Source organism: Macaca fascicularis, chromosome 13 (genome assembly GCF_037993035.2).
Source record: "Macaca fascicularis isolate 582-1 chromosome 13, T2T-MFA8v1.1".
NCBI lineage: Eukaryota > Metazoa > Chordata > Mammalia > Primates > Cercopithecidae > Macaca > Macaca fascicularis.
Window position 1 is genome coordinate 114,078,402 of NC_088387.1, and position 144,179 is coordinate 114,222,580.

General features: G+C 41.9%; 2 long non-coding RNA genes across 2 annotated transcripts; both read left to right on the plus strand.

Moving 5' to 3' along the window:
• The first annotated feature begins 38,001 nt into the window (after nucleotides 1-38,001).
• LOC135966709 (uncharacterized) lies at nucleotides 38,002-43,183 on the plus strand. The gene is made up of 3 exons (XR_010580253.2): nucleotides 38,002-38,127; nucleotides 39,396-39,586; nucleotides 42,898-43,183. It is a non-coding gene; the product is annotated as an uncharacterized lncRNA (long non-coding RNA).
• Nucleotides 43,184-45,332: 2,149 nt separating this feature from the next.
• On the plus strand, nucleotides 45,333-104,194 carry LOC102129836 (uncharacterized). The gene is made up of 3 exons (XR_010580254.1): nucleotides 45,333-45,438; nucleotides 53,880-54,015; nucleotides 102,294-104,194. It is a non-coding gene; the product is annotated as an uncharacterized lncRNA (long non-coding RNA).
• The last annotated feature ends 39,985 nt before the right edge of the window (nucleotides 104,195-144,179 follow it).

The window sequence follows — 144,179 nt, forward strand, 5'->3', positions numbered from 1 at the left end:
CTCACAATCATGGTGGAAGGTGAAAGGCATGTCTCACATGGCAGGAGACCAGAGAAGAGGGCTTGTTCAGGGAAACTCCCCTTTTGAAAACCATCAGATCTCATGAGGCTTATTCGCTATCATGAGAACAGCACAGGAAAGATCTGCCCCTGTGATTCAATTACCTCCCACTGGGTCTCTCTTATAACACATGGGAATTGAAGATGAGATTTGGGTGTGGACACAGCCAAACCATATCATGCATGCACGGATCCCTTCAGCTTCATACTTGCCAGTGTCTCTGCTCCTTCTCAATTCATGTCACCCTAAAGCTTGTTTTATGTTCTGTTCTAGGTTGAAACCGAAAGACATTTAAAAAAGCAGATATATGTATTTTTAGATTTCTTGAGGAAAGGGTTAATGAGTTCCCCATCCCCCGCCAAGGTTTTACAATCATACAGATGAAGCCCAGCTTTTAATATAAAAAGATTGTAGATTGCAGCAAAGCTGAGAACATTCTGCTCTCCCAGAGCTTCTGATAAAATTCTGGGCTCCCAACAGAAGAGGAATTTGTGTAAGGACTGAGAAAGCAATGGTGGTCAAGGTGATTCCTGTCTTCGTGAAGCATCTATGGTTATTATCTTCTCTCTCCCAGTGACACTCTATGATAACTGATGTCTCATTCCATCCAGAAACTGAGGCCCAGAGAGCTTGAGTCACGTGTCCCTGGCCATAAAAACTGTTCAAGCTCCAAGCCCATTCTTTTTCCTTGGAATCGCGCCCTCTCGCCTGTGTGACTAGGATAGTTGCCTTAGCACCTAGTCAAGCGTCTGTCCCATGTGAGTTGCCAATATTTGTTTGCTGAGTGAATAATTTAGTTCACATAAAGTCCTACATGCACATGGATAGGTATACTGACATATTTCAATCTTTTAAGAATTTTTTTGACAGGATTGGCAAATTAAGTCAGCTCAAAACTACGGTAACTTGAGAAGGCTAAATGTTTTCCTTTGTTTCATTTTCCTATAACTGGAAGGATATGAACATGACCATAGGAACACATTTTTTATAGAATTGTTCGTGTTCTTCTTTGCTTTGACATTTGCCAAATACTTTTAAAAATCTAGGGTTATTATGTGTGTGGACCATTCTGTCTTAATCAAGATCTGCTCATCACTGTTGTGATGGAAAAGAAAATCCAACCAAAGAAAAGATTACTAACCAGTTTTGATAAATGTCTTGTGACTGTCAGCAACATTGATTCCAACAGATCTCAGACAATAATTTGAGGGCGTTTTATCTTTGTTGGGTGTTGGAAACTTTTTAAAATTATTTGACCAGGACACTTAAGTGGCACACCCTACTGGATTCAATATATCTCTAATTCGGTAGGAAATAGTCAAGTTTCCAAAACTTTGGAAAGTAAAATCTGTGCTACGAAATGTATATTTCACTTGATCTGTAACTTTTGGAGCTCTTTGGGGCTGAGACAGCACTCACGAAGCACATACTGTCAAGACAGGACCTCACCTTTTTGGGTCACTGCTTTGCTAAGGAGACACTCCCCAACGTCTTGCAGGTGGATTGTGGGGTGAACAGCCAGAGGCTCCCTGGGTTACACATGTTTCTAATACTAAGTTCTATCCCTGACTTAAAACTGGTTCCCACATTTTAAAATCACAGGCAGGTTTAGCAGACATGTTCCTGCAGTAAGGAGAAAAAAACCGTTTTCTCCACTACAGACGTTTTTGTGGCTCACCTGGCTCCATGTTCATTTTTTTTCAGAGAGCAGTGAATTGGTAAAGTGTGATGAGTTTTTCTTGAGCAACCCCACGGCAAGGTCCAAGCCCTCCTGAATCTCCGAAATGAAGCCCAGATGATGCCCAGGAGCATCAGCGTGGTCTTCTTGTCTCCTTGTTCCTCACTCAGCAGTGTATCCAAATGTTGCTGAGTCTCCAATGCATGGGCAGGTGCATGAGTGTCCCTCTCCATGGAGTTATGGTGACTTCCACGCTGCGTGAAGATCCTCCTGACAGCCTCTCAGGTACCCTCATTCCTTCAGCTCTTATCTCACTTTCTTGCTTTGGCTTTTGCTCTTTGCTGCTGCCTGGTTTGAACAGTACATTCCTTTGGCCCAGGTAAGATAGTCCCCAGTTCTGGGCCCTGCGCTTTAGAGAATCCCACTCCAGCTTCTCCCACTGTGCCCCTCCTCACCTGATAAGGCAAACATGTGAGCCTAGGCCCACTGGGAGCCCACTCCATCCCCTCCACTTTCTAGATAACGCTCTGTGTCCCTGTGACTCCAGAATTCCCTAACCAACCAGCCCTAAGTCTCCTCTGAGGTGTGCGTCAGCTCATCCCAAGGAGGATGGCACTGGTGTCACCCCCACGGTAGCGTCTTTCTAAAATTCTACGCGCCAGGCTGCACACCCCTCATCATAGGGCAGGGGGGGCTGCAGGGGTGGTTATCGGGAAGGGGAAGCCGCAGCCTGACTCCCAGGTTGGGGGCTCCACACTCAGGCTCAGGGGAGCCCCTGCACTGTGGGAGCGAGCAGGGGCTGGTGGGGAGAAGGCACAGGTCTGAGGACTGAGAGCCTCAGGTTCTTCTCTGGTCCCACAGTGTTGGAGCTGGGCCCGGGCTGTAGAACTCCCGGAGGCCTCGGCATCCTCACAGGTTACACCTTCAGCCCCTGGTGCTTCCCTCCCAGCAGATGAGAAGCGCCTGGCCCTCTGGTCCTCGTGCCAGTCACACCTGAGGAGGCCCCCCATGGCCCGTCCCCTCCCTACAAGGGCACCAGGAAAGTGGAGCCTCTGGGCAGGGTCTTCCCTCGGGGGTCAATGCCAGGCTGTCTCAGGACTCTCCCATAGTATCAGACTATGCTGGAGTGGGGAGTGTGATATGCGATTCTTATTTTAGACGCTGCTTATCTCTGAGGAGTATCTGCCAAGGGCTGGCGATAAGGTCATTCTCAGCATCTCCCGTCTCCTTCACCACTTCTCCCTTCATCCCACACTCCCATGGATTCCACAGGGATGACATAGCTGAGAAAGCTGGGCCATGCTCCTGAGTGGCCAGGCCCCTATCAGCAGAGAACGGGCAGGACAGGGAAGAAGGACGTAAGGAGGCTTGCTAAGCACTGGGAGCCCTCTGCAGACGTTGCTGTACTCACTGCACAGCACTCGCGGGGCAGGGCTTTCCTACCATTTTACATGTAGGTTAAGTGAAGGCCCAGGTAGCTGTCCAGACTTCTCTAGGGACCTGCTGCTTGGGAGCAGTTGGGATTGAAGGTAGCTCTGTTTTGTTCCATATCCCTGTTCTTCCTATTGCTTCAAACATCTGCACTTGACATTGTCTTTCTAAAATCCTACGTGTCCCAGGAGACAGACACTCACCTTTCCTTCTTTAGACCTTGCTGTGAGCCACACAGACATTGGGTTGGGTGGCCCCCTCATCGGATAAGGCAATTTAAGCGGGAAAACAGTATATTGTGTTTATAGGGTAAGGCACAGTAGTGCAGAGATGGCACACAGCACGGGCATACACTCATGTACACACAAACATGCACTTACACACATGCACACATATACATACACATGCACACATGCACATACACATACATGCACACACACATGCACATACATGCACACACACACACTCACAAACCTACTGCTTGATTAACAGAGTGGTCATTGGCTCTGAGGTCAGAAATGTTGGTATATATCTGTCCTAATCAACCAATCTGCAGAAATCCCAGATTTTCTGACCAAACGTGGCAGTAAGATCAGGTTTCACCAAATTTTTACTGGATTCCACTTATTAAGATCCAGAATGGATCTTTGATGTTTCCACAAAAAGTGAGGGTTAAGATGTTAGCCTTCTCTGTCCATGTTCTGGCATTTTCCAGCCACATAGGAGCCAGTATGCTCCATTGATGTGACTGTGATTTTAGAGAATATTGAACACATGGCCGAGCTACATCACCACGGGTGAATGTATGGCATGCATTTGGGCAGCCCTAATGGAACACAGTTGGAGTCCTCCACTCCCACCAAGGCAGGCTCCACCCATCCCTGTGGCCTGGTTCTAAATTGCATTCCCGAAGCTATAATCATCTTGCGGTTGTCAGGACATATGGCGGCTTCCATTTGGGATTTCTCAAAAGTCACCATTGTGAGGAGCCATCAGGAATGTGGTTCCTCTCTGTAGCCACACTTCTCCCAAGTCCTGGGGTTTGAGCTGCGTGCCCTCAGCCCCCTTTTTGTCCTGCCTTGGCAAAGTCCTCTTTCTTCTCACATAGATCTTTTGAGTTCAACAAAGTGGAAGCTCAAATTCTTCTCTCTCCACTTTTCAATTGCCAATTCCCAAGCCAACTCTTACCTCATTCGAATAACAGAGTCCTTGGAACCTCTACTTACTCCTCAGTCAGGCTTCAGTGCCTCCTTCCTCAAGCAGTGTCTCAATTGCAGGGTGGCACCCTGTGGCCCTAAACTCCTCTCCCAAGTCCAACCCTCTTCCTGGGAGGTGCACACAAGCTGCACAAATTTCAAATAATAAATTATAATTTGTAGGGATCTTATTCACAATCTAAACAACTCTTCCCTTTTTACCCTTGGTGAAACTGGGTTCAGGGGAGATGAGATAATCAGTCCAACGCTACAGGCATTTGGTCACTCAACTAGGAGCAGGACAAAAGTGTCCTGGCACCCCATGCTCTCCTTCTCATGCCTAATTTTTGGGTTCCAGTTGCATTTGGAACACTCATTAATGCTTTTTTATTCTCAAATCTTGCTGGCCTATATGCATATATTCCTGACTTTCTTTGTTCCAAAGATTTTTTGATGCAGCTTGTGAGACTGTAATACAATAAAATAGCAATATGTAGATGGATGTTTTAAATCAATATGTGAGAAAATATAAATAAAATGGTATGATAAAACCAGAGGGAAAGTCAGTTATAGGAATTTTTTCCATAAGGTGTTACTTGCTTAGTGAAGTTGAATTGAAAATTAAAGCATGGGCTCCCTGGCAACCAAAGCAAAAAGGGAAAGCCTACAGTTGAAGATTCACACTGTCCACAAAAGAAATATCAATTACTCAGAAGTCAGCTTTTTCTGGTCACATTTTGTCTTATTTCTGGCTCTTTTTCTTTTGTCTGAGGACATACATGTCATATCTGTCATTCAACAAAAGGTACATTTATGTTCCTTCCATTCATTCCATCCAAGCTGCTGAACCATTCCCTGGCATTCTTCCAAACCTAGGTCACTCTCCACGGAACAATGGCTGGCAGCTCTGCTTTGGTAACACAGCCTCCTGAGCTTTCCTTGCTGTGCTCCCTCCTTGTTTCTGCCCAAGGTTGTGTTCCTTCCTCAGAGACTGGCCAAGGGTGAACTGAGGGATGGCAGCTGCCACGTGACATGTTTGCTGTGGTGCATTTACATTTGCCTTGGTGCCTGAACAGCTGGACACACAGGCACAAAACTCCCATCATTTGTGTTCATGTGCTGTTCCCTGCTCCCTGGAAGCTGCAGAGGAAGACAAGGCAGGGAATTGAGGTCTCCTGTCATATCCACCTCCTGCCACCATCACTGTCTGCAGACAAGGCTGCAGGAAAGCCCTGTCTCCTGTCGGTCACCAGGAGCCAAGAAAAAACACTCCAGGTGCAAGTGGCAGCTCAGGGGACTTGAGGCAGGGTGCATCCTGTCCCTTGCAGAAACCAGCTGTTTCTTTACAGTTTTTATATAGCATCTATTTTTATTATCTCTCTGTCTCTTTGCCTGCTTGTCATCCATCTATCCATTCATCCATCCCTTGCCTGTTTCCATAAATTATTTGAAGCAACGTAGAATTTCAGATAACACACAAAGATAGAGTAAGGCAGTCAGGGCCAAGCCTAATTTCCTGGCACCAGGGGCCCAGTGGGTAGGGTAACAGAGCCTTTGAGTGCCATTACCCTCTAATGATGAGAAGCTACTGTTCTTTCTCTAACGACTTCAACTTTGAACTTCCTTTTCTCTTGGGCATCTTGTAGATTGACAAGTCATCTCTTAGGACTATCCAGGTCCCTATTAACATGCTCAGCCAGCACATACATGCCAGATGATTGTCCAGTAATAGTACAACATTTGTGTAATACTTTACAACAATCACTAATTGATTCTCAGGAGGAGAGGATTCCTACTGTGCTTAGGGATTTTGGTGTTCTGCTTTGTTTTCAGACTTCTGCTGAGGTCACTTGGGAAGAGCTAGAGGACTTCAAAGGTCAAACATCACAGGTCACTGCTCTCCCTTTTTCTCAGACCTTCTTATAGCTTGATCAAGGATGGAGTGGGTGGGAGTAATGTTTGAGAAAGACAGTTGAGGGGGGTGAAGGGAGAGACTACAGTACTGGGGAAAGAACACAGAGCTGGAGGTAGGCTTAGACCTGAACCCTTGCTCAGCAACTGGCTTGCTGTGTGATCGCAGGTAGGCCCCTTTGCCTCTCTGCGCCTCTGTTTCACCAGCTGAGAGGGATGGCATTGAATTAAGTGAATCTCAGACATTTCTTTAAGGTAAGCACTGGGAGTCTGTGCACTGGCTAACAAAGGCTTTTCCTGAAGAAACAGCACATGGTGCCCAGCTTGCAAATCTCAGGACTCTGCCTCATGTCGGGTTCTCAGTTCCTCTCTGCCTCACGCTCCTTTTTAGCCCATTACAAAAGCTGAAAGGACAAAAATGAAGATAATGAAACACAATGCAAAGAGCGAATCAGTCACTAAATCCCTCACTCCATACACAGAAAATTATCACCAGCTGTTGCCCAATTAAATGCAACAATCCAGTAGTGCACAAGCAGTTCACAGGAGATTTCAGTGCATGCTGTGCACCCAGCCGAACCACTTCCACAAAAACCCAGAGGATTTCAACATAAAAACACATTTTTCCATAAACTACATTTGCGTTTTCACTAGAAGCATCCCTACACAAAGACTTGGTGAACAGTGGTGGACTCTGTTAGCAAACTTCACTCTGGATTTTTGTACACATTCTGCCTTTCGCATCATGTAGAAGGGAATCTGAAAGGAGGACTTCTCATCACAAGTGCAGGAAGACTATCTTAAACTCTTAGTAATGCCCTGTAAGATAAGCAGATAAATGCAATGTCATCAGTAGGTGCACTCTTGCATTTAACAACTCATCATCCATTTATTGTGCATCCTCCAGGTGGCAGTCAGTTTGCTAAGTTTCAGAGGATAAAGATCAATAAGCCAGTTTCTGCTATGAGGAAACTCAAAGTCCAGTGTGACAGATGTGAAAATTACAAGACAATGTTACAACGTTGTAAGGGTGGTATTAGGATCTTGGATCAAAACAGCAAGCATTAAGATGCTCAGGGGAGTCAGAGGAAGCTTCTAGAAGGAACTGTGCTAGAGCTGGGACAAAGGCATGGTTAGCTCCTAAATTTAATATAACCAATTTTTTCCCTATAATGTAGGGGTTGTTGAAGAAATGGTTTTCTGTTGGCGTGGATGTGGTGAAAAGGGAACACTTTTACACTGCTGATGGGATTGCAAACTAGTACAAACACTATGAAAAACAGTGTGGAGATTCCTTAAAGAACTAAAAGTAGATCTACTGTTTGATCCAGCAATCCCATTACTGAGTATCTACCCAGAAGAAAATAAGTCATTATACAAAAAAGACACATGCATGTTTACAGCAGCACAAATCACAATTGCAAAAATGTAAAACCATCCCAAATGCTCATCAATCAACGAGTGGATAAAAAAATTGTGATATATATCATATATAAATATATATATGCCTATATGATATATAATATATAAAATGATATATGGTTTGTATGATATATATGATATATATACTCATAAGTGGGGGCTAAGCAATATTTTTATATCATATTTTTATATGTTTATATAATATAGAATGTATAATATATGGAAAGACATTTTTATATATATCCTATAAGATATATATTACATACATATATATTTATATTACATATATCATATATGATATACTACATAGATATCATATATGATATATATCTATATGATATCATATCATATATATGATATATATGCGCGCGTGCGCGCGCGTGTGTGTGTGTGTACACATCATGGAATACTACTCAGCCATACAAAGGAATGAAATAATGCCATTTGCAGCAACCTGGATGGAATTGGAGGCCATTATTCTAAGTGATGTAACTCAAGAAAGGAAAACAAAACATTATATGTTCTCACTCATAAGTGGGAGCTAAGCTGTGATATTTTTCTTTTTAAACATATGTATTTAGAAAAGATCCTACAAATTCTAATATTTATTTTTTAACTTTTCATTTAAAAATATTTTCTAATTTCCATTATGAATTATGATTTGTCCATAGGCTCATGGATTATTTATAAATGGAATTCTTAATTTCTAAACATATATGTATTTTATAATTATCTTTTCTTTGTTCGTTTTGACTTCTACCATAATTGCATTGCCATCAGAGGGCACACTCACTATAAATTCACTCTTTTAAAAATTGGTCATTATTTGTTTATGACCCAGTATATAGTTAATTTTTGTAACTGTCTTTGGTGTGCTTTAAATGTCCCTGTATTCTGTAGTTTGGGAGATAACATTCTATGTACTTATAAGTCAAGTTTATTAATCAAGTTCTTTAAATCTCTATATTCCACTATTCGTTTGTTGTTATTGTTGTTTTGGTCTGCGTGAATCAATCAATAATAAGAGTTGTGCCAAAAGTTTTAATATGATGGTGCATTTTTCTATTTCTCCTTGTAGTGGTAGCAACTTTTGTCTTATGTGTTTTGTGACTATGTTACTGACTGCATACAAATTTAGAATAGCTTTTTATCTTCTGGGTGATTTTAATGTTCCATTGTTGTGATTTTATGATCAAAACTCTTTATGAGTGAGTTTTGCCTCAAAATATACTATATCTAATATACTAGGTTTCTTTTGGTTGGTGTTTGCATGGTGTGTGCTTTTCTTTCTTGTTACTTTTAACAGTTCTATACATTTTGTTTGAGATATGATTTGTATGTATAGATTATATTTGGAATTTTTTTCACTCTGGCATTTTTTATGTTTCTACTGGGTCATTTATTTATATCAAATGAAATTACGGATATATTTATATTATTTTGTGCTTTCTATCTATCTATGTTTCTTTTCCCTTTCTTTCCTGCATTCGTTTAGTGGCTACCCTAAGAATTATAACACTACTACTTAATTAATCTATATTAACAAATGCTTTTCTCCTCCTCTTGAACAATACAGTGCCATATAAACTAACTCCATCCCTTTGCCTCCTGACTCACTGGTTGTCCATCTCTCTTGCCCTTGGGAATGTCAGGTTCAGCATCTCCACAGCTGACTGTGGGCCAGGGTTCCTGGATGCCACTCAGATTTTGCCAATCATTACAATCATTGCAATGATTCCTTTTAATGATCAATCACTGCCACCTGGTTTTTGATTTTGGGGACTCCTATTGTGTTATGGATATCAGGGGACACAGTTCTGTATCAGCATTCCCTACTGTCAGTCTTGACTTGTAGAAAGCAGCCGCACTGAGCTTTCCTGTGAAACTGATGCTCCATTCAACAGGGCGGTCCTTCTTGCTTTGGAAAACAGCCTCCAGGCCCTCCTGTGATGCTTAATTGGCTGGGTATTCCACTCCTCCCTGTTAAAATCAAGTGGTCTTCTATGGCATATTCACGCCAGCAACCCCACTTCTCTGAGACTTTTGATTTCTTTTTTCATGTCTGAGATGTTCTGGGATTCCTGTCTCACTTAGCATAGGCTGGTGCTTTCTCCTGGCTTCCCGGTGCCTCCACGGTGTGTTAGCATCCTCCCCCATGGCCCTAGCCTGTGTGCTCAACCCTTGGTCACCGGAGATTTTGCTCTTGTCCTCCTATGTCTCACCTTCACCTTGATCCCAGGTCTTCAGGCTCCACTCTCCCAGCTCCTGCTGATACATGTCGGTAAAAGGCCCTGCAGCTCTTTTGGGGAACAGTCCTCCTCCTTTTCAGCAGGCCCAACATATTCCCAGCCACATTGTGCGGAGACTTTAGTGTTGACCTGGTAGCTAGGAGAGCTGGTGGGATAGGTCTTAAGCAGGGGTGAGGGGTAAGGAGGAAGTGGTTCTGGCTCTCATTCTCTTGTAAGGCAGTGGTCACCTGATCTTAGCAGGGAGGAGTGGGTTACTTCTGCTCACCCAGAGGTTTGGACAGATGAAGGGGCTTGAAATTTTCAAAAGCATTGATGTCCATGCTCCAGTCCCAAATCTCAGCATCCAACTTCCCAAATAGGGATCTAACCTTGGTGTGGTAGTAACTTTGCTGAAGTTGAGATTCTACTTCCACTGGAGCTCTGCTACACTGACAATGAACTTCTGGACCTAAATATCAAGTGTTCTGCCCCAAAGTATCAATCACATTCAACAACGGTCATTGGAGTCTGATGTCCTCAGAATTATCCTATCCCTTGAATTTCTCAAATGTGTGGGGTCTCGCGCCCTGTGCGTGCCCTGCAGTGTGTCCCTTCCTCGTTCATGACTGTGAAACAGACAGTTGCGGTGCAGCTTGCTGGGGCTCTTCATGCTTCTGTCCCTGGCTCCCAGTGACGGGGTCTTCACTGCCTGTCGGCCAGAAGGCTGCCGACTTCCGGAATTCCATTTTAGAGTCCAGTTCCTCAGACCAGGCCTGGCACCAGCTGCTCTAAGTCGGGTTCCTCAGGCAGCAGATACAGATAGAAATCTGAGTCAGGAAGTTGATGGCAGTGTGCCTCTATGGAGGAGTGAAACGGGGACAATAGAACAAATGAAATGGTTTAACTGAAATGTAGTTCATGCAAAGGCCTCCCAGATCCCACAGGGAGTTCTGGACTCAGTGTTGTTCTATCTGGAGGCCAGGAGGCCAGGCCTTTCCACTGTCTGCACTGGCTGGTCACAGAATGGAGGCTGTCCCTGGGGAAGGGGAAAGGGTCTGTTGCAGAGGCAGCTGTGTTGCATTGCAGGCAACTGGGATAATTCCTGGAGAATAAGTTAGCCCTGAGCTGTCAGTGTTGGTGGAGTTCCTCTGGGGAGGACCATGGAGCGACTGCCTGAAACGTAGTGCTTGTCACTGGCTTTCATAATTTCATAATTCCACACTGTGGACTGAACTGTGTCCCTCCAAATTCATATGATGAAGCCCCAATCCTCAACATAACAGTTTTTAGAGATGGTTCCTGTAATGAGATCATAAAGGTGGGACTTTAACCCCACTAGTGTCCTTATGAGAAGGGGAAGGAACAGGGATGCAGATACACAGAGAGGGCTGTTTGAGGACAGGTTCAGAAGAGTTATTATGGACTAATTTGTTTTTAAACTGGTAACGGCATTTGATGTGCATGGACCAGGAGTTTCCACATTCCAGAGATCCTGCTAGAGAGATGTACACCAAACAGGTTGAGACTTTAAATAAGAAAGAGTCTGTCATTTCTCCCTCATATACTCATTATTCTTGTGAATGATCAGGATGAAAAAAGTGGGCATTGAATTTCCATTGAAGAGAAACCAAGCTCATATCCAAGAATATCATCCAAGTATATTCCTACAGGGAATGTGAAAAAATCAGAGAAGTTTCCCCAAAGAAATTCTGAGTCTTGAGTTCTGAAAAAGGCGGCCAGGGCGGTAGAGGGTGGGCAAGTGTGCCAAGCGGTTCTCCTGTGTCTCAAGGGCAGTGATTTCATGAAACATTGCTTCACGTTTGCTTACTTATAAATCAGCGAGACTGTGGAGGGCAGAAAAGATGACTGACATGACACTGTGGACTGAACTGTGTCCCTCCAAATTCGTATGCTGAAGCCCCAATCCCCAACATGACAGTTTCTAGAGATGGTTCCTGTAATGAGATCATAAAGGCGGGACTTTAACCCCACTAGTGTCCTTCTGAGAAGGGGAAGGAACAGGGATGCAGGTGCACAGAGAAAAGGCCATGCCAGGACACAGCCAGAAGGTGCCATATCCAAGCCAAGGAGAAAAGACTCGGGAATCCAACCTTGTGGGCACCTTGATCTCAGCCGTCCAGCCTCCAGGAAATAACATCTCTTGTTGACATCCCAGTCCATGGCACTTTGTTATGGAGCCCTTGGCTGACTGAGGCGCTTGGCAGCTTGTAAGACATTCCAGGCACACCAGTGCGCCTCAGGACAGTGGTTAGAAAGCTCTCCAATACAGAAATGTGGAAATATAGCTTAGGAGCACATGCATATGCAGGAAAAGTCAAGGAAACAAACAAGAAAAGAGACAGAGAAAACTCTGGAAATGATAAAAATCCAGTTCAAGCCAGTGGTTACCTCTGGGAGCTTATCCCCAGGGAAGGTGGAAGAGAGAGGTTGGGGAAGAATTGGTTGAAAGTGGGCTTCAACTGTGTTTGCAATATTTTGTTTCTTTAGCTGGTTTTAGGTGCATAGTTATTGTTTATATTTTTCTTTATTTCTTTATATCATTTTGTATGCATTTTCTCTTTCATAGAATATTAGAAAAAAGAATAGCAAAATATTTCCAAGAGATGCTGATTAATTTAATAAATATTTGCTCAACCTTCTTTTCATGGTACTGATAGAATAGACAGAAAGAAGTAATCCAACACATGTTTGGCTTTATTTTTCAATGAAACTGTGTTGCCATTGACCAAGCCATCCTTTCTGGTCTGGTTCTGGACCCAACTTATAATTAGATTTTTGCTTTTGCAAGGTGAATGGAGTTATGGTTGCAGGACTTGCATATTTAATGATCATACCTCCAAAGTGTGATGTCTTTAGTTAAAAGATGCACATTTAACGTGAAGGTTTGAGTTCTGCCATGAGGCCAGCCATCACTAAGATTTGCTGCAGGTTCCATTCAGTTGTCCTTGCAGAAGTTTTTATGCCCCATCGTGTTCAAAATAATATGAATTGCTATGGTCTAAATAAAAGAGGCTCAGCGAGATCCCTCACCCCTTCTCCCATATGAGATCATATCAAGAAAGTACCATCTAAGGACACGAAAGCAGGCCCTCACTAGACACTGAATCTCAAAACACCTTGATTTTGGGCTTCCCAGCCTTTAGAAGTGTAGGAAATAAATTTCTGTTATTTAGCCACTCAGTCTATGCTATTTTGTATAGCAGCTCGAATGGTCTAAGACACTAATTATACCTGACATTTGTTATTATTTCACCAGTATCAAAGTACTCCCAAAGACCTTCATATCATAACTTACTAGGCCCTACTATTATGAGACGGAGACTATTCCATCCATCAAAGTTCTCCTGAAGGCAGGACAGGCTGCGTTGGCTGCCTGCTGGCCTGTGAAAAGCCCCAGCCTGGGGAATTGGACATCACTCCCTAGAAGACTTGACTGCAGGAAGACTTAGAGGAAAGGGGTGCAATTAACCAAATGGCAGAGATTGTACAATATAGAATGTGATGCTTCCAAATAGCCCTCACACCTTTAGTAAAATTGTGAGACTGAAATGCCAAAGGGCATTAGATTAAAAGATGCAGCTGAATAGGATGAATGAGCACAGAACTGGGGGCAGAGGCATCGAGGTGGGGGCACTTGCAGAAATCATGGAAACGGCATGAAGCTCTCACTCCAGATTCTAACCAGGTTTCACAAGTGGAGAAAGTCCCATCCAACATCTGATTCCACAAACAACAGAGACAGGAGGTAAGTATCCCATGGAGGGGGTGCAGCAGCAGAAACCAGAGCCCACAGAGGCAAAGGAAGAGATGGTAGCAGCAAGTGGCAATGCCAGAGGTTAAGACTAAGGCTTCTCCCTCCACATCGTTTCTCCTTCATGAACCCAAGCTGCCCCCAAACCCCAGGGACCAAGCATGGCCTATGAGGGTTCTCCTCCAGGGTGCAGGTACCATTCTGTCACCAGCAAGGAAGGCTGATGGGAAGGAGGTGAGAGCCGTAGATCAGGAGGACGTTTCGGTGGGATCACAGGGTATAAGTGGATGGCACTGCAAGGTAGGTTTCCGCTCCCATTTTCTGGGTGTCAGTGACATTTCTTGAGGTTTTACATTATCTCTGACAATCAGTCCTAATGACAGCCTTTGCGGTGGCCTGGCCAGGCCTGACTCAGCTTCAGCCCTGTGCTGAGGCAGCAGGAAGTGATCTCATCAACTCTGTGGGAAGTTCCTACATTATACTGGAGAAAACAGAATCCAAATAAATTAGGTAGAAAAGAAAGCCCTCATCAGCAAGAATGGGAGTTTGAAACATGAGAAATAACTACAGTAGGATGCTGGGGGCATTTTAAGTCCTGACCCACGGAAATGGAGACAATGAGTCTGTGTTGCTTTAAGCCACTAGGTCTACAGTTATTCGTTAGACAGCAATAGAAAACGAATAAACCTCCCTCTTTTTCATTTACCATCTTTCTTTCCTTCTGTCCACAAATACTTATTGAGCATTTATTCATGTATTAGAACATGTGCTAGGAACTGTAGCTATGATGATCAGTAAAGCCGGATAAGGTCTCTGCCCTCACATGGTTTATAATATCACAAAGGAGACAGATGTAAATCAAACAACATGAATACATGAAAAGCTACAACTTAGATGACTGAGGAGACCCCATAGCACCATGACAGTGGACAGTAGTTGCCTTGGTCTAGCCAGAGAGCATAGGAAACATGTTCCTCGTGGCATTAACAATTAAGCAGGAGCTGACAGATGAGCAGTTATTGCCAAGGCCAAATTGAAGGGAAGGACAATGCAGGCAGAGGGAACAGCATGAACAAAATCTCTGTGGAGATAAAATAATACAAGTGCAAGGGACAAAAGGAAGGTCCTCTGACTGCAGCCTGGCCATTGGGACAGGAGATGAGGCTGGGCTGGTGCATACAAAGCCTAAAAGCCATAAGAAGTACGTTTTCTTTTAGGAAGAGCAATGATGTCTTAGTCAGTTTGGGCTGCTATAATAAATTACCATAGATTGGGTGGCTTGAATGACAGATGTTGATTTCTCACAGTTTTGGAGGCTGGGAAGGCTAAGATCAAAGTCTTGACAGATTCAGCGTGTGGTGGATCTGCTTCCTGGTATGAAGATGGCCTTCCTTTCCTCGTATCCTCACATGGTAGAAACAGTAAAGAGAAAGGAAGCAAGCTCTCTCCTGTCTCCCCTTATGAGGGCACACGTCCACCATGAGGGCCCCAACCTCAGAACCCATCGCCTTTCAAAGCCCCCGCCTTCTAATACCATCCCATTGGAGCTTCGTGTTTTGGCATATGCATTTGTGGGGGACACACACACATGCCATCCATAACAAATGGAAAGCCTATTACGGGAGAATATCAAGCAAAAGGAACGCAGAAAGGCAGGAAATGGGCAGAACAGGTGAAAGTAAGTAGTGTAGACCCTAGGAGAACTGCGAGTCTCCATCTGAGCAATGGCACAGGGAAGGAGAGAGGTGGGCCAGGGGGCAGAGAGGAGGCAGGGTGTGTGGTTTGGAAACTGATTAGATGAGTGGAGCAAGAGAGAAGAGTAGCCAGCTTTGGCTCCGCTGTCCTTAGAGAATTCAGAGGAGGAGGAGGAGGGGGAGGAGGAAAAACAGCATGCGGGAGAAGAGAGAGGAGGGCAAGGGGAAGCGGGGGGAGGAGAACAGGAAGGAGTGAGGCTCATTGGAAGGAAGGGGCAGAGCCTGGTTTGTCCCTTCTGGGGTGAAAAGTGGAACTGTCATACATATCTACAGCCAAAGGCACAATCAGGAACATTTACTACATAGCAGAGGCGGCTGAAATGATGACAGTGAATGGAATCTTGGATGATGCAAAAGCAGAGAAAAAAGGCCAAGGACAGAACCATCTGGACAGCCTCCATATCTTTCTCACCTCTTTGGGTGACTCAAGTTTTCTCTTTCATAAATAAAGGAAAAGTGGGTAGCATGCACTTCCTTTCATTAAGTATCCAATTAATAAAAAAATTGAATAATAAATAGTAAAATTTATAATATATGTATAGACTATAAATAATACAATTTAAATAATTTGAATTTTAGAGACTATGATGTGATAATGAGAATTGAGGCTCTATTATAATGACCTTGAGATAAGACAAATACTCAGATACATTATTATAGGTTTAAATTGGGTGCTTTTATGAAGTTTAAGTCAATGATGTGTAGCCAGCTGTGGTCAGAGGACCTATGGCTGTACTGAATCTCTGAGATACTATTGATTTTGTTTGTTTTTAGCTGAGATTCAATGTATTGTTAATTTTCATTCAAGCAACTCTGGCAGATATAGTTTTCTTTTTGATCTGAAAATGAACGGAAAGATTTTATACTTTATGAACTCGTTAAATTATTATACAAGAAAGTTTACATTTAGAAATATGGGGTGTGTTGGCTTACACCTGTAATCTCAGCGTTTTGGGAGGCTGAGATAGGAGGATCACTTAAGGCCAGGAGTTGAAGACCAGCCTGGGCAGCATAGCAAGATCTCATCTCCACATACACATATGCATACACAACAAATAAAAATAAATAAAAAAAAGTTTAAAAAGGCACAGTGACTCACACTTGCAGTCCCAGCTACTGGGGAGGCTGAGGTGGGAGGATTGTTTGAGCCCAGGAGTTGGAGGCTGCAGTGGGCTATGATTGTACCACTGCACTCCTGGGAAACAGAGCAACAAGCAACAATCTGTCAAAAAAAAAAAAAAAAAAAAAAAGAAAGAAAGAAAGAAAGAAAAGAAAAAAGAAAAGAAATAAAGGAAAAGGATGCTATTTTTATCCAGAAGATGGCATGGTCAGGATCACTTGAGCCTCTCGTTCCACCCAGATCCTTTCCCCAGCATATATTAGATTTCCATTTGGATTCAGGCAGATTGAGTTCAAATCCCAGCTCTGTATGGACCATCTCTGTGATTCTGTGGAAATCGTTTATTCTATAATATACTTAACTTCTTGGGCTGCTTGTGAAAATTACAGGGGATAAAGTAAGTGAAGTGTCTGGAAAGTAGTGGTTAATTGGTCGGTAGTAATTGCCTTCCCTGGTTGTCAGGGGTCACCCTTTTTTTTAATCTAAAGGTGATCATCTAGACTCCAGTTCTGGGTCTATTTTTCCCCCAAATAAAATCTTATCCTCTCAAGAAGTAAAGTAAGAAAACAGTGAAAGTGTCTATGTCTGTAATATTACCTAAATATCTCCTGGGATACTGTGAATGGAGTGAGGGAGTTCATAAAAAATTCTAGCATTTCATTCATTTTCAGCTGCTATCTCTGATATATGGAAGGCTGTAATTTCACAAGGAAGTGAAACCTTACCTCCTACCAGGTGTCAATATATTTTAAGCACAGAGATATTATAACCCGGGAATTATTGAAAACCTATGTTCTTTCCCTGCAATTGCTTGAGGCAGATTTTGAAAGCCACATTTTGAAATCAGCCTATGACGTCATCAGAACTAGCTGTAATCGAGGTGAGGCAGTTGATGACTCTCTGGGTAGGGCTGGTGTGGGAGATAGTGATAAACATTTGGCCTGAAGAAAGCTGGAGGACAGATCTATTTTTAGACTTTTATCATGCAGTTTTATCCTGAGTCTCTTTAAAGCTGTGCAACTCTCAACTCTCCAAACAAATGAACATTTCATTGCTCTGTATTCTAAAACAATTTTTTTAAAACTTGCTTTCTGTCTTTTTCTCAGCTCTCCATCTCTCAAAAGGTTAAAAATCAGAAGGTAAATTGCTTGTGTCCTTTCCATGCACCTAATTTCAGCTCATTTTAAGTGTTTAATTTACTTAAATAGCCTTCAATTCATCTTGGAACTATTTCGACTTAGCAAGAAAATATAAGAACATATACGATTTACTGCCCATAATAATGTCTTGGAGAGGTATGTAGTGTGTGTGTGCACACGTGTGTGTGTGTGTGTGTGTGTGAGTGTGTGTTTGCCTCCCCCAAGGAGCAGCAGCAGCGCCTGGTATTCACTCTGTTCCTATTTTTGTCTTTTGTCATCACTGCTGTAACTGAGCCCACTGTCATCTGGTAGGAATATTTACCCGCTGGATCTGACTTGGCCGGGTAGCAGTGAACACACATCTGGAGTCTAGACTTGGCGGCTCTGTGGGCAGGCTCGCAGCCCAGGGCTCCATCAGCCCCAGGGCTCCAACGCTCCGGCGCCCTGCTCTGTTGACATAGCTGGTGGGCTGCCTCATCAGTTTCAGCTGCCTGACCCCCTGGTCCCCCAGCCTCCCCCATCCCTGCCATATCCCGGCTCTGTGCACTTTGGAGAGCCACCAGAGGAGCCCCTCTTCTGCTTCCTTCGGCGAGCCCCTCTACTCAGGATGCTTTGCTGGAGGAGAAGGGAAGGAGGAATCCACGTTAATGTGAAAACTGCAGACAACGATTCTGCTTCAGAGATGAAGGATTGCTTTGAATTGGGAGAAGAGCTCTGATAAACTCACTGAGCATAAGAGAGAAAAGAAATCTGATGGGGTAAAACAGATATATACCTTGGAATATATGGTTTGGGTTTAAATCTTATACCCAGTTGTTACGCCAGATGTATGGCCTGGAAGGTCTTTGAGGCTCAAATTCATTATGTATAAATTCAGGGGAAGAGTGACGACTGCATTAAGTTTTTGGGCAGGATACAAACCTGAATAAAGACAAAAGGTCTACTTCAATGTCTGCCTTAAAGCGACAAATAAAATTCAGTTCCCTTTTTCCTAGTCTATGTTTTATTTACATAAATCAGAGTGATTCTTTGACCCAATGCAAGCAAAACATCCTTGAGATTTGCTGAAAATAGAGGATGCTTGTGGGGAAACCTTCATGTGAGATGAGAAGTTTTTGAAAAAGGTCCCACAGCAATACCTGCTTTTAGATAGGAGGTAACAGAGACAGAGGCGACCACATTCTCGTGGTGGCAACATTTTCCATGTAGGATCTTGTTTTCTCTTATTTATTTTTATAACATGAAACTAGTGTGAGACTTTGATAATGGGTTGGTGACTTCTATAGAATGAGGATGAGCCCCCCATGAGCTGAGGCTCCCCTGAAACATCAAGTTTGATATTTCAGAGATTCTTAATACACATGTGTTGGTCTATGCTTTAACAGCAATGGGTTCTTAATGTATTTCCCTCACAAGGAGGCTAAAACACTGTTAAAGTTATTTGCATGTGTCTGATCAGTTATATCTGCAATAAAATGATACCCAAATCAATTTCTTGCAAAAACAATTACTTGGATGTCTACCCAGCAAACAAAAGTGTTTGAGAAATTACAAGTTTCTTTTGGAAAGTCTATTCTATTCTATTGTCGTTGGTAAACCACGGCCTGCAGCCCACAGACAGAAACTGTGGATCTGCATCCAAGCCTAAAATATGTGCTCTGTGGCTCTTTACAGAAATGTTTGTTGATGCTTGTAATTATATAAATAAATTAAAAAGGGTAGTTTTCTCTTTTAAAATTGGGAATACCTGTTGGTATAGTGTGACCATGATATTTTCTGGTTTACAATCCAACCTACATGCTCATTGACTACAGTATTATGAGTGTGTGGGAGCTGCTGTGACAGAACCCCAGTGGACTGCCTGATGGCTTAAGCAGCAAACATTTATTTCTCACAGTTCTGGAGGCTGGAAAGTCCAAGTTCAAGGCCAATTTGACTCCTGGTGAGGGCCCTCTTCCTGGCTTACAGATGGCTGCCTTCTCATGGTGTCCTCACATAGAGAGAGGAGGGACCTCTGGTCTCTGTTTCCTTTCTTTTTTTCTTTTTTTGAGACAGAGTTTCACTCTTGTTGCTCAGGCTGTAGTGCAATGGAATGATCTCGGCTCACTGCAACCTCCACCTCCCAGGTTCAAGCGATTCTTCTGCCTCAGCCTGCAGAGTAGCTGGAATTACAGGCACTCCCCACTACAACCGGCTAATTTTTGTATCTTCAGTAGAGATGGGGTTTTACCTTGTTGACCAAGCTGGTCTTGAACTCCTGACCTCAGGTGATTCACCTGCCTCAGCCTCCCAAAGTGTTGGGAATACAGGCATGAGCACCGCACACGGCCTGTTTCTTTTCTTACAGATTAATTTCATCAAGGAGCCTCGAACTCATGACCTCCTCTAAATCTCATTTCCTCCCAAGGGCCCTATTTTCAAATCCCATCACATTGGAGGTTAGGGCTTCAACATATACATTGTAGGAGGAAGGGGAATACAAATGTTCAGTCTGTAATAATTACACAGTAAATTATTTACCGTGGTGTAAAAAGCCCTTCCTTTTCTGATCTTAACAAAGCAACTTCATTCCCTGGCACTCACTTCCACCCACCTTATATTCCAGACAAATGATGAGTACTCACAATAGTCTATGGGAACATAAATGGGGGAATAGATAATTTTGTCTGAGGCCACCAGAGACATTTAAGTGAAAAAGAGTATATATGACTTGAGCTTTGAAGAATAGCAGATAAATAGGCCATGGGTGTTCTAGCCAGTCAAAGCAGCATAGCCCAGGCCTGGCTAGAGGCATGAAATGCTATGATGTGCTCCAGGGAACCGAGTCATGCCAAAGAGCAAGAGATTGGGCATGTGAGGCAACGCTGGATTCACAGATCCACTCTATTACTGACCAGACGAGTGTCTTTGGGAAGGTTCTTAGGTTCTTAGTACTTAGTACTTAGGTTCCTAAGTTTCAATATTCTCACCTGTGAAATGGGAACAGTAATGGCATCTGCCTTTTAAGGCTGCTGTCCTTGTCATTACATATGGTATCTCCCCATGATCCTCCTTCATTGAAGCAAACTCAACTCAAAGAAACATAAACCAAAAAATCACCAACCCAAACAGAACCCCATCTCCATGCTTGTTGCCTGCTGGTCAAGGCCAAACTCAAGGAGGTCTCCTTGCACTTTGGAATCCTGATGATAATACTGCGTAGTGCAGTTTGTCTTGGAAGAATTATACCACCTAAAGCGCCTGAAATCACAGTCAGCAAGCTCTCTGCCTGCTATTTCAATACAGATGTATGCTTGTTGCTATAAGGAGACATTTGACCTTTAACAGTGAACAAGAATCAAAGAGTTTTGATTTATGTTCAGTTTGGGTTTGGTTTAACCACCTATCATGTTCCAGTTTGTTGACTACTAGCAAAAATTTCCTAGGTAAACCAGACTAGCATTTCAGTTTTAGCAACATGGAAGTATATGAAAATATAATCACTTAAAGGGCTAACTTAGTCTTTATTATGTTTTAACATCATTGGCTTGTACAGTTAGTTGTATAAATAGATTTTAAAAATCAGGTGCCTTCAATATGAGCCCATCAATCTTTAGGATTCTTTTTTAGATTTATAATATTTTAGCTCTGGGGCCAAATATATTCTTTAACATTTAAAGTGAAAATTTCTAGCACCTAGATATGTACTTATTTTTGTTTTTTCCTGCTTCATGTAAGTGAAAAATTGAGTCCAAATCAAGAATAAAGTACCTAGTAGATTTTCTTTGTGTAGTCACCAGAATTCATCAGTGCATAAGTCAAAGACTGTAGGATGAAGGACTTCACGTGTCATCAGTCAGTCCAGAGACAATAGCTAGCATTGTTCAGTGAGTGTGGGTGTATGTGTGTGTGTATGCATGATTGTGTGTATATGGGTGCGAATGCCTGAGTATGTATGTGTGTACATGCATGAGTGTGTGTGTGCATGCATGAACATGTGTGCATGCAGGAGTGTGTGTATATGTGTTTACATGCCTGAGCATGTGTGTGCATGTGTGAACATGCACAAGCCAGTAGGCTTAAGCATGATATAAGCTGATGTTTGCAGATGAGGAAACAGTTGTGCCTTAAATAATAGGCAGCATTGGCGCCGCTGAAAATTTCTCAAGGGATAGAGATCATGTGGAAATCTTGTCCCTATTGATTAAGCCAAGCTCCAGGGTCCCCGATGACACTCTTGCCTTTGGATGGAGGTCTCGCTGCATTAGCAGCAGGAAGTGATTTTGAGTCATGAGCTGCTCTCCCCAGTAGCTGGGCTCCTTCTGAGCCGATGGGCAGGAGCCAGAAGTCTATGGAGAAGCTGGCTCACACCACGCTCTATCTGTGACAAGCTGGTTTGGCACATGAAGTGGGAACATCTTCATTGTCACCAGCAGGACCAGTGGCAGAAGCAGATTCTGCTTTCCCATGGCATGCCCCTCCCTGCACTGGGTTTTTTTTTTTTCTTTTACTTTCAAGGAGCTGAAAACCAAACCTCTCTTTTCAGGAGCTAGTTTCAGAGAAGGTCAGCACCGGGAGGGTCTTAAAGTGAGTTTATCAGGTCTCATTGTTTTATACATGAAGGATTCAAGTCCCAGAGGAGGGCCTTTCCCAACACCAAGCAGGCCACATTGTCACTGATACAGCCAGAAACAGAAGTGGCATCTCCAGACTTCCATCCATCCAGGGTTCTTTCTCCCACCAAATTCTTCCTTGTCTTTTTACATTTCAATGGTCTGTAGAAAGTATGAAGAGGGAGGGAACTGTTCACGCTATTTTTCTGTAAGAAGAGATCATTTTGTTATTATGCTGAACGCATTTCCTGGCACATGGTTCTCAGTGAATTCTAGCTAAAGACCTCATTGTTGAGATTGGCTGTCTTGTTCTTTTCTGCTGCAGTGCTGTTCTGCCTATATCTAGCTTTGCTGTTGATATTAGACTAAGAAGATGCTGCATGAATTCAGTAAAATAATCCAGTTGAAACAAGCCCTAGAATTATTCCCAAGGCAGGCACTCAGCTTCTGAAGCTTTAGAGAAGGTTCAGCATCCTGCTGAAGTGTTATTTTATTTTAATCCCCAATTCAGGGATCAGGAAACAGAGATAGGTTAGACCATGTGTCCAAAGTCACACAGCTAAAGAGTGGGCTCTGCCCTTTACAAAGGTGGGTGAACTCTCCAGGTTCCAATGTATCATCAGCTACAAAGGACCTGATGACATCTGCTGTTAGTAAGGCCAGTGCCCACTGAAGACCCACTGGTATTGGGGAGGTGCTCTCGTCAGAAGGTATCAGCCCTGACATCTCTTCATTGCCATTGCCATTGCCATTGGCAAACTGCTTCCAACCTGGAGCATTTGACCAATTGTATTTCAGTTAGTAAAATCCTAAAATCTCTATGCTGATTTAGAAAATATTTTAGGGATTTCCAGAGCCTATATTTGTGTAATAATACGTAATAATAATGGAAGTGAATAGGTGACTTTCTCTATAGTTAAAAAATGCTTTTATGCATATCATCTCCCTGATTCTTCACAAATCTTAAGAGAGAGAACAATCTCATTGTACAAAGTAAACACTGAGGCTCAAAGAGGTTGTGAGTAGCCAAGAGTAGAACCCAGGCAATGCTTTCTTTGTTTCTGATTCTTACTGTATTACATTGTCACAGTGAGCTCGGTTTCTAATCATGCACAGGCCATTGCTGGATGAGATCTGGCTAATGGTACCCAGGGAACCATAGCGTTATTTCCCCAAGCCCCCACTGTTTCACACACAGATGCCCTCTGCTACATGCATTGCAATACGGGCTTTGTCCATTCACATCGTCTTTGGTTAAAAGGGGGAAGAAAATGGCAGCTTTTGGAGAATATAGATGAAAGAAAAAATATTAATCATATATATTCAGAATAGTTGGTAGACAAAATCTCGACCCTAACCCCGCCCCTGTCAGTTTATGAGTAGAGCACAAGTTGCTTCCATTTCTAGAGGAGTCTTCTCATCTTCACATTGCAGAAATTGTATTTGACAATCACTCAGGTTAGTCAGCTCTAAAAGACCATCTTTACAGATGCTGCCCCGTCTACAAAGAACTGGGTTCTATTAGAGTCTTTATACAGTAGTCTCAGGTTATGCCTTCATATCTTCTGTCTAGTTTTGGTCTCTCAAAAGCCAAACTATGAGAATCAGCATTTCTAAAAAGTCTGTATTGGCACTTCCTTCCATAAAAGTGAATGAATGTATACAGCGAGACCAGGTGACACGTGGTGGCCTGGGTTTCAGTTCCAGTTCAACCACTCTTTAGCTGTGTGACTTTGGACACATTGTCTAACCTATCTCTGTTTCCTGATCCCTGAATTGGGGATTAAAGTAAAATAACACTTCAGAGAGCTGTTAAAGGAATTTTACAATATTGGTCGATGCCAATGTTTGTAATTATTTGTAACTTGTAATAAGTGCCATGTACATTTTAATTGGAACTTTTCTCCTCTGCGTGGTATATTCTCGTTTTCCTGCCAGATGGTCACTCACTCCTTAGCCCAGAGGATAAGTTATGGTTGGACTAAGGCAGTCTTGGCTGTCTTACTCTTTCCCATCCATTCTCATGGTGTGATGGGATTTGGGCCCATGGGATGTGAGAAGAGCTCTGCTTAGGGACTCTGGAGAAAGATTTTGCTCCCTGATAACAGAGGGAGGGACTGGAGGAGAAGGCGCTATGGCTCCAGCCATTCTTTGTCTCACTCAGAGCTGCTCAGTGAGAATAAGGTATTAAAAGCCACAACAGCTGTGACTTTAAGAGGAGACATTCCTGACAGTACTGGAACAAAGGAACAGGAAGGAGAAACAACTTGGGTGAAGTTTGTTGAGCTTCAGAGCTAACTCTGCTGCCAGCTCTATCCAGTCCTTATTTCCCATGAAATAATTAAATGTATTTGTGCTTAAGTCACAGCTGGTCATTTATTTTGTTAAATACCCCCCAAAGCATTCTTAAGACGGTCTAAACATGCGGTAACCTTGTCCCTTAATCAAATCAGACCATAGCAAGGAGGAAAGACACAATGAATACTAAACGGTCTTAGCATAGTTGCTGCAAACAAACATGAGATTTCATTCTGGGCTTCCTGGCTGCCAGGGGGAAACACACACACACACACAATTTTGCACGGCATGCAAGATCAGAAAGAAGAAAACAACCAACCTGAGTAGCCAAAACTGTTTTGGCAATATGTTTGAAAAGCCATTTCTCACATTCAGCATCATAGAGGTGAAACCGAAAGGCTGAATGTGCACCTTCTTGACAATTTTACATCAAACTGCATTTGTTTTTATAAATGGCTGTTTTTTTTTTTTTTTTTGATAAGGAATTCATCACTTAAAGCACAAACAAAGCAAGGACATCATGCTAAAGTGAAACCCTTACTGTTTTCTTTGTGACTTCTTGCTCTTTTTCTTGGTTCTAAATTTCTACCCCTACTTCATTAACTTTATCTCCACCTGACTCTGTTCCTTTGATGAAATTGCTTTACATGTTTTCAGGACCAGAGAGAAAATTTATTTAGTGGTATGTAAACACCCTAAGTTGAATTACATGGATTCATGTCGGTACATGTAGTTGTCAATGTGTATCATGATCTTCTAAGATATGGACAAAAATAAAGTGAATCCTGCCCTCAACCAGGTCCTCTCCCTGCCCTCAACCAGGTCCTCTCCCTGCCCTCAACCAGGTCCCCTCCCTGCCCTCAACCAGGTCCTCTCCCCTGCCCTCAACCAGGTCCCCTCCCTGCCCTCAACCAGGTCCCCTCGCTGCCCTCAACCAGGTCCCCTCCATGCCCTCAACCAGGTCCCCTCCATGCCCTCAACCAGGTCCTCTCCCTGCCTTCAACCAGGTCCCTTCCTTGCCCTCAACCAGGTCCCCTCCCTGCTGACAGCAGGAGCTGAGGTAGGGGTTTGGCAGCATCCGTGGGGCTGTCCTGGGTGGAGGGAGCCTCAGAAAGCTCCAGGATAAAGGCGGTGGGAGGCGGTGGGTTGCCAGCATGGATAGAGCGTGCATCCTGGGAATCACATTCTGTCCTAAGAGGAGAGTATTGGCAGGAAATGCATATTGATTATTGATGACCAGTTGCTTGGACAGTGATTGCCTGGTACAATTACACTTACGCTTTCTTTTCAAATAATCTCCAGCTTCTAGCTCAGACTAATTAGTGTCTGTTACAGATGCAACAACAATCTCTGCTCCTGCCTGGATAAGATTAGAAATGGCCAAGGAGGTACAGGAGAGATTTCAATGTTTCTGAACTTTAGCTTTTCTAATACTTGCTGGGGGAAAAATGTAACTTTAATCCCAGAACATACGAACATTTGCAGAGAGCTTAGGAGACAGAGACAAGATGTTACTTGTAAAATAGGCCCCAGGACTTGGTGCCAGAAAACAAACTCTGAGGAAAAGGGACCTTTGGGCACTGTGGCCTAGGTGTTAGAGAACCTGGGCAGGCAGGGGCAGGCCCATCGCTGGCAGGGGGACTCTTAGGATTCTGGTGAGTTTGGAAGGGAATAGGAGGCCTCCGCTGGGTTTTGAATTAGGAAATGCTTCAAAATAATCAGCCAGATGAAAGAGCTGATGAAGTGGATGTTTGCAGGCCTGAAGCAGACAGATGGTCAGCCCCCACAGGCTGCGTGTGTTAAGATGTGCACTGGCCAGGACAAGCTTGGGGACTCCTGTGGGAGAGACCTGGTGCCCAGGCAGCCCCAGGGGTCAGTCCACCAGGTAGAGCACAGGGAAGGTGGAAGAAGGCACACTCGTTCTGGAAAAACCTTGCTCGTCCAAAAGAAGTCGACACCTGGCTCAATCGTGTTCTGCACGATTAAAAAGGGGCACATAAATTCTTGCTGTTGTTTATTCAACTGCAGCTAGGACTTAAAGTTTCACGAGAAAACGGGAATGAGGATAAACTCTGGGAGATGGGGTAGAGGTGGTATCTGACAACATCTGACTGAGAGGGAATGTGGAGGGGTCCCAGGGAAGATGTGTGACTGTCCCCCAAAGGTTACCTGTGGAATCTGCTGCTGTGTGTCGGTGCTGCCAGTGAGACAGAAATGTTTTGCTGGCAGAAAACTGACCCTCACTCCCTAGCAGGGTGTCCTTGACTAGAAGCTCCCCTGTCTGAATCCCTTTCTCTCCATCGCTGAGGTCAGGATAACCACAGTCGCCCAGCTGAGCTGTGGGGAGGATTAGCAGTAGTTCCTGTGTAACTCACAGCACGGTGCCTATGCATACAAGGTTCCCAGGAAAGGAGCATCGATGCGCGATGGCTGTGGCTGGAAGCTCTGCGGTTGGCACATGGCCAGGCAGAGAAGTGCTCTGTCCCAGGTGGCATGGCTCTGCCAGGGCGGGACGGGGCTGAGATATCTGTACTGTGGTCTGTCCTGGGTTCGTCTCCATGCTTCGTGCATCAGGTCAGCCTGGGCAGGACCAGCAGATCTTTAAAACTGAGGTCCTGTGGTTCAATAGAAAATAAGTATTTGGTCTTTGTCCCTGGTTCCTGACACAGAGGTCCTAAAACCCTTGGAATTTACTGTCTTGGAGATTCTGGTGAGAGGACTTTTAGAGAAATAAAAGGGGGTCAGATGGCTTCAGGATGAAGGGGGTCAGACTTCAGAAATTGAAGTCAGTCATCAATGGCAATGGAACCTTCATAAAACCCCTAAACAACAGGCTTTGGGGACCTTGCAGATTGAGGAGCACACTGAGGTGCAGGGAAGGTGGCACCCCTGCAGAGAACTGGAAACTCTGTGCCCTCTGCCAGCTTTGTCCTGTGGGGGCTGTTCTGCCCGGCTGTTTCTGGGTGGCATCCTTCACAATCAACTGATAAACATAAGTAAAGCCCTTTTTCTTTTTTTTTTTTTTTTTTTTTGAGACGGAGTCTCGCTCTGCCGCCCAGGCTGGAGTGCAGTGGCCGGATCTCAGCTCACTGCAGGCTCCGCCTCCCGGGTTCACGCAATTCTCCTGCCTCAGCCTCCCCAGTAGCTGGGACTACAGGCACCCGCCACCTCACTCGGCTAGTTTTTTGTATTTTTTAGTAGAGACGGGGTTTCACCGTGTCAGCCAGGACCTTTTTCTGAGTTCTGCAAGTCATTCTAGAAAATGATCAAACCTAAAGAGCAGGTTGTGGGCAACCCTGAATTTGTAGTTGGCCGGCAGAGGGTAGGTGACCTGGACATCCCATTTGTGGCTGGTGTCTGGCGTGAGGGCAGTCTCGTGGAACTCGGAGTCTAACTTTGGGCATTTAGTGTCAGGATGGACTTGAACTGAAGGACACCCCGTTAGCTGGTGAATTGGTTGGCTCTGGAAGGAGAAGCCACACAAGTGCCCACGAGAGAATGAGCCCCTCGTTATCCAGGGCGGAAGACTTAGGAGTGAGATGAAGTCAGGGAAGGCAAGGATTAAACCACTCTCCCGTGCTTAATGCCTTTTTGTAGCACAGTCTTCACTTGGGTGAAACAAGAATGTCCCTTGGGCACTGGTATCAGATCATTTAGAGTTTATAGTAACTCCCTGCCCATAAAGTGTGAAGTTAATGTGAAGCATTTTAGTCTCGAAAAAGTAAATCCCCATTGTTTTAATAAAGAAAATTTAAAAAATCACAGACAACATTTATTGGGCACTTTCTAAGTTTCAGGTACAATTCAGAGAGTTTCACATGGATAAACTCAGGCTGTACTCATAAAAATCACCACGGAGGAGGTACTATCATTGTTTCCATCTTACAGTTGATGGAACAGAAGTTTAAGGAGATGAAGTGACATGGCTCCATCACAAGGACAGGAAGGGGTGGTTAGAATTGGAGCCTGGAAGAAGGACTTCTGTGACTTACCAAAAGTATCCTCACTGAGAAGTGCTGAATGTTGAAACAGTGAAAGAATATGCAAAATGCGGAAAAACTTATATATAGGGGGCGAAAGCAATTCTTTAGCTTTTGGTGTGTTTTAGCTTATTTCTTTAAGATGGGATCTGGGATATTGAAATAGATATATTAGCTATATTTCAATATCATAAATACCTGATGAAAAAAGTATTAATGCAACTAAAGTGACTAACGTGAGCAGCACAGAGATTTCAAAGATCTACAATTTATTAAATGTAATTTTCAGGAACGTGAAAAGAGCCAGAGGCAGGAATCCAGTGATCTGGTTTCAGCACTGACACAAACTGAACCTAAGAAAACCGAACATGCAGCTATTTAGTTACCTGAGCATCCTGCCCCACCACCCCTCACCATATCACTATAGAGACATTTGGGAAATCTGGTGTCAGGACATTAGTTTGCTGAGTTGATATGATTTGAGGGATTTTATACCTTTTATCTTGCCTTTCATGCCTTTATTCACTTGTACATCCAGTCAACTCCTGTTTGTCCAGGGAGTCTCAGTCCAAGTCTGGCCACCTTCATGTATTGCTTCTTGACACCTCTGAGCATGCTGGTTGTGTTCCAGTAACCCTCTTAAGTTCCTCCGTGAATGGAGTGACATATTGCATTGCAATCATTAGTTACAAGCTATGTCTGCTGGGTCTTCCTTGAGGGTTCTATCTTTGCATCTCTACTACCTGGCACACTGCACACATTTTAGCAATTGCTTAGTAAATATTTGTGGAAAGAATGAGTGACTTTTCCTGAATAAATAATTCTCAAAATGTGGAGAGTGTGCAATAAGAAGCATGACAATTAGGAATACAATGACTTGGACACATCTCTTGGTTTCTGTTGCATATTTCAACCTCAGTATGTAGAAGACCCTTCTTCCATGTACTGGGTTTTGTATTTATGTTTTTTAAATTTTTAGTATTTTGAGTCTAATGCTGCGAATATGGCAAACTCTTGAACATGCATGAGATCATCAACTTGAGAGAATGATCGTTTATTAGGTATAGGAATGTATTTTGAGTGAATTAGATCTCGATGAAGAAAAGAAGATAGAACATTTCTCCTCCTCACCTCTTACCCAGCTCAACAAAGAAATGAGTACCATTCCAAAGGCGCATGTCAAATGATAAAAGGAACCACAAAAAACCTTAGTAACTGAGTAAGAGAACATGAAGAAAAAGGCAAAATAAGAAAATCAGAAATTTGCACATCCAAGATCACAGAGTTGGTGGTGAACACTGTTTCACTAGCTCATTTGCAGAAGTGAACTTGGCTGCAGGGAGCACATGGAAATTCGTAGAACATGCAGGCATTGCCAGGTCTGAAAGGTAGAGTGGGAAAAGACTCTACCTTTTCCCTGGGGATGAGTGACTAACTCCAAGTGTGCCTAACACATAAACATTGAGGTAGGCGCTCTTGATTGGTTTGGGTGAACATAGGATTTTCTGTGCCTGGGATAAAGAGAGAAGAAAACCAAGAGTGACAGGATAAAATCTGAGGAATCATTAACTGAGAATTTTGGGGGGAAAGTGAGGTTGGGGAGAATGCCGAAATCCATCTCATTCAAATGGAAGTGAAGGGGACTGAAGGCAAGGCTGAAATACAATCAAAGGAAAGGAAAGCATGAGCTTTTGGAAGCAGTGAATGGAAGACCCTCTATTTATTCCTATGAAGATCTGAGAGGGGAGGATGGGAGAGACACAATCCCCGTGCCTAGGTGACTGAGCTAATCTTTCCAAATAACTGTTGGAAACTCTCTCCTTCTGTATGTGAAGAAGATGCTATATCCTTTTACATAAAGGATTGAAGAAATGGACACAGACTTATTGGTGAGAATAAAAGTACTGCTGGAGTTGAAGAACTATATACATAAACATGGCAGCCAAAGCCAAGAGAATAGTAAGAGTCCATATTTACTATGAAATTAGTTGAATTGGAGAGAAATTATTATCTTAATTTACCAGCTTCCTACTCTTAAGGATTATATTACATGTTCTGAAAGGTCTAAGAAATGTAAGTTGGATGCAAAGGGATTTGAAGAAATGGAGTAGGTCTCCTCCAACTTTTCCATTAGAGTTATAAAAAATTTAATCCAAACAAGAATTGGTGCATGCTTGCTTGTGCAAATTAATGAAAACTTCTCCAGCTCAGACATTTTGGTGTACTAGCTAAAGGGTTTTCCAATTTTAGGTTAGGGAAAACTGTATGTCATACAAATTATACGTTCAAAGTATTGGTTACATGGGAGAAAGCTCATTTAACAGATAAATATTATTAATTGTTCCATATGTTCTTGCTTAGGGCTTGAAACTGAATAAAATTATTAAAAGTTAAACACTCTTTGAAAAAGAAATAACAGCAAAGATCTGTTTGTAATTATTCTATTCTGTTAAGGAGGACTTTCTTTAGCAACTAAATACAAACCATCCCAATTTTAGGTAATCTTCAGCTTTTTACTGCAATCCACAGAAACTACAACCAACTTTTAAAACCCAATCACTGAGTAGATACAGAGAACATAGGCTAGTAATACAGGACACATGGTTTGGCCACTTTGATGTCTGAATTCTTTGTAATTTTGCATTTGAAATACTACCAGGTATTTCTGAAGCAGAAACAGAATGTACTGAATTTGTCATGGCTCGACTTAGTTGCAATTAGAACTGAACCAGATAAGCACATCTGTTGGAGGATGAAAAAAGGAAGCATTTACATATTCGAGTCTCTGGGTCAAAGCCCCAGGAGGAGAATTGCAGAGAAATACAGAGAGGGATGGCGCGAGTCACCAGCAGACATCTTTGGGAAGATGATCCCATGTTGAGGAGTAGAGCACAGGAAACCAGAGCTGAAGCTGCCTCGTACACCATCCAGGTGGCTTTCATCTTTAATAGATGGAGAGATGGGCCCACAAAAGTTGAATGATTTCCCCCAGACACACAGGAAGTTGATGGCAGGGCCAGCCGTAGACCTGGAATCTTCCCTCGTCGCTCCTGTTCTTTCCCTCCACACTTAATGGGACTATTTTCATTGTTTACTCTGTAACGCAGACTTGCACACCTGACAGTTGTGCTGTTCTCTCAAGCATCTCATAGGAGGTGAAGAGGTGGACCTGAGAACACTGGATGTTCTTCACATCCCCCACGAAGGGGGGTGAAGTAGAAGGGGCCCCTCTGAAACTGGGGGAGGTAGGCTCTTCCTCCTGGCTTCTGAAACTGCAAGCCCTGGGGCCTTCCATCCCCTCAGAGCAAGCCTGCCTTTCTTGGGAGGAGCAGATCACACTCTCACACCTGCGGATGCCCTCTGCTTAGGGTTCTGGGCTGGGGTGAGCCCTGCAGTGAGCCAGGGTGGAATCTGTCCAAGAGTCACCTGTACTCTCAGTAGCGGCTTGAGACCCTGGGAAGAAAACCTGCCCAGCTCTGCCTGGACAGGCCAGTTGCCTCCCAAGTGCCAGAGCTCTGCTCGGCCCCTGGCATCTGGCATCACTTGTCCATTAGGCATTTACCAGACACCTGCCACGTCAGGTGTTCTGCAGCACTCACATTCTGGGCCTCTGATGAATACAGCACTTGGTCTTGGGAGGCTCCCCATCCAAGGAGACTGTGACCCGTGACAGCACACTGTGTAACACGTGCCCTGCTGAGGCCTTGACTGCAGACACCACGGTGGCTCTTGACATTTTCTTGTCCCCATTCCTTGGCTGATACAGCATTTGAGAAAGAAACAAACAAAACAAATCCCTTTTGTTCCCTAGGTTGAGACAGCACCTATCATGAGGAGGGACAGCACCTGTCATGAGGAGGGAAGCCAGAGAGAAGAGCCAGTCTGCAGACTCCTGCAGTGTGCTTCTCCCATTTTCTATCCCCCGCCTCACACACAAACCAGCTGTTTTCTATGAGTGGAAATGGGAACCCAAATGCCATTATTGACAAAGACAATAAAGTGCATTTGAGCTGCAAATGACCTAGAGACATCAGTAGCACATCCTGTTTATTAAAAAGTAACACATCAGCAGCACGTGTTCGCAATAAAACACTCAGACAGCAGACAGGGTTCCAAGTTGAGGGCCCCAATGCCTGCTGGACACAGGTGAGTTTAGAGGTGAGGAAGCACAGGTCGTCTGAGGCTGTGAACACGTGTTTCACAGTGTGCTGTCATGGGTCACAGTCTCCTTGGATGGGGAGCCTCCCAAAAGCAAGTACTGTATTCATCAGAGGCCCATTCGCAGACACCCTATGCCCAGGTCAACTCTTGTGATAATATTGGGCTCAGCTGCATCTCATGTCCTTATAGAAACCTTCTGCTTTTATTAGGTTGGTACGAAAGTAATTGTGATTTTTGCCATTTACTTTTGCACCAACCTAACTTTTGCCATCATGTTTGCCTTAGCACAATTACACCTTTAGTGGGATATCATATGCCATGTATTCCCCCAAGGTGCCTTCCTATTCCTCCTCCAGAAACTGTCCTACCTGCTCTTTTAATTTTAATCCATTCAATCCTCGTAACTATTCCGTACTACACTGTTGTTATTATTATTATTATCAATATCTTGATTATGTGGATTTGAAAACCAAGGCCCAGAAAGTTAAGTAAATCGCCCCAGGTTATAGAGGTAGTAAAGAGTAAAGCTGTGTGTTCCTCCCATAATTTAAAAGCTCTTTTACTGCTAGAATGATGGTTTCAATCTTTTTCTTGAGGACCATAGTCACTGGCACATAGAAAATGCTCAATTAATATTCACTGATTGAATTAATAAATTCCTAAGGAGAGGAGGTGTTTCTATATTATTGCAGTGCTTTGTCACATACTGTTTGTTAGAAGTGACTCATTCATTAAATTGACTGAATGCTCCCCAGTCCCCAGTTTCTGCAGATCCAGGATGAAGAGCAGGCAGTCCCAGACTTGATTTCTCTGTGTTTGTTCTCCTGTTCCCCACATGTATGGAAGATAGGACTTAAGAAACGAACACCACTTTCACCTTGGAGGAAAATATTAGTTCAGTAATTTTCTCATTATCGTACTTTGGAAATAAGAGCTATGGGAATCAGCTGGGAATGGGAAAGAAAGATTTCAGAAAAAAATACTCATTTCCAGTTTCCTGGCATAGGAAAGTTGGCCATAGGTTTTGAAATTAGGTAGGGATCAGGGATATAGGAACACCCTCTTCTCACCTTCTGTCTTCCAACCATTTCAAAGTCCCTCACCAACCTGCACATTCCAAGTGTGCAGCCACCTTGTGCCAAGGCAAATATGGGCTTTGGATTAGCATTTGAACTCGTGGGCACTCCTCTGGCCAGTGTTGATAAGGTTATACAGCTGTGTTCTCCCAGCACAATGGGCCCCATGGTGAATGAGGCCATGAATTGGTATTTAGACAAATTGGGCAGTATTTTCTGAACTTTCTGTGCCATATGTCCATTCAAGAATGGGATAATGAGTGCATGTGCAGAGGCAGCAGCACTAGACTTCAACAAAAATAACATTTCCAAACCAGCAAAACTGCAAACACATGAAAGGCAAACGTTTCTAAACCAAATCTTATCCCCCAAATCAGTTGAACTATAATAATAAGAACAACCATTATTCTCATTATTACATAGATTTCTCATTTGTCTTTGATTACTGAGAAACGAGGAAGCCCTTGTAAAGTACTTTTTCCGATAAATGAGGCTTTCCATTCCAAATATCAATGAAGATCGTTATAAATAACTTACTGTCTTCTCTGCCTTCTTAAACAAAGTCTCTGAAGAAGAAAAGCTAGTGGAGTTCTCCAGCACTACCGGGGGGACTAATATCTCCCAAAACGCATGTTCACTGGTGTATTAGGTACTCTAGAGGGACAGAACTAATAGGATAGATGTATATATAAACGGGAGTTTATTAAGGAGTATTGACTCACACAATCACAAGGTGAGGTCCCACAATAAGCCATTTGCAAGCTGAGGAGCAAAGAAGCCCATGTGAGTCCCAAAGCTGAAGAACCTGGAGTCCGATGTTCTAGGGCAGCAAGCATCCAGCGTGGGAGAAAGATGTAGGTTGGGAGGCTAAGCCAGTCTAGCCTTTTCACGTTCTTCTGCCTGCTTTTATTCTGGCCACGCTGGCAATTGATTAGATGGTGCCCACTCAGACTGAGGGTGAGTCCGCCTTTCCCCATCCACTGACTCAAACGTTAATCTCCTTTGGCAACACCCTCACAGACACACCCAGGAACAATACTTTGCATCCTTCAGTCCAATCAAGTTGACACTCAGTATTAACTATCACAACTGGGAATCTCAGAGTGTGCTTGTATTTGTTTGTTCTGGCTGCATAACAAAATGTTACAAACTGGGTGACTTAAACAACAGATATTTATTTCTCATAGTTCTGGAGACTGGAAGTACAGTACCAGGCTTGGGTTCTGGTGAGGGCTCTCTCCTAGGGCTGCAGATGGCTGCCCTCTTGCTATGTCCTCACATGGCAGAGAGAGAGAGCTCTGACAATTCTTCCTCTTCTAAGGACACTAGCACTGCAGGGTCAAGGCTCCATGTTTATAATCTCATTAGATCTTAATAACCTCCTTGGGCCTTGTCTCTAAATACAGTCATATCAGGGTTAGGGATTCAAAATATGACTTTTGGGAGGACACAATTCAATCCATAGCAGTGATCTTATTTGGAAGTACAGTAGTGATTTTGCAGATGTGTTTAATTAAGATGAAGTCATCCTCAATTAGGGTGGGTCCTAATTTAATTACCTGTGTCCTTATAAGAAGTGAAAACAGAGATAGGCAGAGAGAGAGAGAGAACACCAAGTGAAGACAGAGGCGGAGACTGAGGTGATGCCACTACATGCCAAGGCATGCCAAGAATTGCTGGCAACCTCTGGAAGCCAGAAGAGGTGAGGAACAGATTCTCCCCCAAGTTCCCAAAAAAGAACCTACCCAGCTGACACCCTGATTTCAGACTTCTGGCCTCCAGAATTGTGAGCGGAGGCATTTCTGTTGTTTGGAGCCACCGAGTTTGTGAACATTTGTTATGGGAGCCCCAGGAATCTAATCCACTGCTGTTCCATTACCATAATGACCATCACTACTCTTCAACATGGCGATTTAGCAAGGTGTCTGCTGGGCTGTTTTTGTATTGGCTTCCTGCCATGCAAGTGTGGTTCTATGAAAACTTGAGCTCTTCCCATCAGTTTTCTTCCTCTACACTGCTATAGGCATGAAGACACCTCATTAGCCTGGGGTGGTTGGAAGGAAGAGGAGGCTGGAGGTGCAGCCACCCTTGGCATATGTTAAGTGTTAGCTATTATTCCATGGAGTGGGGGTTGCTGGTATTCTTTTCATTTCTCTAACCAATATATATCTACCTTTTAAAGTATTTTAAAATTTATAATGCATTTTCACATTATCTCAATAGATCCCCCTCACATCACTGAGAGGTAGACAGAGTATTATTAACCCCATTTTACAGACAAGGAAACAGAGGCTCAAGGAGTTATTTGATTAAAGTCACTCTGCTTGGAATATGATGCTGCTGAGACTTAATCCGAGATGCCAGGCTCCTTTCTTTAACCCAAACTTACAAGAGTATTGAATGAGGAGTCTCAAGAGAAGGGCTCTGATTCTAGCTCCATCCCAAATTCCCTGGAGTTGCTAGTGGTGTACCTTCAAGTTAGATAGCACATTGCATTTTTATGAATGATATTATACATTTAAAATCCATTTGTTCCTACAGGTAGACGCAGTACGCTGATGGTGAGAAAACCACAGAGCCTTGTCTCCTGGAGCTTTTGGGTCTGTGGGGAAGACAAGCAACCAAACAAGCAATGGCCATCAAGCGAGGCAGATGCTGTGACAGAGGAGGCCCACCTCACTAGAGGAGGGGACAGGGAAGGCTTCCCAGAGAAGGACAACTCGAGTCCAGAGCTTCGAAGCTGCATCTCAGCTGGCTAGGTCTATAGGAGGCATGGCTAATCCAGGCTGAAGGAAAAGGCAAGAGGCACATTCTGCTCTGAAAAAAAATTAAAGGAAGGGTGAAGGAAGAGAGAGGAAGGGAGGTAATGAAGAGAAGGAGAAAGGGAGAAAAGAAGGAAGGAAGCTCATTTTGGCTAAAACATAGAGTTAGACAGTGGGGTAGTGTGCAAAGAGAGATGAAGTTTGCAAGGGAGGTAGAGGCCAGGTGAGAAAGAACCTGGGGGCCCTTCTCATGGATTCAATGTGACCTAAGAGGAAGGGGAAGCCACTAAAGAGTTTCCTGCAGGGACAGTGTGTCCAGATGTGTTTTAGAAGGCTCGCTTATGCTGCCACGGGGAGTCTGGATTGGAGTAGAAGCAAAGTCCATCAGCTGGCTACACGGGAATTCAAGTGGGGATTGGGGTAGTGACAGCGGAGAGAAGTGGACCCTTGTAGAGGAGTAGAATCGACAGGGCTGGTATTTAATTCAAGGTAGGAGGAAGGTCAAGGAATGTCAAAGATAACTTCTCTTCCTGGCTCAGGAAGCAGCCCCGAGATACACTTTACACTAAATCATGTCTCTTAGTAACCACAGGAGCAAAGTGAAAATGAGTTAGTTTAGAAGTGAGAATGAGGTTCTGTTGGGTTTTAAGTGAAGTAGTGTTTATATTTGAATCATATTTGAATCATATTTTCCATTTTCAGTTCTTCACTTGTTTCATTCACACAATGCATTTTTAATGGTTCTGAATGGACTTTTTAGTTGGGATGTTGATTTGGGATTATGATGAAAATAATTCCCTTACATATAATAATTGGTTATATTATACCTTATTCAATGAATTTTCTCAGATGCATATAGCATGCTGAGGGCTGATGAAAAGTATACTTTTCATCTGAATGAAAAGTATACTAAAGACAGGCAAGGTGGTGCCCAGTAATTTACTGGGAAAAGAATAGTGTTCCTGGGAAGACCCTTTGCTACTTCCCAGTGTCTACTGGGGCTAACTGAAAATATTCATTAGGAAAATACATGAGGGAAAGAAAAAAAAGGAAAACACGATGTTAACACGTGTGTGCATGAGGGATGGAAGGGTGACGAAGTTAAGTGGAAAGAATTTTGTTCTGTCTTTCAGCTTTATTGAGGTTTAATTGGCAATTAAAATTGTATATATTTACGGTGTACAACGTGATGTTTTGATATAAGTATATGTTGTGAAATGATTGCCAAAATCTAGCTAATAAATATACATATAACCTCACATAGTTACCATTTGTTTGCGGTGAGAATACTTGAGATCTACTCTGTTAACAAATTTCAAGTACATAATACATTATTATTTACTGTAGTTATCTGCTGTACATTAGAACTCTAGGTAGTGCTCATCTTTTATTTATTTATTTATCTATTTATTTATTTATTTAGAGACAAGGTTTCTCTCTATTGACCACGCTGGTGTGCAGTGGCACGATCACAGCTCACTGCAGACTCAAACTCCTGAACTGAAGGGATCCCCCTGCCTCAGCCTCCAGAGCAGCTGGGACTATAGGTATGTACTACCATGACCAGCTAATTAAAAAAAAATTGTAGAGATGGGGTCTCACTATGTTGCCCAGGCTTGTCTTGAACTCCTAGACTCAAGAGATCCTCTCATATCAGCTTCCCAAAGTGTTGGGATTACAGGCATGCATTGCCGTGCCCGACCCTTATTCATCTTATAACTGAAAGTGTGTGCCCTTTTGACAAATATCTCCCCATTTCTCCTGTCCCCTAATCCCTGGTAACCATCCTACTTTCTGTTTCCAAGAAGTCAAGTTGTTTAGGTTCCACATAGAAGTGATATGATGCAGTATTTGTCTTTCTGTGTCTGGCTTATTTCACTTAGTACAACATCTTCCAGGTTCAACAATGTTGTTGCAAAATGTCAGGATTTCCTTCTTTTCTAAGGTTCAATAATATTCCATGACATATATGTATGTTTGTGTGTGTGTGTGTGTGTATCGCATTTTTAGTCTATTCATCTGTTCACAGATACTTAGATTTTATCCATATTTTGGCTATTGTGAATCATGCTGTAATGAATGTGGAGCTGCAGACATCTTCTCTAACTACTGATTTCCTTTCCTTTGAATGCGTGCTCAAAAGTGGAATTGATGGATCATGGGGTAGTTCTATTTTTAAGTTTTTGAGGAATGTCCATACTGTTTTCCATAATGTCTGTATCAATTTACATTCTTACAAACAATATATAAGGGTTCCTATGACTCTACACCCTCTCTAACATTTATTACCTTTTGATTTTTTGATAGCACCCATCCTAACAGGTGTAAGGTAATATATCACTGTGGCTTTGATTTACATTTCCTGGTGAATAGTGATGTTGAACATCTTTCCATATAACTACTTGCCATTTGTATGTGTGAAAAAAGGTGTATTCGTGTACTTTGCCTATTTTTAAATCAGGTTGTTTTTCTTGCTGTTGAGTTGTATGAGTTCCTTAAATATTTTGAATATTAACTCCTTATGAAATGTATTGTTTGCAAATATTTTCTCCCATTCTGTGGGTTGCCTTTCCATTTTGCTGATTGTTTCCTTGGTTGTGCAGAAACCTTTTAGTTTGATGGAGTCCCACTTGTTTACTTGTGCTATTGTTACTTGTGCTTTCGGTGCCACATACAAAAAATCACTGCCAAGACCACTGTCAAGAAGCTTTTTTCTTATTTTTTCCTTCTAAAAATTTTACAATTTCAGGTCTTACATATAACTCTTTTTTTTCCTTTCAGTACCAATCAGCCTTTATTCCTTGTATTTTCCCAGGGAAAGGAGAAGGGAAGAGAAAAGAGTCAGCATGCCTTATAAAATGATTAGAAAATGGGAAAGGAGGTTCCGGGTACAGCAAAGTCAACCATCAAATAAACACACCCAGTGATGACATCACAAAAGTGTGTAGGGGCTCAGTCTCCTGCAGTTCAGGAATGAGGGGAAGGTATCAGGAAAATAAAAGACAGGTAAGTCTTTAATTCATTTTGTGTTTGTTTTTGTGTATGGTATAAAAATGCAACTTTATTCTTTGGCATGTGGATATCTAGCTTCCCAACATTTGCTGAAAGATGATCCTTTCTTTATTGTTTATTCTTGGTGTCTTTGTGGAAGATTAGTGGACTATATATGCATGGATTTATTTCTGAGCTTTCTATTCTGTTCCATTAGTCTATGTGTCTGTCATTATGCAAATGCCATACTGTTTTGATTGCAATAGCTTTGTAATATAATTTGAAAGCAGTTAAGTGTGATACCTTCAGCTTTGTTTCTTCCTTCTCAAGATTGTTTTACCCACTTGGGGTATTTTGTGGTTCCACATGAATTTTAGAATTGTTTTTTCTATTTAAAAATGCCATTGAAAACTTGATAAAGATTATTTATGCATACATTCCATTGCATTGTATGGACATTTTTACAATATTGATTTTTCAGATCCATGAATATAGAATATCTTTCCATTTATTTGTAGGGTTTTTTTTTTTTCCAATTTCTTTCATTGTTTTATAACTTTCAGTGCACAGATGTTTCACCATCTTGGTTAATTGTATTCCTAAGTACTTTATTATTATTTTTTTGATGCTACCTTCAATGGACTTGTTTTCTTAATTTATTTTTTGGACAGTTTGTTTTAGTATGTAGAGGACTAATTGGTTTTTGTATGGTGATTCTGTATGCTGCAACTCTACTGAATTCATGTATTAACAGTTTTTTGGTGTAGTCTTTAAAAGGACATGGGGAATGAAGTAGAAATGTTTCAGTTTTATTTTTGCCTCAATTATGTATGATCTAATACAAGTTATAAAATTTATCTGAATCTCAGTTACTACATCTGTAAAACAGAGATAATAACATTAGAGTTAAAATATTTTAATTATGTATAACCTGGTGCCTGGCATATAATAAACTATTCAGTGCCTAATAAATAACTCTCATTATGATTCATTTCTCTAAATTTTTAGATGTCAGCAGCATCTCCAATTTTAGGCAATGGGATCCCCTGTGTAATGGCTCTTAATGCCTTCTAACATTCACAAAGTAAAGAAACAAATCAAAACTCTTCCTAAGGGATGGAAACTTCTCAAACGTAACCCAAGCCAAGAACATTGACTTATTTTGGAAAGTTTCTTTAAAAATTCATCAGGCTATTGTTTCTGGGTTTGAGTTTGATTTGGTTTGAATTATGTTAGTAATTCAAAAAACAAAATAAATATTGTAAATAAATAACAGAGATACCCTTTAATTTCAGAGCTGAGGAAGAAAAGTACACTTTGTGCTGGATTTGCAGCCAGCCAGTTTCCAGACAAGAGTTCCTGAAGATCAGGCCTCTTCCAATAGTCTGATTGTGTGTAAACCAGTCAGCATAGGAATATTCCTACAGCCAGCACCTGGCCAAGCAGTGGTCAAAGAACAAATCATTGCAAGTTCCCATGTGAAGAAGTCATAGTGTCAAAAACCTCTTAAGGAATTTTAAAAGTCACCACCATTTGGGTCTATTGGCTGATAAAGCTGTAAGAAATGGCCTTAGTAACTTTCAGATAGGGACCTCTCATTGATATTGAAACAGGAAAATTTCCCTTGTCCCCCAGGCAGGGCGTGCGACAGGGGGAGTGGCTAGCTTCCTCAGTGCCCCACTGCTCAAACCTCTAGGGGAGCATACAGATGGGCAGGCTGTGGGGTTGACCCCACAGCAGTGTCTAGGGATGAATGTTTCTATCTGCTGAACCCCTAGTGGGTGGGCGTGTGTTACAGGGCGCTCTTTCAGCTTAGCCATCCGCAGGTGGCTTGTGTTTAACTGTTCAATCCCAAGGACAGGGGGCTTTCTGGATCCTGGGGTTTCTTGCCTTGGTGTACCAGAAGAATCTGATCATATGTGGGCTTGGAGAATGAGTGCAAGGTTTTATTGAATGGAAGTAGCTCTCAGCAGATGAGGGAGCCAGAAGGGAGATGGAGTCGGGCTGCTCAGCTGCCCAGGTTCTCCTCCGCCTGCCCCGGCCAAACTCCGTGTTGTTCTGCCATTCAATGGCCTGCTGGCCTGCTGTGGTCAGTCAGTGTGCTTTTCCACCGATGTCCTTTTGATGTCCAGCCACTTGTGTCTTTGTCCACTGATGTGTTCCCCTCGATGTCCAGCTACTTGTGTCTTCTTCCACTGATGTGTTCCTCTCCATGTTCAGCCACTTGTGTCTTTGTCCACTGATGTGTTCCCCTTGATGTCCAGCTACTTGTGTCTCTGCCTGCTAGGGTCTTGGGGTTTTTATAGGCACAGGATGGGGGTGTGGCAGGCCACAGTGGTCTTGGGAAATGCAACACTTGGGCTCAAAAATAGGAGTGCCTGTCCTCACCGAGGCCAATGGGCACAAGCCCAGGGGTGGAGCCCTAGCCAGGGACCATGCCCTTCCCTTCCCAGCACTTCCCTGCCCCACTTCCGTATCAATACTGTAAGGTATCACAATGACTTCGCAGAGTGTCATGCTGTCTTTTGCTTGCATAGCACTTTGTCGTTTGTAAAAGGTTCCCATTTACAGGCTCTCCCTTGAACTTCAGAGAGATTAAGTCACCTGCCCACATGAAATAGACTCTCATTGCCTAACCAAATTTAGCTTATATATTTTTTGAACACTGATATGGTTTAGATTTGTGGCCCCACCCAAATCTCATGTCAAATTACAATCCCCAGCATTGGAGGAGGAGCCTGGTGGGAGGCCACTGGATCCCTGGGGACGATTTCCCCCTTGCTGTTCTCATGATAGTGAGTTCTCATGAGATCTACCTGTTTAAAAGTGTGTCGCACCTCCCCCTGCTCTCTCTTCCTCACCTCCCCCTGCTCTCTCTTCCTCCTGCTCCAGAGAATGGGACATACCTGCCTCCTCTTTGCCTTCTTCCATGATTGTAACTTTCCTCAGGCCTCCACAGCCAGGCGTTTTGTAAAGCCTGTGGAATCATGAGCCAGTTAAACTTTTTTCTTTACAAATTACCTAGTCTCAGGTAGTTCTTTATAGTAATGCAAAAATGGACTAATACAAACACTTTCTATGTGCCAGGCATGTAATAACCACGCTCATATATATGCCCTCATTTGATCTATTTGACCATCCCTATTTTACAGTCAAGCAAATGGAGGCAAAGAACATTGAAGTCACTCTCCTGCTACACATGCTGAGGTGATAACCAAAGCAAGATTTGAACACCACTTTCTTTCTGATTGCAAACCTGGTTGTTTTCTTATTATACTGTTCTAGTAAATAGCAAATGTAGTAAGTTGTTATTTACTTACTTTCAGGCTGCTCCTGCTGGGCAAAAAGAACAAAGGAGAAATAAGAGGAGGAGGAGGAGAGCAAGAGATAGAGGCAAGGAACTGGACTGGAAATCTACAATAACTCATGGAGGGAGGAAATGTCTTACAGAAGAGGCATCAGATCGAACATCCAGTGGTGTTTTCTCCCCCTCGGTTTCTGGAAAACCGTAGACTTTCATTTATAAACTCTATGCCCAGACCCCAAAGTAGGAACCAGGAGCTCCTTTGAGGATGTGCAACCCTTCTCAGAAGTCTCACATAACAGCATGAGGTAAGATGAAGGCGGCACTGCGGGTCCAACCCTGGCTGAGGATCAGGGTCTGGCACCCTCTGATTTCTCCAGCGAAGATTCAGGTAGGATAGGGGAGAAAGAGGAGGACAAGGGGCTCCCTGCCACCTGGGAGACCCACTGCTTGGTCAAGCCTGCCTGGGCCCTGCCTGGAGTCAGCCACAGCCAAGTAACACAGACGATCCTGGAGAACTGAGGATGACTGGCTTGATTGACAGGAAGGTGGTAGGCTCCGGTAGCATCACTGAGGAGCCCAAGGGCAAGACTTGGGGCACCGCAGTATCCAGGCTGATCAAGGAGCATCTGGCCAGAACCCAGATTAAGGTAGCAAGGGAGCTGCGCATCCTGTGCCTTGAGGGTCTTTTGACAACTAGCCTTTTGTGTGAAGCTGGTTTCTCTAAAGGAAGTGAAAGCATGTGAGTATGGCAAGCTGCAGTAGGGGAGGAAACATCTTGTTTACAAATGTCAGGCGGTAATTAGCCCATTTTAAAGAGAGGAGCCACCACTGATGGCTTTTGTTAGCTGAAAGCCTCAGTGCTTTCTTGTGGCTGTGCTTGAAGAGGCCGGGTACACACAGAGACTCTGAACCCAGTTCATAAATAGTTGATTTCATATTTTAAAATGTTGCACTAAAACTGTCACCCCCTCTCGTGGATCACAGATGGTGAAGAACTAATTTGTTACTGTTTGATAACTGCTTTTATGTATCAAAGCTCTTATTTACTACTCTGTGGGGGAAATGACAGACTAAGAGCAATTGTGTGTTTTCTTTCCGTTTTTCTTCAACCGCTAGGCTTCTTGTTTTTCCCCTGACGTGTCTCTTCTTTGAAAGAGAAAATGGTGAAGCTTTTGCATATGCCAACTTGGCTGAACTCAGTTTTGGGGGGATTGGAAGACGCCTCTCCCAGCACAGACCAGCAGACTTTTTTTTTTTTTTTTTTGGATCCTTTTTAATGTGCCCATGCTCCATAGTAACATTCAGGCCAGCCTCTCTTCTCTCTTAACTCACAAAATGTTTCTAATTATCTATGCAAAGTGAGTCTTTGCTTGTAAGAACTGTCCGGCAAATGTAAGTGCAAGAAGATGGGTAAGCTGGATCCAGCTCATCAGACTTTCTTTCCTGTAACCACTCACTTCATTCATTCATTCAGTTCATATTTGATTCACTTTTTCATTCAATTAGCCAGTTGTTAATTCTTTCGGAGTTTTTGGCTAGATCAGAGCTTAGATTGTGGGCACAGTGGAGGCTGGCACTGGTATGTACTCACCCCTACCACTCCTACCTATGTCCTTGGCATGTCTTGAGCATAACGTAAAATGCCTAGAGAAAAAAATCCAACAATTAGTTAGCTCAGTTTAGCCAACTATAGACTGTGAGCTAAGAATAATTTTTATATTTTCAAATGGTTGGAAAAAATCAAGAGAAGAACAGTAATTCTTGACATGTGAAAATTATCAGAAAATCAAGGTTCAGCTTTTTGGAACACTGCCCCACCCACCTGTTGATGTATTGTCTGCAGTTGCTTCATGCTACAATGGCAGTGTTGAATAGTTGTGACCGGGACCATTGTCTGCAAAACCTAAAATATGTATTACCTGGCCATGTGCAGAAAAACCTTACCAATCCCTGAGCTCATTCCCTGCTTTCTTTAACACAGCAGGAATGTACTTGAACCATACTCATGGTTGTGATTCAGGCATACGCAACCTCATCACTTGCTACTTACCCTTCGCTCACTGTGCCCAGTCATCCAACCCAAAGTCACCTCCTGCCCCGCATCGTTGCACCTCCTATTCTGCTTACATGCAGAGCTATTCCTATTCTTTCTCCACATCAACTTTATTCGTTCTTTTATTTCAGAGTTTATATCAAATACAATTTTATCAGACAAGACTTCGTAAATCCCCAGACCAAATTAGCTCTTTGTCATCTGTTCTTTTATGGACCTCCATTTTTTCTTTTCTCCTTTGATAAGAGCATTCATGAAAGTTTTCAGTTATATTTTTCTTAGTGCCATTATTTAATTAATATCCTTACACTAGCCTTTAAGATTTCTGACAGCAAAAGCAATGACTGCTCATTTTGTCATTGCACCCAGGTACTCAAAAAGGGCCAGGGTGCAGCAGTGAGTGCCAGTCTGAATGAAGGAAGCATGCGTGGCCTGGAGCCTCACTGTGTTCCAGGCACCCAGGTAAGTGCTCTGCACATAATACCACACGTTGCGTTCCACGATAAGGTATTCATCTCATTTTACAGATGGAGAAAATAAGGATACTTTCTAGAATCTGGCAGAGCTCTGTCTGGCAGATAGAAACAAGTTCTATTTGACTCCAAATCTCTCATCTCATTCTTATGACTATTTTACCGATAAGGAAATTATGTGTAAGGCATCATGATTCAAATCAATTCTCACTGGGAAAGAAAAATGCCATAGAAAACATTTTATTCTATACACAAAAAGGTTTTCTCAGCATGTTTTATCAACATAATCATCGTCACATTATCATCATTAAGACATGAAAGAGGAGCGTACAATGGAGAGGCTCTCCTTCCCTCCTCAGTCACTCAAGAATGCGATGGTAAATGGGGTTTTAAGCTGTGTTTTGCTCTACTTTTAATCGTGTTTCCTTTCTCGAATAATCACAAGATGCTAGAGTGTTAGAAAGAATATTAGAGGGAATCTAGCTCAGCCAGTTTCCTCGTCACACCCAGAAGTCTGAGATCACTTCCCCTGGTCGTAAAGTGTGGGCTGACGTAGATTCCCAGCACAGACCTCCTCCTGCAGCGTTTGTTCCCAGGACCTCTCCTCCACTCCACTATTCTAAAAGCACAAAAGAAAATCTCTCCAACGCTTTCTGTAATTGAGAATAAATTGCCCATTTGCAATTTCATCATGTCGTATTTTGAGATTTGAGATTGTAAATGCATTTTCATGCATGTTCGTTCAGTGATGCCCCCACACTTACCCTGTTGCCATGTTAGATTTTGGAGTGCTGAACATAGAAAATCAAGGAAACAAATTTTCCCATGTCACTCTTTGGAAAATGTTCATGCCTCATAAATATTGGAATGCGGATTTCATCATAAGTCAGTCTATGTGGAGTGCCCACTCTCTTCCGAACTCACACCTCCCTGTTACCCTTTGTTCAAGTGAAGTTTAGAAGGGTTAAATGTTATATTATCAACAATTTGATGACATTAAAAATGAATATGAACAGAGATCAATAATTCAGCATGTAGTTTCAGAGTGTCCCTTAGCTTTTGTTAGAGTAGAAGCTGATAATAATGATGACAGTTATGATGATTAAAACAATCGCTATTTAGGAGCTATTTTACATTTGGCAGAGCCCCTTCATCATGAATTTTCTCATGAAATATTCACAACTTTTCTTGTTAGTATCATTCAGTATTATTACTGCCTTATGCAAATGAAGAAATAGAGCTACAGAAAGTTTATAGGAATTTCCACAAATCATATAATAAATAAATGATAGAGCCAGGGAAATTATTCTTTTGTCTTCTAAGGAGTAGAGGGAATTTCTATGTTACCAAATATATCTTGTCATCTTTTCTCTAATTCCTAAAATTGCAGTAATATGAAGAAAATCTATGAAAGAAGAATTCCAGTGGAAGATTAAAATACTGGAGTCAACTCAGGTTGGAGCAAAAATCAGTGGCTGCGTATTTGCCTGAGAGGGTCCAGTTCCTGCTGCAGCCTCATGTCATAGTTCATCATGCGTCCCTTGCTGTCACCAGAAGGTCCCAGTTTGGGCAACAATCGTGTACTCATGTGATCGCCCCAGAGACAAAGGACTGAGCAGGCTTGCATGGGGGTCAAGGAAGGAAAGGACAGGAGAGGATACCAAGAGCAGAGGCCCAGGGTCACCTTCTCCCCAAAAGCTGGCTCTGAAGTGGTGAAGGCACAAGCTGCATTCCACAGCAGTCACTGACTTGGTGATGTGTATCTTGACAGGACTTGGGGTTTACACAGCATCCAGGAGCTCCCCATCTAAGCTCCCTTTCACAGCCTCCATGTAAACGTCTCCCATCTCCCCAGTACTCTGCTGGCCTCTCCACACTGCCCTGTCCCTCTCCAGCCATTCTCAGCTTTGCTAACATTGCATGAAAAAACACCTTATTTCTCTTTGTGCCATGGTCTTTTTCCTTAATTATACCAAAACACTTCTCGGGTCAACTAGTCTAAGCATGTCCTACAGACATCCCGGCCTTCTTTCAGCATCACTTGTGGACAGTCTGCAGCCAAAGCCAGTGTCCAACAGAGGCCCTTATGTCTGGCTCTGTCAAGCAAGATCACATTCCTCCCCGACTCTCAGGAAAGGCTCACATGGATCCCACAGACTTCCAGAATCCCCAGCCCTCATTTCCTGGATTCCAAAGACCCACCATCCCAATCTCCCAAACTTTTCTCTGCAGCTTTGCACATGCAACTCAAGTGTGTGGGTGTGGGTGTGTGTGCACCCGCGTGCGTGCGCGCACACACACGCACCCACACATGCCCATGCACGTGTGTATAGGAGTGGGGGATAAAATAGAAACCTCAGATAACACATTCTGAAGTCATCCCTTCACCATCATCTCTCATATGTTTTTGTTTTTTGACTAAAAGTGACAACATGTTTACTATTACTCTGAGCCCCACATGGCAAGAGAGAGGCTCATTTCATACATTCCTTCTCGCACATTCTTCTTAGGAAACACTAATGTGCATACTTTTCACCAAAAAAGAATCAACAGTGCCTTTCTAAAGTACAGTTGGTGCCTGCAACTGAATGCATTCAAATCTTAAATACATGGAAGTATAGAAAAGGATGTCTGTATACTTCTTAAATATGTTTATATTCTAACATGGGAAACAGATGTGAATATAAAGAGAGGGGATGTGTTTCCACAAAGCCAAAAGTATGTGAGAAATGTTTAAAATGGTCACAAAACTGCTCGTATAATCCCCGACAGAGGAGTTCAGGCCGGCACTTCTCTTCGGCCCACTTTCTGTATTACTCTGGCGGCCGTATTGATTTGATTTTTCGAGTCTTCATGCCCTGACCAAGGTCCTGCCTTCTGAACGGGCATCATTAGGGCTTCTTGGTTTGTTTCTCTTGAGGGAGATGTTTTATGACCTTGAAGGTATCAGTTTTCATTTAAGTGGAGGATTGAGAGATGCCAGGCTAAGACATTATTTGCCTGTATTTTACCATAATACACAAATAAGTTCTGATTTTCTGCTTGGAAACAGGAAAATGGTCATTTAAACCATTTAAATATTATTAACTTGCTTAGGAAAAGCGGAAAAAAACCCCTCAAGCTATAATGGCATCTACAGCTCACAGGATAGATTTATGGAACTTTTTATTCCTTGGTAGAAATATATCTACAGATGCCCCATGGTAAAATTAGGTAGGCTTATGGCACTTAGAAAACTGAAATCTAGAAACACATGGAATGAGTAAGATGATATTTCCAGCAATCAATGCATTCTATAAAGTGATTGGAGAGAGCTTCCTCTACACAACAATTTTGGACTTAAGATTCCAATTCAGTGTTTCTTGCCCTAAATTATAGTAAAGGCTAAATCTCATTATGACAAACCGTAATAGATCATCAAAATTCTTGAGTTAGACCTAGAAATCTGTTGCGTTATGCGCCTTGATCTAAATGTGACTGGGACTTGGAAACCTTGTTATACTGAAAAGTCTGGCTATACAGATATTTGGCTGATGTATTCAGTGATTCTCATTCCTAGAGCAGGAAAGGGAATGAAGTATAAAAGTTTCAGATTGTTTGGTGAGCCGGATCAGATCACAAAGTTGGTCGAGTCCAGGATGGGGGCACTGACCGCTCATAGGAAGCTGCTGTAACACCTGTTTACTGCTCATCCAGCAAGCAAACAAGCTTTGAGAACTCTTAGAGCTCCCTGGGTGGATTTGGTCACTGAGGCTGGCTTTGTTACTCATGGAAGTGGGACTCAGGTCTGGATGATCTTGGCCTAAGCTGAGCAGAGCATAGATTCTGCTAGGTCACCAGAGCTGTGGACTGACAAACTTCCCCCAGGTGGGGTAGGTGCAGGTGTCCCTTCAGCACCCAGTTGGCCACTCATTGTCATACAAAAGAGTTCTTCATGCATGGCCATTACATAGGTCTACTTAAGATTTCAGTGCAGGAGGACTAGCTACAAATGAAACTGCTAAAATAGTCTCCTGAAATGAAAGATTATGCTGATACCTGATGTATTAGTCTGTTTTCACACTGCTGGAAAGAACTACCTAAGACTGGGTAATTTATAGAGGAAAGAGGTTTAATTGACTCAGAGTTCTGCATGGCTGGGGAGGCCTCAGGAATCTTACAATTATGGCGGAAGGTGAAAGGAAAGCAAGAGGCGTCTTATATGGTGGCAGGAGACAGAGAAAGCAAGGGGGGAATGTGCCTCACTTTTAAACCATCTTGTGAGAACTCACTGACTATCACAAGAACAGCAAGGGGGAAATCTGCCCCCCAATATTCAATCTCCTTCCATCAGGTTCCTCCCCTGACACATGGGGATTACAATTCAACATGAGATTTGGATGAGGACACACAGCCAAACCATATCACCTGTGTTTGAGAAAACACTCTCCTCTGAAGGGTAAGATAGTAAAACAACGTTATTTAAAACAATAAAAAAAGAAACAGAAGCTAGCATTTTAGAACCCAATACTTTCTTGCTTTTTGATGACAGACTGCCAAATTCCTTTGGGCAAGCTCAGAAAAAGAAAACAAAAATATATGAATAGGGCAATTTCCTCTAGATGTGTAGCTTAGCGTACTCATCTTATATGGAAAAAATATCAGCTTTACTCTTCATCCACTAGAGAACTAGCAAAAGAGTGCATTCCTATCGGAGTTTGTACTCTAAGAAGTCTTTCCATATGTGACAGAAGGGGAAGAAATATCCTTTCACACACGTGCCACTGAGCAGTCTGTTCTTTTAATTTGGCCAAATGTTGTCTAGGCTCTTCTTGGAGCCTCATTCACTGAGACATTTATTCCCTCATCTTACCCTTATTTTAAGGTATATTGAGAAATTAATAGGATCCGTGAACTGTCTTTTGTAGTTCATGCTAATATAGTTCTGCCTGAGAATCCTAAGAGGAGCTGTCTGAGAGCTTTCTAATATCAGAAAAGTTATCTGAAGTTAGAAAATAGGCAAAGATTAGTAAGTATTTTCTCAGTGCAGAGCTGGTTTTTCATCTTTGATTGACTTTTTGTTGACCGAGCTATTTGACAGCTTTGTTAGGGGCAAAGTTAACTTATAGATTTTCATCTGGTAGAGATGCAAATAATTACCATCCACTGGGGGAACCTCCTCCCAAATATGGCTTATGACCTTGTAAAATATCAATCGTGTCTCTCACCTAAGCAGTCTTTTCCTAATGTTCTCATATTAAACTGTCCATAAATATCCAGCTCCTCAAATTCTCCTTTGAATCCGTATTAACATCTTAGCGGCTTCCTCACTAATTAATAAACTGAATAGAACTTGGACATTATGTTCATATTTGTGTGAGAGTTGTGTTTTTGAACCTTTTGAAAATTAGACAATAGCTCTAGGAAATAACACAGTCCAGAGCCTAGAAATTTTCTTTGAACATTTTACATACTTCTTTGACTAGCATTCCATTTTTGTACCTATGCTCTACCCATGGAGCTTTTCTGAGAAGGATTCAATAACTATCACTCTTCCCAAGAAAAATGTACAACTCTATCTGCACATGCTAGTGCCATCTGGATGGAGATCGGACTCCACAGCAAACAGGATGAGGCAAAGGAAGTCCAGTGGATATTCCCAGGTTTAGAAACTCTGACAGCAGGATATGGATGTGCCAATCAGAGTCAGATGCTGCTCATGACTGTAATAACAGATGCCACTCAGAAGTCTTGCGCCCCACCCTGTGGTCCTCTCAGTCCCTCCAATCAGATCCATCCACCTAGAATGACTGTGTCTGCTTCATTCACAGAGGCAAGTAAAGTCTCTGGTGAACTTTTACCTACCTGCCCCTTTCGAATTGGGAGATTTGCCCTCCTTGTCCAGATGCTGTCTTGGCTCCAGGCTCGTGTCTGTCCCCAAGAGACCCTGCTTTGTCTCAGAATGCCACAGGGCTATTAGCACAACTCTTTCTGATGGTTAGTCATGATAATTTGTACCTCTGGCTTCACTACTATCTACAAAAATGTGCTTCATGACTCATTATCTGTTCCTGTCTTCTCCAGTTTTCCTTTTCCAGGCATTGTACTCCCTCTTTGGGTACCAAGACTACTTGGCATCCTCTCTTTTTGTATTGTTGAGTAATTCATCTCTTCTTTTCCAGTGTAAGTCTTGGGGATTTCAACTTAGAAAATAGGACAGTAAGGTATTTTGCTAAGCAAAAGAATTATAGACTCCAAGAAATGTCAAGTCTCTAGGAATTAGAAATAGGTATAGTCAGTGTTTCTATCAGTCTGAATAGCATAACTTTTAATGTTCACCCTACACTAGCAAAGGAGGCTGGATGGGAGGTGGCTCCAGCCACTGAGGAAGTATCCTGGAGAAAGAATTGGTTTAGAGAACAGTGGGAAATTTGGTTTTGAAACAGTTCCAAGGGAATTTCCCACGGAACATCCACAGTATCATGGGATGACTTCCAAAGCTTGAAGAAGTTTGCTTCCCCGCTGAAACTTTCTGTCCTTCTGCAGAGTTGAGGAAAGCCTTTTCCTCATTTTGGCTCTTAGTCATTGGAAACCATTTGTTTCTTTCTCTCCAATCCCCTCCCATGAGGCTCTGCCATTCTGAATTACACAGAGGTAGCTCCTTTTGATGCTCAGGGTCCTGTAAAACAAGCAGAAGTTACAGACTTGGAGTGTGACCGATGCGGCAGAGCCCGGCCCCTGCCCACAGCATCCCTCCCCAGGATTGCACGTATGCCCGTCCCAGTTCTGTGTGGTCTTGGCTGCAGTGGCCAAACATAAAGCTTCAGCTGCTGTTTAACAGCTTGGATTTTAAAGAGCTCATAAGGAGAGATTGAAAGCTGAATATCTAATGCTGTCTTCAGATGCAACATTCTATCACCCGAACAGTCTGCGTATAGTATTAGTTGCTAGAAAACTGTCCCACACATGCTTTTTATATCTTACCCTCAACCAGAATGAACCCCTCAAATGTACTAATCAACCAACCAGAGTGTGCAGATCTCTGTTAGGCCAGAGCAAAGCAAAATTTTTCAAGTTCTAAACTTACACGTATGGGAAGTGAAATTAACCTAAACTCTTACCTTTTGTCTTATAAAAACGATGTCCTGGAGGATCTTAGAAATTTCCTGGGAAATAGTTAATTACCTATTTTAGAGTCTGATAGTTAAATGTAGCTATTATGGGACAGACTTGATGCCATTTTGACCAGCCATAGTCCAACCTGCCTAGGAATCTATATTGTGCCAAGAATCTTTCAGAGGTAATTTAGAGAGTGTACATTTTTTTTTAAAACTAATTAGTAGAAAGATAACTGGATAGAAAGCTGGAGATTTAGGTTCTAATTTGGGTTTGACCCCTAACCAGCCATGCATCCCTGGAGGTATGACCCTAGACTTTCAAGGCACCAATTTAATCTATAAGGCCAAGTAGTTGGATAAAGTACTTTCGAAGTGTTTCAGAAAGGTTCTTATAATAAATACTTTCTAAAGGTTCATCAGTAACCTTTACTTACTTCTACGTGCATTTCTAGTTAAGTTCCTTTTAAAGAAAAGGAGAAAGATAGAGTCTCTGCATTCTCCCTGTTCACTTTTTTTCCGCCAATCTAAGGGATGGAGCTCTTGCCATCAGGTAGACATTGGCCTAGGCTATTGCTAAGAGCTTCCTCCAAACTTCCTGCTTTCTCAACAAGGCATTTATTGTAATGAATCCATCTCACATTTTTGACTGCCAGCACCTGAGCATATCTTCTCTGTTTCAAGACCTTTGCTACTTTTGGGGGGCCCTGGGAGCCTTGATGGGACACAGAAGCCACCTCCCATCATGGACATTTCAAATGCCAGGTAGTTGGCTTTGACAACCTCCCATGCACCTTGGCAACAGACGTGGCACTCCCCATCAGACAAATATGCTGTGGGCTGTAAGTCCTCAGTGGGGCAGAGATGACAGAGATTCTGTGGTGTGGCCATGGTGTGGCTGTGCTGGTTGTAGCCCGGTTGCTTACTTGGGAAGTGGTGCTGGTGCCACCATACAGGAACCAGGTAAGTGGCATTGAGGTGCAAGATGCAGCCTGCTGCTGGGCCACAGGGCTGTCTTCAGCAGACCAGTTCTGTGGCCTGATTTAGGGGCATTGTTCCCAGTGAACCACCTGTAAATGTGCTGCTCAACCCCTCTCAGTGATTTTGCAAAGTAATCTGCAACATTTTAATACAATCTCTTTATGTCTAACTCAGCCACACTCAGTTTATTTGTCTTGCAACTGCATACTCTGACTTTAAGTATAATTGGACATAAAATAGAGGTTTTCTTATTCAACGGTTTCCAGAGACCAAAGCTAGATAAAATCATAAATCGAAATTTCTATCTCCTCCACTAATCTGTTGGTTCTTTGAGATCAGGGATGGTGCTTTGTTTATTTCTACTGTTTTAGAACTCAATGCACTCTGACATCTTTCACAGAATAAGTTCTCACATGGGAACCCGAGCAAAGTGTAATGGATGTTCCCAGGAGCTGCCTATGGGATTGAAGAAACACGTATGAGAGGAGTAACATTTGGGCTGGAAGCGAAAATACAAGTAAATATATGTCAAATAGGTAAGTATGGAAAGTGCATTCCAGTAGAAGAAAATGAGTGTAAAAATACAGAATAAGCCATTTAGAGTATAGCAATTAATTTGGTGCTTGAGGACTACAGCAACATGTTTCTTTCCCGGTCGAAAAGTCTAGCAGTAGAATTACAGTTGTGCATCACTTAATGACAGGGATACCGTCTGAGAAATGCCTCTCTCTTTGATTTTATCGTGGCATGCACTTACATAAACTTAAATGGTATGGCCTAGTATATACCTAGGTCGTGTGGCATAGCCTGCTGCTCCTGGGCTGTAAACCTGTTCAGCATGTTACTGTACTGAATACTGTCGGCAATTGTAACACGATGGAAAGTATTTGTGTATCTAAACATAGAAAAGGTACAGTAAAGGTGCAGTACTATGGACGACTGCCCCATAAGATTGTATGTGATGCATTATTGGCCAAAACGTGTTATGTTTGGTGCATGACTCTATAGTACTGTCTCATGAAATCGGCACAGGTCAGGAGCTGCAGACAGTCAAGAGCACATTCACAGATCAGAATGGCTCCCACTTTGCCAATCTTAGCTTGAACTTGAGTGAATTCATTAATTGACTGCATTAATATATCCAGAGGCAGAATTGGCACATAAAAGGTGGGTAGATCAGCCATGAATTGGCATCTAGTTTATAAATCAGTCTTGCTTGCTTGGTTAATGTGAGACTGTCACAAAAGATACAGCCTTTCTATTTTGATGATGATAAATTAAGGTTTCTAAACCAGGAAGGAGCAAACTAAGGATAGAGAATAATTTACAAAGAAAATGCCACCTTGTGGGAAATGACTGGCTAGCTATTCCCTTATGCTATGGTTTGGATATTTGCAAAATACCCCTTTACTTTGAGTTTTTGTATTTGGCATGGCTAAAAAGTAGGATTTCTGGCATGTAGGGATGGCACGTATGAATAGTAGAGCCAGAAGAAGAGTGTGGAAGCTAGATGTTTGAGAAAAAGCAGCCCCAATTTCGCATGCTTTATGTACTGGGCAGGAGTAAAGCTTCCAGGCTGTGAGTGGGGATGAAAGACAAATTTTAAAAATCACTTTGCTTCAACACACATTATGTGAGTGGACTATGGAGATGTGGGCTTAGCAGGATGACAACAGCTTTATTATGTTCTCCAGGAGGTCGCTATATAGTGGGAAACAGATGAGGGTCTCAGAATTGCATGACAAGTCCAACAACAGGTACCAGCATGAGACATGGCAATCCGACTGATCATCCACATGAGAAGAGATTGGGAGGACAAGTGAACCCACTCTGACAGCTTCTCCCTGGCAGGCTGGGTGAGGAGGTGGGCTCTGTCGTTAATATCCAGTTCCAATTCTCATGCCCCTCCTGGTCCTGTGGACCCTCAGCCCGGCACCTCCAGGAGGATGTTCTTGGAGGATGAGGTTGCATCCCATCTCCCTGGTCCTGTGGACCCTCAGCCCGGCACCTCCAGGAGGATGTTCTTGGAGGATGAGGTTGCATCCCATCTCCCTGGTCCTGTGGACCCTCAGCCCGGCACCTCCAGGGATGTTCTTGGAGGATGAGGTTGCATCCCACCATCTCCCTGGCCCTGTGGACCCTCAGCCCGGCACCTCCAGGAGGATGTTCTTGGAGGATGAGGTTGCATCCCACCATCTCCCTGGCCCTGTGGACCCTCAGCCCGGCACCTCCAGGAGGATGTTCTTGGAGGATGAGGTTGCATCCCACCATCTCCCTGGTCCTGTGGACCCTCAGCCCAGTACCTCCAGGAGGATGTTCTTGGAGGATGAGGTTGCATCCCCCCATCTCCCTGTGGGTATTCTCCACATCAGTTTCGTCTGATGGTTCAATTGTTGATGAGTGTCCAGCCATGTCATCTTTCAGAAGTTGACTGAAGTTCTATACTGGCTGACAGTCAATCCCTCCTCCTTCCCTTTTGGGACAATTTTGGTTTATGGATTTTGTTTTGAGTGTGAGTTCAATAGTTCTTAAGGCAGAGGAGAGGTAAGAGGGTTTGTCCAGCCTGTCATATTTTTGCATTTCTCATTTCACCCGCACTCCAGCCTGGAAAGACAGGGGATACTATTAATCTAATTTAAAAGATAAGTGTGCCTCTGTGAGTGAGGAAGCTTGCCAAGGCGGCACAGCTCTAAAAGGCAGGGCCAGGCTGGAGCCCCCAGCAGCCTCCACTGTGCTTCCTCGTGCAAAGTGGGCTAAAGCCAGGGGGTGTTCAGCAGGGTGCATCCAGTGTGAGCTCAAGGAGGTTGATGTGGTTGGTGGGCTACTAGAGGAACTTTGCAAGGTGAAGGTGTGTCTTAAAGCAGTTTGCTTTATATTCACACTTTGCTGAATATTAGAGCTTTTAAAAATCCCCATGCATAGCCACATGTCACACCAATTAAATGAGAATTTCTGGCAGGGGGTTCAGACATCCAGAATTTCTAAAGCTCCCCAAGTGATTCCACTGCAGTCAGGATAAAATGCAGATTCAGATTCAGTAGTTGTGAGGTGGGACCTGAGAGTCCACATTTCTTTCTCTCCTTTTTTTTTTTTTTTTATCCTGATAAGGAGTCTGGCTCTGTCACCACGCTGGAGTGCAGTGGCTCGATCTCAGCTCACTGCAACCTCCACCTCCTGGGTTGAAGTGTTTCTCCTGCCTCACCCTCCTGAGTAGCTGGGATTACAGGCACCTGCCACCACAGCCAGCAAATTTTTGTATTTTTAGTGGAGACAGGGTTTTGTCATGTTGGCCAGGCTGGTCTTGAACTCCTGACCTGAGGTAATCCACGCCCTTTGGCCTCCCAAAGTGCTGAGATTACAGGCTGAGCTGCTGTGCCTGGTGGCGTCTACATTTCTAACAAGCCCCAGCGGATGTGGATGCATCCGGGCCCCAGCCAACATGCTGGGGAGTAAAACCTTAGACACGTGCAAGACCCTTTATTTCAGAGTTAATTTTCAGAAAAACAAGCCTAGTTTCCTTGGAGGAGTCCTTGCTGGGAACGAGTCCGTCCTCAGGTGATGCTGCCTTGCCAGGCCACATCCCTGGTATTGCAGCCACTCTGACAGATCGATGGCAGTTGGAGCAGCACCTTCTGCCTGCCCCCACCCCCGGTCCTGCCAGGCTCAGCTGAAGTTTTGTCCTAAAGTGTCAGACATGTGTGCGGTAAGGAAAAATCATTTTATGGGGAAATCTCCTTTGACTGAGAGTGAGTTAGTGAAGAATCAAGTTGGAAGAGGGGCATTTCAGTTGGAAACTAGGGAACATTTTTCCCTGTGGCACTTTATTAGACAGCGGAATGAGTTTCCCGGGCGGTAGCAGCCACTTGTTTCATTTAAAAAGACCAATATACAAGAGGTGCTGGCAGAGGGATAGATGAAGTGACCTAAGAGGGTTTCTATTGCTCCAGCTTCTGTCGCCAAATGAAACTCAAACAGCTTTTTCATATCTTAAACAGACCTACATAGAGCAATTATGAAAATTCCATCCATTATAAATACCTCTTTTAGCAGCACTTTAGAAATATGCCTCTTGGGTCCCATTCATCCTCGGTAGATGGGATTTGGATGGTCAGGTGGGGGAGGACGTGTGGCTGGGGAGAAGGAAGGTAAGGTCTCATCACCGCCTCTCCGGATCCCAGCCCAAGGCAGCGGGCCTGGAGCAGCAGAGGTAGGGCGGGCAATCGCTTCTTCATCTTTTCTTACGGTGTTTTACAAAATGATGCTGCTATACGTGTTGGTCGTATTTAAAGAGCGGATGCAGAAAACTCACCAAGTGGACAATGCAAAGCAGGTGACCATTTGCAAACAGGTTTTCCAGGGGCAGCTGGATTCCTCACACGGCTTCGAGTGGATCGCACCCATTTTGTGTCTAATGACCGCCGGCCGCACGGGACGATGTTTTCACAGGCAGGTGTTTTCTCTCTGGCTAATCCATGGAGCAGGCTGCGTGGAGACAGGCCTGTGTGAAATTGCTTTTCACACCGTGAGGGAGCTGGGATGATCTCTCAGCAGTGTAACTGCACGTGCACACTGGCTGGAGTATTCTCATTTCAGAGAGGATTGGAGCAAAGTTCTCATTTCTCATCAGAGATACACTGAAGTAGGCAGAAGTCTTTCTGTTCCCCTTAACAAGGTTGAGGGAAGAATGCAGAAACAGTGCAAGAAACAGATTAGACTTCAGAAGTAAAGCAACTTCCCTGACATACTCAGATTTATGGCTTTAATTAGGAAGGCCAACCAGGGTCATAGGAAAAGCAGAGGAATAACAGACCTGGATTCAAATATCATTTCTACAACTTGTTAATTGTAAGATTTGGGCCAAGAACCTGGAGCAGACTTCGTTTCCAGTGGGAACAGTCATACCATCAAAACCGGTTGAAGTTCAATATAGCAGAACTTGTAATGAAGCCTGTTTACTCTGCACAAATGAGTCATTATTCCTCACTGACATGGTTTGGATCTGTGTCCCTGCCCAAATCTCGTATGGAATTGTAATCCCCCGTGTTAAAGTTGGAGGCTGGTGGGAGGCGATTTTGGGGGTGGATTTTCCTCTTGGTGCTGTTCTGGTGATAGTGAGTTCTCGTGAGATCTGGTTGTTTAAAAGCGTGTGGCCCCTCCCTGCTCTGTCTTGCTCCTGCTCCTCTATGTAAAACACCTGCTCCCTCTTTGCCTTCCACCACGATTGGAAGCTCCTCTATGTAAAACACCTGCTCCCTCTTTGCCTTCCACCACGATTGGAAGCTCCTCTATGTAAAACACATGCTCCCTCTTTGCGTTCCACCACGATTGGAAGCTCCCCGAGGCCACCACTGAAGCAGAAGCTTCTATGCTTCCTGTACAGCCTGCAGAACCGTGAGTCAATTAAACTTCTTTTCTTTATAAATTACCCAGTCTCAGGTATGTCTTTATACTAGTGTGAGAACAGGTTAATTCATTCACTAAATATCCTTTCTTAGCTGAATTCCTAGGGAAAAGCACCACTGATGAATTATAAAGCTTACCACAAGCTTTGATTCCACGATTAATGCTCATTCTATAGTAGCTAGAGAAATAGTTTAAGATACCAACAAGGCACCCCAAGGTGCCATCAAATTAAGCCTCCGTGAAAATGGTTAAGATGAAGAATAAGAAATATTAGTTATTATCATTTAATCACTTACTGTGTAACCTAAGTTCCGAATTAAAGGGTTCTTGGTGGATGTGTTTTTGAAGACAAGGCTGCTTTGATTCTGTGGGAGTTTTAATATTTACATCCGTTTCATTATGTAAGATAAAAACCACTTTAAATTGTTACCAAGAAATATAAATTATGAAGTAATGTATGTGGCAGAAATCCTCACCTTGTCCTTGACCTTTAACCTCTGGTTAATGGGGTGAGGGCGGGCCTTTAGGAATGGCCAAGAATGACATAATATTGAGGGACTGGGGCAGGAAACAATTTAAAAACAATTGAATTTACATATAGTTAATGAGTATACATTTTAGAATATACAAGGAACATCTGTTACTATACTCATGGTATATATATACTGGAAAATTAATTTAAAAATAAATCAGAATGGTTTGGTTTTGGATTTGTTATAGGCATTTGTCCCAATGCCTATAATGTTAAACATCCAACAGTCTTTCAGGATGCCATGTGATCCCAGCAGGGCCACAGACTCATACATGAAATCTACCTTCAGCTCCTTCCAGACCATCGGGGTTGAGACGATGGAAGTGTGAGTCCACTGTGTTGTTAGACACGTAGTGACCAGGGCCACAGACAGGTTGAGCCCATTTCTGTGGAAGGGAAGAAGAGAACGGCCTATTTAGAACTGTAGAGGAAAGCCAGGCTTCAAGGAGAAGAGGCGTTTGAACTGCATCTTCATCTTTTATTAGGATTCGAATCCAGAATGAAAAGAAAGGAAATGTTGAGCCTGAGCTAAGGACTGGGGCAAGAGTGTAAGCTGCCAGAAGGGGAAATAGTAGGAACTTGAGTTAGGATGAGTTGTGAACAGGTGTTGGCTTTCAGTGTCTAGCTCGAGAGCTAGGCTGTTACTTCCTGGGTCCTGGGGAGCAGGTGAACTACATGAGAGTAAGGACGGTGTTGACAGAAATCTGAGTCTGTTAGCATTTAGTGGGGCACAATGGAGGGTCCCAGGGAGGCTGGGAGAAGTATTGTGACTGTCCCCATGGAGTAACAGCTCTCTACCCTGACTCAGAGAACAGATGCTGAATGACAAGGGTAGTGGGTGGGTTTCTTCCATAGAAGTGGAGGAGACCTGCTAGAACCAGATCCTGTTATTGGTGTGGATCATTCAACACATGCAGAGCCAGTCCTAGAGAGGGCCTCAGACAGTTCTTCTTATTGAAAGGGACACATTTTACCCCTTGAAACTGAACGACCATGTTTTCTGTAACAGTGTCATCAAAAGGATATTTGGTAAAAAATTGTGCTCAGCAGGTTTAGGTGAATTTGTCAAGTCTGGAGTTTTTCAGGCACAATACAATCTAAGAAGAAAAGCACCACCAACAAATCCAGTAAGAATGTTTCTTTAGGGTCTCAAGAGGTGAATGATGAGACTAGGTTTGAGTCTTCAGGGAATTCATAAAACATGAGAAAGAAGACGACTAGTGATTATCAATCTACCTACACATCAATGCATTGAATATATTATCTCTAATCTTCATAAAAATGCAAAATCAATTATGACTCATTCTACGGTTGTGGAAATTGTAGTTTGGAGTAAACAATTAGTCAAAGGCCACAGAACTCACAAATGTTGAAACTGAAGCTTGACTTTTGGTCAGACTGACTCTTAAACTCTCTCTGCTGGAACTCCTTATTTCAAGGAGATTAGAATCTTCCTCAACTTCTATTTATGGAGATCATTAGAACACGCAAAAATACAAAATTCATGACAGTGCAGTCTACACAAGAGCATTGAGGGTAGTATTTGAAATAAAATTCTGTGATTTTAAAATTCCTTCTTTGCATGTTTCTCCCCTGCTTCTACTAACAGTGTTCTTATTAGAGAAAGTCAGAGAGAAAAGCATTAGTCATAGCTTAGTTTTGCATTTCAAAATTTAGCTGTGATTATCAGGAGCCAAAATTTGGAGAAATTAGCATCCAGTTTATCTCCAAATTACAGGATTTCATAGACTGTTAGACGAACTGGTCCCCTTTGTCTTCTACATCCCAATTCTATCCCAGGGAAGGGAAATCAAAAGTCTTCGTGGATTAGTTGTACGTGTAAGATTTTTTCCAAAGAGTTGGAGAGAAGCAAGTGTTAGATGTGGGTGTGGGTTTCCTGATCCCATTGGTAACTTCCAACTCTTCCTAGAAAGGGAGAAGTCGTAGAAGTTAGGGATAGAAACTTCCTTAATGTGAAGGAGTCCAAGAGCCGGAGAACTTATGTCTAGCTTTTAAAGCATGTAGCCTAGGGATTATTAGGGACTACTTACTACTTGAAATCTTGTTGAGATTAAGATCTGCCTTCCCTTTCTCTTAATGCTAGGATATTTTGATTTCACAGATTCAACCCCTTAATGGATACAATGAGAAATAAGAGAATAGGGCTGGGGGTTTCAGGTAGCTCTTTACAGTCTAATTGTTGGTCAGGTACATTTTCTGGGAGGAAGAAACACTGGCATGTGGTGTAAAGAAAATTGTCCTAGCAGACTTGGGTTATTAGATTTCCTTTTTTTGTTTCCTGTTTTTTGTTTTTGTTTTTAATTGAGATAGCATCTCACACTGTCACCCTGGCTAGAGTGCAGTGGTGCGATCTTGGCTCACTGCAACCTTCTCCTCCTGAGTTCAAGGGATTCTCCTGCCTCAGCCTCCCGAGTAGCTGGAATTACAAGCACCTGCCACTATACCCAGTTAATTTTTTTGTATTTTTAGTAGAGACGGGGTTTCACCACGTTGGCCAGGCTGGTCTTGAACTCCTGACCTCATGATTCATCTGCCTCAGCCTCTCAAAGTGCTGGGATTACAGGGGTGAGCCCCCGCTCCCAGCCAGTTATTAGATTTCTTAGACAAACAATCTTGACTTCTCTGGGTCTCAGGCGACTTACCTATGTGCTGCTGGGCCACTATGTGAAGATAGGAGCCTTGTTCCAAGTTTTGTCTGAAGTTATTTCCCTATCTGGGATCCTGTGAGAAGGGTCTAGAAGAAATATGAATATGCACCAGAGTGGAGAGTGAGTATCCCTCTGTAATGGTTTTGTTTTTCAGTTTACCTGAAAGGAGAATGGTAAGGTCAATCAAGGGATGGTCGAGGGAAAACCTGCATGGTAGTTCCCTAAAAAGTTTCACATCCTTCAGTAGCATCCTCCCTCATCTGAGGCAGTGGGCTGTAACCACAGACCTTAACAGATCCACCTTGAACCTCAGGCCTGTCTTGTCACGCCTTGAGTCTCTCACCTGCTTTGAATAGCCTCCATGTCCATCTCTTTACTGCCCCAAGGCCTCCCCCTGGCTGCTTTCTTTCCTCCTTCCCCTGGGCCTGACACATTGTTGGAAGGTCACTTCCCAGTGTGTCCAAGGTCCCGGCTCTGGTCATCCTCGTTCAGCCTTCACAGTGAGGCCCAGGCCTGGTTCCGACCAAAGTGGCAGGTTCTCATCTTGTTGAAAGGGGCGTCAGAAATTTAGCTCCAAAGGATGGAGACGAAATTTGGATTTCTATAGTCCAGATATTTAGAACGACTTTGTGATTCCTTCAGGGAGGTTGTTGGACCTGACTAGAAATAGTCGTTTCTCGCCTCATTGTGAGCTACTCCCCTTGCTAAGTCCTCAATGGCGCACCTTCTTCTGGTTCAGTCCCAGGCTGTGTGCTCTGCGTGTGGGCTCTCTTGCTGCCTGACACTTAACGTTCTGCCCGACCTGCTGTTCCTTGTGAGGTCTGACTTGATTATTTCAGTGCAGGCGATGCTGAAATTCCTCTTTGAAATTCCTGATCCTTGTCACATGATCACTGAACGCAGAGCTCCTGTGAATCTACCTGGGGAGGACGTCAGGTGACGCCAGCACCTTCTCCTGTGCGAGACAGCACTGACCTGTGATGGGTCGGGGGAGAAGGAGTGCAGGTGAGCAGATGTGCACAGCACAGCTCCAGGATCCTTTGAGAAAGCAGGAACTGAAAGCCCAACCTTACTCCCAAGGCTCAGTTATTAAAACTTACTGCTTGTCTTAGCATGGTGCTTGGTACACTGCAAGCCAGCCCAGGGTGGCTCTGACCAAGGCTTCCTGGAAGAAGAGTCTGATGAGCCTCCTGAAATACAAGTACCATGGGATATAGAGAGACAACCAGTGGGCCAGTCCCATGGAGAATCTGCCATTACGAGGACAATGTAGATTGCCATCTAGGAGGAGGTGAGTGCCTAAACCTTCTCAGAAGCAGCTCTCCTGGGAGCCCAGGCTGGTGTCGGTATGGTATGCATGTGGAGGTAGCTTCTGTGGGCAACATTGTTCTCTGTCTCTGCTTGAAGAGAACCACAGTGTCTGGTCCAATAAAGTATGGCTTAGAGCAGGAGTTTGGGGTTCAGATGCATCCCCCCGGGATGCCTTGGAAGGAACTGGCTTTGGAGGTCATGACAATTCCTCTACTGCAAGGAGTATTTCTGGCTTCCAGCCCCAACAATGAGATGGGAGCTTCCAGGGTGACTTTGAACACTAAAAATCACCCACGAGCTTCTGGAGATTTTGCTAGGAAAGGTGGCCCTGCGGACGGAGTGCTGGGTGTCCTGGAGTCTCACAGTATTTAATAACAATGTTCAAAGTGGCTGTGATTTATTTCCACATTAGTTTGGAGCCAGCAGGACACATTGTTTACATGCACATTGTTCTTGAGCTTCTGAAGTATCTTTGGGGACAGCCTCATTGCCCTTCCGTGAAGAGGAGGCCTGCAAACATGGGGACTAAGCCATTGTCATTTTCCCACCTCCGCGTTCTAGAACATATCTGATGATCAGAAACACAAATTTCATTCTGCTTGTTCCATAAACACCTGCCTGTCATCTTTTTCCTTCTGGCATCTTTGGAAAAAGCTGATCTGAGATCATCTACACTTTGCTCCTTGATGTCCCAGGCTTTCAGAGACCACCTGGATTTTCTGTATATCATGTTCTAGTCACATGATTATCAGTGTACATCTCAGATAATCTGCCTTAATTTGAATTGTAAAACCCTACGACTTTCTGTATGTAGGGTTTTACAATCTGTAATCAATGCAGCAGCTCCCCGGGCCTTTGTGTTAAAGTACATTTGCAGGTATTATTCGATCAAGGGGTTAGACACATTTACATGATATATTTTACTGTTTGTGTTCACATGTATATGATATTTGTGTTTTTTTATTGTAAAGATTTTGAACATGCCTATTAAACGTAGTCACTGTAGATCTTCATTTCAGAAATATCATCTTTGACCTAAAAGTAAAAATTTAAGGTATGCTGATTTAAAGAACATAGTTCTTTTTATATACAGTGGCTTTGAACATATCATATTTAGTGAATTGGGTGATAATGATCAAATTTTTTAAATAGGGAAACTGAGGCCTAAAGCAATGAAGTGACTGGGTCAGGGTCATATCCCTAACACAGGACAGAGCCTGAATTTGAACCCAGCTCTCAGGTTTCTTCATTAGACTGTGTCCAAGAAATAACACTTCTAACCTAATAAGTGAACATTTATGTGGTAGGCAGCACTTTCCAGTTTACTTGGCATTTCTGAAATCCTCCTTCAAGCTTAACGACAAAGTGAACAGTGCTATTCTTAATCCCAACGAGGAGGAACTTTTTGCTGAGGGCTACACAGCTGGGAACCAGGACAGCCAAGACTAGCATCCATTTATTTTGATCATACGCACTTTGGTTTGGTTTTATGTTTGTTTGTTGCTTTTTTCTTTATCGTTTTCCTCACTGTCTCTCTCTTCCCTCCTCATGCCCTTCCTCTCTCGGAGATCACTTGTTTACCTCATCCCAATATCCTCCAGAAAATGAGGAGGAAATACACATTTTCCAACTCCATGTCCACAGGAGGACTTTTTCCAATAGCATAATAATTATGCCTCAATTCTTTCTTTTCCAATTGTAAAAGTAGCATGTGCTCATTTTGTAGGAAATTTAGAAAATACCAAAAAGTCTAAAGAAGAACATACGAATCCCATTATCTCATCATCCCCAAATAACTACTAGTAATCTCTATACATTCGTTTATTTACATATGACCATGTCTCTTGTCATCTATGTTTCTATCTATCTAGCCATCCTATCCTCTATTTGCATATCATTTATTCATGTTTCTATATCTCTATAATTGTTTTTACAAATTTCAAATCATAATAAATATGTGTTTTATTCATAAATGTGTAATGAATAGTGGCCTGTGTAAAAAATAGTTTTCAGAATAGCTACTGATATGATTTACTTCATCAATTCTTTTGTTGGCTGTGTCTGTTGTGTCCATTACTTTTCTTTTGTGATAAATAACATCACAGTGAACAACCTTATAAGATGCCCTTTCTATTCCCTCAAGACTCAGGTGTCTTCTCAGGTTGCTTATGAGTTAGTTTTTCTTTCGAACACTGGGGAAGTATGTGTGGTACTGGGGCCTTGGTGAGTGCTTCAAGGACAACGTTGGCAGCAGAGAGACCATTGGATGCTCTGCGGCCCACAGCTTTGCTGGTTTCGATGAGCTCTTGCCCCCATCAACTTCCTAAAAGCAGTTACCAAAGTCCCTGTTAGAATACCAAATGGACAAGGGCTTGGTGTTAGGAAATGAGTTCCTCTGCTTTTGACTCCAGTTAGATAGAAGGGAAGGTCCTGATTCCTCCAGGGGCATAAGCGTCAGAAGCTGAAAACTGGCAACCAGAATCCAGAGGCTTTCGCACAGTATCGATTCACCCTTGGGAAGGCAATATAACTGATACTCCAAGTTTCTTTGTTGTGTGCTTAGCCTAGTGTGATAAGTCTTGTTTCCTCATTCAACAAATATTTATAAGTACCTGCCTCTGCGAGACATGCAGTTGGTTGCCTGACATTGTACTAAGCCCTCCTTGACTTTCATTATGTCCTCTATCCTTCACAGCAACTCTGAGAGGGAAGTCCTCTAACACTCAGTGTTTTCAGGGTAAGAAAACGGAGGCTTAGCAATGTCAAGGAATGCGCTCCCCCGATCACACAGCTCGTAAGGAGTAAAGCTGGGATATGAACCAGGCTCTTCTTCCTAGAGGCTTCTCAAGTTAGCACTGTTCATTTTGGACTGGATGATTCTCTGGGGGGTATGTGTGTGTGTGTGTGTGTGTGTGTGAGAGAGAGAGAGAGAGAGAGAGAGAGAGAGATAAAAACAGAGAGAGGGAGCTGCCCTGTGCCTTGTAGAGTACATAACAGCCTTCTTGGCCTCTACTCACTGGACATCTTCAGGAGTTTGTCACCGTCCCCATTTGTGACAACCAAAAACATCCCTGGGGGCTGAACCACCCCAGTTGAGAACCACTGGTCCAACTCTTTATCCCTGCTTTAACCACCATGCAGTGTTTCATCTCATGGGAAAATAAATTTTATCTAACAAATGCAGTTCGGTAGAAAATAGTTTCTCGTGCCTTCCTGGGAGGAGGAGTGGTAGAAGGTGAAACCGTGTTTACTGGCCTACCTCACCCACAGGCGGGAAGGCAGTTTTTCTTCTCAGTGTGGGTAATTTCATTCCATTCTTCAGAGAAAGCACATTTTTTTTCTCCCATCAAGTGACACGCTGGTCAAAATAGGAATCTTTTTATTAACATTCTGATCATCAGATAATTGTATGCGTGCCCATCTCTATGCACCAGATTGCTCCCTTTTCCTTTCCCAAGTTGCCTCCATGTTTCCCAATCACTTCCTACCTGGCCCTAGGGGAAGACAGCAGTGTGTGAAAATGCCGACTCTTGCTTCCAAGTTATCGTGAAGAAGAAAGAAAGTTTACAAGAGTTGAAAAAGTCAGTCCCTGAAATTAAATGACAATTGCTTCTCCTTAGTTGTCCAGAGAGGAACCAGAAGTTGCCAAGATTTCTGTCCAAATTGGTCATTAAGGAGGTCTGATGCCACTCGAATATTACCACCAGAAACTGCAAATTTCATTGCTACGTGGGTCTGAAAGCCCCTGTTCTGCATTCAAATATAGCTGCAAGCAGCTGTGATAGAAAATTGGTCATTTACCAGTGCTTAATGACTAATGCCCTACCCAATCTGAATTAGCAAGATTTATGACAGAATTGCATTGTGCGGCTGAACTCCCTGCTGTTCTCAAAGAAATTGCAAGCATCCGATGTGAGGGAGAGAGAGTGTTGTCTGCGCCTGATGGTCGAGGTCAAGCATTTATTCTCCACCTTAGAGGGACAGGGCCTGGAGAACCTTCCATCTCCTGACCCGTTTTAGAATCAGGCTGCACATCTGCAGCATTGACCCAAGCAATCATTCCTGAGGGTCATCCTCAACAACCCTGGTTGAAAGGTATCTATGGTCAACTCCAACTTGAGTTTGCCAAGGCAAAGAGATTCACTTTCCTTATTCAGGCCAGATTCCAGCTCATTTCTTTCTTTTCTTTTTTCTTTCTTTCTTTCTTTTTTTTTTTTTTTTTGAGATGGAGTCTCGGTCTGTTGCCCATGGAGTGGTGCAATGTTGGCTCACTGCAACCTCTGCCTCCTGGGTTCAAGTGATTCTCCTGCCTCAGCCTCCTGAGTAGCTGGGATTACAGGGAAGCACCACCATGCCCGGCTAATTTTTGTATTTTTAGTAGAGGCGGCGTTTCACCATGTTGGTCAGGCCGGTCTCGAACTCCTGACCTCGTGATCCACCCACCTCGGTCTCCCAAAGTGCTGGGATTACAGGCTTGAGCCACCGCGCCCAGCCGATTCCAGCTCATTTCTTCTTACCCTTAGGGACTACACAGAGAAAGATGACATAAAGTGAGATGCACTGTAAGGAGTAAGAGCTTTGGCAGGGAAGTCAGGCTGCCTTGGTGCTAACCCTGGCTCTGTCACTTGAGAAGCCTTGAACGTTTCCTCATCTACAAAATGAAGACACTGAGAATATGTCTTCATGGAAAGTGGGTAGGATTGAGTGACTTAAGCCACATAAAGCTCTTAGAACACTTTTTTGGATCCTGGTGTGGGTTCAATAAATGTTTGCAGCCACCATCCTCATCAGCATCTTCATCTTCCATAAAGGAAAGGCATGTTTTTAAAGGATAATAGTCTTTTAAACATGTAGACCTGAATGTTTGATTGATTCACTGGTAGATTTCTTTGTCTACTCTTTTAATCATCCATTGACATAGTCACTTAGTCTGTAGTCCTTATTTGTTAATGAATATGTTTCCCACACTGAATTAGGCTCTGCAGAAACAGAGAGAAGAAAGAGACATTGCCTTCGCATCCCTCGGGGACTGCTGGGAAAATCAGCATGAGCCAGGTGGGCTGCGGTGCATTGTGTGAGGAACCGATGTGAAGGTGTGTGTGGCCCTCACTGAACAGTGGGGCTGGGAGGGTGGCAGTGCTTTATGGCAACACTGGCAACTCTGGCAGAAACACTCTTTGGCACCAGAAAACTGAGCTATGGTATTTAACCCATGGTAACAGACCTGTGAAGTACATTTTATTATTTCCATTTTACTGAGGAGGAAGGTAAGGCTCAAAGTCTACATGCCACCTACTAGTGGTAGAGCTATGCTCACACCTAGACTTGGCTCCAAGTCAAGGACAGCCCAGCTCACTGTACCTCTGGATGAATGGGGAGGGGTAGAAATTCAACACAGAGTTTCCCAAATCAGAGACTCATATTCCTTTTGCTTCATAATCTCATTTGAATGAGCCAAGCATCCATGCCATCATCTAGTAATAATTTTCAATATGCACATTATATTATACTGGAAGCAAAGAATATAGATTGTGTAGGGAAGAATGTAGAGGACCACCATCAGCAACCCTCTTGATTCCCTTCTCTACCCAGGATTGACCTCTGCTTGCAGTGCATTCTGTGTTCTTTTAGGTCTTTTTTGTGCACTTACAAAACAGACATGAATATACTTATATATACACACTTCACCTATGTCTTCTTTAACCACACAATAGACCTTTGAGGGCTTATAAATGGACAGACGAGGCAATGTTTCTCTCCATTTTTTAAACCACTTTAACCTTCCTGCATGGCCAAAAATTATTTCTATATTTCTAGGGCAAAAGCTCCCTCCATCAAAAGAGCAGGAGACTATCATAACCTGAGGGCATGGCCGGGGTTAGCTGTGAGTGAGGGGAGGCCACATTGTTGCCCAGTGAGACAGGGCCATCCATCTTTAGCTCACATCTCCTGAGAGCAAAGGATGCCCCCTTTGCAAGTGTCTGCTCTTGTGGAATCGGTGAATAATGCATTGTTTCTTTTTGATGCCACACACCCCAGAGCCAGGTGGCAAGCTCATGACAGGCAGTTTTTTGCTCCTGGAATGCTTTGGTCCCAAGCCACAGGAGGTGGTCCACTGGGGGACCCGCACCTGTCAGATTGCAGGCATTGTCATTGATTAGACCACTCCTCCAGGCTGGCTGGAGCCATGCGTGCATCTCAGAGAGGAATGGACAAAGGCTTCCCAGAACAGATGTTGCTGCTGGAAGCAAGGAAATTTCCCTCACTGCCTAGCACTGCTGGCGCCCAGCTGGGCACAAGAGCCAGGCTTCAGCCACACACACACCCTAGGCTCCAGGCCCCTTGCAGGTAGCCAGACATGCAGAGGCTGACAGATGAAAGGCTGCTCTCCAGATGTCCCCTGCCGAGGGTGAGGTGGCCTGTCCAGAAATGTGTTTGGCAGCTGCTGAAAGCCGCTTCTCCCTGCTGTGGGCTCACGGTTCCTGCAGGGATAGGAGAGAGGCTAGCATTAAAGTCTAAAGAGGCGGCATTAAAGAGAATTTAAAGGGAATTTGTGCCCTCACTCAGATTGATACAAAGCTGACAATGGGATGCACCTTCTTGTTATCACATTAATGACATTTTATAACGTAATGAGAGCCACAGGATTCTACTAACATGTACTTCTGATAATGTCACCCATCCATGGCTTCCCAGTGATGCCAAGACAGAATTCAACTTGTTCAGATGGCTTCAGCTTCAAAATGGACAATTCCACACGCCCTTAGCTCACATGTGTAAATAGAACGTGGTTTTTAAAAATTTTCTGTCGCTTCCATAACCTACCTTATGAGTGCTCACTCTTGTGGGCAGTAGAAAAAAGTGGAATTCCCACATGAGGAGTTTGTAGCCTCTTTTAGTTTGAATACATACTTTTACTTCGAATATTGACTATGAAAAAAATTCAGCTCTTTCTCATTATTTCAGTGGCTGCTTTTAGCTATTGTAGTATCTTGTAAATGCGAAGTGACTGTGCCTCCCTGGGGTCACCCATGCACACCATGCCGGTGTTGTCTGTGTAAGGTCCCTATTGGCTGCATGGATAACTCAGCTTGTTGCCTCGGCTTGCCCCTTCTGGGATGTGGTGACCTGGGAAGAGATGGATAAATAAACAAAAGAAGAAATGAAAGTGCTGTTGTGAGCCAGGGATATGTGGAAGCGAGGGGTCGCTGGGCTGTGCGAGTAGCTTGACTTAGTGGAGATTCATCAGGAGCCTGGAGGGGCACCGAGGAAATGGGGATCCCAGACTCTCGCTGGGGTTACAGCCCGAAGACCTTGAACGCCTGCATTCTCGGCATTTTGATGCCATTTTTTTCCTTCTTGTTTTCTTCTCCCCCCCTCCCGCCATTTTTTGTTTGTTCCTAGAAATATGACCAGAAAGTATGCAGTCACTGTTAGCCACCGCACCGCGCCGGGGCTGAGCCTCACAGCGCGCTGGGCCACTGCAGTAGACACTTCTCTGAAAATCTGGCCGGGAGCAGGGAAGGGGTGGGAGGTACGGGCCGAGGTCGTGGTTTCGCAGCGTGGGCAGTTGGAAAGTTCAGGACTGTCATCTCCTGCTTTGTGAATCCGCACAGCCGACTTTGACCAAGGCCCACCTAGACAATTGTTTCTGTAAAATGTAATTAGGAATAGTAAGATCGGTGTCCACTATTTCCACAGCAATGGGTAACAGGAAGGAGGCTGGGCTGCCTTTTCCTTACTACATTATCCCATGTTGTCATAATGCTTTTCTTAATAAAATATGCTCACATCAACTTGATAAGAAAGAAAAACTTCAAACCAGGGTTATTAGTCCCTGTAGCTTTCTCTGAAATTAAATAAATAACACACTAATAGCCAACATTCGTTGTATGTTATTCACTCTCCTAAGTACCTTACATTCATTCACTTGCTTCATTTCCATAACAACCCTATGAGATGGGTCTTGTTCTTATGCCATTTACAGAGGAGGACACAGAGGTACAGAGAGGTTAAGCTGGTTCCCTGGGGTCACACAGCTAGCAAATGGCAAAATCATGCTTCCAACCTGTTGGTCTGACTCAGAGTCCGTGCTCCTAACAGCTTTCCTATATTGTCTTCCAAGAGAAAACGGAATTATGCCATTCCCAGGACAGTGACCCTGATGGCAGGTGGGTTTGCTGGCAGTAAGCTGAAGGAGGAAGAGGGTGACTCTCTCTACCTGCCTTGGGAGGGAAGTAACTCCACCTTGCAGGATTTACAGGAAACCTGAAGGCTCTCCGAAGCAGCCCCTAGGAGAAGCTTTATAAACTGACTTTCACCAGTCCCACGAGGCCTGGCTTCCCTAAAAACAGCTCCAGAGAAGGCCTTCCTTGTGTTTGGGGCACAACGCCCTGCTGGTGACCAGGAAGGATGCTCTACAGTGGGGCAGAGGCCATGCCACTCAGGGTAGCCCAACCAGAGTCAACTCTGAAGTGTGAACGAAAGCACGTGTGGTACAGACCACACGGCGAGGGCTGGGCCCGCTGCACCAGCCCAGCGGGGCTCCCTGAGAGTGGTGTCCACCTGCTCGTGGGCCCTGTGGCTTCTTGAGGGCATCTGTTCTGTCCAGCTATGGCCCCCCTGTTATAATAAGAGGTCTTAAACAGAGAGCAGTCAGCATTCCTGATGGGCACAGGGCCTACATGTACACCAAGACGCGCTTGTGTATTCCACTACTTCTCACATACATGGAGAAAAGGGTAAGGAGCATAATATGTGTTCAGTTCCACCCTTACCAGGTGTCACGTGGCCCAGGGGATGCTCTCACATAGGTGGCCACGTTCGTTCCCATCACCCTCCTGGGAGGTGGCGTCCTCAGCTCCATTGCCTCCGAGAAAGAATCTTCAAGACCTAGGATCGCCTCTGAGTGACCCAGCTGATAGATGTGGGAACAAGGGTAAGATTTCAGTTACCACAGACCCCAGAGCCCTGACTTCTCCCCACTGTCACGTCGATGTTCTGGGAACCTTGAGGAATCCCCGAGTACAGAGTACAGAGGGTGATCTAGAGAGGTTTTACCTTCCTCTTTCAATGGGACATCAGAGCTTCCCAAAGCCGAACAATAAGGCAGATAAGGCTCCTTCTCCTGTGGTGGTGGTGGGGGGGGGGGGGTGGGAAATGAAACTTGATTTCCACTGGGCCTATTAATTTCCCACCTCTGCTTTATAGAGAAATATGACACAATGGAAGAAAAATTTAAAAGAAAATAAGTGCTCACACCCTCTGTGGCTGACTCAAAAATGTCTCCGAGTGCCCTGTATTTATAGCTGGAAAGAGCGGAGAGGAGCAGCTGCTCGCTGTTATTTCGAAGAACTTCAGGCTTCCGACCAAAATAGTCTCTGAACTTTTGAAACTCATTCTAATAGTCTCGAGGAGGAGTGAACCAATATCCTAGAATTTGAGAAGATATTTTTAGTTTTGAAAGGAACGGTGCCCTCCCCTCCCTCCATCACTCTTTCTCACGCTGCCTGTTGAGCTTTGTGTTTTACCAAGGGGTGGGGGCACGCAGAGGGCCGGTGCCCAGGGAAATTGGATTAGGGTTCCATTAAGTAAAAACAAACAGAGAGAGAGAGAAAGAAAGAAAAGAAGACCTCAAAATATGTATAAATTAAAAAATGCTCCATTGAGTCAAGAAATAATTTAAAATATGTTCATCAAACTAAAAAAATATATAAGAAGGCTGTTTTTAAGCTTAATAAAAGTGCTTATTAAAATAGATTTGCAGATGCTATGGCCCATATGCATCGTGCATATCTGTGTTCCCTATATGCATATATTAAGCGCAGCATGTTCTATGCCATATGCATCTATTCTTTCCTTTAATAAGGCAGTCCTGGTGATAGATGAGGATGAATCACAGATCATCGAGTCCATTGAGTGCCATCCTCAACCTAAAAGCTTTATTCTTCCCCTCTTCTTAACCCAGACATGGAGCCCATCAGCAAGTGCTGCTCGTTCTACACCTAAACTCGATTTCAGGGCTCTTCTCATGTCCTTCCCTGCACTGCTGTGTCTGGTCCAGGCCACCTCTGGCTCCCGCCTGGGTCGCTGCAGCCAATTCTAACTAATCTCATCTCTTCCACTCTTGATTCCCCCAAACCAGTAACTGTGGTGGAGTTGGGGTTGCTTTTTATGCCCTTTGAGGATCAAAGTCCTGATTTTGGTGAAGACATCATCATCGTCCCTTCAGAACAGTTTTTCCTCCATTGCATTAACCTTGGTGGAGCTAGAGGTTGAGGATCCACCCCGGCCCCACACTTCTGCCGAGGGGTTTGTGTGTGATCCAAGCTAAGCACTCAGATGCTGACTCCCAAACTGGAATCTTGAGCAAGGGTGACAAGAACCGGGACTATTGGAGGCTGAGGATCAGCTCCTTCCTGCTGCTGAGATGCTCAGAGAGCTTTTCTAAGAGCAAGTTTTTCAGAGGTTTTATCCCTTCAGATTTCTTCATTTAGCCAGAATTAAATCCTTTTGTTTTGAATCAGAAAGCCTTAACCAATCCAGAAGTCTACTGAGAATGTAGTGAGGAAACATTATTTTTCTCCTTATGAGTTCAATGGTGTCCCAGTGTGCTAAGAATAAAATCCAAGCATTGCAGGGTGCTGGACAATCTGGCCCTGTCTATGTATCCAGTGTGACATTTGATGAACATCTAGTAGGCTCATTTTATAGACCAGGAAGGAAATTGAGGCTCAGATGGGTTAAACAACTTACACTAAGTAATGAAATTATAAGCAATGAAGCAGAGGCTGAAATCTTTCTGATGACATAAATCTTTGCTCTTTCCTTCACTTCATAGGATATATGGTTTCTTTTCTCACTAACTTATTCCCTACAATCAGAGCAAAGAAACCCATATATACAATGTTTCTTATGGCAAGATCATTTTCAGAGACCCTGGAAGAGTGTATATATGTTTCTTCCATCCAACTCAATGGGTGTCAAATGACCCCAAACTCCAAATTCCTTGAAAGCTTACCTTAATATCCAGTTACTTGTTTAGTTTGTATAACATCTTTGAAGATGCTGTGCAAATTTTTTTAATTACATGGAAAATTATGTTTGCAACAGAGCAATTAGGGAGGAATTAGTTCAATATGGTAGCATTTGGGGGCATGTAATAGGCATGGCGGGATCTTGTTGTAGATCATCAAATATTTGTCCCTTTGGGTGAAAGGGCATTGTGAAATTCTCCCACACTTATAATCCCTAGTTTTCCTTTCTCTGTTACATTATTTGCATAAAATGGAAAGAAGACTTTACAGGAACCAGGGCTGAGAACAAAGTGGGCCATGTCTCACTCTTTTAGCTCCTGCCAAATAATCTGTAAATTATAGTCCATTGCTGTTTTTTCATTAATTGCACATATTCTTTTTCATTTGGCTGCAAATTCCATCACTTTGGCCAAAAATGTGTACTTCTGTGACAGCACAAAGTAAGCACTTTGAAAGGACAGGCAGTTCAGAAAGAGTAAGTAATTATACCAAGAAAACCAAATGCAAGAGGACAATAAAGCTCCAAGATTGAAATGAGAGAAAAAGATGAAATAAAAAGAAGTCACCTTATCATGTTTTATGTGAATAGATTGATAAACGGTGCAAGCTTTAAAGGCCAGATGTGCTGGCTAGCTCTTCTTTCCCCTTCTTCCGTCACATGTCCATGTCTGAGTGGTGGCATTCTTTCCTTTCATACTTCTTTCCAGATGCAATGGAGGCACCCAGACTTGAGGATGCAGGATTCAGTCCACCCCTGGTAAACACTGGACTCACTAGGGATAAGTCTTGAGTGCCGGGGGTACCACTGACTCCGTGCCTCCTACGTGTGAAACACCTCACTCTGCGTTTACTGCTCTCAGTAGCACTGTGTCATAGGCATCATTGTCCCCATGAGGTTTTTCAGATGAGAAAACTAACAATTAGTAACTCCAGTGGATTTTCCCAAGAACTCACTGGGCAATTTGGTAGGATCAGGTGTAGACCCTGGTCTGTGTGATGCCAGGGCTGGGCAGACACGCCTGCTGAAATTCTGAACGTCATCCATTTGTCTTCCTGCATTGGAAACCTTGAGAGACTATTGGACGGGATGGGGAATTGCCTCAGCACACTCTTCCAAAGACGACTTTCGATTCATGTTTCAGATCCACCTATTAAAGTCCTTGCAAAAAAAAGTTATTTGCAAGGGTGGGGAGGCCAAGTATGGTGGAGATACTGTCTTGATTGTGCTGTACTGTCCAAATGTACAAACTGTACATTGGAAGGGAGAATTTCACTATACATAAATTATATCTTAATTATAAAAATAGAAACAAGTATCTCATAATTTCTATGTCTTGAGAAACAAAAACCAAAGATTGTGATGATTGACCTCATGGCTTAGCAGAGTTCGGGTTCCCATCAGGGGAACGCGAATCATCATTAGAGGGACAGGATCATCAGTTGCTCTGTCTGTCATCCCCTGAGCTGGGTACCTTTGAAAACCCAATCTTATTGGAAAAAAGTCAGACTTAGAGTTGATTAAAAACAAACAAAAATCCTCTGATCTATGATCTTAGTCCATCCTAGACAGGAGGACTATGTTTGTGTGCTTGTTTTTTTAAACAAACAATTTGCTTATGGTTAGCAGACTGTAAATATTTTGCAGGACATTACTTCCCCATATTTAATCACTTAATTATATGTATTTTAATGGGAATCTAATTTGTAATTTCTAAATAATCAACATCCTGCCGTGTCAGGGCTTCGAGAATAGTGGAACAGTTTCCTTGACATGGTGTACGTTCCCAGTGTATCTCAGAGCCCATTCCAGAGCTCGAACAATACCATTAGAGGTAGTGAAGAGCAAGGTTTTTGTTTCTACTTAACATATCGCCTGTTTCCAGAATGATCAGAGTGGAGAAAGACCAACAATATCTGAACTTCTCAAGCTTGTTGGATCTTTACAGCTTACAAAAACAGAAAACATGTGTGGTGGGCGGAAACATGTACACAAACTCCCAAATGCCCAGTGCTAGTGGACCTGCTATAATGAGGGGTTTTCCCAGAATTATTTCTAAGGCAATATTGTTTTGTATCTCACTGGTATTGACCTCTTTGACCATGCCGAGGGCCTTCCCTCCTTAAGACTTTCCCATGCCATGTCAACGTGAGTTGAGTTATGGTGAGTATTCTGGGAAAACGGGGTTTACTATGAGCATTAGGCTTACATGAACACTGGCAGAGCATGGGAGAAAAGGTCAGGTGCACTCCAGTTGAAAGATGAGAACAGACACTGGGACCTTAGCCGGAAAGGCCAATGGTGGTTGTTCCCACAGGCTTGCCAGGAAACTGCTACAATTTTCAAGAGCTCCTTTGAAAACTCCCACCAACTGCCGCAGTCTGCATCAGCCAGACAGGTGTACCCACACTGCCTGCCCAGTACCCTCTGTGAAGCCCACCTCCACTTCCAGGTCTGGCTGTGTCCAGCTCTAGACAGCTGTGGAGTCAGCGCCACTTCTGCTTCCAGATCCATGTAGGTTTCTCTTGTTGGCAAACCGGGAACCTCATGGGAAAAAGGATCCTAAGAAATAGCATCATTCCCAGCTTCTGCTCCCACTGTAGAGAGTGGGGAGTGGGACAGTGCCTTGACAACAGAGCATCATCACACACCTGCTGTTCCTTCCTCTGGGAACACTGTTCCTCTTACTGTATCCTTCAGGTCTTACCGTACGTGTCATAGACTTGGTGCAGTCTTCCTGGACAACCAAATCTAATGTTTGAGCTTCCTAATTAATCTTTTATAATATTCCAATTTTTCCTTCATAGAGCTCATTATGATTCACTGCATGTATTTGTTGGTTTTATTGTTTATTGTCTAGCTTCATCCTAGAAAATAAGTTTCCATGACGGCAGGTACCAGATCTGCTCGGTTTGCTACTATAAGTCTAATTTCTAGCATAGTACTTAAAAACAAATATATTTTGATCACATTTCTGAATTTTAAATTTTTTCTCAGATATTCTGAATTGTAAATTTTTTCTCAAACATTTCTCAGATTTTCAGATATTCTGAATTTAATTTTTTTCTCAGATATTCTGCCATTCTTTATCATACACAAGGTATATATGCCGATCTAAACAATAAAATAAGAAAAACCATGGAACATCAGTTATTTGCAAGGCAGTCTTCTAGAATCCTAGGGAGGGGCCTACAGATATTAAACAGAATGAGGTTCATGACTCTGTTTTTAAATAATTTAGTCTTGAACACATTGGTTCCAACATCATTAAGAATCTCACCTGAAGAGAGCCCTTTACTTGTTTCTACTTAAGTTTGATATGGCCCCTATATCTCATAAAAAAATACAGGCCTCTTTTATTTATGTAGTTTATGCAATGGTTTAGAGTAGAGGAGCTTATATTAGCTTTCAAGGTTGTGAACAGGATATATGAGCTGAGAAATTTGGAATTAGTCTGCATAGCCACGGTTTCTGACCAACACAAATACTATTGCCCCAAAACAACAAAAAAACAGCTTACAACAAGCGGCCTGTGGTGCCGGTGCTGTGGGACATGAAGCTCTATATTACTATTTCAAACAGTTTCAGGCAAGTTTAGGGCAAAAATAAAAGTATGTGAATCTCCTTTGGCTTTGGATGACACAGAAATACTATAACTTCAAGATCTCTATTTTTTTTTCTGTAGGAGGGAGAAGATTCTTTTAAAAAATTGTCTTCATTTAGATGTAGTATTACAGCATCTACCCACCAGGTTAGATGTCTATCTAGTTAAGAGGGGGATTTTAATTAAAGAACATAAAATTTAAATGGTTTGGAAAATGTCAACATGGTTTCCTATTTTGAGCCCAACACAGATGATAGAACAAGAGGGTATAAATGAAAATTAAAGAAAAACAAATTCAGAACAGATGTCAGGAAGTGTTTCTTCTTCTTCTTCTTCTTCTTTTTTTTTTTTTCCATGCAGAGAATCATGAATATGTGGAATAGCTTACCAGGCAATAGTTAAGGCAAAAAAGAGAGAGGTCATTAAATCAACAATTAGATTTCAAAAACAATGCGATGTGGTGAACCAAATGGTCTTTCTCTTTCCTCATGTTTATATGTTTCAGGATGAATGACATCTTTGGACATCCCTCAAGCCTTCACTATGTAGACCATGCAGAGAGAACTTGCAGATATTGTAATGTCTGTATTCCTGCACTTCAAATGTGAGCTTGTGGAGTGTCATCTTGGAGATTTTCATCTTGGAAATCTTCCACTCAAACACATGTGCTTCAGGAGAAACACGAAGTGTGAAAATGTTAAGTTCCAAGAAAGCACAGACGTGCGTCTAATGAATAGATTTGGAAATGATGGGTAGACACGGACAAGGATCTCATCTACTGCATTTGCTAAATAATCAGACCTAATCTTAACATTTTAGCTCGCTCTACTCGTGGTTGTCCATGTGGCAAGAGTGATAACATGGAGTGATAACATATCCTCTGTAGTCAGGGCCTATGAAGGGGTGACAGACATCTGCATGTACAGGATACGCCCTGTATTTAATGAGTTTTGTCTTGTGTCCTATGTTGACTTTATCAGGAAGCCCTAAATGTCCCAGACTCAGCCTTTACCAATAAATTACAAAAACTGGCTCGTAGAGCTATTTTTCTGCCATGGTAATTGGTGCTTCAGTCATTTACCTAGCTGACAATCTTGCCTCTACACACAAAAATTTGAACAACCTCTTCTGGTCTTTCCCAAAGGGTCTGCTGACGGGAGGCCAAAAGAGGGGACTGAGAAAAATTAAAAGTACATCTTTTCACCCTCAAGAAAGGAAAAGATCGCTCTCTGGCCTGAGTCCCAAGGAGTGAACAAGTTTCCAGCTGTGAATGAGCGATAACTTCACATCAGTGCACTTGCTCTGAAAATCAGCCAATCCCTGATAGCCTCACTTGTGTTGTGCTTCTGAAAAGCAGCTGGTCAGCAACAGCCTCGCTCCAGTCACTGCGCTCCTGAAGATCAGCCAATCAATGACAGCTCCAGCTCCTGAAAGTCAGCCTGTCAGTGACAGCCCCTCACTTATAGACGACAGCCAATCTGCCAGTCTTCACCCCAGGGACAGTGCTTCTGAAAGTCAGCTAACTCCAGTGACCAGGGGCACAGCTCACATCCTGAGTCCCCTACACTCTCACCTCTGGAACCCACCAGCCTCTCCAGGCTGGATTTCTTTAAACCTCATGCAAGATCAGCTCAGGCTTGATTTGAGAGAGACTGTTCCTCCCTTACAATTTCAACTCTTCCTTGGAGGAAAATGAGAAGTGCCAGGTAAAAATCTACTTGCATAATTTGAAAATGTAACAGTTCCATTAACTATTATAGAGATTATCAAAGATATAAATGCCTCACCTTTTATGGCAACTGTGGGTACAAGTAATCAAAACCAGAACAAATTTCCCTTTGCTTTTGTAATACTTTTTTTCTCATGTGAAGACCCTTCCAAAAGCAATTTCAGAAACAAAAGCAAATTTTAGGAAACTCATATTAGGGTTGAAGAAGATGATAAAATTTGATGACAACATGGTTTTTGTTTGTTTGTTTGTTTTGGCCAGAAAATAATATTTCAAGAAGTTGATCAAGAAATTCAATGTAATCCTGAAGTGTGGAAAAAATAAGTTATACCATGAAACATGGTATTTTGTGCTTGAACAAATCAAATTTGAAGAGCAATTCTCAGAGTGCCAATATATAGTCAATAAACTGGTCTATAATGCTAATATTGAGCATAATTTTCAATGAACAAAGAACAGAATAAGTTAGATGTGCAGAAGCTATGTTTTGAGGTAAAGAAACAGAGGCACTAACTGTAACGAATTGTGTAAGGAAGTTCTGTAAAGCAAGGAACTATTACGAAGCGCCAAATCACATATAATAAATATAGTTAAACAAGTATAAAACATAATTATTTCAGATTAGCCACAATTAATGTTTTAGTATTCATATGTCTCTTGCAACATTTTATTTTATTTCAGTTTACATATGTATAGGCAATTAGAAATAACTCAAATTTAACTGGGTGTTCTAGATTTTTATTTGCTAACTCTGGCAACTCTACCTCACTGATACTTAAGACCTATAAATTTTACTGAAATAAAGGACATGTTATCTGATTTATTTTCTCTGTTAGCCACGAAAGAACATGTCATATTGCTTCTGATAACCCAATTCAGTGCAAAACATGCAACTTTAATGACTAGAGAAGTGGAGAGGAGGGATGGTTGATTCTTTTGAATTCTAAGTTTTCCTGGTAATGAGCGAGTTGACTGGGAGGAAGTTAGTTCTCCTTTCTAAGTTTAGAAATACTACAGTGAAAACAATGTATTTTTAATACTTCACTGCTTAACACAACAACTACAAAAAATGGCTGTCTGAGCTGTATGGGGAAAGGGAGGGAGAGAAAAGAGGCAAGGAGGCAGCAAAGCTTTGCATCCTCAGATCTCATATCTAGTTTTTGTTTGTGTCTTTCTTTTTTGTTATTAATTTCAAATACATAAAGCTACTTAAACTGACATAAGAAACCATATTCTAGTAGATGTAACCAGGTTAATAGTTAAATCAGAGTAATTTTAGTAAAATACATCATTTTAATTATATGGGTATTTAAATGCACTTCAAGCTGTCCATTAAAATATAATATTCTCTTATAGGACTTCAAATATTTTTTAGTCAATATAGTTCTAATAAATGGGTCTGAAACAATTGTAAATTTCAGCTAGCCCAATTTAGTATTGGTTCCAATATCATACTTTCTCACATAGAGAAGTCCCAATTGATGGTTCTAAAATCATAGACTGTATTTTATCTTTGGTACCAATGAGAATTTTTTCTTGCCATATGAATATATTCATTATATGATGATGATGCTAATTTTTGTTTTTATTTGTTGTGGAGGAATGTCAAATTGATGAACCAGTTACCCTTCTCAAAGACTCTCAACACACGTTCCTTACAATTGTCAAAGTCAGTCAGAAAAGTAAGGTTCTTTAGATGTCGCGTGCAAACACTTCCTAGATTTCTTTTGTGTGTGTGAGATTATCCCATTGCTTTAACCTGCCTGTCATCTTTGATGACATTGAGCGTGAGCTGTTTTCCCCGGATAGAGTAGTTTTCTGTTTATCTTGCAGAGCTTAGGTCTCCATTGGGACCACTAAGGACTTATAATGGCCTGGCTTTCAGGCACAGAGGGACAGACTAAAACATAATTCTGTCAAATAAAAACAAATCTGCATTTAGGTAAGAAAAGATCTTTTCAGGAGGATTTTTGCAATAAGGAGGGAAAAGACTACTGCTGTAGAGAGAATACTCCCACCATAATATCTACAAGTCAGAAATAAATTTTCTTTTATAATGGGATGTAAATAAGGCTAGAAAGAACCAGGTACAGGGGACACGTGTGAGCAGGTGGCGTGGTGGTTCCAGCTCTTGGGGGTGGGCCAAATTTAGGGTCCTGTAGGGGAGGAGGGAAGCTTAAATAGTTTGGTTAAGGCAAGTTAGCAGGTGTTTTGTCCAGATTGGTCAATGGGTAAAAATAATTCAGTCAATCATTTATGGGACAATGAATGGAATTTGGACGGTCTATTTCTGCCTGTGTCATAGGCAAATAAACAGGCACCTTGGAGTCTTCTCTAAGTCACAGGAGGAGAAGGGTTTCTTTGCAAAAAGCCTTTCCCAGAAGACAAAATGTGAGGAGATGTCTTTACTCTTTCCTGTTTTCTAGTATCACAGGGCTTGGGTAAATTGTCAATCTCATCTTGCAGTAAAATAGGTAATAACTAACCAAGTAATCAATACATCCATGTGAGCTAGAATGCAGAAATATAATATACTTCCTGTAAAAATGAAGCTAAGCTATTTAATGACCAGTACAATCAAGAGACTAATTGGGATGATCCAAACTTCAAACACGGAACAGGGCACTTTGGCTGAATTGCCTCTAAGGCACTATTTTGTCCATCTCCACCACTCCAAACCTTAGCATACTGACTTGCACAGTCCTGCTCAGAAGAGGTTGGGTAAACTGTAACCTCACTCCCTGGCCCTCCAAGCACACTCTGCACTCCGGCCACATGGACACAATCAAAAGATCTTTCTCTACCTCAGGATTTGTCTTCATCCTGTTCTCTGTGAGCAGCCCTCTCCTGTTTCTCTGAATATCCAAATTCCACCCATTCTTCAATATCCAACTCAAATGCCACTTTTCCCCCCAGATTTTCTTGGTAGCTTATTTTCTCCCTCCTTCCTTAATTTGACCATCTAGCACACTTTTGTATTGAGCACCTACCATGTATAGGGGTCAAAGCTAGTTGGGCTTTCTTTTTATGCCCATTGTTGTACTCGTCATTTGAGTATTACTCACAGTTCATGATTTATGATTCAACTTTTATTGTCACATAACCAGTGGCGTGCTGGTTAATGTTTACTAATAGCCTCTGTGGGGCATGTGTGTGTGTGTGTGTGTGTGTGTGTGTGTGTGTGCGTGTCTTCCGATTTGTAGCATTTTCTAATTCCAATGGTGTCAGCTACTCTAAATTTTGAAAGGAATACATAGAATTGGTTCTCAGGAGCCTGTATGAGCCAGCCCCAGGATGCTACTATACTTGACTGTGTAAACAATGTTTAAATAAGAATGTTAATGCCTTGTTTACTTCACCAGATGACAAGACTCTGTGGGGCAGGAAGTAGTTTACCAATTAACAATAGTAATAAGGACACTACTATTTACCGGATGAATATCCATTGAGTAAATGAATGAAAAAATAAGTGAATTGAAACATGTTCAATATAATGTATAATTGATCATGTTTTCCCCAGTGGCTTGCAGAAAATCTTGCATTTCATAGGTACTGAAGGATATCTGCTCATTTGCTGAATGAGGCACTGATTTTATGGGGTTAATTTCTGTTCACTGGCTTTAGGCTTCATCGTGAAATACAAATGTAGCATAATTCTGCAGATATGTAGCATCTGGATTCACTCCTATGCCCTTCCGTCTTTATTGTAGAGGCTACCTGTGTTTGATGTCCTCCATTTTAGCCACGTGCTTCAGGAGAGTGCCCAGTCTCGTGTGTATCGTGATTGGTCCAAGCCCATCATGATAAATGGTTTGCCCTCACTGCTGATTGATTGGCTGAGGCATGCCCATAGGCTGGCAATATGGCCAATGACACTGAAAGAATGCAAGCCAGGGGGCTTGTGGGAATTTTCTCTCATTTAAAAATTGAAGTCAAGGAGAGAATTTGCCTCCTCTGACTTTATTTGCTGTATAGGAATGTGTGCTGCAGGCGTCCGTCCTGTGATCACAAAGGAAGTGAGCTTGAGGACAAAAATCAGCACATTAAGTATGGGGAGCAGAGAGGAGGAATGAACCTGAGTTATTGGCAATGTAGCTGAGCAGGAGAATGGACAGTCAAGGAATTTTCCTCTCCCTGAGTATCTTATGCAGATAATGAATGCCTTTATTGCTCAACCTACTTTTACCTACAATGTATCCTGGATGTATTAGTGTTGTTATGATGATGATTATGATCAACACCATTGTTATTATTTTGTTAAAAGCTGGCCTTGTTGCCTTCTTAGAAGCAAGGAATGCAGACAAATGCTTGGGTAGGTGAGAGCTGGTAGTGCCTCCTCAACATGGTTTACAAGTGAGGTGGGAGTATTACTGACTGAGAGTTGGATTTGAAATGGAGAGTCTCAGCATCATAGAATGGACTCCTAAATGCAGACTCTTCAGAGCTGTATTTGAAATTTTTATCTAAGCAGTCTGATTAAGAGAGAGCAGATAGGCAGATATGTAAACAGGAAGGCAGAGCTGCCCCTTATAAAATTCTGCCCTGGTGATATGAAGTCCAGAGCAATTTGAGAAACAGATGAAGAACACAATCATAAGATATCTAGTAAGTCCGCTCTTGGAGGGTTTTGCACCAGAAGGTAAGAAATATCCCGCTAGTATAATGCCAAGTGTAAGAATATTTCTGTACCCAAATCAGCATGCCACTGTATTAGTCGGATTTCTCTAGAGGGACATAACTAATAACATAGATGGATGGATAGATAGATAGATAGATAGATAGATAGATAGATACATAGATAGATACATAGATAGATAGGGGAGCATATGAAATATTAACTCACAAGGTCCCACAATAGGCCGTCTGCAAACAGAGGAGCAAGGAGAGCCAGTCCGAGTCCCAAAACTGAAGAACCTGGAGTCCAATGTTCAAGATCAGGAAGCATCCGGCAGGGAAGAATGATGTAGGCTGGGCCCACAAACCCCTGAACTGTCCCCAAAATTGATGGGTGGAGAAGTAGTAAGGACTTCTTTTGCACAATCAAAGCATGGATGTAGGAACAGAGACTCAAATCATCCATCCTTTGTAAAGTCACCTTGCATTTCTATCCCACCTTTTCAAGCACAGATTTAGCACCATCATTTGTGGCAGCTCCTGGTTTCCAGATCAGGATTATAAAACTGCAGGTTATCCAGGAACCTAAAAGACATATTTTTAAAAAGTTGTAAAAGAACTTACCACTCATATTTAAAGTCAACTAACTTTATCTAGAGATCTTTATGAGCCAGACCAGGGACAATTAGGAAATGAAAGATTTAAATAAGATGAAGGTAATTGTTCATTCCTGCTCATATCTTCCAAATATTTCAGCATTTCTGAGATTGTTTTAAAAAAAAAAAAATTGAGAGTTGGTTTTTAGGGGAATGTTTTAAACATTGATTCTCATGTTATCATTCTCCTGATGCAGTCTGCCAGGACGTTCCATTCAGCTGCCACAATCTGCTCATCCCTGTCTTATGAAGGAAAACTATTCTCAAATGAAAATCTCTCTCTTTTTTGCACCAGTATATTTCACGAAAGAATAAAGGTGTCAAATTTCAGAATTTTTTAAAATTTTAAAATATGGACATTTCCAAAAACCTGTCTTTAGATGATCACATTCAAGGTGTTCACTTATGTATTTGCTACTCTTTCTTGGGTATCACTGAGCTTCACCACATACAGTTTATTAATTCTGCTTGTTAATTTGTTTAAAGATACAGAGCATTCACTGAGTGCCCATCAAAGGTAGTATCTAAACACTGGGAGCTGAGATCTACAGAACATATATTCCCTGTCTCATAGAACTCAGGATCAAGTGGGAATATATTTATTTTGTATGTTCTCCGCATAAAATGAGTCCAGTGAGAAAGAAACTCAGAAGAGTGGTTTAGCACCAGAGCATGAAAAACACAACCTTCTCCCACCTCAATGCTCACCAAGACGAAGCAAAAGGAGTTTTTGAAACAAATATGGATTTGAACCCTTCTGCAACTTATTAGGCAGCCACATCCTCATAGTCACATATTTAATTTCTTGCAGCCCAGGATTCTGCAACCATAATTTAGCCACCTTGCTGTATTGTTATAAGGGATAAGGGAGATGTCACGCAGCAGTTACCTTGTTAGATGATCAACACATGCCAGTGACCTTTCTCCTCTTCTCTCCTCTGGGAACTCCAAGCCTATCTCTGTATGCTATTTTATCCTTTTCATACTTCTAATTCGGTCTGTCAGCACGATAATTTTGTCATGGTATTAAGTGGGTAAATAACTTCAAAATACTGATAATCAAAATGGGAAGCAAGAAATATATCAATGGAATATTTAAGCAATTCAGTAGGGTATAAATCAATGTCAGCGTGCAGTCATATGACTAAAAGAACTGGAGGATGCTGTGTTTTTTCTATCGTTAGCAAGTTTTGATCTACTTGAGAACAGAGTACATACACAGGAGATGTCTCCACTCATGAAAATATCTTCATTTATTCATTTGTCCGTTCAACACACACTCACAGAAAGCCTATTTTCATATATTTAAAAATATGTTATGAAATTTTACTGGTCTAGATATATTTGATAAGTGCTTGAAAAGAGAAGTAGCGATGAATCCTCCCATTCCCTTTTGAGAGGGAGGTGCTAGATTTATCCTCCTTGGGCTAAATCCCTCCACCCCCCTTAAAGAGGAAGGTGCTAGATTTTTCCTTGGGCCAAATACACCAGGGCTCAGCTGGCACTGCCACTGCACCCTCCACTCCATGTAGTCTGAGCAGGGAGAAGCTGATGGATGTTGAAGAGGTAGCACGTGGTAGCCTTGGCTGTAATATGGAGCTTCCCCTGGGCTATGTGGATCCCGAAGAAAGTAGCCAAACTTGGGATGCTTTGAAGAGACTAAGACCAAGACAGTAGCCAGCATCACAAGGCTGTGGGGTGGAGTTGCAGGCACAGGAGCTGGTAATGCGAGGGAGGGCACCAAAAGGGGGTTGACAAGCTCACCATGTGTTTCTGGGAAGCATGCAGTATTCATGTTGCCCATGGCTTCTGAAAAACTTGTACATCCGCCTCCAAAGAAAACTCCAGTATTGGAATGAAAGTCATGAGAAGGACTTCAGTGAACATCTCATAACAAAATCAATCCAGTCAAGACTTCTGTACATTTTCTTAGGTTGTCTTCCACTTTACTCTGACCCTTGTGGTGCTAGTCTCAGGAGTAAGAGGAGGTAACTAAACCAGGCAAGAGCATGAATATCACAGCACTATTCACAATAGCAAGGACATGGAATCAATCTAGATGCCCATCAATGGTGAAATGGATAAAGAAAATGTGGTACAAATACACCATGGAACACTATGCAGCCACGAAAAATAATATCACATCCTTTGCAGCAACATGGATGGAGCCACAGGACATTATTCTAAGTGACCTAATGAGGAAACAGAAAATTAAATTGCCATGTGATCTCTCTTATATGTGGGAGCTACACATTGAGCACCCATGGAAGGGAATGACAGACCTAATTCAGGATGGAAGTTGGAAACAGAGTGAGGATAGAAAAACTACCATCAGGTACTATGCTTATTACCTGGGTGATGAAATAATCTGTACATCCAACCCACAGAGCCTGTAATTTATCTGTAGAGCACATTCTGCACATTTACCCCAGAATTAAAATACAAGTTAAAAACAACAACAGCAAAAAACAAAACAAAACAAAACAAAACAAACCACATTTCCTTCTGCACTGAAGCCACTCTAGCTATGGGTTGGGCCTGAACTGGGAATAGGGTGAAGGTTTGAATCAGGTGAAATGGACTTTTCTAAACCTTAAAGTAAGTCCCAATTACCAAATTAGAAGATCATAAAACAGACTGGCCAGAAATTAGTGTAAACATGAACAGGAAGGGTACTGCTCCAAAGCGTGTTTGAAAGCAGTAATTGGAGGAAAAATACAGCTCTTTTCCTATTGCACCCAACCAAGTTGCAGCGCCCCCCATACACTGCTTAGACAGCCACAGAACTCTGAGCATTCAACACATGGGGCCCAATCTGCAGATGCTACTGGATGGGGCCTGATCAAGAGTCAGAAAAGTCATGCTCCCAACTCAGTACACACATTCACTCCCTGTATAGTCCTGGACCAGTCTTTGAAAATCTCTGACTGGAATGCAAAGCTCATAGCTTTCTTCAAAGATAATCAGACTTGTATTATTTTTTGACTTCACTTTAGTGCAGACTTGAACTCGCACAAATTGAGTAATGAGAGCCTACTTAATTGATTAGATACTTTTTATTACAAAGATGAAGGGGATAGGAAAAACCAACCATATCTCCTCGCTCCTTCCATTCACTATACTCATGAAGCCTTAGATGACTCTTGAAGGTACTTTGGGGGCTATTTGCTGATATCTGTAATTCAAGGGACCCATTCCCTCCAAGTAGTAACCATAAACAGGGATCCATTAATACTCATTGATGTGCAAGTAAAGAATATCTCAGGGAATAGCGTGGACCCAGAGGTGGGAGAAATCTGGGATGAGACTGATAAAATCACTAATTGTATGACCCTACCACGTGGGCCTTCACTCAATTCTTTTGGATGAGGGGCTCCGGGAATACCAATTGCGTATTATAGCTTTAGGCTCTAGAAGCAACAAACCTAGGTTAGTAGTAATGTATTTTTAAGTAATTCACAAACATACTTTATAAAGGAGTAAAATGGAGGGTAAAAATATTCCTGGTAATAAAACACAGAGAAAAATACTTTTCCATTTTATTATCATAAGCATAGTAACTACTATGTACAAAACAAACATAGACCTTGCACTTTGCAAGCCTGATTTCCCTTCACAAGTATTATGCCCAGGAAGAAGACTCTAAAATTTAGTGTCCTTTAGCTAGTCAGTGGTAAAGACTGGATTCTGTCCCAACTACAGCTGTTTCCAAAGTGAATGCCCTTAACTACTGGGTAATACTGCCCTTCCTTCATGTTTGAGTGGAGCTTGGGACAAGACTTCTTAAATGAAACCTCAGAATAAGGCCTTGTCATTATTTCTCAGAACAGTTTGACTTCAACTGACAAACATTTATTGGACACTTACTATTGTGATAATTCACCATCCCTTGCAATCCATTTCCTTAGTAAGAAAAAGTGTTGGAACTCCTTTTTATCCACTGAAAGAATGTTGGCTCCTGGTGGCTAGAGTTTCAGATCATCTGTATTGGGAATGATTGCAATAAAAGAGGGACAAAGATGTCATCAACAGATAAAAACAAACAGAATGGAGGACATTAAAAAACATGATTTGTGCAATGAGGTCTTGAGAGAGAGAAGGAAGGAAAGATGGAGTGATGGCAGCCTAGATGTGGCACTGCATGGCTGGGTTCCTCAGAGCTGGGCACCCCACAGTGATCTCATGGCCCACACTCTAACATGGGCTTACATGGAGAAAGCTAGTAAAATCTAGGAAAATGGTGAAAAATACTTACAAATATTTTTATGTCTCACAAATCCACAAAACTTTGCTTGTTATGGCATAACCTAGGGTGCAAAAGGAAGGACATTTTCATCCATAAGACCAAACATTTATTGAATATTTTGATGAAGGACCAGATGAAGGCAAAATAAATGACCTCTAGTCTATTTATAATCTACAACGAAGTCAGATGAATTCACAACCATCTTAGTGACACCAAAAAAATGATTATTGAGACTGTCTAAACAGTGAGAAAAGGAAATTAATTTGCAAACCGCATTATTACTCAGCTAGCATTCTTAGTATGACAGGATTAATTTGTTTGTTATAGGTAGCTTTAATGTTGTATTTAGTTTGATTGCACTGTCGTCTGAGAGACAGTTTGTTATAATTTCTGTGCTTTTACATTTGCTGAGGAGTGCTTTACTTCCAACTATGTGGTCAATTTTGGAATAAGTGTGATGTGGTGCTGAGAAGAATATATATTCTATTGATTTGGGGTGGAGAGTTCTGTAGATGTCTATTAGGTCCGCTTGGTGCAGAATTGAGTTCAATTCCTGGATATCCTTGTTAACTTTCTGTCTTGTTGATCTGTCTAATGTTAACAGTGGGGTGTTAAAATCTCCTATTGTTATTGTGTGGAAGTCTAAGTCTCTTTGTAGGTCTCTAAGGACTTGTTTTATGAATCTGCGTGCTCCTGTATTGGGTGCATATGTATTTAGGATAGTTAGCTCTTCTTGTTGAATCGATCCCTTTACCATTATGTAATGGCCTTCTTTGTCTCTTTTGATCTTTGTTGATTTAAAGTCTGTTTTATCAGAGACTAGGATTGCAACCCCTGCCTTTTTTTGTTTTACATTTGCTTGGTAAGAGACTCACTCAAAACCACTCAACTACATGGAAACTGAACAACCTGCTCCTGAATCACTACTGGGTACATAATGAAATGAAGGCAGAAATAAAGATGTTCTTTGAAACCAATGAGAGCAAAGGCACAACATACCAGAATCTCTGGGACACATTTAAAGCAGTGTGTAGAGGGAAATTTATAGCACTAAATGCCCACAAGAGAAAGCAGGAAAGATCTAAAATTGACACCCTAACATCACAATTAAAAGAACTAGAGAAGCAAGAGCAAACACATTCGAAAGCTAGCAGAAGGCAAGAAATAACTAAGATCAGAGCAGAACTGAAGGAGATAGAGACACAAAAAACCCTCCAAAAAATCAATGAATCCAGGAGCTGGTTTTTTGAAAAGATCAACAAAATTGATAGACCACTAGCAAGACTAATAAAGAAGAAAAGAGAGAAGAATCAAATAGACCCAATAAAAAGTGATAAAGGGGATATCACCACCGATCCCACAGAAATACAAACTACTATCAGAGAATACTATAAACACCTCTACACAAATAAACTGGAAAATCTAGAAGACACGGATAAATTCCTGGAGACATACACTCTCCCAAGACTAATCCAGGAAGAAGTTGAATCCCTAAATAGACCAATAACAGGCTCTAAATTGAGGCAATAATTAATAGCCTGCCAACCAAAAAAAGTCCAGGACCAGATGGATTCACAGCCAAATTCTACCAGACGTACAAGGAGGAACTGGTACCATTCCTTCTGAAATTATTCCAATCAGTAGAAAAAGAGGGAATCCTCCCTAACTCATTTTATGAGGCCAGCATCATCCTGATACCAAAGCCTGGCAGAGACACAACAAAAAAAAGAGAATTTTAGACCAATATCCCTGATGAACATCGATGCAAAAATCCTCAATATAATACAGGCAAACCAGCAGCACATCAAAAGCTTGTCCACCATGATCGAGTGGGCTTCATCCCTGGGATGCAAGGCTTGTTCAACATACACAAATCAATAAATATAATCCAGCATATAAACAGAACCAAAGACAAAAACCACATGATTATCTCAATAGATGCAGAAAAGGCCTTTGACAAAATTCAACGGCCCTTCATGCTAAAAACTCTCAATAAATTAGGTATTGATGGGATGTATCTCAAAATAATAAGAGCTATTTATGACAAACCCACAGCCAATATCATACTGAATGGGCAAAAACTGGAAGCATTCCCTTTCAAAACTGGCAGAAGACAGGGATGCCCTCTCTCACCACTCCTATTCAACATAGTGTTGGAAGTTCTGGCCAAGGCAATCAGGCAGGAGAAAGAAATAAAGGGTATTCAATTAGGAAAAGAGGAAGTCAAATTGTCCCTGTTTGCAGATGACATGATTGTATATTTAGAAAACCCCATCGTCTCAGTCCTAAATCTCCTTAAGCTGATAAGCAACTTTAGCAAAGTTTCAGGATCCAAAATCAATGTGCAAAAATCACAAGCATTCTTATACACCAGCAACAGATAAACAGAGAGCTAAATCATGAGTGAACTCCCATTCATAATTGCTTCAAAGAGAATAAAATACCTATGAATCCAACTTACAAGGAATGTGAAGGACCTGTTCAAGGAGAACTACAAACCACTGCTTAACAAAATAAAAGAGGACACAAACAAATGGAAGAACATTCCATGCTCATGGATAGGAAGAATCAATACAGTGAAAATGGCCATACTGCCCAAAGTAATTTATAGATTCAATGCCATCCCCATTAAGCTACCAATGACTTTCTTCACAGAATTGGAAAAAACTACTTTAAAGTTCATATGGAACCAAAAAAGAGCCCTCATTGCCAAGTCAATCCTAAGCCAAAAGAACAAAGCTGGAGGCATCACGCTACCTGACTTCCAACAGTACTACAAGGCTATAGTAACTAAAACAGCATGGTACTGGTACCAAAACAGAGATATAGACCAATGGAACAGAACAGAGCCCTCAGAAATAATACCACACATCTACAACCATCTGATCTTTGACAAACCTGACTAAAACAAGAAATGAGGAAAGGATTCCCTATTTAATAAATGGTGCTGGGAAAACGAGCTAGCGATATGTGGAAAGCTGAAACTGGATCCCTTCCTTACACTTTATACGAAAATTAATTCAAGATGGATTAAATACTTAAATGTTAGACATAAAACCACAAAAACTCTAGAAGAAAACCTAGGCAATACCGTTCAGGACATAGGCATGGGCAAGGACCTCATGTCTAAAACACCAAAAGCAATGGCAACAAAAGCCAAAATTGACAAATGGGATCTAATTAAACTAAAGACCTTCTGCACAGCAAACGAAACTACCATCAGAATGAACAGGCAACCTACAGAATGGGAGAAAAGTTTTGCAATCTACTCATCTGACAAAGGGCTAATATCCAGAATCTACAAAGAACTCAAACAAATTTACAAGAAAAAAAAAATCAACAAGTGGGTGAAGGATATGAACAGACGCTTCTCAAAAGAAGACATTTATGCAGCCAACAGACACATGAAAAAATGTTTATCATCACTGGACTTCAGAGAAATGCAAATCAAAACCACGATGAGACACCATCTCACACCAGTTAGAATGGCAATCATTAAAAAGTCAGGAAAAAACAGATGCTAGAGAGGATGTGGAGAAATAGGAACACTTTTACACTGTTGGTGGAACTATAAACTAGTTCAACCATTGTGGAAGACAGTGTGGTGATTTCTCAAGGATCTAGAACTAGAAATACCCTTTGACCCAGCCATTCCATTACTGGGTATATATCCAAAGGATTATAAATCATGCTGCTCTAAAGACACATGCACATGTATGTTTATTGTGGCACTATTCACAATAGCAAAGACTTGGAACCAACTCAAATGTCCATCAATAATAGACTGGATTAAGAAAATGTGGCACACATACACAGTGGAATACTATGCAGCCATAAAAAAGGATGAGTTCATGTCTTTGTAGGGACATGGATGAAGTTGGAAACTATCATTCTGAGGAAAATATCGCAAGGACAAAAAACCAAACACCGCATGTTCTCACTCATAGGTGGGAATTGAACAATGAGAACGCTTGGACACAGCAAGGGGAACATCGCACACTGGGGCCTGTCATGGGGTGGGAGGAGGGGGGTGGGATAGCATTAGGAGATATACCTAATGTAAATGACGAGTTAATCGGTGCAGCACACCAACATGGCACATGCACACATATGTAACAAACCTGCACGTTGTGCACATGTACCCTAGAACTTAAAGTATTTTTTTTATATATATATATAAATAAAATATATTGTTTATTTTGGTAAAATATATATATCATATAATTTGTCATTTTAACAATTTTTAAGTGTCCAGTTCATTGCTATTACTGTGTAACCATCACCACCATCCAGATTTAGAATTTTCCATCTTTCCAAAGTGAAATTCTGTACCCATTAAACACTAACTCCTCATTTCCACTCCCTTCAACCCCTGGTAACCTCTGTTTTGCTTTCTGTCTTTATGAGTTTGACTATTCTGGATACCTCACATACAATATTTATCCTTTTGTGTCTGGCTTGTTTCACTTAGCATAATGTCAAGGGTCATTCATGTGGTAGCACACATCAGATTTTCATTACTTTTTAAGGCTGAATAATATCCCATTATATGTATTTACCACATTTTTTTAATCCACTCATCTGTCAATGGACATTTGGATTATTTTCACGTTTTGGATATTGTAAATAAAGCTGCTAAGAACATTGGAGTACAAATATTGTTCAAGTCCTTACTTTGCATTCTTTTGAGTAAACACTCAGAAGATGAATTGCTGGATTTTATTGTAACTCTGTGGTTAAAATTTTGAGGAACAGCCACACTGTTTTGTACAGAACCTGAACCATTTTACATGTCTAAAAGCAAAGCACAAGGGTTTCTATATTATATCCTGTTGAGTGTGAAGACACTTACTTCCTAAGAGTTTGCATACCCCCTCCCCACTACATTTTCTCCACACAGATTCAGTTCTGACCTTTTTTATTAGTCCATTCTCATGCTGCCAATAAAGATGTACCCAGGACTGGGTAATTTATAAAGAAAAGGTTTAATTGATGCACAGTTCCACAGTGCTGAGGAGGCCTCAGGAAACTTACAATCATGGTGGAAGAAGAAGCAAACACATCCTTCTTCACATGGTGGCAGGAAGGAGAAGTGCTGAGTGAAGAGGGGAAAAGCCCCTTATAAAACCATCAGATCTTGGGAGAACTCACTTACTATCACAAGAACAGCATGAGGGTAACCACCCCCATGATTAAATTACCTCCCACTGAGTCCCTCCCATAACATGTGGGGATCAAGGGAAATACAACTCAAGATGAGAAGTGGGTAGGGACACAACCAAACCGCATCACCCTTAAATCACAAATTCAACTTGGCAGGTTGCAGAGTTGGGGGATATTCTAAATGGGATTTCTGTGACAGGGTAGAAAATAATAACAGAGCATTGACACTTTTTCAAACATTTTTTTACAAATATTATTTCATTTAATCATCACAATACTGTGAAGCAGGCATCATTATCATCATGATTCTCAATTGACAGGTTATTGGAGGCTGATTGGCTTATGTGACTTCCAGTGTGCTATGGAGGTGCCCGGGGTGTGAAGTTCAACAGATCTATCTAGTTCTGCCACTCTGAGCAGGCCTTCAGCAAATACGGTGATAATTTGCTAAGGTAAGTACCTGCCTGTCCCCTGCAGCTGAGGTCCATGGCTGAGCCTTCCTACTGTGACAGCTGATTCACTCCTGGGTGGCTCAGAGTGTCTCTGTTTGCTGTATATGCAGCGATTTGTATTCAATTATTAAAAATTTAGTTTGTGGCCGGGCGCGGTGGCTCACGCCTGTAATCCCAGCACTTTGGGAGGCCGAGGCGGGTGGATCACAAGGTCAGCAGATCGAGACCACGGTGAAACCCCGTCTCTACTAAAAATACAAAAAAAAATTAGCCGGGCGCGGTTGTGGGCGCCTGTAGTCCCAGCTACTCGGGAGGCTGAGGCAGGAGAATGGCGTGAACCCGGGAGGCGGAGCTTGCAGTGAGCCGAGATCGCGCCACTGCACTCCAGCCTGGGCGACAGAGCGAGACTCCGTCTCAAAAAAAAAAAAAAAAAAAAAAAAAAAATTTAGTTTGTTTGTGAAATAATTGTCCATCCCCTCCCCCCCAAAAAAAGGCCAACTGCTAGTGCAGATGATGAAAATGAAGAAAAAGTGAGACAAGCTAAGGCACGTACGTTTCTTCGCCAGAATATAAAAGTGAGTAAACTAAAGAGAGAAATGAATTCAGCAGTGGCTCAGATCTGAGGAATGAACAAGTTCACCAATTTCTCTCTACAGAAATGAGAAAAAGACATTTGTGAAACTGTTGCAAATGATCCAGCCAGTGAAAAAATTGCTCATCAAGTGAGAGATAAGACTTAAGTGAAAACTGAAAAGGGGGTTAATGTGTGGAGTGAGAACATGCACAGGAAACACACGACTTATGATGGAAACGGGGCTCGGCAGGAAGCCCAGATCCTGTACAAACATTTCCATGAAGCAGCAGATGGGAAGGCTCCAGAGTGGCTCCTCAACCAACCTTTGCTGTGAGTGCAATTGATTGGAAAAATTGAAGAAGTATTTCTTTTTCTTGGATGATGCAAAGTAACAAGGAGAAATGGCACCCGTTAACCTCTTGGTCGATGTCCAGTTTTCTTCTGCACTCAGAAGGATCCTCAAGAGGAACGTGGTAGACCAGAAGAAGAGTCAGACACTGCTTTAGACACCTCTGTTGGGGCCAAAGTGTCTTCTGAACACAAGTATCCAGGAGGAAAGCGAACTCCAAGATTAAAGGCAGTCAAAGACAGAGTCTTCTAGACTTTGGGGATATGGTGGGCTTTAAGGTTGAGCCAAGTTTGCTAAACCATTCCTTAAACCCCCATTTAGAAGCAAGGCTAAAAACTTCATAGCCATATAGTAACAATGTAGGAAAACAATGCTGAGATTATGCCACATTTCCTTTTCCCAGGAAAACTGTATTACCCGAGTGGAATTTGGATTTCTAAAGATCTCAAGACCCTTGTCTCCTGTTGTAGCTGGGGATGTGGATCCTAAAACACGCTGCTAAGAGGTGGGTAGGCCATGCTTCAAACACAGATAAATTTGACTCCAAAATCTAGGCCCTTTTGACTCTTCTCTACCAACTTTCAGAAGTTGGTCAGCAAACTTACTCCCCAAAACCGTGGAATTGGAGCTAAGATTTATGCAAAGGTCTAGAGTTCTTTTCTGGTCCCTCAGCCCTTCCTTCCCTCTACTCTACTACTGGGGAGTAGTGGGCAGTTCGCTAAATGGCACCTCCATCTAGGCACCTCATATACAATACAGCAAACTCCCGTAATGTGATAAGCTCCATTTTGATTTTATATGTTTTAAAGATATTTTTCTATCAATACCGTTCACAATTTAATTACAATAATTAACATAGTTTTCCAATATTATTTTTGCATTTGATTATATGCCTAAAAATGTTGCAGCTGTGTTTACCTATATGCCTTTTGTCTTAGGCTTCATTTAAAATGAGAAGTAAATATCATTTTTATATATAGCTTTCCACTTGCTTTGTGAACTATTTTCATAATACCCCAATTTAGCCACAAACATCCTCTGGTGTGCTCAGATCTCTCCAATTAGGGTGAGAGGGGGACAGAAATCAGGGGACAACATCGGTTCCCTGGCCCTAGCAAGCGACGATTCCAAGTACGAGGAAAATAAATATATTTTTCTTCATAAAAACAATGTAGATAATTTGTAGTCCTATTTGGCTATCCATATCGTTGCAGGCAAAATGGAACAAAACAAAATCCTTTTTGGCGACTCTACCTCAGAGGAGGGAAAGAAAGCGAGTTGCTGACCAGAAGCCAATTTCATCTTGACTGTTTGGAAAAAACCAAAAAGACAAAAGCTTTTAAAGACCACATGGCACAATTCAAGAGCAGATCAGAGCACTAGGCTGCTTCTCCATGTGGAGTCTGGGTTAGGGCTGGAGCACCCTGTGGTAGGTGATGCCACAGGGAGGAAGCGAGGTCGAATTGTCAACTCAGCATCCTGCCTAGATCTGGACCATGGGCATTAGTACCTGGAACTTCAGACAGATTCTGGAGTCCTGAAAGCAGAAGGTGCAAGTGGATAATTCAGATACATATAGGGAAGTCTGAGCACGTTAATTGCTGACTGGGATTGATGATTTCAGTGAAGACTGAAGAGATTATTGAAACATAAATGCAGAAAACTCAATCGTATACTTGGGAAACATATCTAAATCATGCATCTGCCAGGAAGGCTGGGCATTAGAGTGGTTTGTTTGTTTGTTTGTTTGAGATGGAGTCTTGCTCTGTCGCCCAGGCTGGAGTGCAGTGGTATGATCTCGGCTCACTAAAACCTCCATCTCCCAGGTTCTGACAATTCTCCTGCCTCAACCTCCTCAGGAGCTGGGATTACAGGCGGGCACCACCATGCCCGGCTAATTTTTAGTAGAGACGGGGTTTCACCATGTTGGCTAGGCTGGTCTCGAACTCCTGACCTTGTGATCTGCCTGCCTTGGCTTCCCAAAGTGCTGGGATTACCGGCATGTGCCACCATGCCTGGCCCTAGAATGTTTTTGTTCTTAATCTTGTTTGGTCATTCGGAAAGTATAATGTGTTTACCATGGCAATCTCAGGGTGATTTTCCATAGAACTGTGTAGCAACAGGAGACAGAGCTAGGGTTGGATTGCCCGTTTGGGTGTGCAGGTTGGGAACTGAGAGGAAGAAAGGCATGGGAAAGGCAGCTGGGAAGTAGGAAGGGCAGTTCCTCATGGGTGACTTCTGTGCCTCCAGGCTTCTGATGTTGACATTCAACTAGCGCGCATGCACACACACACACACGCCTGGCCTCACAGGCACTCTGCTGGCCAACAGCTCACTTAAGGTATGACTGTGGCACTTTCAACAGTAGTGCCAGGTATCCCCTTGCCTGAACATTCTAGGGGCCCTGGTGCCAGAGTACAGATTCCCCCTTCCCTGAGATAAGGCCCCATGGTGGAGACATGAGACTGCTTGTGCTGAGGACACTGGGGCGTGTAGCTGCAGCCTCTGATTCCAATTTAGAAGTTAACAGGACACTCTGGAATTCAACATTCTTGAGGTTCATATTTTTGATTTTTATCATTACACTGCTATGTGATCCCAGGCAGGGCACTTTACCTCTTTGAACCTCTAATTCCTAACTGTATAATGGGAATCCCAGTTCTGTCAGGGATTGTGAGAATTATATGAGATAATGTGTGCGTGCTGTTTTAAAGGATCTCTCAGGGCCAGCCATTATTATAATTGTTCATCACACAAATGCACCCAGATCCTGGGAGTGAATCTCCTGCTGAAATTCACTCATTCAATCAAATACCTAAAACACGATTGTTTACCAACCCGGTTATAAACTCATATCACGTAGCTGAAACAATTTGAAACATCATGAAAAGACAATAGAGACTTCATACACGGTATCCACGGGTATTTCTCCAAGTCAGATGGCAACAGTGACTCCTAGACATTGCTATTCTTCTTCTTTTGGGATATCGCCATGCAAACACATAAACATATTCAGCAGGAGAAGTGACTCTGTGGAGTGTTTCAGAAGTAACAGTTTATTAGATAACTCAATTATTTTAAAATAACAATTGAATCTCAGTATTTAACAATGTCAGAGAAGATAATTTACCCTTTTCAACCACATGTAAGTTAATTTGGTGCTCATTAGCTAAAACCAAAGAAACTAAATTATCATATGGATAGAGACTCCCAAGTGTCCAGCTACATATATCTTTTATATGACTGACCAGAAACATCTCTCTCCTTCATTGAGGAATTTATTTTCAGGTATTCATTTTTTAAAATGTTTGGATTTATTAGGTTTGCATTACATAATGTATCACAGTATTTAATTGCACAATTTTATTGTGAACTGAATAACTTTTTTGTAGTTAATACTGTATTTATCTTTCATTTATGTGATGGCATAACTCTTTACCAATAAATTTACTTGAGAATAAAAGTGAATCAATTTAAAAAATATGTAAATATTAGTAAGAATACATATTGTAAACTTGAGAATGAATAGATTTGGGAACAGTGTTCCAGGATATACATATGCAATTGATTGAATAGAATGCTCTGCATATAGTCTCGTTTTAATACATTTAAGAATGCTTATAGCCTAGAATTTAAAGAGCTACTTTGTACCCTTAGAGGTAACGTGTGATCACTCATACATGTATCCTTTCTTTTTATATAAAAAATTGCTCTATGCTCATTTTCTTTTTCATTTATACTATATATGAGACATTCTTCCATGTCACTAAAAGTGTCTTAATAATTTATTTTTAATACATAAATGATGTTCTTTAATATGGATGTAATATAATTTTTTATTATTTGTTTTAATGACATTATATTTCTAATTGTGGAGTATTACAAGCAATGTTACAAAAAACAGTATTCAAATATTCATGCACATGGGTAAATATTTCCCTGGGAGAGGTTGCTAGAGATGGAACTGGTGAGCCAAAGTATCTTTTAAATCAACATATGCAATTAAAATGTCCTTTAAAAGCCTATTCTACTTATAGAAAGCAACACTTCATGATACGGTCTGATTTTTCACATTCTGTCTTTAAATATTATAATTCTTTGAAAATTTTTATCAATTTAAAGAATGAAAATAATATCTTATTTTCATTTGTTTTTGTCATCTGTAATATGTCAATTTATATCCTTTATTTATTATTATTTAAAATTTACTAGGTGATTTCTTGTTCTTAATTGATATATAGAATTTCTTTTTAAATAGTTTGGATACACATCATATTGTGTGTATGTGTGTGCATGTTTGTGTGTATGCACAGGTATATAACAAAGGTGTTTCTACAACTGAAAATTGTTTTTTAAATCTTGAATTTTTCTTCATAAGAAACTTTTACATTTTTATGTGGTCATATTTGTCATTTTTTCTTTAATGCCTATATTTTATACCTTGCATAAAAATGCCTGTCTTACCAAAATGTTACTTAAAATAGGCTTCATATTTTCTTATACTTTTTTCTTATAGTTAGTCCTTTGTATCCTTGGGTTCCACATCTGCAGATTCAACCGACTAGACATCAAATTATTTTTTAAAAGTTTACAAAATAAAAATAATGATACAAAAATTAAAAATACAAATAAAAATACAGCATAATATCTATTGACATAGCATTTACATTGTATTAGGTATTGTATGTAATACATGACTTCAAGTATACAGGAGAATGTCCCTGAGTTGTATGCAAATACTATGCCACTTTATTTCAGCAACTTGAGCATCTGTGTGTCTTGTATCTTTGATGGTCTGGAAAGCAATTCTCCCCAGATATAGAGGGACAACTCTAATTTCATTAGGGCATTCCTTTTGCATTATATGAAAGAATTCTAGCTTTTTCTTTCTTTAAGTATAATGACAATTTTTTCAACACTACTTAGTTTACTCTTAGTTGAGATTTAATAAAAGATTGCTGTATTAGTCTGGACAGGTTAGGATACGCTATGGCAATACATTAACTGTAAAATCTCAGTGGTTCCACACGGCAATACTCTTTCTTCTTATGCATACCAATATCCTTTGAAGGTAGCACAGCTGCTTGGGGAGCCAGAGTAATGAAGGTCCCACCGTCCTGAGGCTGCTCCAAAGGCAACATGTGTTTTTCCTGGGCACAGCATTACAACATAGGTGAGGCTAAAGGATCACCAGGTCCTCTGAAGCTCAGCCTGGGAAGGGCTCTCCTGGGTCCCTTCTGCTCACATTGCCTTGACCAAAGCTAGTATGAGGGCCTTGCCTAATGTAGTAAAGATATAGAGAATAGGATGTAATGCAAGTGTTTCTCCAAATTTAATGTATTCCATTTCTAAAGTTGAAGAGTGAGAATTCGATAGCAAGTTCAGATAGTGTGGAGAACTGTGTTCTCCAAATCTCTTTGATCCCGAGTTTTGAATAGCAAGTAGGGAGAATTCATATAACATGGGGTAATCCAAAAATTGGTTGAATCTATTCAGTGTCTGAATTTAGAAAGCAAGAATTGGAAGAGCAAAGGATACCTGTACGTGGTGAGTGTTGCTTTTTCTGCCAGAGCTTTCTATAAAAATAAGTAAATGTCTGCAATGAAAACCAAACAGAGTGATCTGCAAATATAATCATCAACTGTGTTTGCACTTGGTAAACTCTTTTTATTTAAAATCTTTAATTATGAATTTAAATTTCCAATAGTTTTCAATTACCTTTTTGCAAATTCTTAAATTATACTTGAACCTGTATCTTTTACTCAATTGATAAAGAACTTTAATTGTATGGCAATGTGAAGAATTGTTAAACTTCTTTGTGTCTTGGTTGCTTCATCTATAAAATGAGGGTAAAAATAATATGTCTACATTGGAGGAATGTTGTGCATATTCAACGTGTGTGTGTGTGTGTGTGTGTGTGTGTGTGTGTGTGTGTGTGTGTGTATGACCTGGCATATAGTAAGGGCTATTTCAGTATGAGCTATTATAATAGTCTCATAGTTGGTTATTTAAAAATCTCTAGGTGGAAAATGATAGTTTTCAAAATTAAGCACCCCCTCTACTCAACTTACTATCTATGTCTGATTGGATTTTCTAGAAGCTGACCCTGAGACATGATTCTTGGGCCAGTGGTTTCCAGGAAAATGTGTTCTTAGGTGAAACCTGTCAGAGAGTGAGGATAGCAGGCCAGGGCAAGGGGAAAGTCGTGCAGGTGTGGCCTCAGCTGTGGCCCAACCTCAGCCTGACCCCACAGGGCCTTCTGGCTTGTGAATAGCATCATAGAGTTATGCTACTTTGAAGCAAGAGGGCTGCCTTCAACATCCCTGTATCAGTCAGTCATTGGCTACAGGCTGTATTAGGTGATATAAGTAATGTAGAGATGATTTCAAGTATATGGGAGAATGTGCCTGGATTATATGCAAATACTACGCCATTTTATAGCAGGAACTTTAGCATCTGTGGATCTTGTATCTTCGAGGGTCTGGAAAGCAATCCCCCACAGAAAGAAAGCAGAATCTTCTGGGCATTTCTGAGCAAGTGGACTTCCTTCAGCTGAGCACAGTCCTCAGGAGAAGCGGACAGGTGCAAAGTGTTGGGGGTTGGAGTGCTCTGGCTTCCAACAGCATTGAAACCAACAGCATTGACTACAGCGAGTTTCTCAATCTTCAGGAGACATCCCAGCCTCCCTGGGGACTGCTAACGCACAGATTGCCAATTCCCACTCTATGAGTTTCTGATTCCGGAGGTCTGGGATGGAGCTCAATAATTCGTTCTTCTAACTACCTAATGCTGTTGGTCCAGCGACCACACTTTGAGAAATGTTGTACTATGTTTTTTCATATATTTAAAAATTCTCACCTCATTTATGGTTTAAAACTTCTAGAACAATTCTGAATAGTTTTTGTAACAGTGAGCCTCACTTTCCTGTCTCTGCCCTTGATGGGAATGTCTCTAATGATTCATCTTTCATACAGGGACTTCTTGTGGTTTACTGGGCAATTCCTTTTGGCAGGTTAAAAAAATTCCCTCTGTTTCAAGCTAAAGCCATTTACCAGGAAGAGATGCTAAATTTTATCAGAGGGTTTTTCCAGTAACTATTGTGATAATCATGTTTCCTTTTTCCTATTTATTAAGATACCAAACATGAAATTTACTTGAAGTCCTGGATTAAACACTGCTTGTTTTCTCTAATGTTTTGCTCATTAAATATACTGACAAATTTAATTTATTATTTTTTTGGATTTGATGTACAAGTTCATACATGATAATGACTTACTGTTTTGTTTTCATTATTTCTTCCTTCCATACTTTCTTGATACCCTTTTGGTCTCTTGGTTTCAAAATTACACTAGCGTCATAGAATGAGCTGGAAATTAGCCCATTATTCTCCATGCCATGGTATGTTTTGCAAAACATAAGAATGATCAGTTGCTTGCATATTTGGTAGAATCACCTTATAAAACACAGTGGGTTTGGTGTCTCTTCTGGGGTCCGGATACTGCTATGGACTGAATGTTTGTACCCCTGTAAGATTCATTATGTTGAAATCCTAGCCTCAAGGTGGTGGTATTAGGAGGTGGGACCTTTGGGAGGTGATCAGGCCATGAGGGTGGAGCCCTCATGAATGGGATTAGTGCCCTTATCAAATAAGGCAAAAGGAGCTCTTTAACCTCTCCCACTATGTGAGGACAAAGTGAAAAGATCCCATCTATGAATCAGGAAGCAGGGCCTCACCAGATGCCAAACCTGCCAGCACCTAACTCTTGGACTTCCAGCCACCAGGACTGTGAAGAAGAAATTCCTGTTGCTTATAAACACCCAGTTTATGGCATTTTGTTATAGAAGTGCATAATGGACCAAGGCAGATGCTAGATGGTATTTAGGATTGCTTCTGTATATTTTTAAGACTTTTTAATTTTGGAATAATTATAATTTACAGAAAATTTACAAACAGAGAAAGTCTCCACATGCCCCTCACCCCACTTCCCCTACTGTTAACATAACTGTGGTCCATTTGTCAAAACTGAGAAATGAGAATTGGTATGATATTATTGACTAAATTACAGACATTACTTGGATTTTGTCAATTGTTTTACTAACTTTCTATTCTGTGTCAGGTTCCAATCTAGGTACCACATTATGTTTGTTCATTACATCTCCTTTGTTTTTCTTGGGCTGTGACAGTTTCTTATTCTTTTCTCGTATTGCCTGGCTTTGAACTTTTGAGGAATCCTAATTAGGTATTTTGTGAACTGTCACTAAATTTTGCTTGTCTGATGTTTTCTCACGGTTAGACTGGGCTTACAGGTTTTAGGGAGGAACTCTACAAAAAGGAAGTATCTTTCTCATCTCATCTAATCAATGGATATAGGATGTCAACCAAACTTATTACTGGTGATGTTAATCTTGACAACATGGTTAAGGGAGTATCTGCCAAATTACCACAAGGAAAGTTTCTATTTTTTTCATTCCTATACGCAATTTTTTGGAAGCAAGTCATGAAGTCCAGCTCACACTCAAGAACAGGGAAATTAAACCTCACCTTTTTGCATGGGGGATATCAACTTTTAAAAAAATTCTTCTGAAAGGAGACTTTTCTCTTGTAGTTTCATGTTTAATGCTTTCATACATTCATTTTTATTAATATGAACTCATAACTACTCATTTTATTGGAATAATCCATTATTATATATTTTGTTGCTGAGACTATTTCAGCTTTGACCATTGGGCTCTTTCAGGTTGACTTCTGTGTCCTTTTGACATGCCTCCATCTATCATTATTATTTAATTTTTTTAGCACTTTCTTACTTTTGTCACTTCAAGATGTTCCAGGCTTAGTTTGTATTTTTCTTACTCTATCTTTAGAATCAGCCATTTCTCTAAGGAGCTTTGGGTTCTTTTATTGGAGAATGATATTTGGAAAGCAAGATCTGGGCATTAGGTATGCTTATTGCTACCAGGATGTCACTGCTTCTAGGCCCTCTCAGCTGGACAGAGGTAGGACATATATGTGTGCGAATTAATCTCCATATATCAACATATCTATAATTAGCTCTGTCCTAGTCACTATTTAACTTACAACCACTTTTTTTGGTAGATGTTTGCAATCCATATTTTACTGAGTGATTAACAGTTTTAGTTTTTGGTAACAATTCATAAAATAGAAAATTGCAATTTTAATAGAGCTTTTCCAAATCTGGAATTATATACTCTCTCTGGAGTATAAATTATTCATCAAAGTCTTTTCTTCTTATATGTTCATTGGACTTACCAATGGCTTATGTATTTAATCTAATTGTTTCAAATATAGTTTGGTTTTACTGATAGAGCCTAATTTTTGTTTTTGTGTATTTAGAATGTATCTTGCTACTTTTCCAAAATAACCATTCATTCTAGTAATTGTTATATTCCTTGGGTTTTTCTACATACATAATTGTGCCATCTGAAGAAAAAGGATTTTTACTTATTTCTTTCTAAACTTTATAATTTTTGTTTCTTTTCATTTGTTTGTTTTATTGCACTGGCTAGAACCTCCAGTATAATGTTTAAAAAGAAGTAATGAGAGTAAGCATCCTTGTCTTGACTCCAACATATTGATTAATTTTTGAATATCATAAAAATCTTCCTACTCCAGAAATAAATCTCACTTGGTCATAATGCATAATGTATACATATGCATATGTGTGTGTGTGTATTTGGATTTAATTTGCCAATATTTTGTTGAAGAGCTTTGAGTCTATGTTTATACGGGATATTTGTCTGTAATGTCTTTTGTAACACCACAGTCAGGTTTTGACATCACATTTACTTATCTCATCCATTTGTTGTTTCTCAGTCTGGATTCTAAAGCACTCACTGGCTTTGGGCACTGAGAAATTTCTTTGCTGCGTGCCTCCCCAGATGCAGACTTTCAGCTGACTCTAGCGTTAGTGTTCAGCTTCATCACTCCGTGTGAATCCTGAAGTACTCACTAGGCTCCTACTATGCATCAGGCACTGTTCCTGGGCACTGGACAGGAAGAGCAGAAGAACTGTCAAAATGAACATCAAACCCAACCAGCCTTTAAGTTTAAATTTCAATGATATTTTCAAAGGCTTTTGGCCAGAATACTTGGTGCTCTCCTAACTCAGGCATTTTACGTTCTACTGAACCTTTGTAATCCTTATTCACGTGACCTGTGCTATTCCACATCTCCAGTTCCATTTGAACCTCCAGCTTGGAAACAAGTATGACTTTATGGCCACTCAGAACTGTGTGTATTCACCCCTGTTGCCTGCACCACTTCCACACCTCTCTCATCCCAGGACTCAGTGCTAAGACATTATCCAATCATTATATCTAGAGAGAACCCATACAAGCACTGAGATGAGTTAGGAAAAGATTTCCCCAACTCTGATAGCCATGTAATTCATAATGATTTATTGATTGATTTAATAAATATTTATTGAGTGCCAACTATATGCTAAATATAATACAAGTATATATTATATTAGATCCTGTGGAATCGATGATAAGTAAGAAAGAAAATATTCATGCTGTCCTGGAGTCTATATCCCATGGGAAAAATTGCAGCTTTTAGTACTGCCCAGTGACATGAAAGTACACAGACTGGTTGTGCTGAAGAATGCTAGGTACTGGGGCCCACATGTGTAGATTCTCATGGAAACCCTCCAGGAGATATTTCATTTGAGACCTGATCAAGAGCATATAAAATTACTCAAGTACCTGGGGAGAGATTCCAGATAACGTGGAAAAGCTTTGATGAGGGAACAAGCATGGCGTGTGGGAGGGTGGGAAAGGAGGCCAGTGGGCCAGGGCACAGGGAGGGCAGCAGGGAGCCTGTGACGTCGGGACAGCAGAGCAGAAGGCGGGGCCATCACACAGAGCTCCCAGTCAAGGGGCAGGGCTTGGGATGTATTCTGATTGAAAACCACTGGAGGGGATTAAGCAAGGATCTCAGCTGAGCCGCTCCTTAGATATTTTAAACGGTTATTCTGTTATTCTGGCCGGGCGCAGTGGCTCATGCCTGCAATTCCAGCACTTTGGAAGGCCAAGGCGGGCAGATCACGAGGTCGGGAATTCAAGACCAGCCTTCTTGATGAAATCTGTCTCTACAAAAATACAAAAAATTTAGCCGGGTGTGGTGATGTGCGCCTGTAATCCCAGCTACTCGGGAGGCTGAGGCCTAAGAATCGCTTGAACCCGGGAGAGGGAGATTGCAGTGAGCCAGGATCATTCCAGTGCACTCCAGCTTGGGTGACAGAGCAAGACTCTGTCCACCACTCCACCCGCCCCCCGCCAAAAAACTCATTCTGATTACGGTACAGAGCGAATTAAAGGAGAATTCCAGAATTGAAATCAGAGAAACCAGTTAGTAGCAACAACAGCAGTCCAGGTGAGACAGCAAGATGGCTTGGTCTAGATTTATTTCAGTGACTACAAAGGTGAACGCCCTCTATTTTGGATGTAGAACCAATAGAATCAAATGATGACTATCCTTAAAGTACGGAGAATAGTAAATAATTAAAAATGACTCCTAAGTTGTTAGTTTGAGCAACTACATTGATGGTGGTACCATTTATTGCAGTGTGGAAAACTCCGGAAGAAACAGATTTGGTGGTGTCGGGAGGCAGAACTTAGGAGTTCTGCTTTGAAAATGTTAAGTTTTAAGACCGATTAGACACTCAAGTGCATAGTGTATGTCAAGTAGGCAATTATATGCAAAAGTGTCGAATTCAGGGGACAAGTCAGAGCGGGGATGTAATTTTGAGTTATCCAGGAAGATAATATTAATTACTAGACTTGCCCTTGCACTCCCAAAGTCTAATCAAAATTGCTCTTGAAATTCATTTTGAAAAATGCCTTGCATGGGACTGACATACCACCTCTAACTAGTCCAGCACAGCAGTATTTTCCTCCGATGTTCGAACATTTAACCATTTTTAAATCTGTTTCTTTGATGAGGTCACACTGGCTTGCACTTAGCAGTTGTATTGAAGGGAATATACATTTTAAGGCATTATAATCACATCCAGCATAAAAGTGTAATAGACATTTCAAACTAAACATTTCCAAAACAGATGTCATGGTTTTCTGAAAACTCTATCAAATTTATTTCTATCAAAATTATTTCCCAGTAACCCCATCTCAGTACATGGTATCCTTATTCACCTTGTTGCTCAAACAACCTAAGAATAATTGTCTCTGTGAGAGGTTCACAAAATAGTAACATTGAAGGAGTGAAAGGTTTTGTTTCTTCTCCCATTTGTTTGGTGAGTGTGGTATCTGGCCTGCAATGTGGGTCCCGATGCCTCCATCCCAGTCATTTACACCCTCATGCTATCCTTTCCCACGCTGTACCAGTGTTGGTCTGTAGGACAAAGAGGATATGGAGAGCTGATGGTGTGTTACAAGACTAGATGTGAAAGGCCTGAGCTTCCATCTAGGGTTCTTTCTCTTGGATCACCTGCTCTGAGGGAACCTGGTTGCCATGTCTTGAAGACACCCAGGAGGCTTCATGTGGAGAGGCCCACATGAGGAGGAACTGAGACGCCCCCCGCCCAAAGTCAACAGCCAGGAGGAACTGAGGACTGTAGCCACCAGCCGTGTGAGTGCACCAGTTTGAAAATGGATCCTTGGTCCTTCCAGGATGTCCGTGATACAGATCTGACCAATAGCCTGACTGCAGCCTCATGGGAGACCCCAAGCCAGAGCCACCCAGCTAAGCCAGGCTTCCAACCCTCAGAAGCTGCGTAAGATCATAAAAATTGATCTGTGTAAGATCAAAAATTGCTCCAAAACTTGTGGTTCTAAACCACTAAGTTTTGGAGCAATTTGCTATGCGGTGATATATAACTAATAGAGCAAGAGAATATGTCCATTCTATGTAAGTTGTGATCTCCAGCTCTGAAGGTGGCTTGATCTCCTTCCTACTTCTCTCTCTCCCTCTCCCTCTTCATTAACAGTGAATTCACCACATTTCCACTAGTGCCCCTGCTCCACTCTAACAGTGCCTCTCTCTACATGCATCCTTTTAAATCTGCAAAAGAGATAAGCATGTTACTGAGCTTCAGCTGAAGGGCACCACACTTGGGCTAGAAAGCAAACCACTCATCGTGTTCACTCGCCGGGCTCAATACCTAAGTTGCTTTTGATGAAAGTCCTTTTGATAAAAGGGAAAGTGATACATGAATTCTGTTGACTTTTAAAATTAAAGACTGTATGGATGGGTTCCTGGAAGTTTTTGGTAATTTCTGAAAATTAGCCCTTTACTTCCAAAAGAAAGCATAGAATACACCAATCGGAAAGGAAATTGGAGATTATTTACTCCAGTGTGCTCATCTCTTTTTTCAGGGACAACCACTGTGGTCCTCAATGGGGGAGTCAGAGACCAACATGTCTTCACCAATTGAGTGACAACTTGGATGAGACCTCGGGTGTTTCAATTCAGTGCCTTCACTATACCTCCCCGTGTACTGAGCACCATGGCAACGACCCATTGTCACTCACGACAGAGTTGACACTCCCAGAGCTCACCATGGGCCAGCACCTTTCTACATTTGTTATAGTCACAAATTCCCTCTCTTCTCATAGGCCTGTTAGGTCAGTACTAGTATTATTCCCATTTTGTAGGCAAGATAATGAGATACAGCGAGGTTAGGGGGCTTGCCTGCATTTGCTGTTAGTTATTGGCAAGCCTGGGATTTGAATTCAGGCAGTCTGATTCCAAAGTCTGTCTTCCTGTATTCATTTTGTTATCTATGTACTTTCAGAAAACATCCTTTTCTTCTCTACATTCATACTGTAGCAATATATTACAATCTATTCTCAAGCACTCATCGGCAGTAAAGTTCTGAGTCTAGGGCAACTTTTCTCTTCATCATTAATACTATTGTATTATTTGAAGTTGGAAACTGCCAAATTTTGCCTCAAACTTTTTTCCAGTGAGAATGAGACATTTATACATTTTTTTATTGCAGGAAAAATAGTAAATGTTATGGAAATACTATTAAAAAATCTTATGGGAATTATTTTTAACTTATTTCATATAGATGGGAATAGCTCCTGTTTTTTGGTTCTTCTGATGAGTACATCTCGAAGTGTGCAGAAATGCTTGTGGAGTCAGATTAACGCCAATTATAAAACACCTCTTAGGGCTGGTTCTTAAACCAAAATCTGGAGGTGATTTCATTACTACACCTTCATCTCCACTTAAAACTCTGCGCTCACCCATTGAAACACATTTTTGATACCAAGTGCTAATTATAATATGGTATTAATGGCCTTAAAAAAGGCTGAAATGACGTAAGTAAACTTGCTTCACTTTAAATTCAGGTCCGGGAGGCTCTGAGGCTAGTCTGTAAATTCACAAGCGATCTGGACAGGGTGATCATTTCATTTTTACCTTCAGCTCCTTTGTGTCTCATTCAGTAATGAGCTTGGAGATTATTTTTTAATATTGGCTGAAGAACTGTCTAGTTTGTAGTCCCGAGAGAATAAGGATGATTTCAGATTGCCTGAAGAACAGAAGTTACTGGAAAGAGGCAACTCAGTTTAACTTTTGAACACATGGGAAAGATTAAGCCCTTTCTTTTCAAGAGGACTTGGTGTTGTTCCATGACTCCAGCCTGGTAAGTCAGGATCCCAGGGACTTAAGATACTGTTGCTTTGAATATGCCTTTGAAAGAAAGCTCGGATTGAGTGGAGCTTTTCTTATGGAACTAATGTTTACAGAGAGTATCTCTGAGCCAGGTAACTTGCCAGGCACTAGGGAAACAGCCATGAAAACAAACCATTTCCTATATCCTCGAAGAGTTCACAGGGTAATCTCAGAAACTGCCATGCTACTCACTCCCTGGACCTTCCAGGACACTTTCTATAGGCAGGAATCCCAGCTGCGTTTCATATGCATAGAAGATGTGGTCCCTACTCATAAGCAGCTTACAATCTTGTTGGGGAAATGAGCAAATGCAACCGAATTAAACCCAACAAGAACTTGATTATCTACATTGTGTGAAAGTAAAACTGGTCAATTTCCTCTTCACATGCATGTAGGGGGTATTGAGCCGTACATGGCAGACCTACGCAAGACATTGCAGGGAATTAGAGAGGGGATGCAGCCGATGCATGCTGGAACAAGCCCGAAAAGGAGGTCTCAGTAGAGTGGAGGTGGGGAGTGGAGGAAGGAGGATGGGAAATTGACTGGGAAATTAGAGAAAGATTTGCACCAGGCTCAACAGTTGCCTAAAAAGTAATCACAGATGAGCAGGATTTGAGGAAAGGATCAGCCAGTGAGCTAACAAGCCGATTTTCTAATTTGCCAAATTTTGCCTCAAATGTTTTTCCAGTTAGAATAAGACATTCATGCATTTTTTGTTTTTGGCCAGGCACAGTGACTCACGCCTGTAATCCCAACACTTTGGGAGGCCAAGGCAGGTGGATCACCTGAGGTCAGGTGTTCGAGACCAGCCTGGCCAACATAGTGAAACCCCGTTTCTACTAAAAATACAAAATTAGCCAGGCATGATGGCACACGCCTGTAATCCCAGCTACTCGGGAAGCTGAGGCAAGAGAATCGCTTGAACCTGGGAGGTGGATGTTGTGGTGAGCCAAGATCGCACCACTGTACCCCAGTCTGGGTAACAGAGTGAGACCCTGTTTCAAAAAACAAAAGAAAAAGAATGACATTTATACATTTTTTATTGCAGGAAAAATAGTAACTGTCTCTGTTCCTTTGATAGAAGGGTAATATATCACTTTTCAAATATATCTCTTTAAAATTTCATGTTTATTTATAAAATTGAAAACTGCTATTCTTATGTCCTTGATGGTTTTGTATGAGGCATTTCTGTTTTGACATTCTTAAATTATAATATTTGTATGCATATATCTGCTAACTATAACAATAGCATAACAAAATGTCTCCTACTTATTTATTTACTATAAACCATAATTTCCTTGAAGTTAAGGACCATATTTAATATGTTATCATTTTTAATGGTGCCCTGGTATTAAATAAATATATATCAAATTGAAATGACAATGGAAATAATAAGAATAATGACAATGAAATTAGCAACCGGTAAATATGAGACTGAAACAGCTGGATCAGATTATTTCCACTAAAAACTTGAGTAGATATTAACCTCCCTAAAAGTTTGATAGCCTCTAGAGTGACATGTGGAAGTCCAGGAGCAAGTTCCCAGAAGTATTGTTCTTGAAAATATTATAAGTTTTTTGCATGGATGTGAGAATCCACCAACGGAAGCAGAGTGGGGAACCTGGTGGGGAAGGAAAGGGGTGCAAGGCATGAGATACGGGAAGCAGGCAGCGGTTCCTTCGGATTCTCTAAGGAGCACTGTGCTAACAAGACCAGACAAGATTAATGATCGCTAAGCAGAGGTTAAGTGTGCCGCTGACAGGCTCTGTCAGAAAAACAGGATCGGCTGGAGCGGGGCTGTTGGAATGCATGTTCCATGCACTCTGATGACACTAAAGGAATTACAGTCGAACACACAACATTGCTGAGGCCTATTGACTAGGACCCGGATTATGACCGGGACAATTAGAGTTCAGTAGCTGGGCAGAGGAAGGGAAAACAGCAGAAAAGACTCAGAGGAGATAGACAGAGGTTCAACTTCAAAAGTAACAAAGCACATTCTTTCTTTGAAATGTTTATAACAAGAGCTACGTCAATAATGCTATGAATGAGGGGAAGGCATACCATGTTTTTTAGTCATCACTAATTTTATAGTTTATCCCCTTTTCTTTACTGACCAGTTTGCATGGCTAAACAGTCTGGGTGTTTTTCTTTTCTGAGTTGAATGAATGGCCGTCTGTCTGAGCAAACCGACAAGAGAGTTAGTGTAATTTCTTTCATTGCCGTTACTGAGCACCAGACCATGCCAGTCTGCAGTGCTAGGCTTGGCAAAAAGTAGATTTACAATAAAAATCGTTATATCACTATTCATATTTATCACTATTAATTTTTTAATACATGAGTTTGTAACTTATACTACCACAAGTATGTTTACTATAAAGCATTTTGAAAATGAATAAAAGTAAAACATAAATAAAAGCAGAAAGGAAAAGAAATACAAATTCTGTATAATCCCTCAGCCCAGAGATATCACTGCTCCTACATGGAGGATCTTTTTGTAGGCATGTGTGTGTCTTTTTTCTTTCTTTAATAAAAAAACACAGAAAACAGATTTCACGTTATTTATTTATTTTTTGAGACGGAGTTTTGCTCTGTCGCCCAGGCTGGAGTGCAGTGGCATGGTCTCAGTTCACTGCAAGCTCCGCCTCCTGGGTTCATGCCATTCTCCTGCCTCAGCCTCCCGAGTTGCTGGGACTACAGGCGCCCGCCACCTCGCCCGGCTAATTTTTTGTATTTTTAGTAGAGACGGGGTTTCACCGTGTTAGCCAGGATGGTCTCGATCTCCTGACCTCGTGATCTGCCCGCCTTGGCCTTCCAAAGTGCTGGGATTACAGACGTGAGCCACCGCGCCTGGCCTAGGTTATATTATTTATTTAGAAGGCTTCAAAATCTGCTCTTATAATCTTATGTTATAACTTCTAAGTTGTAGAATCTTGTCAGGTTCAGCAGAACAACTGCCATCGCAAGAAAAACAGAGAATTGACCTCTCAGGGACTCAAGACAAACATTTTGAGAAGCAAAGCCCTAGAGTCCCAGGGAGGCAGGAAGAGCCAAATAAAATACTAGATTTAGGGAAAGAGTGTTCTTGTTCAATGAAAAGTGTTTTCTTTGCTAAGAATGGTCCTACTTCCTTACCTATTTGGGTTTTCCCATTTCCTCTGGGCTTAGCTTAAATTCTATCATCTCAGAGAAAACTTAGCAGACAAGTCATTTCCGAATTGAGTTCTCTCCTTTAAACTCATAGCACCATGCCCAGCAGGCAGCTCAGCAGATTGCCTCCATGTTTATTGGTGAAGAAGGAGGGAGGCACTGAAATTGGCGTCTGCTATGGTCGGATGCTGCACTGACTATTTTACATACGCTTGCTGTGGCCTGAATCTTTTTCTTCCCCACCAATTTATATGTTGAAACCTAATCCCCAATGTGATGGTATTCAGAGGTGGGGTTTCCTGAGGGAAGTAATTAGGTCATAAGTGGGGAGCCCTCGGGAATGGGATAAGTGCCCTTATCAAACAGGCTCAAGAAAGCGCCTTTGTCCTTCCTCCATGTGAGGATGCAGTGAGAAGACGCTGTCTGTGGTGCAGCAAACGGACCCTTGCCAGACACTGAATCTACCGGGGGCTTGACCTTAGACTTCTCAGCCTCCAGAGCTGTGTAAAATACATTTCTGTTGTCCACCTAGTTTATGGTATTTTGTTCCAGCAAACCGAGCAGACTAAAACAACCCTAATGATATATTTGTGGAAAATATTTCATAAATAGGAAAATGAAAATGTAGCAATTCTATCAGGAAGTAGCTACATTTTTTGTGCTTGTTCTTAACTTGACAAATAAATTCACTGATTCGAATAAATTATTTCATTGTTATCGCTTGTATTATTGTTTTTCATTGGAATCCTTACCCAGTTCTTAACTTCTGTCTCATGCCTTTGTGTCAATTTCCCCGTGAGCTCTTTGAGGGGAAGGTGCACATCTGATTCCCACTTGCATCGCCCTTCATGGAGTGAAAAGAAATGATAGGTGTGGCCATCAGGCTGCAGTTCAGGTGTTCCAATTATCGTTTAATGTCTTACAACAATTTGGCCTTTGAGTTTCTGCCTAACTGTCGGAAAACATAACTTCATCATCCTAGGAGTTCCTTTCTTTCTTTATATTCCCACCTCTTGGGTATAGGTCACAATTTTAGGATCTTAAGAGGTGATAAATGTCGGCGGCTCCTTTGGTCTTTCTCCATATGGCAGAAATCGCCATGGTCCTTATCTGCATGGTGCCTGTGGTGCCCTTAGGTTTGGTGGCCAGGGCTGGCTATGAAACTTGCACAGCCCTGTGCAAAATAAAAATGTGGACCCTGGCTGGGCACAGCAGCTCACGCATGTAATCCCAGCACTTTGGGAGGCCGAGGTGGGCAGATCACGAGGTCAGGGGATCGAGACCATCGTGGCTAACATGGTGAAACCCCGTCTCTACTAAAAATACAAAAAATTAGCCGGACGTGGTGGCGGGCACCTGTAGTCCCAGCTACTTGGGAGACTGAGGCAGGAGAATGATGTGAACCTGGGAAGCGGAGCTTGCAATGAGCCGAGATCACAGCACTGCTCTCCAGCCTAGGCAACAGAGCTAGACTCCATCTCAAAAAAAAAAAAATAAATAAAATTGTGGACCCCCTTGTCCAAAAAGCAGAAAAAAATAAAGGGCCACTAAGGATCCTAAAATATAAAGCTTCTTTCTTCTGGTGTCTCCCTTTCATCTTGTTGTGGTGTTTTTTATTTGCTATTCAGTATCTTTCTAAGTAAAGAAAAATAAAAAAATCTAAATAAATAGTGTGAATTCTACTGCTTATCTTTATATTGCACAATACCAGTTTTAAATACAAACATAATAGCATTTAATTTGTATGTAGAATCACCAAAATTATACAATATGTATTTTGTAGTTTGTAGGTGCGTATATATTTTGTTCTTACCAAAACAGTGAAAGCTCCACACAAAACTCACTCAAATGTTTTTATATCACTCTTGATATATCCACCTCTCCCAATATCCTCTCCCTTTGGAGGAAGAAGGAAAGGAACTGTGTGTTGCCTTATTTTCCCTTTCCTTGTATGTCATCATTTTCTGTAAAAGTGGATGTAAGGGGAGTCATCTGAGTAAGAAAGGAAATAATTGTGTTCTTTAATTGCTTGTGTTTCTTTGTACACTCTTGCTTCTTTTTTGTTTTTAAAACAAGCTTGGTTCAGTCAGAAAGCATGATATCTCTGGGCCACAGGCCTCTTGCTGACTCAGCAGTGGACCTAACAGGCTTACCTGGTATCACCTTGAGTCTCCCTGACGTCCCAGGCATTGTGGAGCCCCCAGCATTCTGTCTTTATGGGGCGTTATGGGCGCTGTACATAAATGGGTGGCCAGGAAGCACCTTGTGGACAGGCACACTGTGGGTGTCATTGTGGGACAGGCACATCTCCACTGTCCCATCAGATTTTACTTACAAAGCACAAATTCAAAGATAAAAACATTAAGAGATCCAAGATGGTGCCACCAGAGCATCAGCCAAGCATGGCCCCTTCCAAGTGCAGAGCTCGTGTGACTGCACAGACCACACGCCCTCGAGCTGGCCCTGCCAGCAGCTTTCTGCCACACTAGGGTGTAGACATTTTTGTGAAACTTCCCTTGATCCTGTCTTGCCCTGGGTAAGCTGTGCTGGCAGAAACAGCATCAGAACGCCCCTGCTCTGGGATCCACAGATGTCCCTTTTATTCTCCCTATGGTGGCCATGAGAAAGGCCTCTCAGACCTCCAGCTGCAGACAGCATGATTGAACAGGGGACTTGCTGCTGCTATAGTTGGAAGCCCTGCAGCCTTTCCTTCCATGGGCAGCTCCTGGGCAATGATGCAGCAGGAATACTGCAGGAGACCTGCTCCTGGGGACTTGGGATTCACTGACACTGTCACCAGGCACTGTGGCCTCCTTGTGCAAAGAAGAGTTACCAGATGGCAGGGAGAGTTGACCTTGACCAGCAGGATAGGGTAGGATTGTTTTTGTACATTGTAAGCAGGGAGGAACCCTATACCCCTGTAACCATGAGCAGACGTGTGCAGCAACTCTAAACGGAAATGGGTGTGATGGCTAAGGACTCAACGTTTTGGGTGGCACTGCCAGGTAGCTAAGCCACTGAGACCTTGTGAGGTGAGAGCTGAGTGGGAGAGGAACTTGGAATGAATCAAGAAGGGCAAGGAGAAGTCCCAGTGTGGAGTTGAGACCACCTACAGTGACAGAGGCTGGGGTTTGTCCCCCTCACCTCCCTCTTCCTAGTTTGCCCTCAGAGGCCTTGCTCTTCTGAGTCCCTATTTGATCCTCCTTTTCTTATCTCTGGATAAGGGGCGTGGCCAACACCTGTGGCAAGCCCCATGATATGGCTTGGCTGTGCCCCCACCCAAATCTCACGTTGAATTGTAATTCCCAGTGTTGGAGGGGGGGCCTGGTGGGAGGTGATTAGATCATGGGGGTGGATTTCCCTCTTGCTGTTCTCATGCTAGTGAGTGAGTTCTCATGAGATCAGGTTGTTTAACAAATGTGTAGCAACTCCCCCTTCTCTCTCTCTCTCTCTCTCTCTCTCTCTCTCTCTCTCACACACTCTCTCTCTCCTGTCACCATGTGAAGAAGGCACTTGCTTCCCCTTTGCCTTCCACCATGACTGTAAGTTTCCCGAGGCTTCCCCAGTCATACCTTCTGTATAGCCTGCAGAGTGGTGAGTCAATTAAATCTCTTTTCTTTATAAACTACCCAGTCTCTGGTAGATCTTTATAGCAATGTGAGAATGGACTAATACACCCTGCTAGCTCCAAAGTCCAAGACCCAGTAGGAGGAATGGGGTAGGCTCATTAGCACTTCAACCTCTAAACCTTCCTTTAAACTCTCCATCTTGGAGGCTGACCCTGCATGCTAGTCTGTGAGAAAGAAAGAAAGAAAGAAAGAAAGAAAGAAAGAAAGAAAGAAAGAAAGAAAGAAAGAAAGAAAGAAAGAAAGAAAGAAAGAAAGAAAGAAAGAAAGAAAGAAAGAAAGAAAGAAAGAGAGGGAGAGAGAGAGAGAGAAAGAAAAAGAAAGAAAGAAAGAAAGAAAGAAAGAAAGAAAGAAAGAAAGAAAGAAAGAAAGAAAGAAAGAAGGAAAGGAAGGAAAGGAAAGGAAGGAAAGGAAGGAAAGGAAGGAAAGGAAGGAAAGGAAGGAAAACGGTCCCCTCTCTGAAATCCAAAGCAATGTTGCCATGTGTGGTGCTCTGAGAGCCTGTGGAGGGCACTGGTGAGATGAGCCCCTCCACTTTCTGCCTGACTTTCACAATTAGGCTCAGTACCTAGTGGCCCAGGCTAGGGCTCTGCACACTGGGGTGCCCCCAAAGGCATCTTTCAGAAACAGGTATCCAACCTGCTTTGTCTTGAGTAACAGTGGTGCCCCAAGTGTCCGATCCTCCCACAGGAAAGGGTTACATTTACTTACATTCTGGGCTTGAAATTCTCTGGCTGCAGTTGTGCTGTGGAAGGAGTTTTTGTTGTACCTCACTCAGTCACCTCCTCCTTCCTTGCTGGAGTTCTGTTCTTTTCGGGTTTCAGTTGTTGGGATGACATAGCCTCTTTTTCAGAAGATTAAAACTGCAGATAAGTAAATGAGGGGTATTTGCCTATCTACCTTTTCCTTCCTTTCTACCTTCTCCTGTCTCCGTCTAAACTACAGTCTTCAGCGCCCACACCCTCAGAGTTGTCTGATGACACCTTCCACTCCTGTAATTTCAAATACTCTCTCTAAGTCTCATGCTCAGCAGCGTCTAAATATGGGCAATATGTCCTGCATCTCATAAAACCCTTGCTCAGCCTCGCCCTATTCCAGCTACTGCCCTTGTGCTTACCTTCCCTTCATGCTCAAACCTTAAAAGCCTTGTCCATACTCCCTTCTCTCTCACTCTACACACACATGCAGGCACATAGACACACACACACATACACACACAAATAAATAAACCACATATGTGTAACACAAAAGTTCGAATGGTGCACAGGAATCCAGTGAAAAGTGAGTGCTTCCCCCAGTATAGGCCATTAGCCACTCATCTGCCCTCCTAGATGAAAGCACCATTATGAATTATTTTTGTATATTTCCCAATATATACAAGTATATATGTGTGTGTGTGTGTGTGTGTGTGTGTATATATATATATATATATATATATATATATATATATATATATAGTTTCTTTCTATATTTTAGGATATGTTTAAGAGAGCCTGTTTCATGTCTGTATGAATAGAACTTCCCCATTCTTTTTCATGACTGCATAGTATTCCATTATAGAAATGAGCTACAATATACTTCACAAGTATTGAGAGGCATTTCATTTATCTCTAGTCTTATTTTATTATGCTAATACTGCAATTTATCTCTGTGTGTGTGCATTTGTGTGCATGTATGTGTGTGCAATTATATCTCAAGGAAAAATTATCAGGAAAAAAGTTGCTAGATCAAAGAATATGTGCATATAGAGTTGACACATATTATCAAGTTACCAGTTTTTTCTGTTTCCTTTGCTACTGCAATAAAGAGATTGTTTTTCCTGTACCATTACTAGTAAAAGTTCACCTTTTTGAACTTTTGCTAATCTGACAAGCAAAAAATTGTATCATATTTTGTTGTTAATTTGTCTGTCTCTTGTTATAAATAACACTGAATATCTTTTAAAATGTTTAAGAGCCATTTGTGCTTGTGCGAGTGTGTGTGTGTGCAAGTCTGTGTGTGCACTTGCCTATCTTGTTCTTTGCCCGTTTTTTTATTGCGTTGTTTGACTTATTTGACTATTTTAAAGTGTCTTTATAGTTTAAGAAAATCAGTACTTTATTTACTTTTCCAAGCATGTATCTTATCTTTTGATTTTGTTTAGGATGGTCTTGTCAGCAGAAGTATTTTATTTTTATATGACCCACTTTATCAATCTTTTCTTTATGGTTTCTGTTTCTGTTCCTGTTCCTGTTCTGAACTTTGAGATGTCTTTCTCATTATTTTAATGGATATTTGTTATAATCTGATTTTCATCTTGAAAAGATTATTCTAGTTACAGATTAAAAATTAGATGAGGAGATAACAATTAGAAGGCAATCGTAGAAGTCCACATGAGTAAAATTAACAGCCAAGCTTATGATGATGGCAGTGAAAGTGGAAAAACAGGGATGAATTCGAGATTCATTTAGGAGACAAAATAGACAGGCAATAGATTGGATATGGGAGAAGGTTTTTTTTTTTTTTGCTGTTTGAGCAAGTATTTAGAGGATATCATTTACTGAGCTAATATTACTTTTTGTGTGGGGGATCATGAGTGTGGTGTAATACACATTATCTGAAGGTGAATTTGAGATTTCCTAAGGGAGCCATTGAGTACTACGTCTCAGACTGTGTACCGGGGACGCATGCATGAGGAGTGGTGAAATAGTCACGGGTATTTGACAGCATGGGCCCAGATGAGATTTCTTATGAAGACAACATGAAGAGAGCTGGGAGCCAGAAAGGGCTTTGAAGAAGTCCAGCCTTTCGTTGCTGAGTGTAAGAAGGTGATGCTGCTGAAGGCATGGCTCGTGAGCGAGCCCTGGATGCTGCCTGGCTTCTGGATGTAGGAGATGGGATGGACCTCGAGCAGAGGGGGGCTGCAGGGTCACCCGGCTGGCCGGGCACAGGCAAGTATCTGCGAGGGTCACTGCGGAGAATTCATTGGGCTGAGTTGCTTTGTCTACCAGGGAACTCTGGGACCCCCATATTTTGCTTTGTGTGGTTTTCTTTCTGCCTTTGTTACCATTTCCACGTTATGAGAGGGGATTCGAGAAACAGATTTCTGTAACTGTGCCCCGACATTGACACCAAGTGTTTTCTCTCTACATTGACTCGTTAGTGAGGCAAAAAGATTTCTTCAAGAGGAATATGCTACATTCTTTCCAAGCAAGATGGCAGAATATATTACAGAAATCACATTTGTACCTCAAAATCAGGAGATGAAAAACATGGGAAAAGAGTTTTTCAGCAGTTCTACCTAAATGCCGGTTACCATCTGCCTTGTTATTAGTGTGGTGTCGTAGAAACAGCTTGGATTTTAAAAGTATATGGACCTTGGTTCAAATCCCAGCACTGTCTCCTGCTGCAGCTGTGGCTCTGAACAAATGGCTTAACCTTTTTAAACTTCAGTTTTCTCATCTATGAGGTGAGGATAATTGTGTGATTTCCCAGAATTGAATCGAATGAGATGGCACGGACGAGGGCCAGGCAGAGGCTCTGTCACACAGCAGGTGCTTAATGATCTCTGGTGGGTCCTTTCTTCTCCATCCACATCCCGGATCTTTAGCAAGCTCATTCAGTTCGGTGCAAGTACAGTGCTTTTTTCCTCCTGTTAAAAAAAAAAAAAACAAACAGCAAAATCCTCTGAATTTCATTCTAAGCAACAAAGGATTGCTCAGGTAAAAAGGTCCATTTGTGTTCTAACTAACATTGCCGCTGGTTTCTGGGTAACTGTGGTTGGTGAACAAAATGGTTATAGAGACAGTAGAGGACAGGATCCAGGGACTTGAAAATTCATCTGTTCAGAGCAAGAAGACAGCAGTGAGAAGTGTAGTGGCAAAGGGATATGATGATTAGAGAAAAGTGTAGCCTAATTTGAAGCCTAGAGGCTGGAACTAGGGCTTCTTATGGCATTACAGTCAATCTATTAATCTTTTGAGAGGCTTCACCTAAGCCACCCCATACAGGAAAGATTGTGACATTTCTGAACCAAAGACTAATTTATGTACATCTCATTTTAAAGCACCTGGGCACGATATTCCAGCTGATGCAAACATTCAAAACTTACCAGGTTTTGAGAGAGAAGAGCACACCTGTGTCGACAGGTGGAACTGTCCTGGCACCGGGCCAGTGTGCTCGCACCGCGTCCAAATCTCTGGCACTTGTTTGCTGGTGCATCGGGTTGTACAAGGTATTTGCCTTCTCTGGCCCTCAGAATCCTCACCTTTAAAACGACAATATGATGTGCCCTTTGACCTCTGTGATCCTTTGCAGTCTGACAAACTATGACACAAAAGGCCTGGAGATCTTTGTAACTTTGCTGGGGCTAATATTGGTATTACAATCCCAGGAAGGACTCCATCGCTCATATGAGCAAATTGTATTTTTATTATTCGCATCTCATTGTGCAGCAAAGCATGTATCATTGGTTAATTAATGCTGCCAGCACGGCACTCTGCTAAATGATTGTTTAGCCTAGAGTAGAATAAAATGCTACAATGACCAGTACAGTATCATTATGTAACAGAAAATTAAAAATCTGATAATTTGATTGGAAGTCTCAGGTGAGTTTTTTGTATAAAAATGTTAACCTCAAGTAGCTATAAGCAGGTAAATGTTTTATTCATCCCACTGATATGAAATAAATGCTTATGATATAAATTATGTATAATTAATGCTCCTGGGATAAAACATGTATGCTAATAGGTTGTCAGTTAATTAAGAAAGGAATATGAGGTAAACAAAGGTGATTATAATTTATCTTGGGACCATAAACAGAAATCGTGCCTTAAATAATCTCTTTAAAAAAAAATACATTATACAGCAAATCCTTCATTTTCCTCCAGAGCAGCCGCCTGATGGTATAGAGCAAGTGTTCAGTGGAGATGTTAAACGAGGAGACGGCTCGGGAGAGCAAAGCAGGCTGTGGGCTTACCAACAACAGCTCAGCTGAGGTGGCCCCGTGTGAGCAGTCCTGGTCTCCTTAGGAACATTTTCTGAAACATAGTTTTTTGGAACCTAGAAGCTATATTACAAGAGAGGAGAAAATACATCAACTGATGAAAACTTGAAAAAGTATACCTACACTGAAGGCAGTCTTTGGCATTCTGGCTAATTTCATCTCTTTGAAACTGCCTAATAGATACACTATACTTTTCCCTGTATGTGGCTGGGGAAAGTCACAGTGATGGAAGAGAGGGACCAGGAGAAGATAACCTCTGAGTATTTCTGAGCTCACTCGGCTACACATTCATTCATTCATTCATTCATTCAACAAACATTTCTTAACTACATAGAGTGCTCAGCATGGAGGATAGAAATGTGCCGTGGGTAATGCCATCTTGTCTCTTTTCTCCTCTCGCATGGTGGTCTCCATTGACCTATGGGATCTGGGTATTCAGGTGAAAATATCCAGCTGAGAGTTGGATATAGAAGCTCAAAGGTCTGGGGGAAAAATGAAGGCTTAGGCTATTTGAGCTGTGTGAGCAGGGGACAGAAGGGAGTGTCCGGGGATGATGAACATTCAGGGGCAGGAAGTGGTGAAGTCCAGCAGGGAAAAGCACTCCACTCCAATCAGCAGGTCAGAAGGTCACTTGGAGAAGCCTCTAGAAAGGCAGAGTCACCCACTATGTCACTGCAGCAGAGACGGTGAGCCAGGAAAAAACAAACAAACAAACAAAAAACAGAAGTTTCAGGTAGATTTTGAAATTATGCAAGTTTGGTGGAAGCAGCTACAGCAAAGTGGAGGGTGCAGGCTCCACCACACCCACTCAAAAGGGTATCTAGAAGCAGGCAGAAGATCATGGCAGCCTTGCCAGAGACCAGTTTAGATGAGACGTGAGTAGGGGAGAGGCTTTGGATGGTAAGCCAACATGGGAGGAGTCAGTTTGGAGGGTAATGCAGGTTCAAGAGTGAGACAAGAAAGAGTGGCTCAGTTTGGGGGATTGTAGAGACGCACTCTTGTATAAACTGCTGGAAACAGTCCTTAAAGGAAGATGGGAGGATTGATGGCATGGCGGAATGGTTCTGCATGAAGAACCCAAGGCCATCCTCCATCCCTGAGGCAGGGGAAAGGGGATGAGGATAGTGAGGGCCTCTCTGCAGGCATATGGGCAGAGGGACTCAGGTGTCCTATTGGCTTCAGGTTCTTCTAAAGTAGAAGTTCAAAATCAAATGCTGGAACAGGCAAAGGAGGTGAGCAACTAAAATCATGGTGAATATTGAGAATTGTCATCAAGAGAAACAGGAGAGGAAATTCACCAGGGACGAGAAAAAGCCTAATTGCCTCCTTCAAAGTGCGGTTTCCTTCCATCTGCAGTTCATTCTTTCCGTTATGCAGAGGAGATGGGGGACTGCCAGGAGATGGAGGACTCTGTGAGATGGGGGACTCTGTGAGGAGATGGGGAACTCTGTGAGATGGGGGACTTTGTGAGATGGGAGACTTTGTGAGGAGATGGAGGACTCTGTAAGGAGATGGAGGGCTCTGTGAGATGGGGGACTCTGAGGAGATGGAGGACTCTGTGAGATGGGAGACTCTGTGAGGAGATGGAGGACTCTGTGAGGAAATGGAGGATTCTGTGAGATGGGGGACTCTGAGGAGATGGAGGACTCTGTGAGATGGAGGACTCTGTGAGATGGAGGACTCTGTGAGGAGATGGAGGACTCTATGAGATGGGAGACTCTGAGGAGATAGGGGACTCTGAGGAGATGGAGGACTGTGAGATGGAGGACTCTGTGAGATGAAGGACTCTGTGAGATGGGAGACTTTGTGAGGAGATAGAGGACTCTGTAAGGAGATGGAGGGCTCTGTGAGGAAATGGAGGATTCTGTGAGATGGGGGACTCTGAGGAGATGAAGGACTCTGTGAGATGGAGGACTCTGTGAGATGGGAGACTCTGTGAGGAGATGGGGGACTCTGAGGAGATGGAGGACTGTGAGATGGAGGACTCTGTGAGATGGAGGACTCTGTGAGATGGGAGACTTTGTGAGGAGATGGAGGACTCTGTAAGGAGATGGAGGGCTCTGTGAGATGGGGGACTCTGTGAGGAGATGGAGGACTGTGAGATGGGGGACTCTGTGAGATGGGGAACTCTGTGAGATGGAGGACTGTGAGATGGCGGACTCTGTGAGGAGATGGAGGACTCTGTGAGATGGAGGACTCTGTGAGATGGAGGACTCTGTGAGATGGGGAACTCTGTGAGGAGATGGAGGACTGTGAGATGGAGGACTCTGTGAGATGGGGAACTCTGTGAGAAGATGGAGGACTGTGAAATGGAGGACTCTGTGAGGAGATGGAGGGCTCTATGAGATGGGAGACTCTGTGAGGAGATAGGGGACTCTGAGGTGATGGAGGACTGTGAGATGGAGGACTCCGTGAGATGGAGGACTCTGTGAGATGGGAGACTTTGTGAGGAGATAGAGGACTCTGTAAGGAGATGGAGGGCTCTGTGAGGAAATGGAGGATTCTGTGAGATGGGGGACTCTGAGGAGATGAAGGACTCTGTGAGATGGAGGACTCTGTGAGATGGAGGACTCTGTGAGATGGAGGACTCTGTGAGATGGGAGACTTTGTGAGGAGATGGAGGACTCTGTAAGGAGATGGAGGGCTCTGTGAGATGGGGGACTCTGTGAGGAGATGGAGGACTGTGAGATGGGGGACTCTGTGAGATGGGGAACTCTGTGAGATGGAGGACTGTGAGATGGCGGACTCTGTGAGGAGATGGAGGACTCTGTGAGATGGAGGACTCTGTGAGATGGAGGACTCTGTGAGATGGGGAACTCTGTGAGGAGATGGAGGACTGTGAGATGGAGGACTCTGTGAGATGGGGAACTCTGTGAGAAGATGGAGGACTGTGAAATGGAGGACTCTGTGAGGAGATGGAGGACTCTATGAGATGGGAGACTCTGTGAGGAGATAGGGGACTCTGAGGTGATGGAGGACTGTGAGATGGAGGACTCCGTGAGATGGAGGACTCTGTGAGATGGGAGACTTTGTGAGGAGATAGAGGACTCTGTAAGGAGATGGAGGGCTCTGTGAGGAAATGGAGGATTCTGTGAGATGGGGGACTCTGAGGAGATGAAGGACTCTGTGAGATGGAGGACTCTGTGAGATGGAGGACTCTGTGAGATGGGAGACTCTGTGAGGAGATGGAGGACTCTGTAAGGAGATGGAGGGCTCTGTGAGATGGGGGACTCTGTGAGATTGGGAACTCTGTGAGGAGATGGAGGACTGTGAGATGGGGGACTCTGTGAGATGGGGAACTCTGTGAGATGGAGGACTGTGAGATGGAGGACTCTGTGAGATGGGGAACTCTGTGAGATGGGGACTGTATGAGATGGGGGACTCTGGGAGATGGGAGATTCTATGAGGAGATGGAGGACGCTGTGAGATGGAGGACTCCTCTTCCTGCAAGGAGGACTTTCCATCTTCCTTTCTCTTATGCAGAAGAGATGGAGGCCCCTACAGGGAAATTCTCTTCTTTAGTATTCCACATACTCCTTGAGTTGGGGGTTTAAAATGCTTATTTTACCAAACCCTCTCCTACAGCTTTATGAGACATTAAATGTTCTCTTTTCTTACCAAATGAGAAAATAACATTTTATCTGATTCCAGAGATTCACAATCTCCAATTTAGCAGGATGAAAAGAAGAGAAGACATTTCTGTAGATGAGACCATGACAGGAAGCTGCCAACCCCACAGGCTGTTCTTATCCTGTGCCCAATACCAGGGATGTGAGAAAGTTTTTCCTACAAAAGGAGCTGGGAAGAGCTGCTTATGATTGGCAGATCCTGCATCTCTTGAGTTACGTACTTTGATGAGGGTTGTTACAAAGCACCACAAATGCATGAGGGACCCTACACAGTGGGGGCAGAAATCCCATCAGCATTGTTCTCTGCCTCATTCAGACAGATAGAACTCCCAGCACTTTCATGTCATAGGGGCATCAGTTTGAGTAACTCAGTATTTACAAACTCAAAATGGTTTCTGAGTTACAGATGAAAAATCATTCCATTCTTTCATGAAGTGGGAAATCTGCGTAGAATCAATAGATTCTACGCAGAGTCAAGTCTGACCTGACAGGAGCTGGGTGACTGAACAAATTAGCTACCTTCAATTTCCCAATCTGTGCAACAGGAATTTCAATTCCTGCTCCCCAGGACAGTGTCAGGTTATCAAAAAGTCCCCAACATATTGTCTATCACCTAATAAACAGTAGTGCTATTTTCACTGTAGTTGAAGATATTTGTCATTGTTGTCATAATTATCACCATCATCTTCATAACCATGGCCCTGAAACCTATTAACTATAAATTTTAAATAATTTACTCTGTCAGTCAGGAATATGGACAACACTCCAGGTATCTCCAGGCTGAATTCTTTTAATGTAACATTTTAATTAAAGTATAAAATTTATTTAAAAATGCACAGATATTAACAGTGAATTTCAATAAAATTTTACCAACTGAACATGCCATGTAACAAGAATCCAGATTTAGGAGTTTGACATTAACAAGAAGTTCCCCTCCTTCTAATCATTACCTCCCCAAAAGTAACCACTATTTTGAGTTCTAAAGCCATGGATATTTTTCTGATTTTTAAACTTTGTGTAAATGGAATTATCCAGTATGTATTGTTTTGTATTCAGGCTATTTTGATTGTGAGTCATCAAAATTATGATTTGTTGGGAAAATGCGTAGTTATTTCATTCTCGTTGCTTTATTGTGTCACATGTATGAATACATCACAGCCTATCTCTTCTATGGATTGATCGATGGGTTTGTAATATGAACGACTCAAATACTGCTGCTATAAATAGTTGTATGTCTTTTGTAAACATGTGTGTGCGTTTATATTAATATATGTAGAGGTAGAATTGCTAGGATGTAGGATGGACGGATGTTCAGCTTGAGTAGATAATTTCAGTTTCCCAACGACATGCAAGCATAGTCGTACCAACTTACTCTGAAAAGTAGGTGAGTTCTAGTTGCTCCAAACGCAATACTTTGTTGTGTCTGTCATTTAAATTATAGACTTTCTTTTGTGTATATGGTGGTTTTAATTTGCATTTATCTAATAATGACTTAACCTGAGAAATTTTTAACATGCTTTTGGCTACTTAGATATTCTTTTCTGAGGTACCTACTTTGAGATGTCTGTCTTTCTTATTGATTTGTGTAAATTTTTATATATTCTTATTAGTCTTAGATATATATCGTGCAAATATCCTTTCTTCTTCTGTGGCTTGACTTCTCCTAATGGTGTCTTTTGATATGCAGAGGACACTAACTTTATTGGAGTTCTATTTATCATTTTGTGTGTTATGGCTAGCAATTTTTTGTGTCTTGTATAAGATCTGCCTACCCTAAGGTTATGAAGATGCTGTCGTATGTTTTCTTTTAAACGTTATTGTTTTACTTTTCACATGTAGGTCTATACTCTGTCTGGATTTTGTTTTTATGAGGGAGGCGTCAGGATTTATCCTCCACCTCAACTCTATGTGTATCTAATTGACCCAGCACCTTGCATTAAAAAGATGACTCTTTTGTCATAGGAAAATTTTAATACAAGGAAATAAAACCTAGTAAAATTTTGGAAAAGCTGGGGAAACAAAGAACAGTGAAGTTGTTGCTAAAGTTTTCAGCTTGCAACACTACAGCAGGAGCTGTGGAGGAGCTTGCCTGGGAGCTGCTGAGACCATCCCACCTGCTTCCTCCCCACACTGGTCTGTGAGTCACCTGTGCTTCTTCCCGCCACAGCTGCTGGAGAACACGGCCTCCTTCCTTTTCATGGAAGCCTATGGGGAAGGGATTCTAAGAAATGCAGTCCTAGGCTTTGTCTCTGAGACAAAGTGGTAGGGAACACTCCGGGAGGTGGAGATGATGCCAAAGTGCAAACATAGTTCACAGAGTCACTGAACATTCTTGCACCTGTGATGCAGAAATTAATTTTGAAGTTGGGTCAGATGGTCTCTAAGAACTTTCTACCTCAAACATTGATTAAAACATTAGATATTATAATGCTCTCTTAATAAATTTTATTCGTTCATTGAGGTATTGAACTAGGCCAAAAATATAAAAAGAAAAAGAAGGAAAAGCACTTTTGTCAGAGGCGCTTCGAATACCACTGAAATAGGAGCAAGCCAACAGATGACACAGTGCAGGAAAATAATGGCTATGGCTGTAAGAACACACAGTGCAGCAGGTTATAGGCAAAGGTGTAGCCAGACCACCTGAGGGCCACTCCTGCAGTGTTACTGGAAGGCTGTGTAGAATCCTGCCTGGAGGAGCAGAGCAGGAATTGGGAGCCCCAGAGAAAGAACAGCAGGTGTACCCAGGGATGCCATTGTAGTACCTGGGAAAATGTAAACTCAAGCTTTGTTTTCTTTTATCTTGAATTTCTTGAGGAAAACCACAGGTGCCTTCAAGGAAACAGATGGAAGTTGTAATCTGTTTTGTGTAACCAAAGCGTTAGGCAGTGTTTGTATGGCATTGGGCAAGTTACTTCCTCTCTGTGCTAGGATCTCTTCTCTCAGTCAAATCTCCAGGATTCTTCCTGCCTCTTGCAGTATGGGCTCTTGAGCGTTCTTGAGTTTGTTCTTCCTTTGCACTTTATTTGCAATTGCAAAAATTCAGGCATGCCTGGCTTACAAGTTAGAGACAAATGGCATCTAAACTGGCTTTCTCTTCTCTACAGGTTTCTTTCCAGAATCTTTGGACAATAGGTGGAGTGGCGGCAGAAAGGGGAAGAATGGACATGGTGGGTGTGAGCCAATCACAGCATATTCAATGATTCCACATGGATTGGAGAGTGTTGAATCATGAGGAGGCTGGCGAATCATGAGGAGGCTGGCAAAAGGGCCCTCTCCTCATGAGGTCTGGTTAATATCAGGAATTATTGCCTCAAACGCTGCAGGTGTGGATCGATCTCTTTCAGTCCCAGTAAATGGGGCTGCAACTGCCTTTGACAACCTCAAAGCTGCACAGTGCTCATGCCCCGGGGCAGACAATGATGTGGGGGAGTTGCTGATTTTAGGATAGAAAATTACAATGCTTATATAGTAAACAGCACCTGGAAGTTTACTAATGATTTTTACAATTAACAGCAGCAGTGCGGTCTGATTATTCATGCGTGCTTTCTATGAAAGAAAAGAAAGGAAGCAGATGTTGAAAAAAGTCACATGGCTTAGATGTTATTGGGAGGGGAGATGTGGTGGTGAAAGAAGGATGTATGAGTAGGAGCAGGAGGAAGGAAAGAGTGTGAGGTAGAGAATTCTCACTGTTGTTTTCTTCAGGCTCTAATATGCAAATCACGCTCTTTCAAATTTCAAAATTAACCTCAAGGTATGTTCTATATCATAAGAACTCTTTTCTACAGCACGTATATTTAAAAGCTTATATATTTTGCAGAGCTAGGCAATTTTGTAAGTGCATTAGGTATTAATAAAATATATATGATTGGGCATTTTAAAAGTCTTTCTTTTTTTTTTTCTTTCTTTCTTTCTTTTTTTTTTTTTTTTTCCTGAAACAGTCTTGTTCTGTTGCCCACGCTGGAGTGCAGTGGCACAATCTCGGCTCACTGCAACCTACACCTGCCGAGTTTAAGAGATTTTTGTGCCTCAGCTTCCTGAGTAGCTGGGACTACAGGCGCCTGCCACCACATGCGGTTTTGTTTGTTTGTTTGTATTTTTAGTAGAGATAGGGTTTTGCCATTCTAGTCCCAAAGGACTAGAATTACAGGCGTGAGCCACCACACCCAGCAGTTCTATGTATTCTTTAAATGCACCAACATTTTCGTAGTTGTTGAAAAATCTGGCATTTTTTACATACAGTAACTAACCAATTATTGATGGGAATTTTTATTATTTTGGATATAAGAAATGTGCTTGAATAGATTTTTGCTTCTGTTCAATTTTTCATTAGGTAAAATTCCAAACGATGGGATCACCTGGTCACAGGAAAATAACAACAACAATCAAAGAAGGCCCTGGCTTATCATTACGCTATTGGACTAGAAAGTGCTCTCAGGAGCTGGTGTGTGCTAAATTCAGCCCAGTCTCACCAATATCGGAGTGGGGGTCTCTGTGTGTTCACGTGCACATACATGTGGACATGCATATTTTTCTATCTATGCTTAGTATCACCAGATGGTTTTAAATCTATTATTTATTAGATTATTGGCCAAGAAAGAATTTTCTGTTTTTAAATTTATTGAATTTTCTCCCACGTATCAAGGGACCTTTCGTGTTTCCCTCATTTATCTACCATTGGAATCTTCACATCTTATTGAAAATCTCCTCAGGCAGTAAGGTCTACGAGGGCAAAGATATATCTATATATACACAGAGATGAAGAGTGACTTGCCCCACTTTTTGTCTCTCTCTCCTTCCCTCCCTTTATTTTTTCCTTCCTTCCTTCTTTCTTTCTTTCTTTTCCTTGCCTTTCTTTCTTTCTCTTTCTTTTCCTTCCTTCCTTCCTTTATCCATCCCTTCCTTCCTTCTTTCTCTTTCTTTTCTTTCTTTCTTTCTTCTTTCCTTCCTTCCTTCCTTTATCCATCCCTTCCTTCCTTCTTTCTCTTTCTTTTCTTTCTTTCTTTCTTTTTCTCTTTCTTTCTTTCTTTCTCTCTCTCTCTCTTCCTTCCTTCCTTCCTTCCTTCCTTCCTTCCTTCCTTCCTTCCTTCCTTCCTTCCTTCCTTCCTCCCTCCCTCCCTCCCTTCCTTCCTTCCTTCTTTTCTCCCTTGCTTTCTTCCTTTCCTTTCTCTCCTCCTTCTCCTTCTTCTTCTTTCTCTCTCTCTTTCTTTCTCTTCACTCTCCACCCTCTTTCTTCAATGTTTCTGTTGCTGAGGACCTCGGTAGACAATAATGGCTGTATTTGAGATTCCTAATTAACAAACCAATATGGTTTAATTTTTCTTTAAATCTAGGTTCAACCTGGATCAGAAGCCAAGACCAATGCTGCACTTTGAAGGGATGACTAATAGTTCTGTGTTGCTGACCTATCTTACAGTCTTTCTCTTCTATCCGCAGTGGACCGTTTGGCTGATCACGTCACTCTACAGCTGAACTTCTGCCATATTTGTGCACCCACGTTGAAGACAAAAATACGTATGAGAAATAGAAACACTCAGAGCCTGTCGCTACACACAATTTCAACACGAGGGCAAATAGCATGGTGACAATGGCTAATCCCTGCCGTTTACCTTTATTTCTTCCTTAAAAGTTGAGACACATTAAGTCAGTGTTTACCTACGAGATAAATCTCAGACCTGTCACCAAGAGAGCTCTGTGGAGATTTTGTAGGTAAAGAGAGAAAATAATGCCTCGTATGTCTTTAGCAACATATGCACAATGCTTCTTAGTACTGTGGGCAGTTAAATGCATCTAGGAGTCTCAGTTCTTCATCTATAGGTTGTGGATGGTATAAAACACCTCACAACATTCTTGGGTAGTTAGTTGTGAAAATGTGTGCAAAGCACTCACCACAGTGCTGATCACACATGCACATCTCAGTGACCATTAGTTCTCTGTCCCTTTCTTCATGGACAGATGGCAAGTGCAGATCTTGCACATTATAAATAGTAGAGTACTTCTCCCCCCCACCTTTTTTATTTAGATAGAGTCTTGCTCTGTCACCCAGGCTGGAGTGCAGTGGCACAATCTCAGCTCACTGCAACCTCCGCCTCCTGGGTTCAAGCGATTCTCCTACCTCAGCCTCCTGAGTAGCTGGATTCTCCTGCCTCAGTCTCCTGAGTAGCTGGGATTACAGGGCACGCCACCACACCCAGCTAAGTTTTGCATTTTTAGTAGTGAAAGGGTTGGTTTTACCGTGTCGGTCAGGCTGGTCTCGAACTCCTGACATCGTGATCCTCCTGCCTCGGCCTCCTGAAGTGTTGGGATTACAGGCATGAGCCACTGTGCCTAGTCAGTAGTAGAGTTCTTAAACCAACATCCCCTAAGGGTCTAAACACAGGCTCTACTAAATTCTGCCTCACCTACTGAATTTCCCAGGTGATGGGAGAAGCCTTGTCTTTGTTCATTCAGAGGAGTTAACATCTGAATATTCTTAGGCACATACTTTTATCCCTCCTGAAATGTCAAAGCTTATACAAATACAAAGATTATAATTAGAAATTGGTCTCCAGCCTTTTCGGACTTGGCTTCTCACTTGAGATAGAATCAGAAGATTCTGGAGATATTGTCTAATTGACATGAAATGCCTTTCTCATTTTCACTGTCCTCAATCCTGTAAGTTATAAATCTAGGCACTTCCTGTAGAGAAATGCATTGACTTCTTCCGGCAGGCTTCCAAAGTGAGCATTCATTTCTGACTAATCCATATATACTAAGTTTCACTGGGTTTTACCAGATTATCAAGAACACAGGAACAGTATGTGCAAACAAAGAGACTGGCTGATATCATGATAGGACATTTTCTATTTGGTTCAAATTGGCTTGTTAAACCCTGCTTCAGTCTTATCAGGTAATGGACAGTGCTTACTTCTGAGCTGACAAACAAAATGTTTCTCTCTAATCTCTCAGGTTGGGGAGATAATGGAGAGGCAAGACAGCAATATGGGATTGACTAGAAAAATGATAGACTGAATATGCACATCAAATAAATTCCAAACACAGCCGTCTATTCCCAAGGTATCCAAACTCCAGCAGATATCATCTCACTGCTGTCTGTCAATGATTACTCTGTCTAGTTTTAATATTGAAAGCAAGTTTTCACCTTCAGCAAAGCCATGCAATGTGACCAGTGTGTGATCTAAGAATTCAAGGCTGCACCAGCCATTCTCTGGACACAGAGTCCCACCAACCATGGCAGGAAGAGTGGGCCTTGGGTTGATATGGCTGCCAGCTCACCAATCCCTCCAAATGTTCCTCATGCTACTTCTTTCTAGGAATCTCTATTCTAGGCCCTTCATTCTGACCATCACCACCTGCATCTTATATCCTGGATTGTTTTGAGAATTTTAAGTAGTGCACTAGAGGTTGTAGAAGAGATACTTAAGATATGGGTGTCTTCACTCTATTCTTGAGAGGCCGTGCATGATACATGGAGGTCAATGACATCAGAACCTTATAAAGCCTGACATAAAGATTGTGGGGAGCTCTTAGGGGGAGAGAAGGTCATTGAGTCCCCATGGCTGCAGCAGAAGGTGGAAGAGGAACTGGATAGCAGCCTGGAGCCGGAGAGAATCATCACCCACAGCCAGGGAGGGGTGGACTTGTTTTGCGTTGGTTGTTTTGTTTTGTTTTTATTCTCATGCTTCCCTGAATGGATCTCTGTCAATGCTTTAACACCACCAGAGTAAGAATAAAACATGGGTCGGCCCTGTCTCAGCCCAAAGTGAGTGGATGACGTTAACTTGGAAGGAGACCACAGCATGGGTGGAGTCCTCAGCAGATGGTGCAGCAGACTTGGCCAGCCTGGCAGAGCCCCTGAGCCCCACCTCCACCAAGTGGGACATGTAATGACAGAGAGGTTGATAACCACGGGGACAGAGCAGTGCCTGGAAAGGAAATCCTAGAAAGTCTTATGGTGGGGAGAAGGCAGTAAGGAGAGTCCAGACCCTAGAATGTAACACTGGGAACTCTGTTCCCTGGAACAGCCCCAGACTTACCTGGAGGAAAATAAACTGAAGGCATACTTTTACTCTATCGTCCAGCACACATTGTAAACAAAGCAGCTAGTAGTCCTGTGAGAATGAAAGATGATCTCACAGGAAATCTCTCTGGCCAAAGCACTTTGAGAACCACTGAATAAACAGAACTATCAATACTTGAGGAATCAAAACTAACAGAATGATATAGAATAAGAATATAAAATAGTATATTGTGTTCTGAAGGTTTGCTGAAAAATCATCTTGCAAAAGGCAGGTTAATTGGAGATAAGGCATACAAATTTACTTAATGTATATACATAATAGCCTTCAGAATGAAGATGCAAAGATATAGAAGAAATTTTCTGTTTTTATGCTTAGGTTCAACAAGTATGAACAGCTGTATAGAAATATGATTGGACCAAAAATATATGATCTAATGCTAATAGGCAGAGTGGGGACACCAAGCAAGGCCTGTCTATCTGGACTCTTCTTAGCCTCTCTGAGCCTGCATTCTTTCCTCCTGAATATTGGGCAGGACCCTCTCTGGAATGGGGTTGTATTAGTCCATTCTCACATTGCTATAAAGAAATAGCTGAGACTAGGTAACTTATAAAGAAAAGACATTTAATTGACTCACAGATCTACACGGCTGGGGAGACCTCAGGAAACTTACAATTATGGCAGAAGGCACCTCTTCACAGGGCGGCAGGAGAGAGAATGAGTGCTGAGAGAAGGGGGAAGCCCCTTTTAAAACCATCATAACTCATGAGAAATCACTCATTATCATGAGAATAGCATGGGGGAAACTGACCCCATGATTCAATTATCTCCATCTGGTCCTGCCCTTGACATATGGGGATTATTACAGTGCAAGGAGAAATTTGGGTGGGGACACACAGCCAAACCATATTAGGGGTCTTATGATCTACTGTCAAACAAGTAGATCAGATAATTTCTCTATGGCCAGCTTTTACACAAAAAGGCAGAGAGAGCACTTACCTGGTATTTTCAGGTTTCATGATTGGTTTAGGGACAGAGGGGTTTTGGTTTCTATGACCCACCTTGGGAAAGAGAGATTTTCATTTCTATGGCTGGCTAAGGACTGAGAGACAGAAGGTTAGGAGAAAGAGAAAAACTTTTACTGCTGAGGCTGCTGCTGAGGCCTTCTTTTTGGAGTGTTGTTTTCTGAGCTCTACATGTGTGTATGTGTGTGTGTGTGTATATACACACATGCAGATATTCCCAGAATAAAAAAGACATTGAAAGCAAGAACAAGCATACATGAAGTCTTTGGGCATGACAAATGAAATTGATGAAATAAAGAGCTTAATGAATGGATTTTTACAGATGAATAGATTTAGCTGAAGAATCAGTTTATAAGTTGAATTCAAATAATGTCTTCCATACATTCAAAAGCAAATAAAGTAATGTGATGATTGAGAAAAAAAGTTAAAAGATATGGAAGATAGAAGTAGTAACATTAATTTAATAAAAGTTCCAAAGGCGTCAGGCATGGGGGCTCACTCTTATAATCCCAGCACTTTAGGGGGCCGAGGCAGGCAGATCACCTGAGACCAGGAATTTGAGACCAGCCTGGTCAACATGGCAATAGCCTGTCTCTACTAAAAATTTAAAAATTAGCCAGGTGTGGTGGCGCATGCCTGTATTACAAGCTACTTGGGAGGCTGAGGCACAAGAATCACTTGAACCCGGGAGGTGAGGTTGCAGTGAGCCAATATTGGGCCACTGCACTCCAGCCTAGGTGGCAGATCGAGACTCCGTCTCAAAAAAATAATAATAAAAATTTTTTTAAAAAGTTCCAAAGACAAGAAATGAAAGGAAGGAAATATTGTCATTATATATTAGGACATTTTCTGTTATTTTTCACTTTTCATAGTGAGTATTTATTTACATATTTTCTTTTAGCCTCTGGTTTGTCTATATCTTACTTTTGTACAAGTAAAAAAAACTTTGCTTTAAAAAAAAAAGCACACAAAAACACACATAAGATAATTAACAAATCCTTCAGCCCATGAAATGGAAATACTAAAATGTCAGCTTTCTGACAAAAATGATCCCAAAGTTAGAGAGAAGATGGTAGTAAATAAAATGGACTATGAAAATTGGAAAACGGCAGTAAATTAAGCAAATTACTAACTTAACATATAGTAACACTAAAAACTATCTGCCAATAAAATGGAAATCTCATTGATAATAGATGGATTTCTGAGAAGCCAAATTCAGTATATATGCATGTATGTATATATGTGTGCTCAATGCCAATTTATTTATATATGTGTTTATATATATACACATATAAATATGTGTATATATGTACAGACTAGTAACTACGAAAGAAAATGAAATATGATATAATTGTCTATAGGTAGCTATGTAATTTTAAACTTTCAGGAAACAGATAGGTAATCTTTATCTGATGGAACTTGTCCCATATAATATAAAAAGTGAAGTCATCTCAAAACACTTCACGAGGCTTCACACTTTATAAGATTGATTCTAAAATTAGATGAAGGTATTATAAGAACCAAAAAGTCAGTTTTGCTTATGTATGTAGATTTAAGATCCTAAATAAAAATTAATTTATTAATTTAATGAGAGCATGAAAAATAGTATCTCATGATCAAGCAGCATTCATAGCAGAGATTCAAGGAGAGTTCAGCCTCAGAAAATATAATTATTTAATATTTAATGAAAAGTAGAAAAAATCAAAATAATTATCTTAATAGAAATGGATACAGAAAAGAGCGTAAGACAATTTCAATACCAATTTATTATTTTTAAAAAACCAGTGCAAGTAGAATACTAGAAAGGGAAGATAACTCTTTTAGTTTGTTCAAAATTATTTGTCAAAACCCAACATCCAATATTATACTGAACTGGCAAATTTTAATCACATTCTCTTTAGGCACACGATAACGAAAACAACCATTATATGTGTAAATGTTCAACATCTGTCCTGTGAATGGCAGTCAATTGAATGAGTCAAAACATTAAGAAAAGAAAAAGAAATGCACATAGAGACTCTAAGAGCAGTGACATTGTCATTAGTTGCAGATAATGTGATTATTTCAACAGAAATTATCAAGAGGATGAGTAATCCAGTGGCTTAATCAATCAACAGAGGAGCCATTACTACTTTCATGAGGTTTAGGGAGATTGCCAGACAGATAATCAATAAGTAAAAGCCATCAGTGTTCTTCCACACTAGCTAGAAATTTGACCACCAGAAAATGTTAGACAAAATGGCAATAGAAATACCATTTATAATAGCAACAAAAATATGGTATTTAGGAATAATAAAACAACAATATAAAACACTTTTATTAGGGAAAAAAAACCTCTAAGAACAAAAAAGGGGCCCTGTACAAGAGTTGACTGACTGGATGAGTTAACTTTCAGCATTTTGAATTTGCCTTTCGGTCTCCGTGATTTCTGAGCGGAATCAGCTATGAGTCTTATTGAGGATCCTCATAGGTCATGAGTTCTCTGGACCTGAGGCTTTGAAGCAGCTCCAATCCATTTCTGCCTCCTGCTGGGTTTTCATTATTAGTGTGGGATGTTGGTTTTAACACCCCTGCAGAGATGGAGAAAGAAGGAAGGCAATTGGGCAAGTTCAAATCCCTCAAAGCTTGCTGTTCTTACCGAGAGTCTGTCACTTTTCTTAAATAAAAGCAACCTGAATTGCTTCAAGTCTCTGGCTAATTTCCAGAGTTCTGAAAAGGTTGATTCAGACCATTTTCCCCCAGGGTTTTGTTTCCATAGAGAAAGGAATTCTCATAAGTCCTCACTTTGCCATTTTTGCTGCTGCTACCTGTTGGATGAGTTAATTTTATGAATAATCAGTTTTGCTAAAATCCATTCACCAATTCAATACAATTATAAGCAATTTCTCAATAGCATGTTTTGGCAAGTTGGAAAACCAATTCAAAATACATTCAATAGTTAAGAAACTTTGGAAATGAAGAAAAGAGATGGGGGGATAGCCCTACCAGATAAGAGGACATGTTTCCAAACATTTGTCAAACAAATAGTATTTCAGAACAGAAACTGACATACAAAACAGGAACAGATGGAGAAACCTGCAAGCTTGATGTGTAACGAAGTAGTGAAAGCACAGAGGTTTAGCAAATGTGTTGGGAAACCTGGGTCTAAAGTTTGAAAATTAAAGGTAGATCGCCAACGCACAACACCTCAAAAATCAACTCCAAATGGAACAAAAGTCTAAATGTAAAATGTAAAAATTTAAAGCTTATGAAAATGAGGAAGAACATCACTGAGATGAGGGAAGACTATCAGTAGGATTTCAAAAGCACAAACCAAAAAGGAAAACTTAATATTAAGTGATAAATGTAAATAAGGGATAGCTGTAAATATGATTACCTCTAAATTAAAAATATGTATTTAACTAAGAATGTCAGAGACAAACATGGAAAAAGGGACACTAATGAAAGACAGTTATAAAATCTTAAATTTTCAAAAAAATTCACATCTAGAATACATAGGAGCTCACATAAATCAGGAAGGAAAGGAAAACACAACAGAAAAATGGGCAATGATAATGAATAGTCAATTTATAGGCCTTGAAATATTAGTGATTAATAAATATGTAAAAGAAACTCAGATTCATGAGCAATGAGAAGGATACTGATTTTGAGAAGCACATGAGGTCATTTATTATAGCTTCATGTAAGGTAAACGTCATGACATATGTGTAATATGATATGCTATTCAATAACTTGAATATGTAAAAATTGAAAAAACTTAACATTGTATCAAAATTTTTTAAATGATTTTTATTTTATGTTTATTGTGAACACAGGTCTTAGTTTGGCAAGGATAGTCCTAGTTTTTGACTGTTATCTCAGAGTGAATATTACTAGGTGCCCACTTCACTCTCAACATTCCCTGGAAAATCAGTTGTATGGCCACTGTACTTGCTTCACAAGACCGTTAAATTTAAAAACACAAAACTTGCGCACTCATTTTCCAAGGAATACATTGGTTTTATGTACATAAGGCCCAAAGGCAAACAAATGGACAAAAAGTATATGTCAGGGTGGAGGGGAGGGTGCAAGGGATATTTACGAATAATGTAAGGAATCTGGGACTTGGCGCTCAGGTTAGAATTTAGGAATTTCCTATGACCCCTTCTTTCCACAGTCAACAATTAATTTCCCAATTATGTAAGGGCCACCCATGCTTTCCTGGATAAACCTGAGGAAAGTAATGCTTTTGGAGGACAAAATGGAGTCCTTCCCAGAGGAGCCAAATAAATCCCTCTGTAATGGTATGTAGCCTGTGTCCAGGATGCAAACCAATCTCAGACGTTAATAAGAATTCTCAGCTGTATAAACCAAAGTTACAAGATGTTAAATTCAGGAAATCTCATTTTACACTAAACAAACAAGGAAAGGGGGTCTAATTGGGCTCCTCTGCAATCAGATCCTATTGCCTTCTTGGGCTCACCAAGCTGTGCTGAGGGATGGTCTGGGGGAGCTCATGCAACCTTTTGCCATATGTCTCTTCCTTTACAGATTTGGACAAAACAAAGGAAAAAATGTTGGACAGAAGTTTCGAAGACCTCTATGGAAAGATAAAGCTCTCAGAGGTATCAACCTCATATGAAAGCATCCTTTAAAAGGTCGTTTTATTAAGGCTATGGCAAAGAAATAATTTTTGGAAATGGTCGTTTTCCCATTAGATGGAATGTTTATTTTCCCTCGATTTTAAACAGTCTACAGTGTACTTTTATTTCCTAACTTATTTAATTGTCAGAACAGACCTATGAGCTAAGAATTAGCATTTCCACCCTTGTAGGAAAGCTGGTATGTCAACCCTTGTCTCTTGAACATGAAAATACATGTTTCGAATTATTATATCAGGAATACAGGAGCAACTCCATGTATTTTAAGTAAGGGAAAGTGAGGCTCAAATATTTTATCAAAAAATAAAATAGAAAACAAAGAAGCACAAATTCCAAGCAAATACCTTGTTAAATAGGATCTTTGTAAGCATTGCATCATCTCCTCTACCTTTGCAGATTCTGGTCTTTTGTAATAGACTGCAGGTGGGGCAACCTTGTGTTCTCTACATTGTGCCTTTTCCTGGGAACCCAGAAAAACTACGTTTCCCAGCCTTCTTTGCAGTTAGGTTGGGGCCACATAACTCAGTTCTGTCCAGTGGAATGAGAGGGGAAGGGATGTCTTTCACTTTCAGGCCTGTACTTCCTCTGCCATCTTTTTGTTCTGCCACTGAACCCTTGGATTCCAGATTTTCCAGGCGCCATGGCTACAAGATGGAGGACAGCCACTTGATCTGTAGGGACTTGGAGTGAAAATAAATAAACCTTTATTGTGTTAAGCCGTGTAGATTTGGTAGTTGTTATAGCAGCTAGCTGGTATTAATTACCCTCTTAAAAGGATGCCAAGACATCGGTATATTTTGTCTTGCTTAAGAACAATAGAGAGCTGTCAGTCTATTTCTTCTACTTCCCATAAATAGGAAGAAATCAACACCTGGTAATATTATTGGGTTCCTGACTAGCTTATGGACTCCTTGTGGGCAGGGACATTGTAAAACTACATTTCGTATCCTTCTTTTCTTCTATTAGGTTGATGCAAAAGTAATTGCACCAACCTAATAGAATAGTACCTGACACGTTGAGGGTAGGCAGTAAATGAATCTACAGGGACTAAAGAAAGACTTGATGAGTCATAATTTGGATGTATTCTCATTCAATGCAGACTGAAAGTTTTTAAATTATTTGAATGGTAAATATGACTTGACTTGTTGTTTTGCTAAAAAATGATAAGTAACTAAAAGGAGGACTATAATCTCGTTTGTACTAATAATGTAAGCTTATTTCAGTTTTATTATATTTAAAATTTTTCTTATTGATTACCACACTAATGAGGAATCATCTGTGCCAATCAAAATCAGTATGGCCTCCACACACAGGGAGCTCTGATCACTGGACATACTTCTGATAAATCTGAGATGCTCTGTGCTCAGCAGTGCTCAAGGTTCTGTCAACACAAATATCTCCTTACCACATGGAACGAAAGGAAACCAGTGATGTTCCTGACATCTATGCGAGTGCCTTTGAAACTTTAAATAATTTTAAATATGTGTCTTGTCTTTTATAATTCAATTGGTGTTTGGATTTAAAGTTAATGATCTAATTTCCTAAACTTACCTCTCTGTGCATTTTTCTCCCTCTGATTTTGAACATTCCTGAAGATTGGTTGGCCTACAGTATCTAAGTGGTCTGTAATGTAAGTGGGAAGAGTGTGATGCAAAATGGAACTGGAGTGGCCTAATCCCTCCTCTTAGTGACCTAAGCTATTTAGAGGAGATGAAGAAATGCTTGAAATGCTTTTAATTAACCAAATAGCTATTGGAAAGCCATGTAGCCCACTGCCTGCCAGAAGCTGTCATAGCTCAACTGTTTCAGGGTTTCTTTCATATAAACAAGACTGATTAAAAGTGACCAATATTATGTAATTGCCATTGTCTTATTCAAAACTATAAAGGTTTTCTCAGAGAAACCACTGAGTCTGCTCATTTTCACAGTTATTGGCTGTTCTTCCCCTTCCCTGGAGATTCAGCCCCTAACTGGTGTCTGGAAGGAACAGTCAGGGACGCTTCTGCTGAATAGTGTGTGCTGTGTGCCGTGTTCTGTGTGCCATGTTCTGTGTTCTTGTGTGCTCCTGCTACACTAGCCGGCAGGGAGGTGATGGTAGGGAGGAGATGGGCCTGGGATAGGGAGGAGGCAGGGAGGAGAAGTGGCCAAGTGGGTACATTAATTATCTGCCCTTCTGGAGCAATCGTAAACTCTAAGAAGAAATTATTAAGTAGCAGGCATTTGACTGTCATTTGAGTCTCATTTGTACTTTTAAAAATGGTTATGAATAGTAATAATGAAAAGTAGAAATGTTTAGGAATATAATAGTCCTAAAGACTTTCCATCCAATCTTGTCTTTTTAGATATTTGTAACCCTAATGACCTACTGCTGATGGATAACCAAACCACAGTGACTAGGAAACCATTTCATCATTCCATAAAGATCTGCTGAACCCCTCTAGGTGCTGAGGACTATGGAAAGAGGCCACAGTCAGGGGAGATGGTCTTTGCGCTTAATTGCTCAAGAATGAAGTGGGTGCAATCCTGGAACTCACAGTTGTGCAGGGGCAGTTTTCAGATATGACAGGCCTGCTTTCCTGAGATATGACAGCCAAGAATAAATATTTGTGCTGCATCAAAGGGTTTTACCATTAGAAGTTGTATTCATTGTTTACACTGATGCCCAAATGACCAAAAGTGAATATAAGGGTTTGACTTGTCTTTTATTAAATCCAGATTTGCCTTTCCAACCAAATAATAGAGCTTGAAGCTAGTACAATGTTTAGGTGAATATAAAACATGGAACTACCGCAGACAGCGATGTCGAGTCTTGAGAGTTTGTATTTATCAATGCTTTGAGCCCAAAAGGGAAAAGGAGTCAGAAGCCTCCCACCAGCAAAAATCTGGTGCTGTCTCCTGAGCACTGCTGGCTACACTGTACCTTCCTAGGTGTGAATCGCTCTTTCTCTCCACGGGGCCGGGTACCACTCTCCATGTCTTGAAGGCTTCTCTCCCTAAAGTTTGACAATGGAGAAGGGCATAGTCTCTTGTTCCTCCAAACATTGGTCCACATGTCTTTTGGGTTTTAAAGATTGAAGCACAGTATTTAGGGCCACTGAGTCTGGATTTGAATCATATCATATTTCCCTCACCCTGGCTGTGTGGCTTTAGGACCTGTATACTCTTTTAGACATTCCCCTTTAGCTTTTTCATCTTTAAAAGCAAAAATGAAGCCATGCATAGGAGAGCACTCAGCATGCCGTCTTGTGCAGATCACACACTCCATAAAGAGACTTGCCCTTCTTCCTGCCACCCTATGCCCAAACTGCCTCTTTTAGAAGAGGGATAAGGGTTTACACTCTGCTACATGCTTTATGTGGATCGTTCCTTTACTATAAAGGTATAAAATAGGTGCTTTTATTATTCAGAATACGGATGAGAAAGCTGGAGGCAAGGAGAGAATGAAAAATGTACTCAGTTTTACCCAGAAGCAAGCACTAATGCCAAGATTTGAACTGAGGCATTTACAACCTAGAACCCTTTGAGAGTCTGACATTTGTGCTTCTCTATTTTCCCTGGACACAATTATTGGAAATTGAAGAACAGGACACGCGCGCACACACACACACACACACACACACACACTGAGAGAGAGAGAGAAAGAGAGAGAGGAGATAAAATTTTCTATTCTCAGTGGGACAACTGTGATTTATATCTTAGGACTCCAATGTATAAATTGCAAGGGTTGAGGGCAGCTTAGCTCAACCTGCAACACACAATCATCTCCACTATAAAAAGTCACATTGCTGAGCGTGACTTTTCCTCTCTAGTCTTCTGTTCTGCTTAGCACCGTCACCAACGTGGTAGCAATGATAAGAACTAGCAGAACATGCTTATCTCTCTGTGTAGTGCACAAGCCAGTTTTCCAATTCAACCTTCCCACCCTCTCTGCAAGGCAGCAAGGTATGTCCAGATCACACACCTAGAGGTTGACCTTGTAGGGCCTTAACCCCAAGCCTTCTCTGAATGTTGTGTTCTTTTCATAACATCCTGCTATTCTGCTGTTAGATATAACCAAGTGTACTGCTGGAAAACTAGTGATGTGGTTGGGGGCAGTCTGAATGCACTGTGATTTCATGGTAGCATCCCTTTCTCATGGTAGCAAAACATAGATTCACAACAAAATAATAAAAAATACCGATGAGGACTTGTTTAGAGCAAGAGAGGTGAGCCATGCCAAGGGCCAAGCCTCTTCTGGTGAATAAAGTTTTATTATAACACAGCCACAGCCATTCAGCTAGACATTTCCTGTGTCTTCTTCCATGCTGCAATGCAGGCCTGAGTAATTGTGCTGAAGACTGTGTGTTCCTCAAAGCCAGAAAGCAAGGGGGCTCTCAGAGCACTCAGTGACTAACAGGATGATGTCAAAGGACACTGAAACTGGAGGGAAGGGCTCTGGATGTCCTAACTTGGGACACTGGAGCATGAAAAAGGAAGCGGATGGTAATTGACACATTGAATACATAAAAATCCATCAGCCCACAGCAATATTCAAAATATTAATAAGAGAGACAGGGCAGAAAAATTAAAAGTGTGGAGGGGAAGAAGTTCTTTAGTGAAGAAAGCCAGCTAACAGGTGAATAATAGAATTAGAAAA